At 44.3% G+C, this 105,876-nt stretch overlaps 1 protein-coding gene and 1 long non-coding RNA gene across 2 annotated transcripts; one reads left to right on the plus strand and one right to left on the minus strand.

The window, feature by feature from the left end:
- The first annotated feature begins 14,190 nt into the window (after nucleotides 1-14,190).
- Nucleotides 14,191-100,963, plus strand: LOC115561754 (TGF-beta receptor type-2-like). Its single transcript, XM_030381971.1, is given in 9 exon segments — nucleotides 14,191-14,411; nucleotides 21,037-21,193; nucleotides 26,562-26,767; nucleotides 27,201-27,634; nucleotides 27,636-27,953; nucleotides 39,794-39,931; nucleotides 53,392-53,533; nucleotides 64,297-64,424; nucleotides 100,413-100,963. Coding segments are annotated over 9 exon segments (1,833 nt in total). The 5' UTR covers nucleotides 14,191-14,371; the 3' UTR covers nucleotides 100,683-100,963.
- LOC115561755 (uncharacterized) lies at nucleotides 81,025-84,121 on the minus strand. The gene is made up of 3 exons (XR_003979964.1): nucleotides 83,800-84,121; nucleotides 83,452-83,513; nucleotides 81,025-83,338 (listed from the first exon to the last, which is right to left on the minus strand). It is a non-coding gene; the product is annotated as an uncharacterized LOC115561755 (long non-coding RNA).
- Nucleotides 100,964-105,876: the final 4,913 nt, after the last annotated feature.

Here is a 105,876-nt window from a genome sequence, read left to right on the forward strand (position 1 = left end):
CCCATAATTCGGAGCCTTGTCCTCGGAAGCTGGAGGAGGTTGGCCTGTCCAGAGCGGAGATGGCGTGAGGAGGAATGGGGGGTGATGAGTTCTTTGAGGTATAGGGGGGCAGTGCCATGGAGGCACTGGTGGGACAGAAGGGAGATCTTGAATTGGATCCTGTACTGGACAGGAAACCAGTGGAGGGATTTGAGGATGGGTGTGATGTGGTGGTACTTCCGCACCCCCATCAGGATCCTGGCAGCACAATTCTGGATGTACTGCAGACGCTGGATGTTCTTTCTGGGGATCCTGATGAAGAGTGCGTTGCAGTAGTCCAGCCTGGAGGAGACAAAGGCGTCGACAAGTTTTTCAGAATCGGGGAGAGTGAGTATGGGGCGGAGTTTTGCAATGTTCCTGATGTGGAAGTAGGAGGTTTTGCAGAGATATTCAATGTGGGCCTCAAAGGTCAGGTGAGGATCCATTTTGACACCAAGGTTAGTGACTAAGGATGAGAGGTGGATGTCATGGCCGGAGAAGGTGATGTTGGTGATACTGGATGACCGGGTCTGGTGTGGAGTGCCAACAAGAATGGCCTCCGTTTTTGAGCCATTGAGCTGCAGGAAGTTAGCCGCCATCCACACCTTTATCTCCTCCAGGCAGGTGGAACGTGTGGATAGGGCTGCAGAGGTGGTTGGGTTTGTTTTGATGTAGAGTTGGGTGTCATCAGCGTAGCAGTGGAAAGATGATCCATGCCGGCTGATGACACGACCAAGGGGGAGCATGTATAGCGTGAAGAGGGTGGGGCCAAGGACTGATCCTTGAGGGACACCACAGGTGACAGAGTGCGTGTACGATTTAGCATCACCCAGGGATACATACTCTGTTCTGTCCGTGAGATATGATGTGAACCAGGCCAGGGTAGTGTCAGAAAGTCCGATGGAGGAGTGAAGGCGGTGTAGAAGGACGTGGTGGTCCACGGTGTCAAAAGCTGCGGTGAGGTCGAGAAGGATGAGAATTGATGGAGAGCCAGCATCAGCAGACATCAGCAGGTCATTGGTGACCCTGACCAAGGCAGTTTCCGTACTGTGGCCAGAGCGGAAACCAGACTGGAACTTCTCATATAGACTGTCTGTTATGACTGGTTGTGGAGTTTGGCAGAAACTACCTTTTCTAACACCTTTGATAGGAAAGGGAGGTTGGAGATGGGGCGGTAGTTGGCAGGTGCTTCGGGGTCAAGGCCGGGCTTCTTAAGTAGTGGCTTGATGACAGCAGTTTTCAGAGACGTGTGGACATGGCCGGACCGGAGGGACTGATTGATAATTTTGGTGATCATGGGACTAATTGCAGAGGAGTGACCTTTTATCAGGGTTGAGGGAAATGGGTCCGGGTCACAGGTGGAGGGCTTCATCTTCCTTAGGATGTCTTCAATCTCATGCTGAGTGATGTCGGTGAAACAGCAGAGGAGCTGAGTAGTCCCGGACTGAGGATTGGCGGATGTGACTGGAGATGAAGGAGGGGCAGAGGGGCTGGGGAGAAGAGAGGCTGGGTGCGGGGGAGAAGAGAGAGCAGGGGGGCTGGAGAGAGGGGAGGGCGGGGAGGCAGGGGTGCTAGAGAGAGGGGAGGGTGGAGGGGCGGAGGGCAACAATTATTATTTAACAATTATTATTTATACTATTATTTAAGATTAGTTTGTCCCGTTTTAACCTATTAAAGAAAAACACCTTGTGTATAAATTTCATTTTTGTATTTTAATACAGAAATCGTAATTACCACTCGAGACTAACACGAGAAGTTAACGGAGCCGTGCACTGAGCCCTTTCAGATGCCGGGCCAAAACATTTGTTTCACTACGACTCCTTTCAGCTGCCTCTTCTTCTGCAAACAACGTCTAATAAAATACTTGAGGTAGCGTTTTGAAAAGAGAAAACTTGCATTTTATTAGTACATCGTTGTGGGGGGGGGACGTGCGACGTCTGGCCTGCAGGACGGTTGGGAGCACACCGGATCGGCTGGGGGGATTGGACCTGATTGCGAGCAGGTGCCCGCGATCAGGTCCAATCAGGGAAGGTGTATGTAACGGGTTCACCGGCAGTGGCGATTTGAGAGTCCGTGGGGGCCCTAGGCAAAAATTCCTAGGGGCCCCTCCAACCAACTTTCATCACCATTATGTTATAAATAATCTGCCTCAAACAGTGTCTCGTACAAAAACCTTTTATTTAAAATATATATAACATCTTAACCACTTAACCACTTAGTCTTCGGGCCATTGTACCCGAAATGCATACTGTAAACAAAAGGTTTACTACACATGAACCCAAACATGTCTTGGTCTCAAATGAAAGCTTACCCTCTGGGCTTTCTTTTGAACCATTTAGATTGCATACCAGGTGTTCTGATATGTAATGAGACAAGCATAATCACACAAAAATCTAATTTTTAGCTATTCCGTCTATGCAACTTTGACCAAAATAAGCTAATACAAATAGTTTTGGCAATTATTTTTACTTAAAAAGTGCAAACTGCAATGGTATAAAACACCAAAACTGAAAAGGTAAAAATACTATAAATAACTGTACAAATAAACAAAAATAAGTAAAATGACAATAACAATGTACAAATAAACAAAAATAACTATTTACATGATTCCCTCCCCCCTCCATCCCCCTCCTTTCATCTCCGGGCGTTTGGCTATCTTTCAAAATGTTCATAAAACCAAACTCAGAATACTAAATAAAAATAAAACCACACACAAGCGCGCAAATCAACCTCCTGCTCCACACTCGCACTCTGGCGACGAGCCTGGGCCCCGTTTCCCGAAAGCATCTTTAGCCTAAGTGGATCGCAGAGTGGGTCGTACGAGCATCGTACTGTTTTCACACCGTTTCCCGAAAGCATCTTTGGTAACGAACGTCTTGAAAACGCTCGTAGCTAACGAGTGCTGCAGGGTACTCGTAGGACGCTAAGAGCCTACTATAGCCTCAGTGGCGTAACCAGCGGACATTCCTAGTATTGGATGCGTTTTATTATAACACATTGGTAATGGTGTATCACGTGCGTCTGAGCCTAATGTGGGCCATTATGTTCTTAGTTTGAGAGAGACAGTCCAGGAAATGTTTGAGCAGGCAGGGCACTTAAAATGTGTGAGAGAAAGTGGGGGGGATTTGTGCAGACTGACATAGGCTACTCATAAAACGTAGCCTAAAATAATGTAAAAAAAAATAAAATAAAAAAATAATACAAATATTAATTATAATAATATTAAAAAAAATGCAAAGGAGCAGGCAAAAGGCTGGGATATGGTGGGGATTGGTCACGTTGACGGGAATGTTTAGTGACATGTGGGAGGGTGGAGGTTAAAAAAAAGTCTCATTCACTCTTCGACGTGCATGAAAACCAGCCGCGTAGTTATGAGGGAGGCCGTCCTCACACCTCACACCTACCCCAGCCTTAGCTGCAATGTTGTGCAACATAGCTGTCACACATATCACAGCGCATGACTCTACCGGCGAAAACTGGAGCCCTCCGCTGGACTTGTGAAGGCATCTAAAGCGCAACTTCCACCTCCCGATCGTGCGCTCAGGATTAGGACTGATATATATGTCGGCCTAGGCTTAATCAATTGTGTTTTAATATTTTTTAGCATTCATATTATTGCAATCTATTCTTTTCGTAGGCTACTCTGCGGTTGGCCTTGATGGGGAGATATTTTAACCCTTTTTATATGAAGGTATTATTGTAGCAAAAGTCTCAAGCATGCGTACACTAAAGTCACAAATGCGTAACTAAAGTCACAAATGCGTAACAGTAAAGTCACAAATGCGTAACTAAAGTCACAAATGCGTAACAGTAAAGTCACAAATGCGTAACTACAGTCACAAATGCGTAACTAAAGTCACAAATGTGTAACTAAAGTCACAAATGCGTAACAGTAAAGTCACAAATGCGTACCTAAAGTCACAAATGCGTAACTAAAGTCACAAATGCGTAACTAAAGTCACAAATGTGTAACAGTAAAGTTGAAGTCGTAAATATTTATTCTACTATTGTCAACACGAAATAGGGGCTACGAGTTCACAAATCCTTTGTTACGGGTGCACGTCCATCGATACGACTGCACGAATCTGCTGCTACTCTTGTGAACACGACTCTTTTTCTTGTGGGTACGACTCTCTTTTTCCTGTGAGTACTTTTGCTACACGCCTAGGTGGTATATGTGTAGCAAAAGTCATTCGTATGACGTAGAGCGTCCGTGGGCGGGACAAAATTGAATAAACCAATGAAAGTCGCCGGCAGGGGATGCACTTTTCAAACTACACTGGGACCAGTCCAAGATTCCACCTCTTCATTTCTGGAATCTTGACAAGTTCACAGAAGAGAAGACGGCATCCTACACGTCAAAGGTGGGTATCTTAAATTATGTTAAATTTCAGTTCAACTGAATTCCCCCCAAAGTAGGCTATTGCATTAACATGCCGCCAGTGTCATTCAATGTATTATAATGGTCGCCATAATATATAATAATATGTTCAGAAATGTCTCGGATCGGCCTACTGCACCGCCTTTGTGAATTTAGTTCCCCCCCCCCCCCCCCCATCTTTCGAAAAATAGTTTAAATCCCATATTCAACATTCGTTCATTCATTCATTCTACTCGTTGATGACCAACATTTAGAAAAACATCTACTTTTATTTTAGCCTTTTTAGTCTTGGGTGAACGGGGTGAAATCGAAGCGCGCATGCACTCGATGCATGCATCCCGCTTCCGGGGATACTCTTCTTATCGGGTACATTTTAACTACATGGTAATTACATTGGCACGACACCGGCTTCCATCATCTTCTTCGCCACCTTTTTTTTAATAAATCGCCGTTTCTCGTTTTACGACGGCGCAAACACGACTATCGGCTACTTAAGGCTCACGGCCCCGGGCCCCCTGGGTAGGCCCCGGTCTCGGGCCTACCCCGAACGCAAAATCGAATTCCAATCCGATTGAAACACGGTTAATGCGACATCAATTGAATAATCTAGGGGTCTTAATCCGACTATGAGAAACCCGATTCGGTCCAATTTTTGTCGGACTAAGGTGTATAGGCCTATCTTAAAAACCAAATCGGTTTACGTGGAGATATTACATGCTAAATATCTCCAGAATGGTTTGAGCACAAACGTTTAATTTGCCAGCACAAACTAGCACACACGCTTCCACCTATTTTAGGGGGTAGATGTTTTTCTAAATGTTGGTCATCAACGAGTAGAATGAATGAATGAACGAATGTTGAATATGGGATTTAAACTATTTTTCGAAAGATGGGGGGGGGGGGGGGGGGGGGGGGGAATTAAATTCACAAAGGCGGTGCAGTAGGCCGATCCGAGACATTTCTGAACATATTATTATATATTATGGCGACCATTATAATACATTGAATGACACTGGCGGCATGTTAATGCAATAGCCTACTTTGGGGGGAATTCAGTTGAACTGAAATTTAACATAATTTAAGATACCCACCTTTGACGTGTAGGATGCCGTCTTCTCTTCTGTGAACTTGTCAAGATTCCAGAAATGAAGAGGTGGAATCTTGGACTGGTCCCAGTGTAGTTTGAAAAGTGCATCCCCTGCCGGCGACTTTCATTTGGTTTATGCAATTTTGTCCCGCCCACGGACGCTCTACGTCATACGAATGACTTTTGCTACACATATACCACCTAGGCGTGTAGCAAAAGTACTCACAGGAAAAAGAGAGTCGTACCCACAAGAAAAAGAGTCGTGTTCACAAGAGTAGCAGCAGATTCGTGCAGTCGTATCGATGGACGTGCACCCGTAACAAAGGATTTGTGAACTCGTAGCCCCTATTTCGTGTTGACAATGGTAGAATAAATATTTACGACTTCAACTTTACTGTTACACATTTGTGACTTTAGTTACGCATTTGTGACTTTAGTTACGCATTTGTGACTTTAGGTACGCATTTGTGACTTTACTGTTACGCATTTGTGACTTTAGTTACACATTTGTGACTTTAGTTACGCATTTGTGACTGTAGTTACGCATTTGTGACTTTACTGTTACGCATTTGTGACTTTAGTTACGCATTTGTGACTTTACTGTTACGCATTTGTGACTTTAGTTACGCATTTGTGACTTTAGTGTACGCATGCTTGAGACTTTTGCTACAATAATACCTTCATATTTTTAACCCCATTTTCCTCCGACATTCCTGCGTCTCCCCCTGCGTCATTGCCCGTTTCAGCACCATGTCAGTGGACAGGTACAATCCTACGATCGTCGTGAGTGCAGCGAATGCGCGTTCACGTTAGGAGGAGTTTTGGGAAACGCTCCAAAGAAATTATCGATGGTTCGAAAGATCCATCGGGAGAATGATCTTACGAGCGAAGATCCATCGATATCGGGAAACGGGGCCCTGCTACTTTACGGACACCCCTGGCGCATTTGTTTTCTCACCCACACGGGAGAAGGTGTTTGACATGCTGGATATCGTCAGAAAGGTCTCTTCATTAGCTATTAGGATATCTAAGGCCCGCCCCCGACACTTGCTGTTTGCTGGTGAAGCTGTCAATCAAAGTATACATACCCCGTTTTGATAGTGATTGCCTCATTGGCTTGTAAGCAGGGCTGTAGTGGTCAAATTAGAGGTGGGTAAACTATGAATTTTTTGATCAGACCGACCTCGACACAACGCAACGCAACGCAAAGTGTTGCGACTCTGTAAGGCTAGCCTGGCTATATTCCATTATGTTATCAATTAAAGTCATATTAAATCAATCAATGACAGTCAATGAATGTGTTTGTAGTTTATTCAAGTTATTCAAATTTCAACAGTAAAGAAAAGTATGTGTAGATTAAGAACTATCTATCTATGGCATGTGTGTATGTGTGTGTATTAGTATGCATGCTTTTCACAGTAGTACCCAGAGGGTCTCCTTGTCCTCCACGTCAGGTCCTGCCTTGCAGGGGCATGTTCTGGAGTTCATGGCTCCCCTGTGCTTCACCAGCCAGGACTTCACATACGTGTTGGATTGAACTTTGTGGTGGCTGAGTGGTGTACCATTCAGTTGAATAAACATCAAGGACGACACTGTGACCAAGTGCAGACTGCATCTCAGGGGGCACACTATGATGTTCATTAAGCTGAACCCCCTCTCACACTCAGCAGTGCTAACTGGAATGAGATGGGCGATATTCAGGAGTGGTGCAAGGTTTTCTGGAATGATGCTTGAGTTATCCTTAAAATCCCTATAGCCTTCAAGAATTTTTCTGTCATCAAGTCTGAACCTTTGGGCAAGTTGTTTCTACTTGGATTCCCCATACTGCTCCTCTAGGGAACAGGCCAGTTTGCTGGGAAAATAACTTTAAAGAAAATAAATAATAAAATAAAAATATTTATAAATTATAAAATACAAATATTTATAAATATTTATATTTTTATTGGTTTAACCGCCAACCGCCCGAATTTAATTAAAATATATTTTTTTGTCATCCGCCCGATCCACGGTTCAGCCGCGGAGTCCACGGCTGCAACCGCCAACCTTGCATCTCCAAATTGAGGCTTTAACATAGCGACCAAGCTATAGCGAAGTTGATACGCCGAAACCGGAGTTTAATATGGATAGTAAAACTCTGACTGACTTTCACTCATTTTGACGTGGGCAGTAGGCTACACGGATAGCATGACTACGCATTGGCCAATCTGAATGCTCGTAGTCACTTAAAGGGACTCTCACCTTTGTTGCATTTGAGAATTACAGCACATTCAAATCATCCCACCTTCCTCCAATGCCCCACCCCCTAAGCGTTATTTTTTAGAGTACAAAACTAAGCGTTATTTTAGAGTACTGTAACGACCTCGCCGGTGACATAATGATGTCGAGTCATTAGTAGTTGAAGGTAGTTTTAATGAACCAAAACCAGGTCACTGAAACCCGTAACATTGTAACCAACGGCAGAAATCCGACACAAAACAAACCCCGGTTACCCCGGCAACCCCCAACACGGTCTCACTCGCGTGCAGGCCCCCACCCTCCTGTTCTTCCAAGGCCCTCCCCCAGCTGACCTAATGATTCGCCCCCACGCTGATTGACAAAAAGAACATTACAATACATGCACATAGAACAACTGGCATAGCCGACAACGAAATATAATGTAACACATAACACACAAACTATTTAACTGTCCCAGGGTCGCTACAGTACAAAAGTTCTAGACTCCCATGGGTTATGTTTAGACTCCCATGGGTTATGTTTAATAATAATAATAATAATAATAATAATACATTTAATCTAGACTCCCAGGGGTCATAATATCTACCAGGGGTCTAGTACACAAGAAATTTAGCAGGTGGCTCACTGTAATTTTATGGGCTTCGTGTGATACCGTTTTGAGGCCCCATGTTGAAGGACAGTGGTCCCACTGAGTATAAGAAAGGTGTATGAGCATTACAAACAGAGTAGCGGGACAACGTAGCGTCTGAGGCCGAAATGGGTCCCCTAATCGGACTGAATGGTGCGGTTGGGTGCCAACGGTCTGGAGGTCTTCCTGTAGCTCCAGAGTAGCGGGACAACGTCGCGTCTGAGTGCGAAATGGGTCCCGTAATCGGACTGAGTGGTGCGGTTGGGTGCCAACGGTCTGGAGGTCTTCCTGTAGCTCCAGAGTAGCGGGACAACGTCGCGTCTGAGTCCGAAACGGGTCCCGTAATCGGACTGAGTGGTGCGGTTGGTTGCCAACGGTCTGGAGGTCCTGAGAATCATTCAGGGGAGCGGGACCACTTGGCTTCTGAGGCCGAATCGGGTCCCCTTGTCGGACTGAATGGTGCAGTTGGTGGCCAACAGTCTGGAGGTCTTCCTGAGGCTCCAGAGGAGGGTAACTCTGTGAGTCTGAGTCCGAGATGAGTCCCCTAATCGGACTGAATGGTGCAGTTTCAGTACGCCATGGACCACTTTGGTCTGCCATCGTCAGTCGCTACGGTCGCTACTCGCTACTGTCTGCCGTGGAATCAAAACAAACCCTCTAGTTGAGGACGCGCCTTGATGACGCGGGCCGGAATGCGCCACAAGAAGCAGACGGAAAACCTTATATATCCATGCAGCAAACAGACAGGTCTGTCGGCCAATAAGGTCATTCGGTCCGAAGAATTTTATTGGTTGAAGTTTTCACTAAATATTATGAGAGTAAAATAATTGTTTGTTTTTACTCCTGGTGGGTCTGTCTTACATATTAGAGTGTTATTACCTTATTAATACCAATTTAACCTTATCCAAAAAAAGTGTAAAAATGCAACAAAGGTAAGAGTCCCTTTAATAGTTCGTCAAGTAAAATTGATTTATAAATCACAAAAACAACTCATGTGAATTGATCATCTTCAGTCTTACTTTGTACTTGAGGCCTTTTTCGGGCATCTGTTGGAGTGGGAGCACTTGAAGGTCTCTTCAAAAATCGCCTGATATCCATGGCTAATTAATGACAGGTAGGCAGGCATGATAATCCACAACGCGCAGGGCCATGTGTTTACATACTTCCTGTTTACATATTTTCCTGGATCCTGATTGGTGTCGCTGCCGCAGCCGCAAGGCACTGATTGGAGGGTCACAGACCATAATAGCATAGGCCTACAGCGCAGATGAAAATAATTCCGATTACAGCGTTTATTTGTTCAACATATGAAACCTTGTTTTAGGTGTTTTAAAATGATGCTGAATTTATTTCCGATTATTCCAACGGCAGAATACAAGGCACAGGGAACTTTGAGGTGCGTAAACGCTATTTAGAGGTGCGTAAACGCTATTTCCTAAATTCCAGAGGTGCGTAAACGGCGTTTACGTGCGTTTACCCTCCACTACAGCCCTGACTGCAATATATGCACTAACTACTTCTGCCTTGGAAAAACTATGTTACGGGTTTTTCTTTAAAAGAAAGGGTGTGGGAACTACACAACGAGTTCATGAACACATCAGAATTGGTTTGGTGTTGGTATCTATAAAAACAAGTGAGTTATTACAAAATAAGAGCCTTGAATATGAATTAGCCTAACTACACACAATGATTACGTATGCCTTTTAAAAACGATTAAAAGTTTTTTCTAGAAAATAAAGGGTTGTGGGAACTCCACAATTAGTTCATGAACACATCAGAAGTGGTTTGGTGTTGGTATCTATAAAAACAAGTGAGTTATCACAAAATAAAAACCTTAAATATGAATGCATTATACACACTGACTACTTTTGCCTTTAAAACAATTGAAAATGTATTCCTCGAAAATAAATGGTTGTGAGAAATCCACAGTGAGTTCAGAAATGCATCAGAAGTGGTTTGGTGTTGATATCTATAACGTCAAGATAGCTATTAAATAAAAGCCTTAAATATGGATGTAATATATGCCCTGACTACACATGCCTTTAAAAATGAAGAGGTTTTTCTTGAAAAATAAATGGTTGTGGGAACTCCACAGAGTTTATTTACACATCATAAGTGGTTTGGTGTTGATATCAATAAAAAAAGTGAGCTATTAAAAGAATAGCCTTAAATATGGATGCAATCTATGCACTGACTAATTTTGCCTTCAAAAAAAGAAATTGAAATGTTTTTTTTTTAAATAAATGTTTGTGGGGACTACTTTTGTCTTTTAAAAAAAATAATCTAAAGGTTTTTCTTTAACACAAAGGGTTGTGTGAACTCCACAGTGAGTTCATGAACACATCAGAGTTGGTTTGGTGTTGATATCTATAAAAACCAGTGAGTTATTTAAAAAAATAGCCATAAATATGTATGCAATAAATGCACTGACTACTTTAGCCTTTAAAAAAATAAATAAAAAATCTTTAAAAGAAAGGGTTGTGGGAACTACAAAATGAGTTCATAAACACATCAGAAGTGGTTTTGTGTTGATAGGATGCATTTCCAGTGAGTTAGTAAGAATTGAAAAAAAAAGACGTTAGACTTTTGCGACTGTCCCTAAGCACTCTGCTGCCGTATGGCACTGAAGTATATTCGGCGCGGTTTCTTTGATATTTCGCCAGACTCGCTGATTTTGGTGAGTTGATCAATGTCAGTCTTAGTTTTCTGTACAAAATAATACCATCCTGGAGGCTATTACAGATTATACAACCCCTGAATATAGACTAATGTTGAATTTAAAAAAAAAATCACCCCGCTATAATGGCCCCTTACTGACGCTTAAATAGTATGAGTAGTCTACTAGCTGCAAGCTACGTCAAAAAAGCTAGGCTAAAGACATAGGCTACAGGGTTTTTCAACCTTGGGGTCCCGACCCCATGTGGGGTCGCCTGGAATTTAAATAGGGTCGCCTGAAATGTCTAGTAATTGATTTAAAAAATAAATAAATATTGATTTAAAAAATATATATTTTTTTTCTTTTAAATAAAACACTACAAATAATCGTACATAACTGTCTCCTATACTTACATTTTCTCGAATATAAATCTAGTTCAAATAAAATGCAGCAAATATCTGAGCTGGTGCATCTTTGAGTGCCGCGATCACGTGACTGCACAGTTACTAGGGATGCACCGAATTTTCGGCCACCAAAATACTTTATCGCCGAAACAACGCGGCCGAAACAGAAATTTGTGATGACGCAAACAAAAAGCGCGGCCAGCACACGCTTGTCTGGATAAGCGCCAATATGTCTGTGGTGTGGAAGTTTTTCAATGTTTCTGAGAAAGACCCGAATATAGCGATTTGCAAAATTGCAATGCCTTGATTTTAATGAAGTTAGTACACAGTCATAGCCATAAATGCAATGGTACTAGGGTTGTATTACCGAGTATAAACAGTATAAACTTTGAAACTAGGTAAACCGCCATCTTCTCCGTCAACTCTCCTCTCACACTCGGTGACAGCGTCTGGCAGCGCGCCAATTCTCGGTTGCAGCGTCTTATAACTTTCTATATATATTAGTATAATATAATTGTATATATAATATCACGGCCCAAAACTCTGTGCGCCCCCGGATGGCCGTAGCGCGGGGAGATCTCGTAGGGATTAGGCTTTGCAGGGTTTATTACCGGCGTTGCTATGGTTACCGGTCTTGCGTGTTCCAACGCTTTATTAGGACGCCTATCTATTAGTATATAGATAGGCGGTTTGTAGGTTTGTATATATTTTTTTTTTATGAAAAAACACATCAAAAATAAAACAGTGCAAAGACAACTGCCGAACTTTTAACTTTTTTAACCTTATACCGTATACCGCGGCAACCCTAAATGGTACTAATAATTGTCCGAATAATTTCTTTCGGTGTTTCGGTTTTCGGCCTTGGTTTCCTCATTTTCGGTTTTCGGTTTCGGCCAAGAATTTTCATTTCGGTGCATCCCTAACAGTTACATTACTTGAGTTCAAGCTCAAACCTGTAAAATGTAAAAACAAACTTGCAATCAGAGTGTATAAAACAAAATGGAAAGATTTATTCGCCCGCCTGGCCCTGTCCCTCCAAAGACAGTTCCAAGAGGAACTGTGGCACAGACACCAAAGACACAGCGAACGTAAATCCATACGATTCAGTATGGATTTACAAGTGTGATGGAATGCTACGAGGAGAAGCCGAAATGTCTGCTGTGTAGTAAGGTCCTGTCTGCCGAGAGTATGAAGCCAAACAAACTCAAAAGACACTTTGAGACACCACACAAAGAGCATGTTGGCAAACCAAGAGCTTTTTTCGAAAATAAATTTGCCGACCGAACTAACAGCAAGTGTAGTATTTCAAAAAGGCTGTGACTGCTAGTGAACGGGCCCTGAAAGCATCTCTTGAGGTGAGCTATCTCATTGCTAGGAATATGAAGCCACATAGCATTGCTGAGACTTTAATATTGCCAGCTGCCATCGATATGGTGAAAACGATGTGCGGGTAGGAAGAAGCTAAAAAAATAACTAAATTGCGCCCATTGCAGACATACTGCACCAGGTCGTAACCATAGTGAATTGAATCAAGCCACATCCTCTGCGCGCACGTCTGTTTGCAACACTGTGTGCCGACAAGGGCTCTGAATATGAAAACTTACTATTTCACACAGAGGCACGGTGGTTGTCGAGAGGTTACCAGCGGAAAATGTGCCTCCTTGCATATATACCGGACATCTCTGGAAAATTGTCAATTTGGGCACTTATCCTGGCTACTCTGTATTTGTTCACAGTATAACAAAACATGTTAAAAAAACATTTCTAGATAGAAAAATGACTCTGGGGTCGCCAGAAATCTTTGATGTCAAAATGGGGTCACAGCCCAAAAATGGTTGGGAACCAGATAAATCGCGTGTGTCTATAATAGCATAAACAAAAACGTACCACTGAATTGTCCTGGTCCACTGGTCGTCATTAACTTCGTCAGCTCCATTATCGCTTTCGGGCTCCGAGAGAGAGGTAGGCCTATATGGTACGTTTGAGTATTCTCTGCGAACCGACTCGGATCTCGGATCTGATGCCAAGCCCACACTTCAAGCGTTTTATTATTTTGCTCGGTCGTTGCAGGAAAACATGGACGCCACCCGGAATGCTGTTGTCGCGGTAGCATTGGCAGAGGACCAGGCGATCCAATATAAGTAGGCTATAGGCCATAGTCAAGTCAAGTTTATTTATATAGCACATTTAAAACAACAGTAGTTGACCAAAGTGCTGTACACAAATACAATATATTTGTGTACATAGGCAGAGATACGGACGCAGTAAGGTATTGCAGTAATACGAGTGATTGAAATTACCATTTAAACCACCAAAGTGGTCCAAGCACAATGAAAACAGTTCATACTTCAAGTCACAATGGGCGCAGCCATCTTGAATTCTGTCTCGGAATTTCGCTCGGTCACCACTGAGTTCAACCGAGATGGCGAGATCGCCGTCCGAGGAAAAGGGGCGTGTTTGTGCGTGTCGCTAGGCAACGTCCTCGGACCTCCGAGACGGATGGATATTAAAACGCACCCAGCAGCACCAAGATTCTAACTGCCTCAAAATTCTCAGCAACTGGTTGATTCACTTTGGGGTTGTAATACTCATAAAAGTATGATAAAAAATGATGTGCTCGACAACCCTTTATTGTTGTAAATCAATTCTATGAGATCAAACAAATTCAATAATAAACAGTAAAAAAAATACCATAAAAGGACCTCTTTATTGCTTTTCTAAAAGAGCTCGGCTGAGCGTAACATGTAGGAGGCCTATGCCGACAGACACATCTTTGGGCGGGGCCTACAGGCACAGCTGGATGAAAAACATCTGGAGCTATTTCTCTCTCTTTCTCTTTCTCTCTCTCTCTCTCTCCGACCTAGTCTCGAGCTGACTCCTGTTGTTGGGTGTGTATCTGTATAATATCGAGCCGGTCAATCCTCCAGTGATCGTATGGATCAGATGATAAGTGAACAGTAAGATGAGAAGAGGATCCGAGCTGCGCTTTCTGCTGACGCTCAGTAAGTACAAGTTGAGTACTAGTATAATTAGTACGAGTATGTGTATAACGATTCATCCTGGCTCTGGAGTGTATTAATCGTCTCCCATTTCATGATGCATTGTTGTTGTTTCATTCCTCTCTCGTTGAAGCATCAAACAGGAGAGACTTTACGAAACCAACTCGATCTGAACGACGATCGAAAGGTTTGATGTGAAGTGAAGATACACTGATTTATGATACTGATCAGAATAACCAGACGCTGGGGTCCTATTGTCTTGCTTCAGTATACTCTGTATATGATCTGATCCTTCTTATAATAACTGTATTGTAGCCTTTACTTTACGACCTGCGATAATAATTGTGGTTGTACTTGGAAGCCACCAGTGTTCACCAGAAGAAGACCACGTTTGTACTGGGCAGCACCAAATATAACTGGTAGAACACTTTAGTTTTACTGGGCAGCTCCCCGTATAACCAGTAGAGGTCTGTTTGTAGCGCAGAGTTTCATTACAACCAGAAGATTATAGAAGAGAGGGTGGAGGGAAGCGGGTAAGAGATGGAAAGATTGTGTGTGTGTGTGTGTGTGTGTGTGTGTGTGTGTGTGTGTGTGTGTGTGTGTGTGTGTGTGTGTGTGTGTGTGTGTGTGTGTGTGTGTGTGTGTGTGTGTGTGTGCGCGCGTGTTTGTGTCTTTGAGCGAGAGAGAGAGAGAGAGTTTTTATTTAACTTTAGTGCGTTGCTACTGTAAATTTACATATTTTCATTTCAAGGCAACCCTTTGAATTTGAACTTGAATGAGAGAGAGAGGGAATGAGGTAGGGAGGATAGATGCAAACTGATAAGTTACTCAACAGGAGTACAGTCAGGACAACAACTTCATTGAGAGCAGATATAGGCAGTATAAGGCAAGGCAAGGCAAGGCAAGGCAACTTTATTTATATAGCACTTTTCATACACAAGGCAGACTCAAAGTGCCTCACATATAAACATTGTCATACAATAAAATAAAATAATAGATAAGTAAAAGAAAAACATATGCAAAGAAATGGGTAAAATAGAAAATAACACACACGCACACACGCGCGCGCGCGCGCACACACACACACACACACACACACACACACACACACACACACACACACACACACACACACACACACACACACACACACACACACACACACACACACACGACACAGTCAATCCTTTCTCAGTGCTTTGCGCCAATCTCTCTCCTCCCCATCTCTATGGCAATGGTGAGACCAGTGGGGTTTCATGCTAATGCTGTCATACCTAATAAAGGCAGCATTTGTGCATAGCAATACCATGATATTAAAATGATATTTCAGGGCTCTCAAGTCTCACGCATTCGGCGTGAGACACACGCAATTCAACCCATGCACACGCTCACACGCCACACTTCTTATTTCTCACGCATAGAAATGACCACGATAGCGCCCACCAACTTGCGCCGCTATTTAACAGTGGAACAGGTAGGAATCAAATTGGTTCCCCGTACGTAGGTTGACCAGACGTCCTCTTTTGCCCAGATATGCCCACTTTTTGAACTTCAAAACCGTCCGGGATTTTATTAAAGCCTCACACATGTTCACATTCAATTTGCGTTGCGTTCCTCTGGGTCGGTCACAAAGTAGTTAGGCTACGCCCTCCCCTACTCAATTCTGTTCGCTTTGCATTGATGGAAATGAGTAGGGGGAGTGGTTAAGTAGAGCCTTCTGATTGGACGGTTTGACTTTAGAGTTACCGTCATGTTTTGCATTTATTTTTTTACCATTATTGTTTTATGGGGACAAACATTAACACATTTCTCCTACAGGGGATTGATTAACTTCTATCTATTGAACAGAAAGAAACACTTGGTCATACTTTACACACTTTACCACAGCATTGGCCTACTGAATGCCACAGATATATTTTAAGCATTTCACTGAACGCCACATAAATATATAATTATGTTTTTGCACGTTTGCAACGTTTAAAAGTTCAGGGAAAAGTATATGCCGCTAATGTACTATCATACATTAGTCACCATGTCTGTGGACACATTTGTGTGCAGTCACATATTAATATAATAGACAAAATCTCACTCTGAACTCAGTTCAAAACTTGAGAGCCCTGGATATATTTTATGCCATGGTACTGCTATCATGCTATATAATACTAATACAATTATATTATGCTAATGCTATAATGCCATGCTAGGGCTAACATAGTACTGACCTGCTAATGCCATAATTCTAATAAAATGCTAGGGCTATCATGCTAAAGGCAAGCTATTGCTATCCTGCTAATGCTATAATGCAAATACTAGTGTGTTACGGGCCCACATCAAACGTGTGAGCAGTTAACATAATAACGAAAAATGAAACGGATTTTTGGGAAAGAATAGTGTTCTGTTTATTTCCCAAAAGAGCCAAAACTTGCTTAACAGAAAAAATGAGAGACGGTTGCCACTAAAACAGAAGAAAAAACGCAACCGCTCCTAGATCAAAGATCAACAAAGATCACAATTAATACAGACCAGTTTAACAAACGACTTCTAATTTAACCAAAACAAAAGCGTGCGACCGGCCAGCGTCTGCCATGTCGAGGCTGAGAGAGAGAGAGAGCCATCTTGAAGTAGGCAGGCTTTTATACTTGGGAGGGCCGGCCTTTCATCAATGAGTGCTTCCGAAGGTAACGCCCAGTCTCCTCCTACTATGGGACATGGAGGCAGAGCAGCACAACCAAGCATAATACACAATATTATGTTCACCCGTAACAAGTGTTATGATTTAATGCCATGTTAATGCTACTATACACTGTAAAAAATAAAAAGTTGGGCAAACTCAAAATTGCAAGGCAAATTACTGCAATCAGTTTTTGAGTTTTGAGCCCATCAAAAACGTGATTTTCTTCATTAGACAAACTTGAAAGTTAGAGTTATACCAACTAAGATTTTTATATTTTACAAACTCAAAAAAATAAGTCAGGGGTGTTAACTTAATATTTCAAATTAAGGTTAATATTATTTAAAAAAAAAAACATTTCAAAGAATGCAAAACGAGTTTTAAGTTCACTTTATTAAAATTAATAATTTGAAACTTCCATTTTACATTTCTGAATGCCAGACAGCAATAGAACAAGCAACATGTAGCTAGTTCAGCAGCAGAGAATCGCTGTCTAAATGCAGCAAACCAAAGAGCAGAACAAGTTTGACATTATGGTCAAACTTGTTCTGCACGAGACGGGAGCCCAGGTTAAACGGTGACGCAACTCTCGTGCCTCATACACCGCACGATCCCGAGCTGCCATTATTTAACACACATCTGCAACACACAGCGCACCGCACACCCAACCAACGGATATGCAAGTCTCGGTAACGGTGGCGGTGTCATGCCAAATTTGTACCGGCTGCCAAATTTGTACCGGGCGCGTCATCCATACGTAATCCATGCCTGGCAACAGATGATCGCGTCGTCCGTTGCCTGGCAACGGACGATCGCGTCGAACGACGTGAAAGGTTCACGGACATTCGCGAACCTTCTATCTAGCGATCCGTTATCTGTATTGTGCTATTTCGTCCTTGACCTGCTTTAAACACTCAGTTTACTTGCTAAATTTGATTAAACAATTAAATACAATACAAATATAAAGTAAAAACAAGTGTTATCTAGCGATCCGTTTTCTGTATTATGTTATTTCGTCTTTGGCAACATGAGCGCGAATGTTTTTTGAAACCCGCTTTAAACACTCAGTTTACTAGCTACATTTGATTAAACAATTAAATACAATACAAATACAAAGTAAAAACAAGTGTTTTTACTTTATATTTGGACGACGTGATCATCTGTTGCCAGGCAGGTTTGGAATGGATACGTATGGATGACGCGCCCGGTACAAATTTGGCAGCCGGTACAAATTTGGCATGACAGCGGCAACACTACGCACAATAAACAACACACAAACAATAAAGACCCCAAACCCGTTAACCCAACTTAACCTAACAGAAACAAATCCTGTTAAGCCCCGGCAGTATTTTGGTTTTTTTCGCCTATACACATACCCAAATGGAAAAGCTTATAACACAGTAACCCTAAGTCCTAGATGGATGTATGATACTTCATTTGAAAGCTGACAAGCTCTAGTTTCTGTAGATATGTATTTGGCATGTATCATACACACAACCTAAATGACATCAGTTCAGACATGGCTCTAAAGCAATTTTTTTTGTCTTCGAAAATAATAGGTCATAATTGAACTACAATAACTAGGATGTGCTTTATATGTAAGGCATATGGCAATATGCCAAATACCTTCTACATCATGCCAACTACACCTGGAAGAAATTTTGGAGTTCTAGGCCTAAACCTTGGGGAGTTAATGGAGTTTTTATGGTGTGTTGTCACTGGCGGCACAAACCTCTCCAAAATGTCTCCAAATGGCCAAATTGTGCCAAATGCATTTACTCTACTTCTGTGACACTGGAAACATTACTGAAGCATTTTGGTGACTATAAAACCTTTCTCCGTGATTCAAAACATAATTTTTTCACACATTCATATTGAGATATTGGCCATATCATGAAAATATGACAAGAACTAAATATGAACAATATATGCGCAAAATATGCGCAAAGTGAGTTGTCTGCCGTGTTGACGCAGCTTTATATCTCGGCTCATACGTATCACAGCTGGACACGCCTAGCAGCGTTGGAAAGGTAAACTCATTGGCTAGAAGCCCAAGTGATTGACATATCAATAGCCAATACGCTGTCCCTATACTAAAGCCGCGTAACAAAGTAAACAAAGCCCATTGGCCCTTCGAACTGGGAGCGCTCCATCTACTTCACGGGCTGTACCGGAGTGAAAACTGAACAGAAAAAGACGGGGACACTTTTATTTTGTAGCCAGCAAAGTGATGAAAACAAGCATATCCAACAACCGCATGCTGGAGCTAGAGAAAATATCGATACGGCTGCGAACGTCTGTATGTTAGTTGACGAACAAAGTTTGGAGATGGTAAACAAATGGACTTTACACGACGATATTCACAAGCTGGAATAATTTTATGAAAAACCATTTGGATGCTTTTGATCAGTGGATTCTCACGGACAATTGGAATATAAATAATTGAGGAATGGACACATATTACGGTTCTCAGATTGCTTCAAAGGTAGGGAGTCACTCTGTTTTCTGGCATTTCCGGTTTACCATGCTGGTTAATATCAATATTTATGGTTTTGTGCTCATGATTTATAAAAAAAAACAGCCGGATGAATAAATTGTGGAGATTCTACCCTTTCTAACGATGTATAGAATGTCTGTAATGATGAAAGTTGAAGCGGGTTATGTCGCTGCGTAGTGGAAACATGTCGTCAACAAACACAAATCGCCCACCGGTGGGCGACTGGGTCTTAAGAGGATAAACCCCTTTTTCCCAAACGGCATCACGAATACCCAGACTCCCCGGGGGGTAGTGTCGAAATGCGCATGCATGCGCACCGTAGTTGGCCCAGCCTCAGACAGAGTCTGACTTAAACCTGTGTGTCTTGCTAACAAAGAGACTACAGTGAGCCCAACTCTTGACCCAAAACTCAACATTGTTGGTTGGACTAAATTGCATTGCACAGTTGTACATGAATACTTGATTTTTTATATTCATTTTACTCAGAAATCATAATGAGACCAACATTTTTGAGTTTTCGTTTTTACAGTGTACTAATGCTAGTGCAACCATGCTAATACAACCTTATTTAACCTAAAGCGATGTATTGACTTTCAATGAAAAACTGACAGAATCTTCTAGATTCTATTGGCAACAAATATTCCCTCACATAAGAGCTTCGTCTGCTGACGTTTTCTTAGTTGTGTAAGGTGTCTTGTAAGGTGTCGTTGGGTTCTCAAAGAAAGTGCTATGTTAATCCAAAGCATGACTATTCCTTTTCTAATTACTATTTTACTTTATTCACAGATACATTAAATCATACAAGCGTTCTAAGGTCATTTTCTTGTTCTAAAGCTAATGAGTGCTACTCTAGCTTAGAGCTGCCATTCTATTCTATTTGACTCGCATTAACACACATCAATAGACAGACACACACACATACGCACACACAACCACACACACACACACACACACACACACACACACACACACACACACACACACACACACACACACACACACACACACATAAACACATATAAACAAATGCACACAGTTTACCACGTGTGTATGTGGTTTTGGAGGCAACTCATTAACTGTTTTCTGCTGTCACACATCTGGAAAAACTTTACTGTTTGAGCTTGTGGCTGTTTTTGCACACACACAAACACACACACACACACACACACACACACACCACACCACACCACAGACACACACACACACACACACACACACACACACACACACACACACACACACACAAATAAACACACATTCTCTCTCTCACCCACACACATACACCAAAACAAAAACAATAAATATTGTTATTGTTATGAGCAGTTTAATTATTTTTGTACCATTAACTGACATATTAGAATTGAACTGAGATACTACTGTACTACTGCTATATTTGACTGTGTACTCCAATACTACTGCTCTATACAGTAATAACACAATGCTTGTCCTCTGTATGTCAGGTGTGTGTGTTTGTGTAGGTGCGTTGAGTCACCTGAGGACCAACCTGTGTAAGTGGTGTGAGTCCTCCGTCCCGCTGTGTGAGGACAGCGTCTGCCTCTCCAACTGCAGCCTCACCTCCTTCTGCACTTCCGTACATGAGATCTGTGTTGCCATCTGGTGAGGAACCCCTATCGTACCCTAGTATAACATAGCCTAATCAATCATACCTAGTATATCATAGCCTAGCATAGTATAGTTTAACATAGCATTGTCTAGTATGCAATAAAATAGCCTTGCTGGCATAGCCTAGCCTGCACAGTGTACAATATATATATATATCGTGGCGAAAAGGTCCAAACCCCTAGGACAGTTGAACCCCCAAAATCCCTTGCGGCACAACCCGGTACCGGCGTCCACACCCGTGGTAGCTACACAGCCCCCACCTTAGGGGCCAGACGTCCTGACGAACCTCACACTCATCACACAGTCCAAAATGTTCTGGTCTGAGATACCCTCCTCTGCCGAACCCAAGAGTCGGCAGGAGCCCTCGGGATGTAGTCGGGGACCACCTCCATCAGGGCCCCCACCAGGTTCCGCCGTAGGGGGGCACTAGAGCGCTGTACGGGGACCCCATCCTCCGTCTTCCCCGTCGACTTGCCGGCAGCTGGGACAAGGATGGATTGGACGCTGCCCCGTTCACCCGCAGTCCTTGACCTGCCTCACCTGCCGACACTGCTGCAGCTGGAGGTTCGGTGGCCTGGGCTCCCGGACCCGGTCCTTGTCCTGCCCGGACTGGAATGCCACTGTCGTTGTGCCACGTGAGATGGCTGCCCGAGCCACATTCACCCGGGCAGAACAGCGAGTTTGCCAGTGGTCCTGGCAATCCTCTTCCGTGGAAGGTTGCTGGCTGGGTCGGGGGGAAAGGGCCATCTCAGCCCGTTCTGCCTTGTCCAGAGACTCAACCTCGAGGTCGACTCATGAGCTAAATTTAGAGACTCGTGACTTTACTTGGACTTGAGCACTGAATGACTCGAACTTAGACTGGGACCCATGCATTCGGACTTGCGAATTAAGACAAAGACTTTTCTTTTATATGTCATTAGGCTATAATTGTAATATGTCATTAGGCTATCATTTTGTATTTGATGTTAATATCTAGTGCAAGGGAATGTTACTGCTTCATGTCATACATCGCATGTAACGTCACGTCATGTTCACATGCAAACCAACATTAACTTTACGGCGCCAAAATGCCTGGAGACAATGCGCCGAAGATTGTCCGTTTTGCTTTTTAGGATTTCACCTGCAATGGGAAAAAATGGAAAGCAAAATGCTCCATGAGTCAAAATACAATTAAGGAGACAGCCGGGACTAACTCAAATTTCAACCTTTTTGTCAAGACTGCACCCAGAAAAGTAAGTGACATACTACGTTAACTGCTATGATGGTTGGCTAGTGCAGAGATCCCCAACCACCGCAGAGCTCAGGCGGCGGAGCTAAGATCTGAATCTTAGCCCTGGCTTGATGATTCAGATCTTAGACTATGGGAGGTGATCCGCAAAAGCCTATAGGGTCGGAACAATGGGATGTCGGAGCACAGGGTATATTTTTTAAATCTCTCAGAACGATTTGAGCTCAAACATTTTTCTTGCTAGCTTAGATGGAGCGGGGGACTTACGGCATATTTATTCAACGTTCAGAAGAGCATACAGAATACACGACTGGCTGCCGCTCAGTCATTCAACAACAACGTAGTAGCTTGACTAGTCTGGTAGAGCATAGTGACATAATCACGTTACCGTAACATGTAACACATTGTCCACAGGATAATACTGGTAGCTTACTACCACAGACTATGGAGTAAGGGCGCAATCACTACTAACGCCACCACAAATGTAGCAAAAACGATTCCACCTATTTTTCGAATAATTTGGGGGATAAGGGGGGGCCACTACTTTGCTACTTTTTCTTAACCCTTACTTTAGTGCTTCACTCTGACTCGACTTGATCAATAGGGACTCGACTCGGACTCGACGTGGATCAATAGGGTCTCGACTCGGACATGACTCGTATGAGTAGTGGACTCTACTTGGACTTGACTCTGACTTGAACACTGGAGACTCTAACCTGGACTTGGACTCGAGGCATAGTGACTTGACTACAACACTGGACTCCAGCAGCGTTGGCCTGGAAAACTTTGGCAGCTCCACATAGAACCAGCCTTGTTATAACTGGTCGGGCTTACGAGGAATTTACGTAGTTACCGCCCAGATGCGATTACCTGATACGATTTGAAAAATCTATTGCAAAGCGTTTTGTGGATTGAAATGTCAGTTAAATTTTGCAACACAGTGTGGCGAAGGGCATTGCAATCACGGGGGCGCTATAGCTTTTAAAGGCACTCAAAAAATTTTGACAAAATGTTAATTATATTTATATTGTTATAACTTTTTCAAATTTCATTGAGGATTTCATTGTCACTTTGCATATTCAAATACACTTTGAATTTTGCTAGATATATGCTTCCATAACATAACATAGTAAAGCCTTGTGTAGTATTATATTGTATAGCATAGCATAAAGCATATTAAAACATATATATAACATATACAACATATGTATAACATATATAATATATATAGTAAAACTCTCAACCAAGTATCAGAATCACTTTCATTAATTTTCCTAAACATTTATTTTTTACACTGTGTATTCTTAAAATTCAGAAATTATATCAGAAAACAAGGTTACACACAATTTCACTATTCTATACCCTGTAATTATGATCTCGGTTGTAGCTGGTAGGCCGCCGTTTAGCTTTTCTCCAGCAAGCGTCGCCAAGGTGCACCTTACTCAAATCTATAGAAGACTAAACTAGTACTCAAATAATGCAATTGGGCCATCATAACACATTTAATTATGAAGTACAGTTTATAGAATGTATAGGTTTATTTAAATGTAGGTACTTATTCCCAGTGATATGCATTCATCTCACAGACTTCCCCCAATATCCCTTTCCCGAATATAGGTCCCAATCTGGTATGCTGCATGGAAACCTGTAAACCTAAATTTGTATTACTATTTATAAATACAATAATACATTATAAATTATTAACCTGAAAACATTAACATGTGTATTAATGTCTTTAATATTAGGATATAAGACATCAGCAGAGCTGATACTGTTATTATAACTCAGCTAGAGTTATAATAACATAATTATCATCGAACTAGAGTTATAATAACATAACTATTAAAGAACTAGAGTAATAATAACATAACTATCGTTCTCGGGGCAGACTATCCCACACAATGAACAGTTCAAGTGGATTTCCAGTTGGTTACTGAGCCGCTCACACTATACTCAGAACCACTGTCTTTACGGGCCACTTGATGGACATCATAGCTGCAAGCCCATAGTTGAAAAGACCCAAAGTATGGCGACACATTAGTGCCATAAAGCACTCATGTGATAAAACATGCATTCGGGCCAGTGGCGTAACAAGGCAACGACGGGCCCGTATGCAGGATGTTCAAGGCGGGCCCCCCCCCCCCCCCCGTTACAATTGTTGACGGGGGGGGGGGGGGCCCTGATTGGCCCGGGCCCGTACGCACCCGCATACCCTGCTTACCGATAGTTACGCCACTGATTCGGGCGTATTATATTATATCACACGCGATGATATTAATTGCGAGCGCGCAAATTATCTCTGCGCGCACGCGCACACAGCGCTGCTCCCCGAGCGAGGAAAACAGCTCCTCGAGAGCATTACCTCGTTGCAAGCGAGAGCGGGAAATAACTTTGGTCGCACAAAACAGCCTCAGCCTCTCGCGAATGATTTTCTGCTCTCGCGCGCAAATTTAGTTTTGGCACTATGGGGAGGGAACCAAGGCAGGGCGGGCTTTCCTATGATTGGCCGTTTCTGAAGCACGATATTTGATTGACAGCCCTCCTCTCATTCAATTCTGAATTGTACAGTAAATGGCTGAAACGATAGTTACGTATTGTAACTCTATATTCTATGAGTATAGCCGCAGCCTTTTAAGTGTCGGCCTCATTGTCCTTTAAATAGCCGAAGAAAAGCTGTTTATTGGGAGCAGAACGTCCGCCGGCGCCCGACTATATCTGCGAAATGCGGACGTCGTTGAGGCACGCCGCACGTGAACGTAATTGAGCGCTGTTGGTGGGCGGGGATTACAAATTTTTCAGTGCTACGGCTCACGCTCACTGGATAACCCAATAGCGATAGCCTAAAAAAGGCTGCGCCTATACTCATAGAATCTACAGTTACAATACGTAACTATCGTTTCAGCCATTTACTGTACAATTCAGATTTGAATGAGAGGAGGGCTGTCAATCAAATATCGCGCTTCAGAAACGGCCAATCATAGGAAAGCCCTATTAGTTAGTAATGGGGTGTGGATAGCTGCATTCAATGAACATATCATGGTTTCTAGTCTCACTTGAAGCTAACAAAACAAACAAACAATAACAGGAATGGTAATTACAAACTAGCTTAATGAACTTCAACTAAACTACATTAGTGGTTATTGTGGTTATGGTTAACATTAGCCGATAGGAACTTCGGAGTCTCACAAAAATTAAGCAGAATCCCTGACATTCCACCAGGGGATTATACCATCCTGGCCCCCATTGTTTGCGTCTTCCGGGTGTGAGAAGGAATAAATCTGTCCAACACATTCTAGGTTTACTTTACTCCTAATCCTTTACTCCTAAACCATCCAACATCCCCGTCGATCCCCTCTCCTTTTTCTCTTCTCATGAAGCCACTGCGTGAACAGCGCACACTAGCTGAAGAACATCAGCTCAGCATGCTGATCACTAAACACATGGTGTAAACTAAGTGAAATTAAGAGTGTGTTAGTAAGTATGGGTTACTAATGGTGCGTTTTAATATCCATCCGTCTCGGAGGTCCGAGGACGTTGCCTAGCGACACGCACAAACACGCCCCTTTTCCTCGGACGGCGATCTCGCCATCTCGGTTGAACTCAGTGGTGACCGAGCGAAATTCCGAGACAGAATTCAAGATGGCTGCGCCCATTGTGACTTGAAGTATGAACTGTTTTCATTGTGCTTGGACCACTTTGGTGGTTTAAATGGTAATTTCAATCACTGGTATTACTGCAATACCTTACTGCGTCCGTATCTCTGCCTATGTACACAAATATATTGTATTTGTGTACAGCACTTTGGTCAACTACTGTTGTTTTAAATGTGCTAGATAAATAAACTTGACTTGACTTGACTATGGCCTATAGCCTACTTATATTGGATCACCTGGTCCTCTGCCAATGCTACCGCGACAACAGCTTTCCGGGTGGCGTCCATGTTTTCCTCCAACGACCGAGCGAAATAATAAAACGCTTGAAGTGTGGGCGTGGCATCAGATCCGAGATCCGAGTCGGTTCGCAGAGAATACTCGAACGCACCATAAGTGTGGGTTACTAAGTGTGGGTTAGTAAGTGTGGGTTAGTAAGTTTTATTAAGTGTGGGTTAGTCATTGATGTCATTTGTTGTTCTAGGAGGAAGAACAACGAGAGCCTCACGGTTCAAACTCTTTGTCATGACCCAGCACTTCCACTGGAGGGCGTGGCTGCCGGCCTGCGACTCAACTCCTCGTCCAGGGACTGTGTGATGAGATCATCAGGCCACGACGCCATACTCGTCTGCAGCTGCCAGGGAGAACAAGAGTGTAACGACAGACTCCTCTTCAATACAGGACCCCATGGTGAGTAGGGGGAAGGGAGAGACGGATGGATAATGGATGGACGAAGGGTTGTGGGGAGTTGGTTGGACTGGAACATGATCGGCAGATGGAAAGTGTGTCTATCCGAGGTCTATGGTGTGTTGATGGTGGTGTATCTGAGGTCTATGGTTTGTTTATGGTGTATATCTGAGGTCTGTGGTGTGTTGATGGGGTGTAACTGAGGTCTATAGTGTGTTGATGGTGTGTATCTGAGGTCTATGGTGTGTTGATGATGGTGTATCTGAGGTCTATGTGTGTTGATGGTGTTGTATCTGAGGTCTATGGTGTTGATGGTGTGTATCTGAGGTCTATGGTGTGTTGATGCTTTGTATCTGAGGTCTATGGTGTGTTGATGCTGTGTATCTGAGGTCTCTGTGTATCTGAGGTCTATGGTGTGTTTTTGGTGTCTCCCCAGGCTTCTCTAAGCTCCAGAGTAAAGATGTAATCCCTGTGGTAGCCATAAGCTTGGTTCCTCCAGTCTTTGTTGCTCTGGTCGCCACAGCAACCTTCTACCTCTACCGCATGCGCCGGCCAGGGAAACCCAGTCCACCCACGCGCCCTGACTGGCCTACCAAACACCCCCAGAGTCAGTACCAGAGTCAGTACCAGGGTCACTGCCAGGGTCAATACCAGGCGCTAGCACTCCCTACAGCCAGGCCTGAGGTGTCTCACACCAGGCTGCTCTCCCTGCCCGGGGACGTCCTCAGCAACCTGCTGGAGGGGTGGGGCCCGAGGCCACAGCAGCTGCCCATCACGCTGGAGGCCCTGGTGGGGAAGGGCCGCTTCGCCGAGCTGTGGCAGGGGAGGCTGCTGTTGCTGACTGGGGGGGGGGGGCTCGGGTGGGGCCGCAGGGGTCGGGGAGGCGGTGGCGGTGAAGGTGTTCACGGGGGAGGAGTCAGCGTCGTGGAGCAGCGAGTGCTCCATCCTCTCCGACCCCCACCTCCGACACGACAACGTGGTGCGGTTCCTGGCGGCGGAGGCACGCGTGCCCCAAGGCAACGCACGCACCCAGTATTGGCTGGTCCTGGCCTACCACCACATGGGGAACCTGCAGAACTTCCTGTCTGACAACATCTTGTCCTGGGAGGAGCTGGTTGCCATGGCAGGCAGCATTGCTAGGGGGCTTGCGCATCTCCATAGCGACACCACTCCTACCGGGGTGCCCAAGGTTAGTGTCCTATAGTATGCTCTAGTTTCCTATATATCGCCCCTAAGCCCCTTTCAGACAGAAATGAAATGGACACATAAGGTTTTCCAGTGAAAGCAGACTCTGTTGTTCCAAGAGTACCAATTGTTGCTACTTGGGCTGACGTAGCAATTGAGTTCGGACAAAATTATGACTTGAAACAATTAAAGGACAATTCTGGTATTTTGAACATTGAGCCTCCTTTCTGGTTTGTCTAGGATGAAATAGAGTGGTCAACACCGCAATTTTGAATATTGGTCCTGTCTCGAGTATTTGGCTAATTTCCAATAGTCCCTGCCTGCTTCACAAATGGCTGGCTATGGGCATTCAAAAACACCCCTAAACGTTCGTTTTCAGAAATAGGAAACTCATCGAGTGGTAAGTTGTTGTCGTTGATGTTCTAAATCAAGTATCCTTTTATTTGGCATTTTGTAAACTGCATTTTGTAAATTAAACGGAAACTCGACCGGAACTGGAAACGGGAGTGTAGGTTGGTTGTAGTCTTTTCGCTCGGTTCTCCGTATCAACAGTAGGGCTAGAACGGAGCGAAAAGACTACAAGCATTCCGTTTCTGGTTTCGGTCTGGTTTCCGTTTCATTTACAAATTGCCAAATAAAACACGACAGAAACTGTATTTCGCTACAATACTTGTTTTGGAACATCAACAAACACCATTAACCGCTCGATGCATTTCACATTTCTGAAAACGAATGTTTAGGGGGGTTTTTGAAGGCTCATAGCTAGCTATTGTGAAGCAGACAGGGGCGATTCAAAATTAGCCAAATACTCGAGACAGGACCATTAATCAAAATGTTGGTGCTAACCACTCCATTTCATCCTAGACAAACCATAAAGGGGGCTCAATGTTCAAAATAGTGGAATTGTCCTATATATTGTCCAATATATAATTAAAATGAGTCATGCAATAAATAGAAAGTTGTGTATGAGAGAGAGATGGGAAGGGGAAGAGAGTATGAGAGAGATGGTAGAGAGCTTGTATCTTTATATTGTTGAGTGTTTGTAGGTGTTGGGCTTCTCCTCCAGTCCTAACAGAACTATGGTGTCTGTAATTTGTAGGAGGGTATGATGACGATATGATATGATACGATAATACTTTATTGCCAGAGCAAGTCTGAAATTTGTCTTGCATCCCAAGCAGCTCTATTTACAAGCATCATAAAAAAGACATCAGTGGGGTATACTACGAACCTCGCTGAACATACCCAGGCTTTCTTCTGAAAGCCTGGATCGACAGAGACGCAGCTCGCGATCAGAGTTAAATGGTACTTCGACGCCCACTGAAAATTCGATTAGTCGAGCCAGGTTTTACGCTTTAGGTTCATTGCGCGTTCACGTGAAGGGGGCGTTTATCGCGTCATTTTACTCACCTTTACAAACTGGATAGATCAAGAGCAGTCTATTTCACTCAAGAGGAACAGATAGGAGTTCAAAAATCAGATAACAGCTAGGGGAAACACAGTTGCACCTAATAAGGCTATGGAGTAGGGATGGGCAAAATGATTATTTTCCGGGAACTAGTTCTTTCAATTCAGTTCACTATAACGATTCGTTCATTTGAAACGTTCGTTTTGCTTCGTTCGTTACGTCAGATTACGTAATTTTTCAGGGAATCTCACAGGTGTCTGCCCCCTCCCCGCGAGACGTCCCTGAGCATAATTTAAGCGACTTCTTGGCTCTACCCCCCGTGACAATCGACAAGATATACTACATAATACAACCAAACGTCCCACCAATATTTATACCACTTGCTTACTCTCTATATTTCATTCATGGTTTTATATTTACTTTACATTTAATTCTTCATTATTCAGGCATTACAGAACTTTCATGGTCATAAATAAAAAATACGAACTGCAGTTTAATTTCTTTGTTTGTTCTTGAATTGACGTAGAATGGAGCAAAGGCTCCTGGGATTGGGAAATGCGTTTATCCAATAAACAGATGGAGGTCAAGTCTATTTTTGGAGTATGCCCCACGTCGAATGGTTTGACCCAAGATACATCAGACAGAGAAAGCGCGCAGATTCGACGGTACCACCTTGTCATTTGTTTACCCAGGTGCCATGGCAACACCATTGCTAGCTCTCATTGCCTGAATCTTTGAGAACGTTGTAGACTCAATCGATATAAGGTCGCGGGGAGACGAAGCTCTGTTCGTTTGTATATTTTATTTACGTGACCATATTTTTGTTTTAGGTAAAAAAAAAAGAATCAAAGAACCAGTTCTTCTTGTTTTGGGGAACTAGTTCTTGTCGTTCACGTTTGGATTCGGTCGCGACCGACTCATCCCTACTAGGGGGGCGTGCTGGCAAAAAAACAGCCGATAGTGTAATTTTGTATGAGTGAAAAGATTCAGCATATTGTCTTGTCTTTTTTATTTTTTTTAAGTGCACCGCAGTCGCGCTATAGGGGGATTATTTGTTTATCAACACGGCGGATGCGCGAGCAGAATGATCGCAAAAAGAAAATTTGTTTGACCGGTTGCCATGGTTATCTCCATGGTTTCATTTGCAGTTGCGGTGTTAATTAGGATGTTGTCAGCTTACTGTTTCATTAAACTGCCTCACGCCTCCTGGACCGGGTGCTGATAGACAACACTGTCCGTCAACTCCCGGCCGACGCCCGGAGAACCCTCGCCACCAACCACTCCGACACGGTAGATGAGCTGGTCCGGCAGCTGGAAAACTGGCAGGTGGCTCAACAACCGAGTCTTAGCGTAAGGAACCCCCCGCGGACCACCGAGATCCACCGGGACCGCCGAGGACCGAACCCCGCACCCCGAACAACCCCACCGGGACCGCCGACCCTCTCCCAGGAATCCTGAGAGGACCGACGGTGTTTCAGCTTCGGGCGGACCGGACGCCTAGCCAGACAGTGTCCCGGGAGCCGGGATGTATCCATGCCGTCGGCATTTGCTGACCAGGGACGGGCAGGAGCGGGTCTCCTGACCACATGTTGGGCGCACCAGAAGCCCGGGGTCCCAACCCTCCCAGTGTGGGTGGGGAATCAGGACACACAGGCCCTCCTGGACACCGGCAGTGTCGTGACCCTCCTACGCCCGGACCTAGCTGGGGGATGGCGAGGGGAACACATAAAGGTCACCTGTGTGCACGGGGACACACGCACGTACGAAACCTGCCACGTGGTAGTGTGGACCCCCCGTGGGAAGTACACGGCACGGGCCGGGATTGTACCCAACCTCCCCGTACCCCTATTAATTGGGAGAGACTGCCCCTTATTCTCCAGACTATGGTACCCCGAACTGGGTCACCGACCACTGCGGGGCCCGCCACGACGACACAGTCGAACCAGCAGACCCGCCTATGGGGCTAGGGTGGCCCACTCAGCCCCGGCAGAATCGTCCACAGAGGACGTCGGCCCCGAGGAGGATGGCCCCACCCCTCCAGGCACCCCAGGCCACTCAAAGGGAAGAACCCCCCGAGTGGGAACCACAGAGCCCCCAACTGACACCCCACCGCCGACCAGACCGACCCACCAGGAGAGGCCGATAGCTCGCCTCTCGATGAATTTTCGGATTTTCTTCCGACGGGGGGGGAGGAACGACTCGACCCTGACAGTTTGCCAGTTCCCAGCTGCAGGATGATGCCTTGAAGCACGCCTGGAGTCACGTCCTCGCCCACGACGGTCAAGCGAGGGAATCGGTGAGTTGCCTGCCACACCCTCACTTCAGCACAAGGGGAGTTAATTATGTGCGGGCCTTACGTTAACTACGACTGCTGTATCGGGTAGGTGAGCGGGGGGGAGTGGTGGCTGAACAACTAGTGGTACCTCGACCCTATGTTAGCAAAGTGCTGTTTATGGCCCACTCCCATCTATTAGGAGCCCACATAGGCATGGACAAGACCAGAGATCGGATTTTAGACCGGTTCTATTGGCCCGGAGTGAAAAAAAGACGTATTCCAATACTGTCAGGCCTGCCCCGACTGCCAGCGTACGGCCCCGAGACCCTCGGTCCGGAACCCGTTAATCCCCATGCCTATAATCGAGGTACCATTCGACCGGTTAGCCCTAGACATTGTCGGGCCTCTCCCGAAGACCAGGCGGGGACATAGGTATATCTTAGTGCTAGTAGACAATGCTACCCGGTATCCGGAAGCCCTACCACTCCGCGCCGCCACTGCCAAGGCGGTCGCTAAGGAGCTGATGCTCCTGTTCAGTCGGGTAGGGATAACCAGGGAGGTGCTCACAGACCAGGGGACTTGCTTCATGTCACGGGTAATGAAAGAACTGCTCAGCCTCCTCCAGGTCAAACAGCTCCGGACATCGGTGTGCCACCCCCAGACTGACGGGCTTGTGGAGCGCTTTAATAAAACCCTGAAGCAGATGCTTAAGAAAGCCATGGACACCGACGGGAAAAACTGGGACCAGCTCCTGCCCCATGTCCTGTTCGCAGTTCATGAAGTGCCCCAAGCCTCCACGGGTTTCTCCCCCTTTGAGCTGTTATACGGGAGAAGACCAAGGGGACTCCTCGACCTCGCCAAGGAGGCGTGGGAGAGTCGGCCATCCCCCCATCGCACCCTGCTGGACCACGTGGAGCAGGTGAGGGACCGCATTGCGCAGGTCTGGCCCATCGTCAGGAACCATCGACGACAGGCCCAGTTATCCCAAGCCCGGGTCTACAACCCAAGACAATATGCGTCATACCGAAGGCAGAGTGCAAGTTCTTAGCCAAGTGGCAGGGGCTCTACGAGGTGGTCGACCGGGTCGGGGAGGTGAACTACAGGGTACGGCAACCCGGGAGGCGTAAACCCACCCAGCTCTACCACGTCAGAACTCCTGAAGCAGTGGCGAACAGGAGCTGAACCACCGGCACCGCTGCCCCTGGTCCTGGCCGCCCAACGCGACACAGTAGTGCGTTGCGTCCCCTTGGTCCTGCAACACCAGGACGTCTTCTCAGAGATTCCATGGAGGACCACGGTGGCCCAGCATGACATAAAGACGGCGCCAGGCGTCACGGTGCGCGTACCGTAGGAAAGCGATCCGGGAGGAAGTCGCCAGGATGCTCCAGCTCCGGGTCATCGAGGAGTCAAGCAGCGCCTGGTCCAGCCCCATCGTCCTAGTCCCCAAACCCGACGGAACGTTTAGATTCTGTAATGATTTCCGGAGACTCAATGAGGTCTCGGACTTTGACGCATATCCCATGGCCAGGGTTGACGACCTGATAGAGCGACTCGGTCCCGCCCGTTACCTCAACACCCTCGACCTCACCAAGGGGTACTGGCAGGTGCCGCTCAACCGAACCGCTCGGGAGAAAACGGCGTTTGCCACCCCGGGGTGATAATACCAATACACGGTCCTCCCGTTTGGTGTCCACGACGCGCCCGCCACATTCCAGAGGATGATGGACCAGCTCCTTCGGCCGCAGCAGGCGTACGCAGCAGCCTACATCGATGACATATTTCATCCACAGCGCCAGCTGGGATGTCCACCTCCGACAATTGCGGGCGGTCCTTGGAGAGCTGAGGAGGGCCGCCAACCCCGCCAAGTGCCGCCTGGGACTGGAGGAGACATCATACCTGGGGTACCAAGTCGGATGGGGGAACGTCCGACCCCAAGAGAGCAAGGTCTCCGCCATCAGTGACTGGCCCCGCCCCACCTCGAAAAAACAGGTGAAGTCGTTTCTTGGTCGGCCGGGAGAGTCTTCGGTGACCTCAGACGAGCCCTCTGCTCGGAGCCAGTCCTAATAACCCCTGACTTCCCTCTGCCCCTGTTAGTCCACACCGACGCATCGGGAGTGGGGTTGGGAGCGGTACTCTCCCAGGTCCAGGGGAGAGAAGAACACCCAGTGATGTACGTCAGCAGAAAGCTCCTCCCCAACGAGAAGAACTACTCGACTGCGGAGAAAGAGGCCCTGGCCATCAAGTGGGCACTGGACAAGCTGAGGTACCATCTTCTGGGCCCGGAGTTAACGCTCGTCACCGACCATGCGCCACTCAAATGGATGGCCAGCACGAAGGACTCCAACGCACGGGTAACGAGGTGGTTCCTGGCCCTCCAGGACTTCAGATTCCAGGTGGACCACAGACCGGGCAGAGATCACGCCAAGTGCTTGGCAAGTGTGGCAACCCGGCCCAAAACCCTGAGGCCAATCGGCCTGAGGGAGAGGTGGTGGAGGGCGTATACCGCCGATATCGAACAGCCGGAGCCAAAGAGCATCCATTGCGTAACTCCAATCAGCGAAATGGAGTACACCTGCGACGGAGGGTGAGGTACCCTTTAAAAGGCTGTTTGTTTTCCCAGAGAGGGGAACCAGGAGACCGAGCGGAGGAGAGTAACTCCAGGACCCGATACGGCCAAGCAGACTCCTGGATATAACAGACTTCCCCAGCGGCCACGAGAGGACCCGCACGCCAGGACGACGTGCGCCGACAACCAAAATCACATTCATGTTGACTTTATCATGGCCCGCTCCAGAGTGTCACCGACGAGACAGTTGTCAATGCCCCGACTCGAATTGAGTGCTGCCTTATTAAGGGCGCAGTTAGCCACCACCTTGAGGTCTGAACTTACCTTCATTGGCCCGAACTATCCTTTGGAGTGACTCCACAACAGTGTTGACCTGGTTGTGACTTCCATGGGGCAGGGGAGTCCACAACAGATCTAAGCACTGGAATACTGCAGGGCAGATTCCCCGGGGGAGTGGCCATACTTTGGCATAAGAAATACGACCCACTGATCAGTGTGATTAGGCTTGAGGTTGACTTTGGTATTGCCATCAAAGTTGTACATAATGGCAACGCTTTTGTTATTTTAAATGTTTATACTCCATATGAATGTTATTAAGGAAAATGCATATACATTTATATTTATTGTAGGCGACATGAATGCTGATATCTCCGACAAGAAATCCCTGTTTGGCCAACACTTTTGTGTTCAGTTTTGTGAAGACAGCAAGCTGGTTCTCTCCAGCACTTAGTAAAAAAAAGGCAAAAAAGTACTTTTGCCTGTAGATAGCTACACATATATAAGTGAACCATGCCATACAACAGGGATGGGCAACTGGCGGCCCGCGGTCCGCATATGGCCCGCATCCTCACTCACTCAGGCCCGCACATAATTAAAAAAAAAAATAATAATAATAATAATAATTGATCGAGTTACAGAAAACTCAGTCAAGAAAGATGAGAAGAATTCATAGAATTCAAAGGCAAACCCATGCATTTAGTTTGCTTAGAAACAATATCAGTCATTAAAGATATCCACTTAAGTCGCCACTACAACTACTACAACTGCAATGAATATCATCCTTGTTGGGTTTGAGTTCATTGAGTTGTTGCACTTAATGTTTGGCCACAGTTTTTCAGTTTTGTGACATCATTGAATGATGATGTATGTGAGCCCTTTGCACTGATAAAAATACTGACCATTCATGTGGCTGTTTGAGCATGGAAAACATGAAATTAATGTATGTTGGTCCAATTAACATACCGTACACAGGTCATGATTCTGGAAGATTTTTTAGGTAGTGGCCATCCCCAAAATGCACCAGAATACAGGAAATCATATCTACCAAATTCAAAATTGTGTAGCTTCTCTCAGCTCACGTTTAGTTGAAGTGTGCAGTCATGTGGCCCTCTGATGGTTATGATGAAAAATGTGGCCCTCTTTATCATGAAAGTTACCCATCCCTGGTCTATATGGATAATCTTTCTAAGAAGCTTAAAGAGTGTAAGACTGGATGTATGGTGGAGAGTCTTATCAACCACCTCATATACGCTGTTGATTTGGTCATCAGGTCCCCATATAGTGCTCTTTGTGTGTGACTAGTAATGTCCCCACCTTTCATGCTGTGTTGAGGAACTTTATGTACAAATGTATGTGTCGACTTCTGGAGTCAAAAAGCAAACTAATAATTGCACTCACTGACACTAAACAGAGTGATACAAGGTACTCCTCTGGGTTGTGGAAACATTGGATCGATGCTTGTATGTATTTTAATCTGTGTTGACCTTGTATTAGTATTGTCATGTATTTGTACTGTCTTTTAAATGGAACTTTGAGTCCGGAATAAAGTACTCATAGATGTTATGTTAGGTTAGATGTTATAAATGTTATGTTAGGTTAGATGTTATTTATGTGATGTTAGGTTAGGTGTCATGTTTGGTTAGGTGTGAGGTGTTATATATGTTACAGTGAGGTTAGGTGTGATGTGTTATAGATGTTAGGTTAGGTATTATATATGTAATGTTAGGTTAGGTGTTATATATGTTATCTTAGGTGTTATATATGTGATGTTAGGTTAGGTGCTCTAAAGAATAGAGCATGTCACATGTTTAGAAGCGTTATTGTAATGCATTTTCCTATATGGACCAACGTAGTAATACTACATTCTGGTGTGAGACTGGGTTTAATGGACGTGGTTAGTTTCAGTTTTTAAGTGGGTCTGATGCAAAAATCAGATAAATCGGATTGTTGTTTTGACAAATTAATAACTAGAGTGTGCAATGCGCAGCCCGCCCCCTCTTCTGATGTGAAAAAAATCTCCAGATTGAAATGCATTGGTTTAATATTGAAATAATAAAAAAGATATTGTATATACATAAATCTAAAATTATTTAGTTAGAATAATATTATGAGTAAACCAATATAGTAAATTACCGTTATAACAAGCTCTGTATCTGACCATTGAAAATCCACCTCCACCTATGTGGAAGTGTGGTTCAGGTATAACCAGACAATATAAAAATATTTAGAACATAAAAACAGGCTAAACATACAGCATATCACACATTTGACATGTATATAGAGTAAGACTAGATGCATGTATAATGTTATAGGCCGAATTCGTTGAAAATTCAGCCTCTGCTGGCCCACAACTAGATTGTTGAGTTATCTCGTTACACCCTTTATAAGTTTATTCTATTTAAATTATTAGAACCATGGAGCCTTTATTTTCTTGGCGTTATCATTACATCCTTTCTCGTTAGATCGGTATCAATTCTCGAAACACAGTGGAAAGGAGAGAGAGAGAGCCCTGGAGAGAGACACGATGCACTGCGGAGCTAAGTATCTGATGGGCTTAAGAGGGACTCTCCATATATAATAAATATATATATATATACAATTAATATACTTGTGTATATTCTGAGAAACACTCCCATCCAAAATGCAAATGGTTTACATTTCGTTCTGTGCAGTACGAATAAAGTCGGACCATCTTGCTATGGGACACGATTCAATAGATACATTTTTGTTAGCATGATCATGATACATAATGGAGGATGCATCTGCTGCAAAAATTAATTATCCATAATACAAAGCATTGACCCTTTGTTGCAATTGTGTTTTTGACATATACATAACTATAGGGTGCACTGTACTATTTGCACACCCCTTCTGAAGCTCTCTCTCTCTTTCTCTCTCTCTCTGTCTCTCTCACTCTCTCTTTTCTCGTTTCATTCTGTGGAGCAAGAAAAATTCTTACAAGCTCTCTGATTCAAGATGCATGGGTTTATTATATATTTTGTTCTGTGGAGCACGAAAGATGTTTCAGTTTTTGAGGAAATATTGACAGATATATAACTAGAGGGTGCACTGTACTGTCTGAACACACCCCTTCTAAAGCCTTTCTTTCTCTCTCTTCCTCCTTCTCTCTCTTTATCTCTCTCGTTTCATTCTGTGTTATAATAATAATATATTTTTAAATATTTATTGGTATATTTACTGGTAACTATGGAATGCATCAATTAAATTCAGTCTAGAAGTGAGGAAATTATTCCAGTCACTAATGGTAGTTAGTTATTTGGAAAGAAACATGGGGATTCCAGGAGCATCTCAAAATAAAGTAGCCTAGTCCTTCTGGCAAGAGAATAACCAGTTTAAAACGATAACCAGACTGTTAACCACCTCAAGTGAATTAAACTATCTTATCCCCAGTCAGTCCCCTTGGGGATAGGGTGATAAGCTCAGCCATCCGTGAGGAACTCGGATTAGAGCCGCTGCTCCTTTACTTAGAAAGGAGTCAGCTGAGGTGGTTCGGGCATCTGGTAAGGATGCCCACTGGGCGCCTTCCTTGGGAGGTGTTTCAGGCACGTCCAGTGGGGAGGAGACCTCGGGGAAGACCCAGGACTAGGTGGGGAGATTATGGCCCAATCCCGTTTCTTTGCTCACTGTCTCAACCCTACATCTCAACCCTAACCCTAACCCTTACCCTCATAGCTCATGCTCATTGCTACCCCTAACCGATCCCCTACCAAATGGGACAACCCTACCCTGTGACGTCATCATGGCCTCCCCGTGCCCCCTAGCAAATAACCAGACCCCTGGTAATGTTACAAGAGACAGACTGGCTGCCATTGTCTCGGGCAACGAGCAAGACCCTTTGTAAAGATGTTTAACCTGAAATGGTATTTATATTTTGTAATTGGCATGTTTAAATAAAGTATTAAAAAAATAATAATAATGATAATACTATTTGTCCCTCGTAATATACCTTTATTTTGAATGTCACTTAGCTACATGTTAAAGGTGGTATTAGGGTGCACTCACACTAGGCCATCTGGCCGTGGGCCGTTGGCCGTTTTCACACCTAACCGTGCTCAAATGGCCCCATTGTTCTCTGGCCTGCACTCACACTAGGCCATCTGGCCGTAGTGAGGCACCCCCCATGCCGTCGGCAGAAGACGCCGAAGGGTACCTTTCCCGTCACCGACCGACGGCAAAGGATACCTTTCCCGTCAGTCACCGACGCTAAAGTGCCTTTGCCAACAGTCGGTATTTGACGTTCTCGGAGTGAGACTGTGTTGCCTACAACGCTGATTCTGACCACCCATTCCAAGTACATGGACACGCAATCATGCACGAGGGCGAACACAGATGCGCGAGAGCGAGCCAGGCTAACTAGGTTGGAGTTTAGGGTTGTATTCTAGTGCTAGTCCAAATGTGGATTAGCTAGTTAGCTAGCTCCAGTAGCTACCGCAGGATAACAACAAACAGATGCTTGCTCTGGGTCACGAGCTTTGAGTACGTGCACGAAGGGGTCACGCGCGGGGGGAGGGGGAGGGCAGTACGACCGTTTGATTGACGTACTTACTGTCCAATGCCACCCGGTGGTTCTGGAAATCATTGGTTGGAGTTTTTCGAGCCTTGCCCGTTCCACAGATGATTGACTTGTTTAATTTCCATGTCAGTACTTCTAACTCAGTGGCTCTAAGTGGGTTATGATAAGGATTTCAAGTAATTTTGCAAAATTGCCAAAAAGGAGAATTTAATACCCAACCTTTAAAAGTGTGTGTGTGTTTGTGTGTCACTCTGTTCGAGCCTGCGTCTTTCTGACCAATCGCAGATCAAGGCCCACCTGGGCTGTATCATTTTGGGAGGGGCCGCTCAGTTACTCCCCTCTAGACAAAATCGTGTGTGTAGGCGTTATTGGATGCCTGGTAATGTGTATAGGCCTACGCACGCTAGGAATACTCAAACTGGTTTAAATAATAAATGTTGTAGTATTTCCCATCTTTGTTGAGCAAGAGTTTTGTTCGAAAGTTCAAGGGATAATTAGAATAGAAAAAAATGTGCGATTAATCGCGAGTTAAATATGACATTAAATATTTGAATCGCTTGACAGCACTAAAAAATATAAATATTATGATTATTATTTTGGGCCAAAGGGCCACATGCGGGCCGTGGGTGGCCGACCCCGGGGTTAGGTGAACATGTATGTTCAATGTTAGGTTAGGTTAGGTGAACATTATTTGTTCTACGTCATGTTAGGTGATGTTCAGGTGGGGTGAACATGTACGTTCTATGTTCAGGTGAGGTGAACATCCTATGTTCTCTGTTCAGGTTCCTGTGGCCCACCGTGACCTGAAGAGCAGTAACATCGTGCTGAAGAGCCGGGAGGAGTGTGTGATCTGTGACTTTGGTCTGGCCCTGAGACTAGACCTGTCTCGCACCGCAGATGACTTTGCATACAGTGGACAGGTAAGCACTGCTAGGATATTTTTAATTACATTTTTAAATTCTCAAACATTTTTAAATTCTCGAATTTGGACCCCACCTCCACCGACCTTTAAGGGAATTTAAAGGAGACATATTATACCACCAGGTGTGAGTTTGATTAGCCTTACAAGCCGTTTCGAAAATCTGCTCCATATGACATCAATAGTGGGCGTGTCCACCTAGATCTGTGCTGGATAGATCAGTCTACCAGCCTACCCAGTGGACTGAAGTAAACGTTGCTCATCTATCCAGCACAGATCTAGGTGGACACGTCCACTAGTTATGTCATATGGGGCAGATTTTCGAAATGATTTCTCCTTTAAAATACATGTGCATGTTCAATTATTCACTTTTGGATCATTTGGGCTTCCCATTCCTGTTTCTCGTTGACTCATGTCGTTGTGTGTCCGACTCGTCGTGCTTTAGAATATTTCTTTACAACACCCGCCCAACTCTACCTCTGCCAATCGTTATAATTAATGTGATTGTCTGCGATTGAACCAAGGAAAAACAGTAAAGAGAGAGATCTAGATGGTCTAATGAAAAAAACTGTTTCAATTATAGTAACACGCCACATTTTTTGGAAATAAAAGTAACAGTCTTATAATGATGGGAAGGGTAATCAATTAGATTACTCGTTACTACTTTTGACGACATCCAATTGCCTCCTGAGCTCAATTCCAGACCTAAATTCACACTTGCTCATCATGGGAGGAGATCTTAACCTGTGTTTGAACCCTATGTTGGATTGGTCATTGGCAAGCCTGGGTAACGTTGTGTCCAAATCAGCTTCTTACATACAATAATTTATCTCGGAATTTGGCATTTCTGATATATGCCGTTTCTTACATCCAAATAGCAGGGTATATTCATTCACACTTAAAGCAGAATTTTTTACTGACAATAAATTGACTCCCTACATTCAATCATGTGAATATCAAACTATAGTTATATCTGACCACGCCCCACAAAACTGCAAGTTTGTCAGAGCAAATCCCCTTGTTCCTGGAGATGAATAGGACCACTGATTTTTCTCTTTCACATGTTTGGGAGATACTTAAGGCATATTTAAGAGGTCAATATCCTATTCAGCTAAAAATAAAAATAACTCAGAAGCAAAGCAATTTAAACTAAGTAAACAAATAGCTGAACTAGATAAGAACTATGCACAATATCCTTCTCCTGACTTATATAAGAAGCCACTGAGAATTAAAGCAGACTATGATCTTGTTGCCTCATATTACATAGAAAACGTACTGATAAGAAACAGAAGTTATTGTTATGAACATGAAACATTTTGGCCAGTCAACCTAAAGGCGCTAGAGCTAGACAAACATTATTGGCAAAGAAGAATAAAGATTCAACCGTTGGTCCTACCAGCCAATCTCTTTGATGATAATAAAATATTAACCAAAATATTCATTTTTTAGCATCGGTCGGTTGTTAAAGGTCCCACAGCATGAAAATGTCACTTCATGAGGTTTTCCGACAACAATATGAGTACCCCTAGCCTGCCTATGGTCCCCCATTGGCTAGAAATCGCGTAAGGTGTAAAACGAGCACTAGGTATCCTGCTCTGCCTTTTAAAAAAACAAAGCTCAGACGGGCTGATTTGGAATTTGGCCTCATATGTCGTCATAAGGGTCCAGACTGCCTCCCCTTTCTCTGCTTTGTCCGCCCAGAGAATTTGGCCCGCCAATGAGAAAATGAGCTACGACCGTGCGAGCGACACATTTGTGTGTGTGTGAAAACACACACTCTGTAACGCAAGTGTTGTACACTTCTTTGATATTTGGATAACCGTTTTGCTGTTGGTGTTATGGTGCAAAACACGCAACACAATAACGCAAGCTTATGTAAAGCTCCCATTTGGTGAAAAGAGTAGACTGCGTTGGGTTCTCTGACGTCTCTTTGTAGCCTACTTCCACAACGAGACTCGTAGTGGGGGTTATCTCAGCAATGGTTGAGAAGGAATTGGGGGAGAGGAACTTTGGCTTTGACTCCCTGATTGAAGTCCAGATTGAACTGCGACATGGAGGAGAAAGGGATTGTTGCCCGGGATTGTTGCCCGGGATTGTCTCCCTGCTGCCGGGCACCACCGCCGTGGGGCACCAGCGACGCTGGGCACCACCACCGCTGGGCACCACCGCCGCGGGGGCACCACCGCTGGGCACCACCGCCGCGGGGGCACCACCGCCGCGGGGGCACCACCGCCGCGGGGGCACCACCGCTGACGAGGAGTCAAGGAGGAGCCAATCCCAGCCAACAATCCCTTTCTCTTCCATGTCGCAGTTCAATCTGGACTTCAGGGAGTGAAAGCCAAAATTCCTTTCCCCCAATTCCGGCTCAACCATGGCCGAGATAACCCGCACAACAAGTCTTGTTATGGAAGCACCAGGAGAATCCCTTTCTCCTCGCTGTCACGGTTCAGTCTGTACTTGAGATTGATGTGTAAGTGGAAGAACCAGAGACGTTTGAGAGCCCTACGCAGTCGTTTGAGATTCATAATATCATCCAGAGGCACACACAGCTTTTGGCCGTGATAATATATGTTATATCATATAGATATCTATATATAATATATTATTTAGATATAGAGCTCCAGGACTGTTCTAGTATATGTACAGAACACGGCCAAAAGCTGTGTGCGCCTCCAGATGATATTATGAATCCCAGCCATTGCGATACATCCACTGTAAAAACAAGTGCATGGTACCGTGGCCACACCCCCACCCTCCACCTTGACCCACCTCTAAAAAAATGGCACGTTTGTGCAAAGCTCATTAGGGACTGGCTCTTAATGGCTGCAATCTCTCCATGGATGCAGAGAAGGCATTCGTTAGAGTTGAATGGGGCTGCCTATTTGAGACCTTATGAAGATTTGGATCTGGGGAAACGTTCATATCATAAATAAAACTATTATATTCCAGTCCCTCAAATATGGTCCTGACTAACAACCGGTACTCCAAAACTTTTGATTTGCACCTTGGAACTTGCCAGGGATGTCCCCTGAGTCCTCTTATTTTTGTTTTGGCCATTGAGCCCTTGGCCTTAATCATACGATCGAATAATTCCATGCCAAGTATAGTAAGGGGGAACATAGAACACAGGTTATCTCTCTTTGCCGATGACAACCTCCTCCCATGCTGAGACTGCGATTCCTGCAATCCTTAAAATGTAGGATTCCTGCAATCCTTAAACAGTGGGGGTATCTCAGCCTATAAATCAAAAATCAAAAATCTGCAAAAAAGTTAATTAATTCCATTAAATCTGGACACCAGACATCAGGACCACAAGGATCCCCTATTACATTTTCTATGGACAGCTTTACTTATCTCGCAATAACTGTAACAAAGAAATTCTCAGATCTCTTTAAACAAAACTACGGGAAGCTGATGACACAAACCAAACAAGATTTGTCAAACTGGTCTCGAAACGTACTGTATTACTGCCTGATGAACGTTACTGTGAACTCCTTCATTCTGGTGTACGTCAATGGCATGCTCACTAACTCGGTTTAACTTCGTTCAATAGGGGGAATGTTTGTTTATCAACAGGGCGGATGTTCACACAGAATGAGAACATTTGTTTGACCAGTTGCCATGGTTATCTCTGTGTGGTTAATTTGCAGTTTCGGTTTGTCAGCTTACTGTTACATTAAACTGTAATCAGAAAATGCGGTTATATGTTATAGACCCTATAGTATCTGTGGTATAAAGGCTTGGACGAATTTCAAATTATAAACATGTACACTTTATGTTGAAAGTATAGATCGTCCCGATACCCATTGAAACGAATGGCGCGTGATTATTCTTCAAAACGAGAGATGTTAAATTGTGAAAAAATAATTAAACTGTAATCAGACGATTATATGCAATAGACCCTAGGGCCTAGAGTATCTGTGGTATAAAGGCTGAGACGAATTTCGAATTATAAATATGTACAATCCACAACGTTAGTTCTCTGGCTCATAGCTCAGTGGACTAGAATACCTCCTAGAATCATTGCTTGTTGGTCGGAAACGGAAAGGGGGGCTGTTTACGTTTGGTTGTAGTCTTTTCGCTCGGTTCTCCGAATCAACAGTAGGGCTAGAACCGAACGAAACGCCTACAACCAAATGTGAACACCCCCTGTGTTGTCTCTCCTGGCACTCATTTAATATTCTTACATTGATTTCTTAAATATGTATATGTAAAAACGGATGTGAATAATTACTTTACAGTTAAAATAAGCCAATGTATAAATTCATATTATTTTGCCGTTTTAGGTTTGCGATTATGTCACTTCCGGTTTAGTCACGTCCTTTCCTGTTAAAAATCTTACCTCTGTAGAAGGAATGGCAGACATGTGCATCTTCTGATAGTAATCCGCTAGCATCCACATGAAAGCATCTAAGAGGCAATGCCGTAAATTTGTTTAATCAATGCAAGACATGTTTAAGATAATATATTAGAGTGGATTTAGTTAAAAATAATGTTTGATGTGTTGTTAAAAACGTTTTGGTTAGCAATTGTGTACAAACTAAAATCAATGCAATTGGCATCAGAATGTCTTCATACAGTGTTAGACAGTTTATATTATTATTTACAACTATGTACAACATGCTGTTTAGTCAAATGTACATTCAGTATTTTTGTATTCTTTTATTTGCAGTTTTCACCTTCTGTTAATGAGGAATTGTGACAGTAAATGGTCAACCTTACTACGACTCTGTCTTCATTGGCTACGGTTTAACTCGGTGTTAAGTCAGAGTTACAACACACTGCACGAGAACACTACAGTGAAAAGGCAGCATTGGATGTTTTGAAGTGGTCGCCATGGCAAGCAACAGACCGTCTGTCGGCAGTGCTAAGAGCATCAAAACATCAGCATCATCAGTAAGCGCAGCCCGCGCCCGGGCTGAAGCAGAAGCTGCAAAGGTGAGAGCTTCATATGCTAGCCAGGAGGCTAAGCTAAAAATGGAAAAAGCTGCTAGAGAGGCAGAAAGGGCAACTAGAGATGCTCAAAATAAAATGGAAGCTACAAGAATAGACAGAGTATAAATTGGAAACTACAAGAATAGACACAGAGTTGGAAGTGTTAACCCTTCATAGAGAAGCTGACGCAGCCATGGTGACAGCTCAAGTGTTGGAAGACGCAGAGGCGATGCAGTCTGTTGTCGAAGACGGGAAATCTGAATCTGAAAAGATGAAAATTAAACGCACCAGTGAATACGTTCAATCCCAGATCGACCTTAAGAACCGTTCTCCTTCCTTACCATTACCCGTTGCTCCCTCAATTAAGGCAAAGTCACATGACACTTTCATGACATGGCATCCAGCGGAGGAAGACGACTATCAACCACAACCTGTCAGCAAGGAAAATGCTGACAGTAAACAACCATCGCCACCACATTTACATGACCCAACTAAAGCTGAGACAAAGGCTAAGGTTAGTAGAGCTAACCCCACCATGCACGCTCATGCTCCGTCGTATACTCATACATTCCCCTCAAACTGGCACACCCATGTCCCCTTTAGGGGAGCCTTTGGCACAGTATTTGGCACGACGAGACCTTGTGACTTCAGGGCTGTACCAGTTCGATGACAAGCCAGAGAATTATCGGGCATGGTACTCCTCTTTCTCCAGTGCAGCCAGTGAAGTTAACCTCACAGCAACCCAAGAGTTGGACCTCATGACCAAATGGCTGGGAAAATAATCTAGCGAACAGGTTAAACGCATACGATCGGTGCATGTCAACAACCCCAATCTGGCTCTAGACAAAGCATGGGAACGGTTGCGTGAATCCTATGCCGCCCCCGAAGTCATTGAAAGGTCAATGTTTCAGCGCTTAGACAACTTTCCGAAGATTTCAGCCAAGGATCATTTTAAGTTACGTGAACTTGGAGATCTACTTACGGAGATCCAAGGTGCTAAAGAAGATGGATATCTGGCCGGCTTGTCCTACCTGGACACCTCACGCGGCATTGGACCAATCGTAGACAAACTTCCTTACGGGCTTCAGGAGAAGTGGGTGTCTGCAGGGTCACGGTACAAAGAAGGAAACAACCGTCGCTTCCCTCCCTTCGAGTACTTTTGCAACTTTATTAGCTATGAGGCCAAAAAGCGCAACGACCCTAGCTTTAATTATCAAGGCAGCACAACAACACCCACCAAACCTGACAAACCATTTTCACGGAACTTGAACACCAACGAACCAATCTCAGTTCACACAACGGATATTTCAACAATCAACAACGAACCCATCTCGGTTCACACAACGGATATTTCCACTACCAACAACGACCCTAACAATAACTGCCCATTACATAACAAACCCCATCCCCTTAAAAGGTGTAGAACATTCAGGAACAAACTCCTCGATGATAGAAAGGCCTTCCTCAAAATGAAAGGAATATGTTTCAAGTGCTGTGCCTCCAGCTCCCACCTTGCCAAAGACTGCAGGTCCCCTGTGATGTGCTTTGAATGCAACAGCACCGGTCATGATACAGCCATGCACCCTGGCCCACCTCCTCAAACTGTCAAGGCTCCTCCCCTGTCACAAGAGTACGGCGGGGAGGGAGATCATCCCGACATGGCTGTCGTTGGAGCAACATGCACAGAAGTTTGCGGTCCAGGCCAGTGGAGCCGTTCATGCTCAAAAATCTGTCTCGCAAAGCTTTACCCCAAGGGTTCAAAGGACATGGCCATCAAAGCCTATGTAATCCTGGATGACCAGAGCAATCGCTCATTAGCAAGACCAGAGTTCTTTGAGCGGTTCAGTGTGAAGAGCGAACCATTCCTGTACCATCTCAGAACTTGCTCTGGCATCATAGAAACATCCGGCAGAAGGATTCGAAATCGAGTCACTGGACGGCACAGTTCTCATTTCTCTCCCACCACTCATTGAGTGTCATGAGATCCCGAATAATCGGTCTGAGATTCCAACACCAAACGCTGTTTTTCATCAGCCTCATCTCCATCACATTGCAGAGCACATCCCTGAACTGGACCCAGAGGCAGAAATACTACTGCTGCTAGGAAGAGATGTTCTCAGGGCACACAAGGTAAGGCAGCAGGTCAACGGACCACATAACGCCCCCTTTGCCCAACGTCTGGACTTGGGTTGGGTAGTGATAGGGGAAGTGTGCTTGGGTAATTTACATAAACCAACAGTCAACACGTTCAAGACGAATGTGCTGGACAGCGGTCGCCACTCAATCTTTCAACCCTGTACAAGCTTCATGCACGTCAAGGAGACACATCAAAGCTCTGGAACAGCCCCCGAGAGAATGCTGGGACAGACAGTGTTCAACCGTACTGAGAACGACAACAAACCTGCTCCATCAGTGGAAGACACCATCTTCATGAAGATAATGGACACAAACGTCTACAGAGACGACGCTAACAGTTGGGTCGCCCCATTGCCCTTCAGAGAAGTACGACGGCCTTTACCAAATAACAAAGAGCAGGCACTCAATCGGTTTGCATCCCTGCAACGAACCTTGAAAAGAAAACCGGAGATGCAAGAACAGTACGTGACATTCATGAAGAAGGTCTTTGCCAATGGACATGCCGAGGAAGCACCACCGCTGAGAGAAGAGGAGGAGTGCTGGTATCTCCCAACGTTTGGAGTTTATCACCCTCAGAAACCCAATCAGATCAGAGTTGTCTTTGACTCCAGTGCCCAGTACTCCGGTGTCTCCCTCAACGACGTGCTCCTCACTGGACCCGATCTCAACAACTCCCTCATTGGGGTTCTTTTACGTTTCCGGAAAGAGAGAATTGCAATCCTCGCAGACATCCAACAGATGTTTCATTGTTTCTTAGTGCACGAAGACCATCGCAACTTCCTCCGGTTTTTGTGGTATAAAGACAGTGACGTGAACAAGGAAGTTGTTGAGTACCGGATGAACGTCCACGTCTTTGGCAACTCACCGTCTCCTGCTGTTGCCACTTATGGGCTGCGAAGAGCCATAAGAGAGGGTGCACGAGAGCATGGAGCTGATACTGTCGAGTTTGTGGAAAGACATTTCTATGTGGATGATGGCCTAATATCACTACCGTCTGAAACCGAGGCCATCGATCTTCTTCAACGAACACAGGCCTCTCTCGCCGAATCAAACCTACGCTTACATAAGTTCGTATCAAACAGCCCAGTAGTCACAGAGGCTTTTCCGCCCGAAGATTGCGCTCCAGTCGTCAAAGACCTAGATTTGAGTGGAGAAACTGAACCCACACAACGGAGCTTAGGTCTGCTCTGGGAGATCACGTCCGACACGTTCACTTACTCAGCATCAAACGTGGATAAACCATTCACTCGACTTGGAGTCCTCTCCACAGTCAACAGCATTTTTGATCCCCTGGGTCTACTGGCACCCGTCACTATCCAGGGAAGAGCCCTCCTTAGGGAGCTTACATCCGAACTGTCTGACTGGGATACACCCCTCCCAGAAGACAAATCAAGCAGATGGGCAGGTTGGAAAGATTCCCTCCAAGACCTGAAACAGCTTCATGTTCAGCGCACATACACGACAACCTCCCTCACGAAAGCTGTCCACAGGGAATTGTGTGTGTTCTCGGACGCGTCAATCAAAGCCATCGGTGCTGTGGCCTACTTGAAGATGGTGCAGGAAGATGGGAAGACCGAAGTAGGTTTCGTTATGGGTAAGGCCAAGCTGGCACCCCTGTCAGAACCGACAATACCAAGGCTTGAGCTGTGTGGTGCCGTCTTGGCAGCAGAGATGGCAGATCTTATCAAAGATGAGCTGGACCTGAAGTTAGATGCCATTACGTTTTACACGGACAGCAGAGTAGTGCTTTGCTATATTTGCAACGATACAAAGCGATTCTACACATATGTCCACAACAGAGTCCAACGAATCCGGCAGTCCTCAAAGCCCGAGCAATGGCACTACGTATGTACAGAAGAGAACCCTGCCGACTACGCATCAAGGTCTTTACCCGCATCCCGCCTGGCACAGACCTCTTGGTTCACTGGACCTTCTTTCCAGCGTCAGCCACCAGCGGAGAAAACGCAGACAGCTGAGAGATTCAGGTTAATCGACCCTGAAAAAGACTCCGAAATCCGACCACAGGTACAAACTTCAGCTACTTACCTGGAGGAATCAATACTCACCTCTGGTCGTTTCGAGCGCTTCTCCACCTTTACTTCACTGGTAAGAGGAATTGCTTTCCTCGTGCACATGGCAAGATCCTGCAAACATTCAAACCAAGACAGCAGGTGCAAAGGCTGGCATAAATGTAACTTACCTCGGACTCTAGACGAAATGGCACAAGCAAGGAAAGTTATCTTTAAAGCAGCTCAGAAAACAGTCCTGGCAAAAGAACTGGCAGTTCTCCATGCCAACAAAACCATACCAAAGAACAGTCCTCTGAGGACACTCAACCCAATCTTGGAGGATGACCTCATCTGCGTTGGAGGGCGACTAAAGCACTCTCATCTTGCTACCGCAGAGAAGAACCCAATAGTTCTGCCCAAAGGAAGCCACATTTCCCTACTGCTCACACGGCATCACCATGAGCAGGTGAGACACCAAGGCCGTCACCTGACGGAAGGAGCGATTAGGGCAGCAGGACTGTGGCTCTTGGGAGGCAAGAAGCTCATTAACTCAGTAATCCACAAATGCGTAACCTGTCGCAAGCTACGCGGGAAGCTGGAGGAACAAAAGATGGCAGACCTGCCTTCAGAACGTCTTGAAATCTGCCCTCCTTTTACATATGTGGGCCTCGATGTATTTGGGCCCTGGTCTGTTACAATCAGACGCACCAGAGGAGGACAGGCAGAGAGCAAGCGTTGGGCCATCATGTTCAGTTGTATGAGTTCCAGAGCTGTTCACATCGAAGTAATCGAATCTATGGACACATCCAGTTGCATAAATGCCCTCAGACGTTTCTTCGCACTCAGAGGCCCAGCTAAACAGCTAAGATCTGATTGCGGCACCAATTTCGTTGGAGCAAGCAAGGAGCTTGGGATGGACAAATCAGTACAAAGGTACCTCAGCGAACAAGGATGTAGCTGGGAATTCAACCCCCCGCACGCCTCTCATATGGGAGGTTCCTGGGAGCGTATGATTGGCTTTGCCAGAAGAATCCTCGACTCAATGCTCCAACAGCAAAACACTCGCTTGACCCATGAAGTGCTTTGCACACTAATGGCGGAAGTCACAGCGATTATGAATGCACGCCCACTCTTACCTGTGTCTACAGATCCCGAGAAACCTTTCATACTTTCTCCGTCCATTATCCTCACACAGAAGTCGGGAGTTACACCTCCTCCTGGAGACTTTTCCGACAAGGATCTGTACACAAAGCAATGGAGACAAGTCCAGGCCCTCGCAAACCATTTCTGGACCCGCTGGAGCCGAGAATACTTACCTTCCTTGCAGCACAGACAGAAGTGGACAGTGCCCCGAAGAAACCTTCAGGTTGGAGATCTGGTTCTGCTCAGGGACAAGCAGGCCGCTCGCAACAACTGGCCTATGGCCAGAGTCAATGCCACATTCCCTGGGAAAGATGGGCATGTAAGGAAGGTCGAAGTGAAAACAACTGACCAAGGCAATGTTAAAACCTTTCTCCGGCCGACTGCAGAGATTGTTCTGCTCCTTCCTGAAGACTGATCTAAAGACAATGTTCAAGACCGGTACAAGTTCTAAGTGACCTCACATAGGTCAGACGGGGAGTGTGTTGTCTCTCCTGGCACTCATTTAATATTCTTACATTGATTTCTTAAATATGTATATGTAAAAACGGATGTGAATAATTACTTTACAGTTAAAATAAGCCAATGTATAAATTCATATTATTTTGCCGTTTTAGGTTTGCGATTATGTCACTTCCGGTTTAGTCACTTCCTGTGACGTCATTTCCTGTTAAAAATCTTACCTCTGTACAAGGAATGGCAGACATGTGCATCTTCTGATTGTAATCCGCTAGCATCCACATGAAAGCATCTAAGAGGCAATGCCGTAAGTTTGTTTAATCAATGCAAGACATGTTTAAGATAATATATTAGAGTGGATTTAGTTAAAAATAATGTTTGATGTGTTGTTAAAAACGTTTTGGTTAGCAATTGTGTACAAACTAAAATCAATGCAATTGGCATCAGAATGTCTTCATACAGTGTTAGACAGTTTATATTATTATTTACAACTATGTACAACATGCTGTTTAGTCAAATGTACATTCAGTATTTTTGTATTCTCTTATTTGCAGTTTTCACCGTTTGTTAATGAGGAATTGTGACAGTAAATGGTCAACCTTACTACGACTCTGTCTTCATTGGCTACGGTTTAACTCAGTGTTAAGTCAGAGTTACAACACACTGCACGAGAACACTACACCCCCCCTTTCCGTTTCCGGCCAACGAGCAATGAGTCTTCCAACAGAAATCAATGGGATTTACAAAATGCTCTAAATGTGCAATAAAACACAATATAAACTGTATTTCGATTACGATGCTTGATTCAACCACTCTATTTATCCTAGACAAACCACAAAGTGGGCTCAATCTTCAAAATACTGGAAAAAAATAATAGCTCACAGCAACATATTGAATAAAATCCCCCTCAAGTCCATCCGTAAGCTTCAACTGGTCCAGAACTCTGCCGCTCGCATCATCACCAGAACCCCCTCCATTAATCACATCACTCCTGTCCTTCAGCAGCTTCAATGGCTCCCGGTCAAAACCCGCATCCATTTCAAGATTCTGCTCCTCACCTTCAAGGCCCTCCACATCCTTGCCCCTCCATACATTTGTGAACTCCTGCACACCAACACACCAGAGATGGAAATTAACTTTTTTGCCCAAAAGCCACTGTGGCAGGTAGATTTAATAATCTACCAGCCACTCATCTTTTTTACCAGCCACTTTTTATACGCTATATATCTTTTTTAATATACGCGTACATTTTATACAATATAATAGTAACAATAGATAAGAAGAGTGTTTTTCATACACATCAGTTGGTGTTACGATGACAAGTTTGGGGATAATTCATCTATACAAAGTATTTTCATTAAAAAACTAATTGACATATTCATAATAAAACAACATGCATGGCTACACCATCATAAGTCAATCGGAACATTTGTTTTTTTATATTTACATGTGACTGGATACAAATGTGTCCACACAGACATGGTAACTAACGTATGATAGTAAGCATTATATGCCCTTAACACTAATATTCTGAAAAAAACACTGCCTCAAAAGGCTATTGGCTTAAGCAATACAAGTAGAGGCATATACTTGAACTTTATACTCTGAACTTTTAAACGTTGCAAACGTGCAAAAACATAATTATATATTTATGTGGCATTCAGTCCAATGCTGAAAATATATCTGTGGCATTCAGTAGGCCAATGCTGTGGTAAAGTGTGTAAAGTATGACCAAGTGTTTCTTTCTGTTCAATAGATAGAACTTTATCAATCCCCTGTAGGACAAATTTGTTAATGTTTGTCCCTATAAAACAATAATGGTAAAATAATAAATACAAAACACGACGGTAACTGAGTAAGTCAAACCGTCCAATCTGAAGGCTCTACTTAACCACTCCCCCTACTCACTTCCACCAATGCAAAGCGAACAGAACTGAGTAGGGGAGAGCCTAGCCTAACTAGTTTGTGAACGACCAAGAGAAATGCAACGCAAATTGAATGTGAACATGTGTGAGGCTTTAATAAAATCTCGGACGATTTTGAAATTCCGCTACACATTTTTTAAAAGTGTGTCAAAAAGAGGGCATGTCCGGGCAAAAGAGGACGGCTGGTTACCCTACGTACGGGAAACCCATTTGATTGTTTTTTATGATTGTTGACTTTATTTTATTTTTTTAAACACTGCCCTTTAAGGTGACCTTGAGTGCTATCAAAGGCGCCCTCAAATAAAATGTATTATTATTATTAAAAAAACTATGACCTAGTTCATTTTTTGGAACTGTGAACCTAGTTCAAAATTTTGAATTATGAACGTTTAACTGAACTAGTTCATTTAAAAATTTTGTGAACTAAACTTTGAACTAGTTCACGTAGAAAGTGAATTTTCCCAAGACTGCGAATTACTAACCATTGAATGATAGCAAGGGGGAAGGGATTAATTCTGTAGGGTGGGAATTATGTTTGGTTTGTTTAAATATTTGTAAAAGTCATTGATGTAACTTTGAAAGAAAGATAATCAACTTTATTGAGATGTAATAGTTCAGCAATCACACTGGATAATACAGAAAGTATTACCACAAGAACTATGAATAAACTTGCATGACCACTAATACTACTGCTACTATGATTGCTTCTACTCGCACGCTGTAGTGAAACTTTAACTCACATGGAACTCGTTTTACATTGATCGAATCCAGATCCTTCTTTGAAAGCCCTATTTTGTCTTGCTAGTTGTGTTAATGATGTTGTGTGTAATCTGATGTGTGACCTTCTTGGGCTTTAGGTGGGGACGGCCCGCTACATGGCCCCAGAGGTGCTGGAGTCCAGGGTCAATCTGGAGGACCTGGAGGCCTTCAAGCAGATGGATGTGTACTCTATGGCCCTGGTGCTATGGGAGATGATCTCCCGCTGCTCCGCCGTCGGAGGTAAAACTATGGGATAAGAATACTGTCATAATTCAAACCATCCTTTATTTTTTTCGAACGCCTGTAAATCTGCGTATGAAAACTTGACGCCTTGTAAAAAAGGTTTTGCAACATTGAAAAAAGAGGGTTAGGGTTAGTGATAGGGTTAGTTAGGGTAAGATTATAGCCTGAAAAATATATCAATATATATCTGCAAACATGATTTTGTGTTCTTATTTTCCTTCTCCATAACTTTCACCAACCGATTCTGTCGTGGCAATTTCCTTTAACAGATATTGCGTCTAGGAAAGATGAGATTTCTAAATGCAAAAAGCACACAACAAATATAACCTAGGTTTAATGCATGAATACATTAGACTCCTCTCTAGCAGAGTGAGTCCAGAATACAGGTTGACAGGCCTTTTTTGGAGTTTCAGATCCTCCCCACTTTGCAATCAAATCAGGTAATGTTTACCCAAGACGCAGAGTTGCCTGTGTTCTCAACAAGCAGAAGAGTGCACAAGAGGATGTCCTATCACTTGTGACCGTTTTACTCAAGTACGAAGGTTAATATCACGATTGATTCTGAGGAAGGCAACCCGCTTTCCAATAGAAAAGGGTTTACATTTAGATGCCACTGAGGAAGGTGGGCCAGCTGACCAGAGCACAAAGGTTAACATTTTGATTGATTCTGGGGAAGGTAGGACAGATGACCAGAGCACAGGGGTTAACATTTTGACGAAATCGCACACTCCAACGGTGAGGTGGCTGACCCAAGCACAAAGGTCAATACGTAGATGGCACTGAGGAAAAGCAGGGTGACAAGACAATACACGGAATGGAAAACAAATCCTATATGACTGAAAGGCAGCAACATATACATTTCTCCATCACAATTTTCAAGTTAAAAAATGTTCACCAGCACATTTGCAGAGTTTCAAATCTGACACTGTTCTTCAAGTGTATTATTTTTGTTACCCGGTTTTGAAACCTTGTAAATAGGGCTCTGCAAACAGATGTTCATGCATTGATAAAAAATTATCGAAAGTGTGAATATTTATTTTGAAAAATGTGTAATGTGTAAATTTACACGATTATATTTTATTCAGAACTGAGTTTTCAGCACTGACTTTTAAGAGATTTGGCCACACAGGGGCAAGTTTACGAGTCATGTGATTATTGACAGTGTTCTGGTGCAGGGCCCCCTTTCCCGAAAGCATCCAGCCTAAGTGGTTCGTGAAGTGCGTCATACAAGCATCGTACAGTTTTCCAACCGTTTCCCGCAAGCATCATTGGTAGCGAACGTCGTGAAAACACTCATAGCTAATGAGGACTCCAGGGCCCCGTTTCCCAAAAGCATCATTAGCCTTAATGGATTGGGAAGTGCGTCGTACAAGCATCATGCAGTTTTCATACCGTTTCCCGAAAGAATCGTTGGTAACGAACGTCGTGAAAATGCTTGTAGCTAACGAGGACTCCAGGGGTACTCGTAGGATGCTAAGAGCATCGTTAGCCTACTATAGCCTCAGTGGCGTCACCAGCGGACATTCCGTGTATTGGATGCATTTTATTAAAACACATCCAATACCACGGAATGTCCAGCTGGCGCAATTTCGCAATACCCCCAAAACAGTGGTTACCGATGATATATTACTCATAGAATACTGTTAGATTTAAACAGCAAAGACGGAGACATGTTAGAAGTCAACAACAACATAATTTTTTGCAGCAAAACCAAAAATACATGCGCAGCCGAAATGTACGATCAAACGCGACGTCACATGGCAACCCTCTCACATATAATAAAAATAAACAAATGATTCCATTGCTCTTGTGTCGGAGGTCGCTTTCGAGCTGCACTTGCTGTCTCCCCTCTGATTTTAATTCACCCATCGTGGTTAAAATGTCCTCACATTGATCAATGACAGAAGACATACTGTACACGAATCATGCTGAGACCAGTGGGTGTCGCAGAATTTCTGCAGGCGTTTTTTGTTGCGATTGTTTGCCATAAAGCACTGTAGGCGCTTCGGTGAGGCTGTGATGAAGTTCATTATTTATTGGACCGTGTCTAGACAGTTACAATCATCCCTGACAGTGCACAATCGCCAAGTTGAGAGCGTGGTTTCTGCAGTGAACGTAGACTGCTGCGGGAAAATGTGCTGCGATGCGTGCCTGAACGCTGTGCGCTTTCCCGCTTACATTGCAAGCACTATCATTAGGCGTTTTTGCACTGCCAATTATGCTGTCGTATGCACACCTTTTTTGCGGCACGGTTCGCGTGTTTACACTGCTCGAGGTATATTGCCTGCTTTAGCTAGCACTCCGATTTACCATCCCGGACCCTAAACACCCTAAACACAAAAGTGACGGCTCCGGGGGGGGGGGGGGGGGGCTCTGTGCTTTCTCTTCCGAGACAACGCAGTGATATGATCATGAGCAGTTCTAACTGGAGAGAAAGTGAAATCCGCGAGCTACTGATCATTTGAGAGGTGAAAGGTTATGCAGTCGCATTAAACAAAGACCTTGAAAGGTGGTGCGATCTACGAGAGAGACGCAGAGGAATTTACCTCATGAGGCTTTTGTCAGGATAAAAAACAAGTGGTCAGCAAAATAAAGAATATGTTGCAGTTTTTGCACTTGTAACTTAATCCCATTTGTAGCCTACACTCAGCAGTGAACTAATTGCATGCGGGTGTCGTCATTCATGAAAAATAAAAACATTTGGGATTATGTAAATTATTCTAAAAAGGTCTAGACTCCGTGCGCAGACCCGCCTTCTCCAGTGAACCAAGAAAGCCTGCGCCGTGACGAACGGGGATTTGACCCTCGGTTTTACCCAGGAAACTTGAGATAAGACACTGAAATCGTCGGGCGTTGAGCATTGCAACGCTTTTATGATCGCAACGCTTTCTAGTCAGCCAGCCAGCCAGAGCCAGTAGCCAGCCGTAGCTAATAGCCAGCAGCCAGCCAGCCGACACCTGCCGGGCGTTGCACCCTTTTATAGAGTGGCAAAGTCACGCCCCTTCCGGTAGAGCCCATGGGACATATGAGATCGAAAAATATGAATGGGTTTCAATGGAGAGAAAGTAATTATTTTCTGGTCCCAGTCTTTATATGCCCTGGATTACACATATGTTGTTTGTGGATTTAAATGACAATTTTTCATGCAAAGAAAACGGAGAGAAGAGAAGTTTGAAAATGTTAGATTTTGTGTGAGGCCGCTTTGTGAACTACAGCTCATCGCTGCTTTCGACGCGAATGATATACGTCACCACCCGCACTTGGAAATCATGTCAATATCTCTGCTCCACTTCACGGCTTTTTTCCAAGGGGAGTGTAAAAGCATCGAAAGAGGTGAAAAATATTATAAGTCTGGCATGTGGAGAGTTTCTGTTATGCCGTTGGGGAGAATGGCCCATTCCCAAAGTAAGCCCTGAGGACTAAGGATTAAGGAAACACAGACTTAATTGATCTCAGGTGCTAAATGAGTGAGTGTGTGAGGCCACATGGGCTCAGATAGGTATATACAGTATGAGATTTGGACAGCACTTCACGAGAGCACATGTTACCGTGGCAACGTTTCATGAACAAAGATACTGCTGACACTTGCCGGTTTAGGTTTTTTTAGTTTTTTTTGTAAATGCAATGAAAACAATCGGCTACAGCAATTTATTGATATTAGAAAATATATTTTTTACTTTTGAATACTTCAGTATAAAGGATGTATTGAATTAGGTGATTATTGGCCTACATATACTAATCATAAGTCAGAACAAGCTACATTTGGCTGAATTCTAAAAGGTATAATTAGTAACATGAAGAGCTCTTTGGGAGCCTCTTGTTGGTGAGATTCTCTAGTGTCTATAGCAGTGGTTTTCAAACTGTGAGGCGCGCCTCCTCTGGGGGGTGCCAGAGTTCTTCAGGGGGGGCGCATCGTGAGAAAAAAATAAACCAGAAAAAGTAACGTAAAAAAAGTAAAAACACAAGACAAAGACGCGCTGTGTTCAAAATCGTTCCCTATTCACTCACTCACTATTCCCTATAAAGTGTTTAGGATATAGTGCACTATATAGGGAACGAACAAACGAGAATTCGGACACTACGCTGAACATTTCAAAACGTAATTTGCGTCAGTAATGCGCCGGGTATTTGTGTGACGCAGACAGATGCGCTCAGCCGCCCACATCATGTAAACAAACCGGGCACCAATGAGGAAAGCTGGAGGTTGTATTGATGTTGAATTGACGTTGATCAAGGTTTTTTTTATTAATTTTGAATGTTACATTTACATGTTAAATCCCAAATAAATTGTTGACATCTCCAAACGAAAGCTGGAGACTCCATCATTAAATTCGTTTAATGATTCGTTTTCATTATTATTCAGCTTCTTCTCCTCCGGAAAAACACGACCACATTGCATTGCGGTATACGGGAGTAACATGTAGGGAACATCGTAAATTCACTCAAATTTTAGGTATTTTAATTCCACTTTATAGTGCGCAAAATTTACCACTGAGAATTCGAACACTACTACAAAATGGCGAGCCCCCATATATAGTGCACTATATCCGTGATAGGGAACGATTTCGAACACAGCTACGCAAACTCATTGCTCCCACTAAAGTTGAGGTGAGCTAAAAAGGAGGCAGATCGACCACAGATTAAGATGTTGAAATGTATTTCAAAAACGTTAAAGATCCCATGCCATGCTATTTATGGATGCTTTAATATAGGTATTAGTGGGCTACAAACACAGTATTCAAAGACGTCCCCGAAATTCAGCCGTGGTGCAGAGTTACAGCCACTCCAAACCAGTCGCACATTGAGCTTCCCCCAAACGCGCTGTTTCGGTGGGCGTGTCAAGGCAGGTCAAGGAGGGGGGTGGGGGTGTGGCCCTGAGCAGCTTGTAGCCACAGTACAATGCGCTCTGGTTACGGTGGGCGTGTCAAGGCAGGTCAAGGAGGGGGGTGGGGGTGTGGCCCTGAGCAGCTTGTAGCCACAGTACCATGCGCTCGCCGCTCTGTTGACGGTGGATGTATCGCAATGGCTCGTAGAAACCCATATTATACATAGATGTCTATATAATATAATATAATATAATGTATGATGTATATTATCACCTGGCCCTGCATGCGCTCTGTTTACGGTGGATGTATCGCAATGGCTCTTATAAACCCATATTATACATAGATATCTATATCATATAATCTATAATATATATTATCACCTGGCCCTGAGCAACTTGTAGCCACGGTACCATGCGCTCTGTTTACGGTGGATGTATCGCAATGGCTCTTAGAAACCCATTTTATACATCTATATCATAATATATATTATCACGGCCAAAAGCTGTGTGAGCCTCCAGACGATCAAACGACCGCGTCTTCTTCAGATTGATGTGGAAGTGGAAGAACCAGAGACGTCGGAGAACCCGACGAAGTCCTTTGCGATTCATTATATCGTCTGCACACAGGTTTTGGCCGTGATAATATGTATTATTTGATATAGTTATCTATGTATTATGATATTATTTAGATGTAGAGCCCCAGGACTGTAACGCTGCTGGAGTTGTTATTAGGATCTAAACATCACGTCGGACTCTCGTCTCTGGTATTTCTACAACGAGACTCGTAGTGGGGGTTATCTCAGCCATGGTTGAGAATGAATTGGGGGAAAGGAACTTTGGCTTTGACTCCCTGAAGTACATGAACCACGACATGGAGGAGAAGGGGATTGTTGGCCGCGAATGTATCCCGCTTGAGCCCTGCTTCCCGCCGCCTCGGCAGCGGTCAGCGCTAATCCCCGCCTCCTGAAGCGGTGGTCCATCGGCAGCGAGGCTCCGGCGGGAGACGACCGCGGTCAACAATCCCTTTCTCCTCCATGTTGTGGTTCATGCCTACTTCAGGGAGTCAAAGCCAATGTTCCTTTCCCCCAATTCATTCTCAACCATGGCTGAGATAACCCCCACTACGAGTCACGTTGTAGAAATACCAGAGACGAGAGTCCGACGTGTTATGCGCCATCACACCAACAGCAGAACGGTTATCCAAATAACAAGGAAGTGTACAACACTTGCGTTACAGTCCTAGAGCTCTATATCTAAATAATATCATATAATACATAGATATCTATATCAAATAATACATATTATCACGGCCAAAAGCTGTGTGCACGTCCAGACGATATAATGAATCACAAAGGACTTCGTCGGGTTCTCCGACGTCTCTGGTTCTTCCACTTCCACATCAATCTGTAGTAGACAGAACCGCGCGCTGCCTGCTGCCTGCTGCCGGCGCAAGGCACCACCGCCCGGCTGCCCGCTGCCGGGCGGTGGTGCTTCGCGGCGGTGGTGCCTCGCGCCGCGGCAACCGGCGGCAGGCAGCATGTCGCAGTTCATGTACTTCGATGTCGTTCTGCCATTGCATTCAAAATTCTGTAACTAGCCTGTTACTACGAACTAAGCAACTACCATACACGTATTAGCATTTAGCACTAGCTCAATCACGACTCCTTCAGAATTCTTGTGGGTGGTTACGAACCAACCAAGTGGGCAGGGCCATGAATAATAGTTTGACAACGCTACGTCACAGTGTCACCTTATCCAGATTGGCTCATTTCTTCTGCCTTTTTCCTTTCATTGCCTATTGCATTCAGCAGACACACTGCATAGATTTCAAACTTACCACAGCTCACAAACTTATTCAGACCTATGTTATTTAACAAACAACAGGAAAAATGTGATTTTAATGGCATGGGCTCTTTAAGCAAAGATAAAGATAAAGATGTTTAAATGTGTTAAGAAATGTGGTTAAAAACGCACAAAGATGTTTAAAATGTTTAAAGAATGTTTCAAATGTTTCAGAAAAATATGATCTGAGATGTTTAAAATATGTGTAAAATAATTAAAAGATCTTTCAAAACACAGGGATTTAGAAAAAAGAATTTGGGGGGGGCTCAGCTGAAATTTGTGCTCTGAGGGGGGGCTCACTCTCTCATACTTTGAAATCCCCTGGTCTATAGCATATAACCTGATTACAGTTGAATTCATTTTTCACAACCTATCAGCTGTTGTTGTGAAGACTAGTCACCGCGCCATTCGTTTCAATGGAAATCGCAACGGCCTATACTTTCAACATAAAGTGTACACATTTGTAATTTGAAATTCGTACCAGCCTTTATACCAGAGATACTATAGGGTCTAGAGCATATAACCGCATTTTCTGATTACAGTTTAATGCATTTTTCACAATTTACCAGAACTCGTTTTGAAGGCAGTGTTAATTTTGGCAGCTATTTTAGATTTAGTCCTGGGCTGCACAGGGTTCTGTTTATGAGAGCCTAAAACACCCATGACCCCCACCATCATTGCTAAATCAAGCCTATTATCTTGCTGATAGTTTAAACATCCAATAATCGCCTACACTCCCCATCCCGCTGCGTTTGGTTAAAGTTGTAATGTTGACGTTTGAGAACGAGAACGAGAGCGGAGCTGAGTCTGAGAACTGTGCATTCCATGATTCGATTCATCGCTACCAGAAACCAGACTGAACGAACGAACGAGGAGTTGAGTCTGACTGACTCAGCTGAGAACCTTGCATTCCATGATTCGATTCACCACTACCGGAAACTCGACTGAACGAACAAACGATTCGCAAACGAGTGATCTTGGCGAACTGACCGACACGAACTGAATCATGGAAACTAAACAATATATCCACCACTAGTCGCGACGCACGTTATTGGTCACTCACGGAGCTTGGCCTTCCTCGCCGCTTGTTATTTTTGTCATTGGCCGATAGGGGTGGGTATTGCCAAAGAAGTCACGATTCGATTCGTATCACGATTCACATGCCACGATGCGATTCTATCACGATGCATCGCGATACTTGAATTATTGCGATGCATTGCGAATTTTCACTGAACACTGTTAAAAAAAAATTAAGCCATTACCAGTGGCTGACTGGCTGTGTATGATCTGGATAGTGTGTTCAATTGATAACTCAAAGCAACTCAATTCATACATAGCTGTATTTATTGAAACGACTATTACTGGATACACTGACAAGAAGTGCTAAGGATCTATAAAACTTAAAATAACAAAATAAGGATAATCAGTGCCGTTTACATGGCCTCAGTGGTCATTTAAACCAATGAAATGAATACATTCAAACATTTCCCCTTTTGGAAGTAGCTGCCATTATAACAACAACATAATTTCATAAACATAAGAGGACAAACTGATGCCACAAAAAGTGAATAGGCTTTATAAAACTATATTAAAAAAAAAATAATAATAATTATTCATTTTTTTAAATTAATAATCGATTCTTGGCGTCAACAATCGATGCAGTAGATCGTGAAAATTAGAATCGCGATGCATCGTCATGACGATTATTTGGCACACCCCTATTGGCCGAGCACTGTCAATCCCGTGTAGCCCGGTCAACGGCACATGTGATTGGACTGTACGTCAGAGAGAAACCAATAGGTTTAGAGAAAAAATTCAGAGTTTCAGAGTGTCAAGAGTTTCAGAATGAATCAGCGACAGAACACTGGCATTAATCACGTGACTCGTAAACTTGCCCCTGAGTGGCCAAATCTCTGAAAAGTCAGTGCTGAAAAGTCAGTTCTGAATAAATACAATTTAATGCTGTAAATTTACACCTTACACGTTTTTCAAAATAAATATTCACCCGTTCAAAAAAAAATTTAGATTTTTTTTTAAACACCTTTTTAAGGAACCCTATTTACAAGGTTTCAGTACGGGAAACAAAATAGTTTGCTGAGAGAACATGGTAAGATTTGAAACTGCAAATGTGCTGGTGAACATTTTGAACTTAGAAAATCTGTTTTTGAAAATTATGAAGAAGGAAAAACAGAACACAAAATAATGTTTGCAGAAACATCTGCATCAGGCTATGGTCTCTTTGATCTCTTTTTTCAATGTTGAAAAAACTTTTTCACAAGGTGTCAAGTTTTCAAACACAGATTTCTAGGCCTTTGAAAAAAAAAAAACTTTTCTTTCTGAACTATCAGTAGAATGTACCTCCAACATGTAAACTACCTCTACAGAGTGCTGTATGATATAACCTATTTACATATTATAACCTGAGGGACTGTCTGGACTGGGGCTGTATGAGGTCTGTCCAGACCTCCTTATAACCTGAGGGTCTGAGTGAGGGGACCTGTACTGTCCAGACGTCCTTATAACCTGAGGGTCTGAGTGAGTGGACCTATACTGTCCAGACGTCCTTATAACCTGTGGGTCTGTCTGTGTGGACCGGGGGTGTATGAGGTTTGTCCAGACCTCATTACACTGGAAAAAGTCTTTCATTGAACCAATTAAAAAAATGTAGGGTAGTGTTTCACATCTATATTACATAACTTGAGCCAATGACAAATATATAGCTTGCCTCAAACAATATTTCCTATGTTCATAAGAACAAAATAATACAACTTGGCACCAAGTATAATTCTATTATTTGAATGAAGTTAACACATTTAAATCGTATAATAATAATAATAATAATAATAATAATAATACATTTAATTTAGAGGCGCCTTTCAAGACACCCAAGGTCACCTATGATATAGGTATGTTAAATCCTAAACAAAAAAATATTGATTCACTCCAACAATTGTTTCTCATTTAAGAAATATCTATCAGAAATAATTTGTTTTATCAAATCAAAAAGATTAAAATGTAATCAAACAATTGTTTCTCATTTAAACATGAACATTTTTAAACATAACATATTTTTGTATACAATATATATTAACAATCTAAATGGCAGAGTTAGGCCTACTCCAGACCTCCCTCCAGACACAGACAGGCTGTCCTAGCTCACAGAACCAGTGAGTCATCGTCACTCTGGTCAAGGCTCTCTACTGCAGGTTCAGCTGTAGGTGCTACCTTGAATGAATAAGCAGCTGATGTTCCAAAAAGCTTCAAAACATGATCAGGCAGCTGGTGCTCAAAGCAAGCATCACCTGACAGCTTTAAACCATATCGGATGTATAGGATGGAGTTTAAGGTCTGCAAGGACATCCGGTTCCTGAGTTTGCTTTTTACCACGAGGACTGAGCTGCCTGTAAGTGCGTTGAGACGGGGGAGGGGCCGCGCAGGCACCCGGTGCTCGTTGTGAAGAGGTAATAGCGATAGTGCTTTCACTTCAAAAAGTCGCCAAAAGTCACCAATAGCAGCTGAAAAAGAAGCTAGATCTGTCGCTTGTCACTGTTTTGAAAAAAGGTCGCCAAAGGGGTCTGAAAAGTAGCTAAATATAGCGACAAAATCGCTAAGTTGGCAACACTGCGGTTTGGTCCAGTAGTCGTAAGCGTCTTTGTATTTAATGCGCATGCGCAGGCTTGTACGTAACCTTGAAATTGTACATTTGTCTAAACAAATATTTCTAAATTGAGCTCCTAATCAAATATAACAGTGTTTTAGGAAGAAAACAAAAAATGTTTATTTGGATTGAATGACAAAATTATTAATCAGTTGAATACACAACCTTAAAATTTTACATTTGTCAAAATGGATATTTCTTAATTGAGCTCCTAATTAAAAATATCTATATTTCACAGTATTTTGAAATAAAAAAAAGTTATTTTAAAAATAAAACAAAAAAAGTGAATTGAATTGAATTACAAAATAATAATCAGATGAAGTACGGCTTAAAAACCTTTTTCCAGTGTATAACCTGAGGGTCTGACTGTGTGGACCTGTGAGGTCCATCCAGACCTCCTTAAAACCTGAGGTTCTGACTGTTTTGACTCTCCAGAGGTGGGGGTCTACCAGCCAGCGTTCGGCTCTAGGGTGTGTGAGCAGCCCTGCATCGACAGCATGAGAGACCTAGTGCTGCGGGACCGAGGACGGCCGGATATTCCCCCAGCATGGACACAACACCAGGTGCTGTCCATCTCTATGAGCGTCTTCTGTACTCAATGGTCTGGGCTGTGTGGCCACAAATGTAAAACCTACTGCTAGAAGCTTCAGCGGCAGTCCGGCGGCTCAGCTCCGGGAGTACAATCCCTTTCTCCTCCATGTCTCATCCTCCGGACTGCCGCCGAAGCTTGGGCGGCAGTCCGGCAGCTCCGGCGGGGGGAGCTCGGGAGCAGTCCGGCAGAGAAAGGGATTGTACTCCCGGGGCTGAGCTGTCGCGCTGCCACCGAGGTCCCGCCGGAGCTGCTCGTCCGCTGGTACACAAAATCTATGCTCTGATTGGAGGGGAGTGAGGAAGTGGGAGGCAATATTCAAGTGTGCCCCCTTCCTACGTAGGAGGGGGCGCCCAAACTGACTCGGTCGTTTGGTAACTGTAGGCGGGGTACTTTCAGAAATGCATATCTCACTCAAATGATGTAGACTTTTTTCAAAGTTTGTATGCGTGTGGGAGCACCAGAGACCCAAAACAACACCCCAAATCCCAGGAAAAGTTTTATACAAGTGTTAAAATATGTCCCCTTTAAGATTTGCTGGTGCTATGGCGAGGTCCGTTTTTTGCACTCAAGTGGTCTGCTGTTTTAATAATAATAATAATAAATAAAATGTATACAGCACTTAATATGGTACTCTAAGACGCTTTACATATTGCCCTATCTAAACTATGTAACAGACTATGTAACAAACAGATATATTAAGACAGACTACGATTAAAAGAAAAACAGAGGTTAAACATTAAGAATAAGTTGGGAGTTAGGTGGTGAAGGCCAGTGTAAAAAGGTATGTTTTGAGTGCAGATTTGAAAGAAGAGAGGGTTGGAGAGACTGATGTGGGAGGGGAGTGAATTCCAAAGAGTGGGGGCGGCAACTGAGAAGGCCCGATCAGCCCAAGTCAGGCGCTTAGTCCGGGGGACTTGTAGCAGGTTGGCAGAGATGGACCTGAGGAATCGGGAGGGGGCGTGGTTATGGAAGAGGTCGGCAAGGTAGGGGGGGGCTAGGCTGTTGAGGGCCTTGTAGGTGATGAGTACGATTTTGAAGTTGATTCAGTGTTTAATTGGAAGCCAATGGAGTTCACGGAGGACAGGTGTGATGTGTTCTCTGGAGCGGGTACCAGTGAGGAGGCGTGCAGCTGAGTTCTGGACACGTTGAAGTTTATTGAGGACTATGGTGGTGGTGCCGTAGAGAAGACCATTGCAGTAGTCAAGCCTGGATGAAATTAAAGCATGGAGGAGTTTCTCAGCAGCGGTAGTTGACAGGTTGGGGCGGAGGCGGGCGATGTTTCGGGGGTGGAAAAAGGCAGTTTTGGTAATATGGTTAACATGGGGGAGGAAGGAGAGAGTGGGGTCCAGGATAACTCCAAGGTCACGGATTTTGGTGGAAGGGTCAATGTTAAGGGTGAAGTTCTGAGTGGAGTGAGTGAGGGTGTCAGGACCAATGATGAGGATTTCGGATTTGTTGGAGTTGAGTTTGAGAAAGCTGTTTTGCATCCAGGTCTTGATGTCAGTCAAACAGTTGTAGAGGGTTGACAGGATGGAAGGACTGATGGTTTTGGAGGGGAGGTAAAGCTGTGTGTCTTCGGCGTAACAGTGGAACCGGAGTCCATGGTGACGAAGGATCTGACCAAGTTGAAGCATGTACAGAATGAAGAGGAGTGGACCAAGCACAGAACCCTGGGGAACAGCGTGGATGAGAGGATTAGTGGCTGATTGACAGTTGTTGATTGCGATGAATTGATGTCTGTCGGAGAAATAGGATCCGAGCCAGGAGAGGGCGGTGCCAGTGATGCAAAGGCGGGAGGTGAGAATGGAGTGATTGATCGTGTCAAAGGCAGCACTGAGGTCAAGGAGGATGAGGATATTGAGGGAGCCAGCGTCAGAGTATTGCAGAAGGTCATTGGCCACTTTGAGGAGTTGAAAGAGTGATGAGTTGTTTGGCCACAACACGTTCCAGGATTTTAGACAGAAAAGGTAGATTGGAGATGGGGCGGTAGTTGTTAGGGGAATCGGGATCCAGGCCAGGTTTCATTAGTACAGGGGTGACTGATGCAAGCTTTAGGGAGGAGGGGACATGGCCGGAGGATATAGAGGAGTTTACAGCGTAGTGATGAGGGTGGAGAGAATGGGGAGACAGGCCTTTAGAAGTGTGGTGGGGAGCGGGTCCAGGTTGCAGGTTGTTGATTTCATGGTTGAGACTATTGAGGAAAGATCAGAGGAGATGATGGTAGCAAATGTGGAGAAGGATTGACCGGTCGTTAGGGGGGGATCCGGTTTGGGAGGTGGGGCGGGGTCGGCGAGGTCAACTGGCTGTAGATTGTGCTGATTTTATCATTGAAGAAGGATAGGAAGTTATTGCATTTTTCAACTGAGAAGGAGTGTGAGATGGTGTCCATTGGCTTGAGGGGTGTGTTAATGGTGTTGAAGAGGGTCCTTGGATTGCTGCTGCCAGACTGGATGATTCCTGAGTAGTAGGAGGAGCGGGCTGAGTTCAGGGAGTCGTTGTATAGCTGGAGGTGTTGTTTGTAAATTTCCTGGTGGACGGTAAGACCTGTTTTGTGGGCAAGCCGTTCCAGTTGGCGTCGTTTGGATTTGAGATGGCGGAGTTCGTCAGTGTACCATGGGGCAGAGTGGGTGAATTGAGGTTGCGGAAAGTGATGGTGCGTTTTTGCTTCTCGTGGGGGGAGGGAGTGCAAGTTTGAAAAGTAATGGCCAGATGGTCGGAGATTTGGAGGTTGTTACTGGCCAGGTGACTGATTGTGATGCCAGTGGAACAGACCAGATCCAGGGTATGGCCTTTGTTATGAGTTGGAAAATCGATGTGTTGGGTGATGTTGAAGAATGAGAGGATTTCCAGAAGTTCGGTTGCGGGTTTGCAGACAGAAGAGTCCACATGAATGCAGGGCTCTCAAGTCTAACACATTCGGCGTGAGACACACGCAATTCAACCCATGCACACACTCACACGCCATACTTCGTATTTCTCACACATAGAAATTACCAGGATAGCGCCCACCAACTTGCGCCGCTATTTAACAGTGGAACAGGTAGAAATCAAATTGGTTCCCCGTACGTAGGGTGACCAGACGTCCTCTTTTGCCCAGATATGCCCTCTTTTTGAATTTCAAAACCGTCCGGGATTTTATTAAAGCCTCACACATGTTCACATTCAATTTGCGTTGCATTCCTCTGGGTCGGTCACACACTAGTTAGGCTACTCCCTCCCCTACTGAATACTGTTCGCTTTGCATTGGTGGAAATGAGTAGGGGGAGTGGTTAAGTAGAGACTTTAGAGTTACCGTCATGTTTTGCATTTATTTTTTTACCATTATTGTTTTATAGGGACAAACATTAACACATTTCTCCTACAGGGGATTGATAAACTTCTATCTATTGAACAGAAAGAAACACTTGGTCATACCTTACACACTTTGCCACAGCATTGGCCTACTGAATGCCACAGATATATTTTAAGCATTTGACTGAATGCCACATAAATATATAATTATGTTTTTGCACGTTTGCAACGTTTAAAAGTTCAGGGAAAAGTATATGCCTCTACTGGTGTTGCTTAAGCCAATAGGCTTTTGAGGCAGTGTTTTTTCTGAATATTAGTGTTAAGGGCCAATAATGCTTACTATCATACATTAGTCACCATGTCTGTGGACACATTTGTGTGCAGTCACATATTAATATCTAATAGACAAAATCTCACTCTGAACTCAGTTCAGAACTTGAGAGGCCTCTGAATGTTGAAATCGCCCAGGAGGAGAACGGATGGAGATATAGCACAGAGCTGGGTAAGGAATGCAGATAGATCAGAGGGAAAGGCAGGGTTGGTCTTAGGGGGATGGTAAATGACTGCAATGACCAGGGGCTTGGGACCAGATAGTTTAAAAGAAAGGGATTTGAATGATGAAGGGGTTGGGATGGATGTTGCACTGGTTTTGATGTCATGGCGATGGGTGATGGCAATTCCATCGCCAGTACGACCATCCAGACGAGGTTTGTCAATGCAAGAGTATCCAGGGGGCGTGGCTTGATTGAGTGAAAAATAGTCCATGGGTTTTTGCCAGGTTTCAGTGAGACAGAGAAAATCTAGTGCTGAATCAGAAATAAATTCACTGAGGAGAAGTCCTTTTTTATTAAGTGAACGGTTGTTGAGAAGTGCACATTTCAGATGAGATGAGTTTTTGTTGGCGACGGGTTGAGGAGCTCTGGGTAGCGGAGCGAGATAAACAGTGCGCACATTGTGGTTGTAATGTTGATGACGTCGCGTCTTTGGTGGGTGCCGATTGGCCCACAGTGAGGAAATGGAATTTCCTGAGCCGGAGTAAACAAATGTCCTCCGACTGCCTCTGTGGACATATCGTGGCCGACGTAAGAGTCAGAGTTCTTTGATGGTGTTGGATATAATGTGTCGGGAAGGAGTGCTTGGTGAAGAGCGTAGTTGGAGGAGTTCAGAGATGGAATACAAGTGTTTAAGCAGGGGACGTTGACGGAGTGCCGGGTTGTTGCAGCCAGCTAGCCGTCGACCCGCTAGCATGCAGTCCACCTGCAATGGCTCACCCGGCAGCCAGCTAATCAATGGCCCAGCGCTGCAGGCAGGTCCAGGACAGCTGACAGCAGTGGCACGGACAGGTAGCATCCAGCTAGTCACCAGCTGGCTAGCTAGCGACCAGTTTCCAGCTAGCCCACTTTCCCATGGGCCAGAGCCGCCAGCAAGTCGCGGGCACAGATGGAGAACGGAGAGGCAAGCGAGGACAGTCCAATCCAAAACCGGACAACAGAAACAGATGTGACTGGAGTGACGGAGGTAGTTAGGTCCGCAGAGTTATTAATTCCCGGGGTGCGATGTTGACAGCTGGAGATCCACGCAGGTAGGTGCCTACTCACTGGTAGAAGGGGAGTATTGTAGTCTGATCCAAGGTCCAGAATGGTTTCAGACAGAAGGTGTTGAATGTATGCAAAATAAAACTAATAAAAGTTAAAAGACTAGTAAGATAAAGAAAATCGCCAAAAAAATAATGTTCAGAATGATGTTCAGAGCGAGAAGCGGCAGCCGGTGAGCAGCGGCGGCCAAAAGGCATCAGCGTCCACCAACTGTCAAGCAACTGTACGACTCCACGCAAAAAACACGTACAAATAAAGAAAACTGGCGCACTTACAATAGCGAAAAGTGACTAGATAAATCTAGTAAACTTAGCTAAACTACTATAGACAAAAAAAAAAAGGAAGTTCAATGCTTTCGTGAAAAATCTTAAAAATACTCAATAAAAACAAGCCAGACAGAGCGGCGTTCGACTCACCAGCGTCCCTGTTACTAGGCAACCTAGTACACTACTAGTACTAGTTTTAACTCTTGTAATTTATGTTAGCCATAGCCACCAAGTAGCCTAACTTATCCACGGTATCTGGAATAATTATGGTGGGGAGTGCATATGTTTTGGTCAGAATGCCTGATGTAGATTGGATGGAATGCGTGTTGAGAACAGCCAGCTCATGATGTGCTACAGCGTTCAGCTGTGCAACAAATATTTTATGCTTTTTCAATCTTGGCGACTTTTGTAGTGCTGTGTGTAGCCACACATTTGCCCCTTCTGAACTTAAACACATAGTTAATTTCCTTTCCTAGCTCCTCGTTGTTTATGTTCGTAGCTCACGTTTTCAACATTAGGTGCATGGAGCAGAACATAGTGGGTCATATGTCCAGTGCTTTTTGAAAACGCTTTCTTCATTTTATTCATTAGTAATTAGCTACAAGGGTATGCCGTCTCCCAGAACCTTTCATTACCTGCACTAAAGAGAAAAAAAGAGTGCATCCTCATTGTACCCAGCACTTCTGAAAATGCACTTCCGACTGCGTCTCTGTCCCCAGCACATTTCTAACCAAACTGACGCCGACCTTATCCACAGTCAGATCCATCTATACATATATATATATATATATATATATATATATATGTGTGTAAGGTTTGTCTCACATATATTAATTTTTACTAAGAAATCACTTAAATTGAATTGTATATGTTTGGGGATAAGCAGCGCAGCAGTCAGGTAGCTATTTAAAGCTAAAATAAACTTGGCATTTTGTTTATTTAGGTAAGGCATTTTATTTTTATAAAGCGTTATAAAAATGTGAATGCACAATAAAGCATTAAAAAAAATTGACGCGGGCATTTTCTATTCCCTCTGGGCCACTAGCGGCGCCATAATTTTGATTCTGGGTGGGCCTCCAGAAAACTGGATGGGCCAGTTAAAATAAGCCAAAGAAAAAAACGGGTTTCCCTTCATTTCCGTTTCAGCGCTTCTCTGCGGCACTGAGGCAGGCCCCCAGGATAGGCGCATACTTCCGCAATCCACCAGTGCTCAGAGGCCAAACCTGGTATTGCAGCTGTTTAAGCTGGCTGTGGACGGGGGTCCGTCATTTCATGTGGCCCAGAAGTAGATATCGCCGTCCACTCCAATACAAGTGGAGAACAGGATTGTGTCTCCGCAAAAAATGTCTGGATATCAATCAAAGGCTCATAATTATATTTCTACCCTGTTCTAAAAAAATGTAAGTTTTTTCTTTTCAAAACGCCTCCTCAAGCGTTTTATTAGCAGTTTATGTTGGGTGGGCAGCTGAAAGGAGTCGTACTGAAACAAACGGCTCCTTGCTATGGACCTATTTTGAAGTGCACGGCTCCATTAACTTCCGAATTAAATTAAATTCCGAATTAACTTCCATTAACTCCATTAACTTCAAAAGTCTGAGATTTGTCCTTTTACTTAACATGAATGGCGTTGAACACGGATATATAACACACATATCATTGAAATAGCTGTAACAGGCACGGACGTATTGATTACCTGAATGATTATGGGAGACCTACGTAATTTTCATAATAGGCCTATCGTTAATTGTCTAATATTAACATTTCAGTTGCGTTGGTAGGTATTTCATTTTCATTTGCTTGTTTAGCTATGTATGACAGGGTTATGGTTAGCTATGTATGACAGTTGACAATGTTGGCGTATTACAATTCATTATTTGGGTAGGCTACTCCAACTTCGTTGCTGGTCGATATGTAAACATTTACTTTTATATAAATTATTGATTGCATTTTTCGCAAATAGTTAGTTGGAAGGAATCTGTTTCTTAAGCAATAACATTGAACTGAATTTTTTTAGGCCTACATACGTTTACTATGTTACTATGGTTTTATATGGAGCAATCTTACATATTTATGAAGTTTCCAGATCAATAAAGTTCTATCTCTTTTTATTTGAACTGCCTGTATGTCCTCTTGATTATAGTATTACAGTGTGTACCTTGGTTATCAGCTATCATAGAATGGTGTCAATGTGGTATTGGCATATATATTCCAGAATTTGAAAAAGGATATGGATATAGAGTGGGTGACTTTATCAGTGTACTCAATCGAGATGGCCACAATAATAACCACTCTCAGATGGGTAGTAGGTACTAAGTTTTATAACAGATAATTCAATACGTGAAGATTTGGTGATAGAGGTAAAGCATCTTCTTTTAAATATTATAAGCCTTGGTTTAGTTATTCAGTTCTGTTGGATTCCAGCCCACCATGGAATATATGGCAATGAAATTGCTGATAAATTAGCTAAAAGATACTAACCTAATTAGAAGAATGTAACCTTATTTATGTATATATTTTTTTTTTATTTATTCATTTCTTTTGTTTGTTTTATTTTGTTTATTTTGTTTCGTTAGTTTGGTTTTTTCTTTGAATTTATTTTTCTGATTTAAAGTATCATTTGCCAACCTCCTTGTCACAAACTCCTGTGTAGTAGTCCAGTAGGTGACGGTATATGGGGAAAAACTATGATCCTCCACTAAACTAGAAGAAGAAGAAGATCTCTGCATCCGGTACGTCACGGACTAGGTCACGTGTCTTGGCCCCATAACGCGGAAGCAAATCGCTCCTGTATGTTACCCTGCGCCACTGAGCAGTTTGTATAGGAATGAATGGGCGGCCATTTTCCAGTCTGTGGTCCATCCTTTATTATGTCCATGCACTGAGGAAAGCGAATCAGTAGCTTACCTGTGTGGCTCTTGTGTCGCTGTCCTAAGCTCAGTGCTGAAGCAGACAAAGACATACACCTTGGCAGTAAGCCTAACTTCATTTAACTCTTTTGAACGTTCAATACACAAAAAGCCTGAAACAGAATTATATCTTTGGAGGGTCTGTTTCTCTCTCGATTTATTTACCCAGCACGGCGGGCAGGGAACTGTCCAAAATTATTTAACAGTTTCATATTAATTCAGAATGACAGAAGAACTGTATGGACATGAAATAACAGCAGCATTGAATGACACAGCTGCTAAACACAAACAGCAGGAAAAAGATCCAAAATTATTTCTCCCGTAGCTTATTTCTTAAGAATGTCGTGTTCCTTAGAAAAGGTACTCGAATCTGGCTCGCTTATGACTCACTTTATTTGTTCAAGTTTTGGTAGGGTAACTATGAAGCAATAGGAGGGGAATTGTATATTCACGCGCGGAGATCCAACCGGCCGACCAATACAGGGTGTGTTCTCTTTCAAGCAATCGTGAGGTATCTCACATATGGGTACGCCTCCCCGCGTATCCCTCAGAAGCACTTTATCACTACGCCAGCCGTGATTGGCTGGCCACGTCTGACGCACCCCGGGTCAGCCCCCTATATAAGTATCTGACCGTGCGTACAGCGTCATGCAATTACCTCTTCTCGCTCAGAAGTAATTGTTGACGATACTGCTAAGTGTCGAGGTTCTATGCTACTGTCCACAGAGTGAGCTTACCACTCGCTCGCCGGGCGCTAGTGCCTACTAAGCGGTTGTCGACGGATAGGCTTGTCACCAAACATCTATCTTTAACCAGCCTGTCTCCAAACAGTGGTTACTCGCTTCTACAGTGACTAGCTTGTATCCAAACATTAGTCACCGAGAACGTTTAGCTGCAAAGCTAACTCCGTCTAGCTGGAAAGCTAAACCGAATCAGCTGCAAAGCTGCAATAATAAATACAACTGGCCAGTCTCCAAACTGCAGTTAAGCCATGGCTTCTCCCCCTCCTGACACGGTGGATGGGAAGCCTGGACGGGTGTGCGTTTGTGGGAACCATATCTCGGAGAGAGATACACACCTCACCTGCAATGAGTGCCTCGGGCTGAGACATGCCCGAGAAGCACTGGCTCCCATGGGTACCTGCGACCACTGCGCACGGCTCCCTATGAAGAGTCTCCGACGTCGGCTAGCTTGCCATGTTAGCCTGACAGACGATGACCCGTTGCTGTCGGGGGCCCCCCTTCCTAGCGACCATATCCAAGTAGCCACAACAGGCGCGAGCACCGACTGGGGTGAAAGGATGGAGCAAGAAGACCTAAGGGTGATGACCGAGTCCGAATGCCTGGGGGGCTGCGAGGCCCACGATGAACTGGACTCGGTCGATGGCTCGGACGAAGCGATCCTATTTGAAGAGGACGGCGCCGACCCGTTCCAACCGGTCGAAGAGGCTGGATTGCGAGGAACCCTGCTTGACCTGCACCCAGAGGGTGCGAGAGGCGATGACAGCGGTTCCCCGACTATCGGCACGAGCCTACATGATGTGTGCAGGCGCGCTGCCGCCAAGCTGGAAATTCCATGGCCCAACGCTCCGCCCGAAAAGACCGGTTCCCGGTACGAAGGCAAGCGTTTACCTCGGGTGAAAAGCGCGGAGAGGCAACTTCTCCCCTTGTTCCCCGAGTGTGTGGAAGAGGCTACCCGCACCTGGTCGCAGCCTTTCTCATCGAAGAGCCCGATCCAGGGGGGAGCCGCGCTGGAATGCGTGGACATGGAGGAAAGAGGTCTGTTCAAGTTACCACTTGTGGAACCGCTGGTCGCTCAACATCTCCACCCGGGTCAGAAGGCCCTGTCCACATCGTCCGCACCGAGCTTCCCGTCGAAGACGGACGGTTTCCAGTCTTCTATGACCGACAAGGCATACAAGTCTGTTGCTCTTGGTGTGCGGGCCCTCAATGCGTCGTCCATGCTGATGGCGTATCAGGCGGAGCTACAAGACGAGATGTCAGGATCGGGTGTCATGGACCGCAAACTCTGGGACGAGATGTGCGTCGTGACCGACCTATGCCTCCGTCTTCACCGGTGCACCGTGCAGGCTTCTGGAAGGGCTATGGGCACCATGGTGGCGCAGGAGAGAGCACGCTGGCTCAATTTATCCAGCCTCTCTCACCGCGAGAAAGTACAGCTCCTCGACGTTGCGGTGGATCCAAAGGGCTTGTTCGGCCCCGCTATGACCACCATGCAACGCCGCTGTGAGGAAAAGAACTGGGAGGGGGAGGCTCTGCAGACCTGCATGCCCAGGAAGACGCAGCCTCCTCCCGCTCCGACTTCTCGGCCATCCTTTGCACAGGATTGCGAGACGCCCTGGTTCGCACCCCAGACCTCCACCTCAACCCAAGACTGAGGCTGGGGCTGCGTGGGCCAACAAACCAGCTGCACCAGTGGATCAGCGTGGAGGCCAGCCAGCGCCACTTCGCCCACGCCCGGGCAAGAGGCCTAAGCAGTCCGCCTAGCTCGCTGCCGGGAGAGGGAAAACGTGTCTGCCAGACGCACGCTCCTCTCCCACAGCAAAGGGGTATGTCCGAAGGGTCTGCCGTTGCGACTCAGGACAGTTTACAGTTCCAGAACCCCTCCACTGTCGAAAACACACACATGTTTTCAGCAATAAAATTGTACCCCCTAGTGCATTCAGGCCGAGGGCCGAGGGCACTGCTTTTGAAAAAAAGACAAAAAATAAGCCATATGAGCTCTTTGTCGGAGCAGGCTATAAACAGGGGGACGCAACGCTCCCTGCCACAAGCGGGCGGCGTTGCTCCACCTGTGGCGCCGGCGCCGGCAGTGGGCTCACTCGCACAGCGAATGCAGCACTGGCGGCCAATTGTGAAATCAGAATGGATTCTGAAAACCATAGAAAAAGGGTACAGAATCCAGTTTATGCATTCCCCTCCGAGTTTCTCGAGAATAATACACGCGCAGGCAGTGGGGGAAGCGGCTCACTTTCTTGCAGCAGAGATAAAGTCTCTACTGGAGAAACGCGCCATTCAAGTGGTTCCACCAGCTCAAGCAATGAGTGGGTTCTACTCAAGATATTTCATAATAAAGAAAAAGGGAGGGGGCATGAGACCTATATTGGATCTGAGGACGTTGAATACGCATCTCAGACGATACAGATTTCGGATGTTGACACATTCAGCACTGCTGAGGTTCGTACGTCCAGGCGATTGGTTCACCACCCTGGACCTGGCCGACGCATATTACCATATCCGAATCTACCCCCCGCACAGAAAGTTTCTCAGATTTGCCTTTCAAGGGGTGATTTACGAGTTTTCGGTTCTTCCTTTCGGACTGTCACTAAGCCCGCGAGTCTTTGTGAAATGCACAGAGGCCGCGTTAGGTCCACTCAGTACGAAAGGGATTCGTCTGGCAACCTTTATAGACGACTTCCTCCTGGCTGCGAGTTCAGCACAGGAGGCAATTGCTCATACGGAACACACGATGGCACACTTGTCATCGCTGGGGTTCAGGTTCAACTTGAAGAAAAGTGTACTGACCCCTTCCCAGTCAATAACTTTCATCGGGCTGTCTCTGGACTCAGTCACAATGAGTGCTCAACTAACTCCGGACAGAGTGAAGGCGATACATGCATGTCTCGCTTTGTTTCGCAGGGGAAATTATGTCACACTGAGGGATTGCCACAGATTATTGGGTCTGATGGCGTCAGCTCTAATGGCGGTTCCCCTTGGCAGGCTGTATATGAGGGGTTTTCAACGCTGGGTGTCGAGTCTCGGTCTGGACCCACGAGTTCATGCACACCGACGCATATGTGTTCCAGTAGACTGCACGCTGGCACTTCGTCAGTGGAAACATCAGTTTTTCCTTACACAAGGCGTGCAACTTGGCACGATATGTGCGAGGAAGGTGGTTACCACCGACGCGTCTCTATGGGGGTGGGGTGCCACCCACGAAGGGCGATCGGTGAACGGCCGATGGAGATCGGAACTGCGCTCTGTTCACATCAATGTTCTCGAACTTATGGCAGTGTTCCTGGCGCTGAGACATTTTCTGCCGTATGTAACAGGCGCTCATGTTCTGGTAAGGACAGACAATACGACGGTAGTGGCCTACATCAACAAGCAGGGAGGCTTGCGCTCCCCTCAACTACACAGACTGGCACACAAACTGATCCTCTGGAGCAGCGCCAATCTACTCTCACTCAGGGCAACGCATGTGCCTGGAGTGATGAACCACGGCGCGGATTTACTCTCACGAGGGCACCCTCGTTATGGAGAGTGGAGACTTCACCGGGAGGTGATGGAACTGATTCGGAACCGCTACGGGTGCCCGTCAGTAGACCTGTTTGCCTCCAGGGAGAACACACAATGTCCCCTGTTCTTCTCTCTGAACGATCCAGAGGCTCCGCTCGGGGTGGACGCATTGGCGCATGCGTGGCCGCGCACACTCCTTTACGCATTTCCCCCGTTGGCTCTGATAACCCCGACATTAGACAGAGTAAGGACCGAGGGTCTAATTGCTATTCTGGTAGCGCCGAAGTGGCCTCAGAAACAGTGGTTGGCGGAGATAACGCAAATGCTTTATTCACAACCGCTGCAACTCCCGCTGCGCAGGGATCTGTTGTCCCAGGCTCGGGGGGACATTTTTCATCCCCACCCAGAACGTCTGGCTCTCTGGGCTTGGCCCGTGAAAGGATGAATCTTACATCATGTGGCCTGCCACAGAATGTTATAATGACCATCCAAAGCGCGAGGGCGCCTTCGACGCGTACTGTGTATGAGGCTAAATGGCGTGTCTTTGAGGATTGGTGTACTTCTACTGATGAAGTCCCCTTCCAGTGTTCTGTTGATACTGTGTTGATATTTCTACAGTCTCTCTTTGACAAGGGGAGGGCGTTTTCTACGCTGAAGGTGTATCTCGCTGCCATATCAGCATGTCACGTGGGTATTAACGGCAAGACGGTGGGACAGCATCCCTTGGTCTGTCGTTTCCTACGGGGAGCACGTCGTTTGCGCCCTGTGTCAAAGCCTCTATCACCTGGGTGGGATTTACCACTGGTGTTGGGGGCTTTATCGGGGCCTCCTTTTGAACCATTGTCGGAAGTGGACGCGAAAACGCTTTCCCTTAAGACGGCGTTGCTCATGGCGTTAGTTTCAGCAAACCGAGTTGGTGATCTACACGCATTATCGGTGCATTCGTCGTGTATGCAGTTTGGCTCTGGGGACTCTAAGGTGTCGCTGCGGCCGAATCCGGCGTATGTTCCTAAAGTCATGGACACGTCCTACTCGTGCCTTTCCATGGAGTTTAGTGCTTTCTACCCTCCACAGTTCACCTCTGAGGAGCAACGGCGGATGCACACGTTGTGTCCTGTGCACGCTCTGAGAGCTTATGTGTCAAGGACTCTATCGTTTAGGAAGGCGGATCAATTGTTCGTCTCATGGTCTGGCCCTCACAAGGTTAAGCCTATCACGAAGCAGCGTTTATCACGCTGGGTTGTTGAGGCTATAGCTTTGGCTTATTCAGCTAAAGGGCTGGAGGCGCCTGTTGGTTTGCATGCGCATTCAACAAGGGGTGTTGCCACGTCGTGGGCGTTGTTTAAATGGGTTTCGTTGCAGGAGGTGTGCAAATACGCTTCTTGGGCTTCACCCACTACGTTCATGAGGTTTTACCGACTTGACGTTACTGCGCCTCGCTTGGCTCACGCTGTTTTGAGTGTGACCTCAGGGGGAGCGCAGGACGCTCTGTCATGATTGGAATGGTCACGTATCGTTGAGGTTGGCTTGTCCGGCAATACGGGAGTAAACATATCCCATATGTGAGATACCTCACTATTGCTTGAAAGAGAACTTAAGGTTACGACCGTAACCCCGGTTCTCTGATAGCATGAGTGAGGTATCTCACCGGATTGCCCTTCTTGCGGTGAGCGAGAAGAGGTTGCTGCCTTGAATGACGCTGTACGCACGGTCAGATACTTATATAGGGGGCTGACCCGGGGTGCGTCAGACGTGGCCAGCCAATCACGGCTGGCGTAGTGATAAAGTGCTTCTGAGGGATACGCGGGGAGGCGTACCCATATGTGAGATACCTCACTCATGCTATCAGAGAACCTGGGTTACGGTCGTAACCTTAAGTTTCTGATCTCTCTGGAGCGCGCGCCGGCTCCTATGCCGAGTAGGCGTGGCCTATATGAGCTGTTTTCCCGGAGTAAAATTTCCTCAATCCAGAGGTAATATTTGACTCTTTGTGGTGGTAATTGACTCTTTTCAGTGGGTTTGAAATACTCCGACACTATTCTACTCAGTTCAGAGTTTCATCAACTCTATCTATAGAAACTCTAAAATGCCCCATTTTCCTCAGCTTTCAGAGTTGTTTATCCTCGTATAAGAGTAATTTATCAACTCTTTTCAGAGTTTTTTTTTATAATTATGCATTTCTTCTGTTTTACGACTAACAATTAACTGAAATAATTTACAAAACAAGATGTATAGCCATGTCGCACTTTATTTCTCAGGCACTCCTGAGAAATAAAGTGAATAAAAATACAATAGAAATAATACAAAAAAAAAAGAAAAAAAGAAGATGAAGACAGAGATGAGAAGATGAAGACTGAGAGAAGAGATGAATACACCTCTGAAGAATAAGTCCCGCCTCCGAGGCTCCCCGTTCCCTCGGTCAAATGTCCATGGGAAATAACATGGTGAATAATCGTGCATAACAAACTCTGTAGGTGGCGAAGAAGTAAACGCTGAAGAAGGAACTAGATGAAAAAAGTGTGCACTTCAAAACGTGAGCAGCTTTTACTTCTTCGCCACCTTCAGAGTAGACGTAGGCATTTGACCGAGGGAACCGGGAGCCTCGGAGGCGGGACTTATTCCTCAGAGGTCTGTTATGCCGCTTTTCCACCGCACATGTAGCTCGACTCGACTCGACTCGACACGACTCGACACGACTCGACACGGTAGCAGCACGGGTCGTTTTCCACCGCAAATAGTACCTCCTGGACGTGGGCGGGGTCGGCTGCGCGAAAGGGCCGTGACGTATTTTTGTACGCGACGCAAACAACACGTACGCAACCCACACATGGACAGAACCCACATAACAACAATGAAGGACATCGATAACATTACTATTATTAGCTGGCATGTTGAAGAAGTTGAAGAAGTGGAATATGTTGGCTGCGGCGCTGCTATGGCTGTTACCAGCATGGTTGCCATGTCGCTCTCGTGACTTCGACACACTCTCTGGCCAATCAGTGGCCGGCCGTCTGCCGACGTCACCTTTTAGCATCGGCTCAGCTCGCTTGGAACCTAGAGCGAGGCGGTACTAAAAAAAGCAGCCACTTCAGGTACCAGATACCATGTTTTCGCGGTGGAAACACCAAAAATGCGAGCTGAGTCGAGTCGAGCTGGTACCATGCAGTGGAAAAGCGGCATTAGAGTAGTGAAGAGAAGAAATATAAGAAGAGGGAGAAATTACATGAAACGGTAAGGCACAATAAACAAATTTGTATCACCGCCATAAGACATCAGTATATAAAATATTCTGTGGTAAAAAAATACCTTTTATGTCCAAGACAAAGGGTGCCTCTGATGTACGCAATACCTTGTACGCATGGACATGTTCATTTAAGCATATGGATTCTAAAGCAGTTGTAATAAAAATAACCTGCTCATCTTTGATTACAATTTTCTGGATTACAGCGAAAACTGGTAACTCATTTTCGACTTTCAAACATATGGCCAAACCAGGCCGAAATACATTTCCATTGCATTTCACCCATTTAACATCAAGAACCTTAGTCCAAACAGGCATTTTAAGGTTTTCTGGAACTTTAGTCCCAACTTCCATCTCATTCAAGGGTTTCATTTTGCCTGGACCCATTTTCATGTCATTTGGATCAAATGTTTGCCAAGTAAGCCATGTAACACTGGTGTTTTTTTGCTAATGTATTTTTAATGTTCTTGAAGCTTTTTAGCTGCCTTTTAAAGATGTTGTGTTTTGCCTCTTATCTCATACACCAACTATGAATCAGTGGTCCAATTTTCCACATACATCGTGGATAATGCACCATATGGTGATGCTTTGGCAGTAATCTATTGCTTGGATACAAATGCTTGAATAAGCTATGGTGCTCAGAAATTAGATGTTTCAGGTATATGGTGATACCTGAGGAGACAACTGAAGAAAACACTATGCTGACAATCTGCAGCAAAAAAATGAACAAATACCAGTGCTGATCATTAGGATGCACAAGATCTCCAAACATAATGGGTAGATGACGTAGTAAACACCAGCTCTGCATGGCATTTAAGCCAAAGTCATTCGAACCCTCCACTAATTTTACACCAGGTGGTTTGTTGTTTTGTTTCATGAAGCCATAGTTGAAACTCTGAATTCTCCTTTGCACTTCTGCTGATGTAGTGTCATTTCTAATCAGGTGCTGAATGAGTAATTTCATTTCGTACTGTGCAACACCCTCCAAAATATCGTGCATTATATCAACTGAGAAGTTTGCTGTTGTGTGAAAATATTGCAATGAATTCAAAGGTCAATATTTTTTTACTCCCATCACATAAGGTAAAGTGGGATTGCTCTGCATTGTCTGGCAGTATTCAACATGAAGCTCTTTACTTCGAAATGACATCTTTGAACTATCTTCAGTGAATTCAGTCTGATAGTCCTACTTCTCTAATAGGCAAAAGCGGCAACAGTATCTAGCACTAAAGGATCCCACAAAACCAAATAAAGAATGAATACCAAGGTTGTCTCCAGTAACTTGTATTATTGTTCCATAAACGGTATGATCAAATAGAGGAATCTGAATTCCATTTGTTTCAAGAGCTGAGACATCTTGGACAAGTGGCGCTAGTATTTTCTCAAACCCATATGTTTTAATATCTTATGCATGAAACAAAGCAGCCAAATGGATATCTAGCAAACTTGAATTGTATTTAGGTGAAACATTTCTGAAGGTAAAATTGAAGGCTCATGAATTATGGATTCCTCTTTTCGATCCAAGGGGGTTACAACACTCAAATTCGTCAAAAACAAGGTGGATCTGTATAGCATGCTCTTGTTTTGAGAAGAGCGGATGATCCTTAAAGAATTCTCCATCCTGTATGTCATATAGTAAATGATGACTTTGTTTAGGATCTCTAATCAACATATCTTGATATTTGGGTGATTGTAAATGGACTTCAGCGTTTCAAGAATTGGTATGTATATACATTTATCTTTGACAGTGGTTTGTAGAAAAGTTCTAGTTGTTCTGTTAAGTCGTGTAGCAAATCTTGTTCCAAGAACAAGTTCAACTGGATCTATCTTCCTCCATTTCTCAGAAAAATAGACCATTCTCTTGCTCTCATTGTTTAATGTAACAAAAGGATTAATCACCTTCTCAACACACTCATATTTTTTAGAGCTTCTTGAGTGTGACTATGTATGTCTCTGAGCACTTCTTGTACGGCGCTTACAACATAGTTAATAGTTGCCTCTGCAACCCCAGCAACTTTAAGTTTTGCGAGCATTGTTGCACAACTGAACAGTACAGTGTCACATGGCAAACTCTGAGTGGGCAAAACATCTGTATCCCCTAATGAAATGGAATTGTTGGTTGTGGAACATTCACCATCATCAAAACATAAATTGTCATTTGCACAACACTTGATTAGATGCTTTCGTAATCCAGAAAAACTTTGATAAACGTGAGAACAACCTCTATGAGCACATTTTAACTTGAGACCCTTTCCTAATTTAAAGTGTCTAATATGTGCATTGGCATGCCACCTTTTACACATAAAGCATATAATCTTGCTCACTGTAGCATTTTGGCCCTCAGCTCAGACACTCTTGGATTTACTTCTGTGGTTACAGCATCTATGTCAAACACAGTTGTTTGCAGGAAAGTGTACAGGTTTGTCAACTCCTAACAGTATGTAGTGCCAAAAACGTAGTGAGCGTTAAAAGCTCATCAACAGCAGCCAGCGAATTTGAGGCTTTACAGGGCAAAGCGTGTTGGTCAATGACTATGAAGTAAGACTGGATCCTACTTTTCTTTGGCCCAACTGCTAGCAGATATGGTTCGAGACTTCGTACAATGAAATCCAGGTGTCCCTGAATGCTGGTACCAGTCTGAGAGAGACAAAGAGAAACGTAAATCGTCTAACAGCAACGTAACCTAACGTAGTTAGCAGCCTGGATATGGACAGGTTTATCACATTACAACCTTGATTCAAATACATATGGGACTCAGGCATGATGAGAACAACAAACACAAGTATCTTTACTTCTAAGGACGTGTTTAATCTGCTTTAATGGTTCCCCTTGATGAATTTCACAAGACAGTCACATGCTTGTCTGGCTGAAATCTTTCCCGGTCGCTTGCGGCCTTGACTGGAGGGCGGCAAAACCAGCATCAGTGAACCAGCAGGAGAAGGGAAGACATGTCACTGTCCCAACCTGGCGACACAGACAACAAAATAAAATAGGCATTTTTAGGTTTCAGTTTGATAAGTTTGAAGACCTCCTCCTATTTACTTTAACCTACCAATTACGGATGAATAACCAGTATAATGCATTAAACATCTGCAGTACCCTTAATTTCTCAGTAATTAATCAATTCCATTGAAATAACTATGGGCCAATATAGTTACCTCCTTCAACTTCAGTGGCAACGGCATTCTGGGTGAGATATTTTACCTCCTCAGTCTGTGTGAGGTCACGGCTCTGTGCGATGACCTTTGGTTTTATGTTGGTAGACCACTTCTCCAATAGCTTTGCAGAGGTTGAATCTCCAAAAAGAAGTCTAAAATCTTGATCGATCTACACAAAATCACAAAGTATAGAGGATGTATTTTACCCAAAACATATTAACCTCAACACAAAATCACCTTCAGATTTCACATTATTATGTAAAAAAAATAAGGTTTACATACCAGGCCTGGTATGTCCATGAACCGTGGGATAATGGCTAGCATATCATCATATCTTGGTCCACCTAGAATGATTGCAGATAATATGAGTGTTACATGGTAAGGCTTTTCTTTCTGAAGCACAGAGTATTCACAAAACTACAGGCCAGGATGACCATACACGATCGTAAGTATGTACAGAGTGATAAACATTTAAGGATATTACAACAATTTGCATTTTGGAAAAATTTAACAGGAAAACAGGTCAAATTCTAATAAATAAAACACAACACCATACTGTGTGTTCATTTGAGCCCAAAATTATACAGGGGTCAAGCTAATACAAGCAGTGACCAACATCAAAAACTGCACCTGTTTGTGATTGCCTTGAGCGCTTAGGTCGTCCCTCCGATGCTTCCTTCTGAAGTGTTTTTATTCTCCAGGCCAGGTATCCACTTCCATCTTCTGCATTGTAATAATGCTCCTATGGACATATCACAGACACAGATAAGTTATATATTGCTGGACTAATGTTATGCATCCAACACTCATGGAACATGCAACACTCGTCTGAATCAAGACACTTGAGATAACGGCCACATACATAACCCAGTTTGCTCATGGGATCTGCCAGGTATGGGAAAAGGGAGATGATCCCTTCGGCATAGTCTTATTTTATCCGTCGAGGAGGGCTTGTTCCACACACACACACGCACACACACACACACACACACACACACACACACACACACACACACGCATCACTTCTTTTAGGGCTTCGGCCTCCTAATTGATCATTGTAGTATAATTGAATGCCCTCTTTCATATATATGATACCTCCACCACTGGGACGTGGCAACAATTCTCCAAATCCATATGGGGAGGGGCGGGGGGTTGCTTGTGGACAGTAGGGGTGTACACTAGACATAATAGGAAGCAAACTCAGAAGGAGGACTGACCTCTCACACATATTTAATTAATTGTTTCAAATAACCCTGCCTCGTTAAATCAATGAGCTTGGTGTTTTGCTTTCAAAAATAGGTGATAGGCGAAGTCTAAACTGCCTTTTAAGGATACTTTGGAATATCCGTCTATCTTTTAACCATCAGACCCTAGTGTACGACAAAAACAACACAATTGACGGCAGCTCCTTTGCCGCGTGGTTTTTAGAGCCATGTAAGGCTTAGAGGGGGCGGTCGATAGCAACCACCATAGCAACCATGACAGTCAAGTGACATGAACGCAGCCCCATTGGAAAAAATAGAATACATACCCTACACACTCAGGAGATTAATTATATTTAAATTATTATGGCCATGAAGCTTTTATTTGTATGGGTTTACATTTCATTCTGTGTAGCATTGATATATCGGAGAAACACTCCCATTCAGAATGCATTGGTTTACATTTCGATATTTGGAGCAGCGTTATTTTTATTCATTTATTTTAGTTCATTTATTATTATTTTATTTTATTTATTATATTATTCAGTTTTTGAGGAGGTGCTTCAAAAATGCAAAATTGTCTGCAATCATCCAAAATTCAATGGAAAAACACGTTGGTTTGTTGTTAAGGGAACCCAGGGCGACACTCACTTCTGGGTTGGCCAACATACGTCATCCCTCCGCCACTCTGTACTGTAAAAAAACATGTTCAAGTTGAATGATAATGCATGATTTATTCTTTATTCTTCCATAGTAACACGGTAAATAAATGGCAAAAAATAGGCTGAGAACGAATTCGTATTTGCGATATGTTCAATAAAACGTAATCACGGACAAAATACGTTTTTCAGACTATCGTAATTGAGAATGCCGAATAGTTCTCTGAGAACATAATTTTAATGAGATAGGGTTGCTCTGTCAGTTGTCAAAAAAGAGGACGGACGTGGTCTCTATAGCAACGACCTCAGCTACCCAACACTGATCAAAAAAATGATTGTTTCTTGTGATGTCCATAGCCTTAACCCATACATGTTGTGTAATTAACAAGGACACGTTGGTTTAGTTGTGTTGAGTAATGTCACAGATTTCACTGTAAAATCGCCGTTAATGTGCAGCCATCGGGTCTTCCGTTAGCCAATGGGATGAATGCTCATAGCTTCATATATTGCAGTGGAGGGATTACATTGAAATGAGTGGAAAACCCCCTGCGTCGAAAAAAGATGTACAAGGTCCTCCATTAGCAAATGAGATGAATGCTCATAGCGTCTCTATGTGCAGCCATCTGGTCCCCCATTAGCCAATGGGATGAATGCTCATAGCTTCATATATTGCCGTGGAGGGAGGCCTACATTGTAACGAGTTGAAAACCCCATGCGTCGAAAAAAGTAGCACAAGGGTACCCTTTTGCGTCAGAAGCTGAAGCCGAAGTCACTGACCGTTCGTCAAAGATCTACGCGCTCGAAATGAGAATGTGTTGGTGTTGGTGTGCAGGAGTTCACAGATGTATGGAGGGGCGAGGTTTTGGAGGGCCTTGAAGGTGAGGAGCAGAATCTTGAAATGGATGCAGGTTTTGACCGGGAGCCAGTGAAGCTGCTGAAGGACAAGAGTGATGTGATTAATGGAGGGGGTTCTGGTGATGATGCGAGCGGCCGAGTTCTGGACCAGTTGAAGCTTACGGATGGACTTGTGGGGATACCAAAGAGGAGGGAGTTACAGTAATCGATGCGGGAAGTGACCAGGCTGTGAACAAGGATGGCTGTGCTATGGGGTGTGAGGGATGGGCAGAGGCGGTTGATGTTGCGTAGATGGTAATAGGCAGACCTGGTGATGTTATTGATGTGTGCTTGGAATGATAATGTGCTGTCGAGGATGACACCCAGACTCTTAACCTGAGGGGAGGGGGAAACTGAGGTGTTATTGATAGTGATGGAAAAGCTGTCAGGTTTTGTCTGGGTTGATTTGGTGCCAATGAGGAGGACTTCAGTTTTATTGCTGTTGAGTTTGAGAAAGTTGCAGGTGAACCAGTTTTTTAGTTCATAGATGCAATCAGTAAGGGAAGTGGGCGCGGGAGTGGACGAGGGCTTGGTAGAGAGGTAGAGCTGGGTGTCATCAGCATAACAGTGGAAATTAATGTCAAATTTGCGGAAGATATTGCAGAGGTAAATGATGAAGAGTAGGGGCCCCAGGACAGAACCCTGGGGAACGCCTGAGGTGACGGGGGAGGGGAAGGATTTAAAAGACTTTAGTTGGACAAATTGAGCACGGCCAGAAAGATAAGATGTGAACCAGTCGAGTGTCTGTGATGCCAATGGAGGATAGTCTGTTGAGGAGCGTGGTGTGACAGATGGTATCAAAGGCTCCACTCAGGTAGGATGAGGATGGTGAGCAGTCCAGAATCAGCTGCCATAAGGAGGTCGTTGGTGATTTTGATGAGTGCTGTTTCAGTGCTATGGAGTGGGCGGAATCCGGACTGGAACTGTTCATAAAGGTAATTGTCAGATAGGTGAAAATGGAGTTGGGAGGCAACTGTCTTTTCCAGGATTTTGGAGATGAAGGGCAGATAGGATGGAATTTGTTGAAGTTGGAGGTTTTAATGGTATCTCATCACTTGTAACTGCGTTACTTGATTCCATATATATATTCCATGAATATATTCATATTCCATTCCATGTAGAGGATGCCATCCTCTACATGCTACACCGAGTCCGCTCCCATCTGGATAAGGGAAGCGGCACAGTGAGGATTCTCTTCTTGGACTTCTCCAGTGCCTTTAACACCATCCAGCCCCCTATGCTTCACGACAAACTGAACAGGATGGGACTGGAACCCTATTTGGTGGACTGGATTGATGATTACCTCACTGACAGGCCACAGTACGTCAGGCTGAAGGGCATCACGCCTGACACTGTGGTCAGCAGTACTGGAGCCCCCCAGGGTACAGTGCTGGCCCCTGTTCTCTTCACCCTGTACACCTCAGACTTTTGCTACAACTCTGAGCTATGTCATCTACAGAAGTACGCTGATGACACAGCCATCGTTGGGTGTATTAGGGGTGACAGAGAGGAGGAGTATCGGAGTCTGGTGGGGGACTTTGCTCTCTGGTGCCACACTAACCGGCTACAGCTCAACACCTCTAAGACAAAGGAGCTGGTCATTGACTTTGGAAGATCCAGACCAAGTCCGAGACCAGTCCTGCTAGACGGAGCTGAGGTGGAGGCTGTGAATTTCTACAAATACCTCGGGGTCTGGCTGGATAATAAACTGGACTGGAAAACACACACCAGCTACCTGTATCGGAAGACACAAAGCAGGTTGTACTTCCTGAGGAGATTGCGGTCATTCAACATCTGCAGCAAATTGCTGTGGATGTTTTACCAGTCCGTGGTTGCCAGCGTCCTCTTCTACACTGTGGTGTGCTGGGGAGGCAGCATAAACAAGAGGGACACCTGCAGACTGGATAAACTGATCAGGCGGGCTGGCTCTGTGGTCGGAATGAAGCTGGACCCACTGGTGACGGTGGCAGAGAGGAGGACACTGGACGAACTGCTGGACATTATTGACAATGCCAGCCACCCCTTGCACACCGTCATCAGCAACCAGAGAAGCCTGTTCAGTGGAAGGCTGCTCCTTCCCAAAGTTAGGACCAACAGACTAAAGAACTCCTTTGTCCCTCACGCCATCACACTATACAACTCCTCACTCGGAGGGAAGTAGGAGGAAATAGAATAGAATAGAATAGAAGTAATAGAGTAAAGAGGACAGATATAACCTATTCCACTGCTTAATTTGAACTGCTAATTTATTTAATTTAACTGTCAGCCACCCCTTGCTCACCGTCATTTCATTTTATTTATCCACTATATTATATGATATTTATCCACAATGCCGTATGTGTATGTGTGTATGTATGTGTATGTATGTATATATATGTGTATGTATATGTATATATGTATATATATATATATGTATGTGTGTTTATGTATATGTGTGTGCATGTGTATATGTATATATTTATTTATGTTTACATTTATTTATTTATTTATATTTATTTATATTAATCCTCTATACAGTTCTCTACATTTATCTTATTTTACTTTACTTGAATCCTGTTTTACTTCTATTATTATCTCTACTTTCTATATTAGCTAAGAGTTTATTGTTTACTGTTTACTGTTTTTGTTTACTTTTTATAGTTAGTTAGTTAGTTAAGAGTTTATTGTTTATCTTATATTATTATTATTATTATTATTATTATTATAATTATTGTTTACTGTTTACTTTTTGTTTTACTTTTTATAGTTATCTAAGAGTTCATTGTTTATCTTATATTGTATATAATTTAATATTGTGTTGTGTTTCTTCTGTAAGCTACTGGACAATCAATTTCCTTGAGGGAGTCATCCCAAAAGGATCAATAAAGCCTAACCGAATCTAATCTAATCTAATCTACTTAAAATGGCAGGAGTGTCCTCCTCCTGCTCCTCGCAGCGTTTTTTGCTGAATTTAAATGAAAACAAGCTGCTTTGTTTTGCGTTTCACATTAACTAATAGCTAGCTACTAGAGATGCGCGGTTGGCGGTTGCAACCGCGGACTCCGCGGTTAAACCGCGGATCGGGCGGGTGACGTGACAAAAAATAATATTTTAATTAAATTCGGGCGGTTGGCGGTTTAACCAACGAAATTCAAAAATATATACACATTGTTAAATGTCGTTACCTACTTCCAAGCACATTTTGAAATAATCCAATTCTCATCAGGCAGTAAATTGGCCTCTCTGTCTCTATCACACACACACACACACACACACACACACTAACGGAAGCAAAAAAATTTAAATTAAGTGACGATCCGTCCCATGTCGAGTCTCCACAAACCTGCAAGTTATGAGGCAGCTGTCAGTATTGGAAGAAGCTTTAACGTCTCGTAGATGAAACTGCCTGGGTTATTTTGTTTCGTATAAGTTATATTTTAAAACAGCCAGTCATTGTAGCCTACCACTCGTGGAATATGGAATTTCAAAGAGATGATGGAGTGATTTGACTCAGAAGTGACATCAGGCATTGGCAGCGCGAGATGTGCAGAACAAGTTAAACTTCTAGCTCAGTAACATCAACGCCTAAGAAAGAAGGTAAGAAAAATAGTCTGAAAACTTTGATTTGCAAGGCAAGCAGGCAAGTGTTGGGCTTGTTGCAGTTACCTATATAGCCTTCAATGAGGTGAAATTTCGGAATTAATAGGCTCGAGTCGGCGTTACCTTAAAAGGCTATCTTTCATTTTGCAAAAAAAACAACACAGTAGGCTATATTACCATATTAAAATGGTGTACCAAATTGCGTTTTATTACAATGATAAAAAAGTGTAGGCCTACTAGCCTATGGTAAGGTCAGGTTTGCCGATGTGCTTGGCTATTTTAAAGTTTCTCCCTGTGCATCGATCGGAGACAGACGTCACTTCACTGATAATATTCTGGGGATAGGCTACAACATAGCCAATAGGCTTTCATACTAGGGACTTTATCCTTTAAATATCTTTGCGGCATTGGATCAGTCTCCTTTCAAGAACAGGCAAGAACTTTCTAGCCTCGCGTCAGCAGCGCATATACCTAAAAACAACAGGCGGATGGCGGGCGGGTGCGGTTTTGAAAATTGGTCAAAAAAATTGTTTTGCGGATGGATGGCGGGCGGATCAAGCGTTTTGTGATGCGGTTGCGGATGAAATAATAGCCCATCCGCGCATCTCTACTAGCTACCATCTGCGTCTGTCTCATTAAGCTTGCTTGAAAAGCTTGCGCGCCAATGTCATTCATTTCATTGGATCACTTGCAGCCTGTGGGCGGGCAGTCCACACGTGGGGTAGAAGCTCCTGATTGGCTGAGAAGCTTTTACTCAAAGCTTTCCTCAGGCTTCTTATTGGATGAACAGCTAGAATGAAAATCACTCACTACTCACTATAGGCCTGGGTCAAAATGGGCGGGCCCGGACCTAAAATGGCTGGGCCCAATAGTATTGCCTTAGGAGCTCTGGGCTAAGCCCCTGATGTTTCAGAAACCTAGAAACGCCCCTGCCCTAGCCAATAATATGGAAGCCATTTGGGCTGTTAGGGTTGCTCCGGGCAAGCGCTATACTCGATGGTCAATGAAAAAAAGTTTCTGGAGGGCTTATTTTATGGGTTTTCATGCCGAAAAAGACCATGGGTTAAATTTTTGCCGGAAGTACACTTTAGGTTGTTTGGCTCAATGTCTGCCTCAACTCCACAAGGATAGAAACAGAGGAAATTGAACAACCCCTTTTGAAACTTATGCCGCTTTTCCACTGCATGGTACCAGCTCGACTCGACTCGACTCGACTCAGCTCGCATTTTTTGCGTTTCCACCGCGAAAACATGGTATCTGGTACCTGAAGTGGCTGCTTTTTCTAGTACCGCCTCGCTCTAGGTTCCAAGCGGCTGAGCCGATGCTAAAAGGTGACGTCGGCAGACGGCCGGCCACTGATTGGCCAGAGAGTGTGACGAAGTCACGAGAGCGACATGGCAACCATGCTGGTAACAGCCATAGCAGCGCCGCAGCCAACATATTCCACTTCTTCAACATGCCAGCTAATAATAGTAATGTTATCGATGTCCTTCATTGTTGTTATGTGGGTTCTGTCCATGTGTGGGTTGCGTACGTGTTGTTTGCGTCGCGTACAAAAATACGTCACGGCCCTTTCGCGCAGCCGACCCCGCCCACGTCCAGGAGGTACTATTTGCGGTGGAAAACGACCCGTGCTGCTACCGTGTCGAGTCGAGTCGAGCTACATGTGCGGTGGAAAAGCGGCATAAATGTGTTCCCATTTAGTAAAGCTTTGTTTTGGCCATGTCAGTATCCACACGTTACACATTTTTTATTTTGACAGCATGAATAGTATGGGATCCGGAAGGGGTGGAAACATGACAATAGAAGGCAATTTTACACTGCCAAGCCGATACGGTCCCGGTTTTGCACACCCTGCAATTTCATGCCTTTGAAAACCGAGGGGTAAAATCCCGTCGTCACAGAGCTGGCTTTCTTGGTTCACTGGAGAAGGCGAGGCTGTGCACGGAGAGTAGACCTCTATAGAATAATTTGCACAATACAAATGTTTTTCTTTTTTTTTATGATTCAAGACACTCGCATGCAAGAATGAGTGTACAGAGTTCAGGCTACAAATGAGATTAACTATTTATAAGGGCAAAAACACAAAAATATTATTTATTTTGCTGACCACTTGTTTTTATATCCAGACAAAAGCATTGTAAGGAAAGTTCCTCTGCGTCTTTCTCGTAGATCGCATCATCTTTCTCTTTGTTAAATGTGACTGCATCACCTTCTCTCAAATGATCAGCAGCTCGCGGATTTCACCGTCTCTCCTGTTAGAACAACTCATGTTGATATTGCTGCTTTGCCTCTGTTGTAGAGACAACGCAGCAACACCTACCCAACTCCCGCCCCTGGAACCGCAGAGACGTCTAATCACAAGGGTCTGAGAGGGTAAATTGGGGTGCAAACTCAGGCCGGTATATTACCTCGGTCAATGTAAACGTGTGGACCATGCCGGGAAAAAAAAGGCGTGCATCAGACTGGCATATTTGGCAGTGTGAAAACTTTTAAAGACAAAAGATACCGTAGAAACGAGGAAACCATAGCAAGCAGGTCTCCCAATAAATCACTTTTCCAGTCAGTTAATTTCATTCCTATCCATATATATATTTATACACATCAGTCGGCTAGTATTCCATTGAAATAAATCATAAATGAACAGTACATTAAATAAATAATATACTTAAACAATTAGAAGCATACATTTAGGCTAGGTTTAACATCAATGCTTTCTGAAAACAATTTCCAAACATGTAAACTATAAAAACACCTTTCCCAAAACCTGCCATTATGATGTTAATTAAAAACGGTACAGCATAATGATTTCAATAATGGCTCTTACACTTTCTCAACAAACGATAAAGGAACACTGACCATACTTAGCTCACAGAATTTAGTCAAGCTATCAAGTGTCTGTGAATTGCACAAAACTATAATCCTAAACATTCCATTGTTGATTTTGATGAGATTCAATCAAGACAAAACTCTGAAAATGTTTAAAGTAGATTAAAGGTTATTTTGACAGGTCAATCTTGATGCGTGTGGCGTTGAAGCACGAGTTAATGCCCTTATTAAATTCAACTGTGCTTTCACCTCACTTGTGTGAGTTGTCCTAATTGCGCCATTATTAGGCAAAATAATGAAATAGATATTGTAAAGGAAACTTTGTTTTGAAACTAAAATAATTATCTCTTCCGTCAATTCAAAGGATAGGATTAGACACATTTAAATTCACTTTAAGAACCCTTTTGCTAACCCTTCAAGGAACGTGATGGCCCTCAAGACATCAGATCTCCTCATTATTGTGGTAGCATGTAACATTTTAACTAGTTTGTAGCTTCAAATGATCTGGAAATATTGTCGCCGTAAAGCCTTATGGGTTGCAAAAATCTCCTTTCCTTTCGTAAAGGTTGCTCAGGAGTAAGCTATGCTTAAGATCGGTTAACGGTTGCATCGTGGCACATTTCCTAAGCATTTTTATAATTTGAACAACCTTTCCTCCAAGTATTTTTCATTTCGTTAAGGAAAGGAAATTTCTGAAGAAAAAAACAGAACCGTAGAGGCCCTGGGTGTCGGGTGTTCAATACAATATGGATGTGAAAGGGTTTTTTCACAGAGATCGCGGGTGGAGCCCTGTGTTCAGTTTGTAATGAATGTATCGCTGTATGTAAGGTTTTAAACTTCATTCGTCACTTTCAGACTTAACGGGGGAAAATAAAAAACCCTATCGGAAGAGGAAAAGGTGGGCACTTCAAGACCGCAAGACATCTAACCAATCAGGCAGCATGGCCCTCTTGCTCCTTAAACCCATCAGCCATTTCAGAGACATGGTCCTTACCGAACTGTTGGGATGGGAATTGATAAGAATTTCACGATTCCGATTCTGCTTATCGATCCGATTAAAAAATAAGTACAAATGTGTTTGTTTGTATTAAATCTCTTTAATATCTGATCAGAAGTGCGTCTAGTATTAGGAAATTGTACATTTTCAAATCAATTGGTCTAGACAAAACAAAATATGTTTGGCTTTTCAAGCCCAAATGCCATCATTATGTGCCATAAAACTAAAAACACAGACTGAAACTGTCAAGTAAGAGCTTTTGGAATGCTAACAGTGCTCATTTGCATTCAACTTTTAACAAAATTCAACTGACATAAAAAAAATGAAGGATTGATTAGACAGAGATTTATTAGATGGGCCTACCTAATAAACCGTTGGAACACACAAGACCGGAAACCATAGCAACGCCGGTAAACAAACCCCGAGAAGCCCAATCCCTTGAGAGCTCCCCACGCTATGGCCATCCGGAGGCGCACAGAGCTGTTGGCCTTGATATTATATATACAATTATATTATATTATATACTATTATATATAGAGCTCCGGGAGTCGCAAACTACGACTCCATGCTGCAGTTCACCCCGGACTGCACTGCACTGAGTTTGATGGTTGAACGCTGATTGGCTGTTACATTACACATGTCACTCAGTTGTCACGCTGTTGAACGCTGATTGGCTGTCATCACGCGAAATTCGCGTCAAAATCCACGTGAACGCGCTCGCCTGTGCATGGCGAAAGTGTGGCGCGCCGTCGCGTTTGGTGTGAACGCACAATGCGCTTCTTCCTCGGCGGCGCCATGTTTGCTGCGTTCTGAACCAAAACAAAGCAGCGTGTGTGTGACGTCATGACGCATTTGCCGCGACCGGCAGGCTTGCTAATGATTCCAAGAAATCGGTTGACTGGGCACCGGTTCTGAACAAGAACCAGTTCTCGATTCCCATCCCTACCGAACTGTAAACGTTGTTTGGTCAGGGACAGCCTTAAGTGGTAGATGGCACAATAGCCAATAGCAACCGCCAAGAGCTTTCACCCAGTTTCAAAGTAGTCTGCTGCGCTTTGTTCAGAGCTGTTGAGTGACACGCCCCCCGCTGAGCACGGCGCCTTCCCCAGCTTTACCTAAATCTGTCTCTCAGACCACTTCCTGACGTGGGAGCGGAGGCTGAGATCTGGGACTTCAACCGGAGGTGACTACTGTTAACAGCCTCTCCATTGGTGGTCAAACGGCCTCCTGCAGTCACATAGTGTACTCTACTCTAAAGCTAATACATATAAGTAGGGATGTCCGATATTGGCTTTTTTGCCGATATCCGATATGCGATATTGTCCAACTCTAAATTTCCGATTCCGATATCAGCCGATACCGATGTCGATATTTGGGTTATTTATTTTTCCTCAAACCTAATTTAGGTAACATTACATATCTCCTGTTGTGGAATTAACACAACATGCTTAATGTTATTGTGATGCCCCACTGGATGCATTCTTGAATGTAACAAGGCTTTCCAAATGTTAACATTGTCTGTGCAAAATAAGAAAAATACTTCAACTTAATTTAAGGGAAAAGTGCCATGTTTATTTTTATTTTTTTAATGGTCTCAGACAACAGTTTGGATTACACTCTCCCTGAGATAATCTTGACAATGCCCACAACAAATAGGGCAAACTTGACTTCACAAATGATAAAACATTGTACCTGAACAACTATGTGCAACATAGCAGTATGTTTCTTTAACTAAAACTCAATAACCTTAATTGAATAAATGCACAAATATGAGTCAATTACAATGTGCACTGTACTGCACAATTTTGAAAACATTTATTTGAGCTATAAATAAAAAAAAAAAAAAGAAATCGGTTTTAAGGCAAAAAAAATCCGATACCGATATTGACCGATATTACATTTTTATGCTAATATCGGGCCGATAATATCGGTGGGCCGATAATATCGGACATCTCTACATATAAGTCTTCTATAGTCTACTGTACTCTAGTCTCATGAGTCAGAGATGTATGATGACAGACAAGCCTCAATGCAGGCCAACAGTGTTGACAAGCCCCCTCCCCCAGCTAACACCACAGCAACTACGAAGTGTGATCACCCTCTGGAAAACAGCCTGCATTGTTCCCAAAAAGAACCTGCCCAGTGAGCTGAACGACATCCAACCGGTGGCGCTAACGTCACAACTGATGAAGACATGGTAGCGGCTCTCCCTCAACCTGCTCAGGTCTCAGGGGCAACATGCCCAGGACTCCTTATAGTTTTCCTACTTAAAAAAGGTTAGTGTGGAGGATGCTGTCCTTCACCTCAAACACCAGGCCCACTCACATCTGGATAAGGGGAGTGGCACGGTATCTTTCTGGACTTTTCATGTGCCTTCAATACCATGCAAACCCTTCTGCTTCAGGACAAACTGGCCAAAATGCGAGTGGACCCCTGCCTGGTGCCTTGGATTTCCAGCTAGCTCATTGACAGACCACAGTAGTTCAGGCTGAAGGACATTATGTCTGACACTCTGGTCAGTAGCACAGGAGCACCACAAGGGACTATTCTGGCCCCTCTATTCTTCACCCTTTACACCACCTTCTGTTACAACTCTGAGCTGTGTCACATTCAGAAGTCTTCTGATGACAGGGCCATTTCGGGATGTATAAGGGGTGATAGTGAGGAGGAGTACAGGAGTCTTGTGAGGGACTTTTCCATCGGTTGCCACACAAACCACCTGCAGCTCAACACGTCGAAAACCAAAGAGCTGGTCATAGACTATGGGAAGCCCAGACCATGTCCTGGACCAGTTCAGATCAAGGGGGCAATAGTTGAGAACGTTGTATCCTATAAGTACCTCGGGTGTGGCTGGACAACAAGCTTAATTGGGCACGCAACACAGATTATCTGTACCGGAAAGCCCAAAGCAGACTTTACTTTTCTGCGGAGACCGCAATCATTCAACATCTACTGGAAACTCCTGTGGTTGTTCCTCCAGTCTGTGGTCGCAAGCGTTCTATTCTACGCTGTGGTTTGCTGGGGGGCAGCATATCTAAAAAGGACTCATTGAGGCTGGACAAGCTGATCAGGCTGGCCGGCACCGTGGTTGGTATGAAGCTTGACTCTCTGGTGACACTGGCAGAGGAGAACATCCAACAAACTGCTGGCTATTCTGGACATTGTCAGCCATCCTCTGAACACTGTCATCAGCAGAAGCGGTTTTGGGCACGGGCGAAGCGGGCAGTCGCCCGGGGCAGCATTTTTTCATGACACATTGGGGGCGGCATGGCTCACGAGCACTGAAAAAAAAGAAAAACATCTGCGCCGCAAAGCGTTTTTCTATTGGCGAATTGGCAAATTGGCAGAGGTGGGGGTAAGTCACTCATGTGCAAGTCACAAGCAAGTCTCAAGTTATAACCTTCAAGTCTCAAGCAAGTCCCAAGTCACTGTGGTGAGAATCAAGCAAGTCACAAGTCAAGTCATTGCTCAGGTCAAGCAAGTCACAAGTCAAGTCATACAAAAATCTGATCATCTAACCCAGTTTCCACATTTAAAAATCGGTAGAGTGAGTGGTTTATAAGTTGAGTTTTATTTCAACATTAACAATAAAAATGTCTTAACATTAACAATAACTCAAACTATTCAAAACATTCCAAAACCATTATGTGAATAGGCCCAAAACTGAAGGCAGCTCTGTCCATCACAAATGTCCAGGTAGTGGTTCAACTGAATTTGGGGACTGGAACTTGAACCCTCTTAATTTTTTTGCGGTATGCTGAGAACAGCCCAGTCTGACGCTCTGGCTCTGACGGTGTAATTTTACTTGAAAATTACTTGAAATCATTATTATAACACACTTACAGCCACTGAGTTAGAAGTAGCCTACTGACATGAAAATCGTACTGCACTCCCCCTCCCCCGCTCCCCGCGAGTGACCACTTCGTGCACGTGCACGTACTCAAAGCTTGTGACCCAGAGCAAGCTTCTGTTTGTTGTTATCCTGCGGTAGCTACTGGAGCTAGCTAACTAGCTAATCAACATTTGGACCTAGCACTAGAAGACAACCCTAAACTCCAACCTAGCTAGCCTGGCTCACTCTCGCGCATCTGTGTTCGCGCTCTTGCGTGATTGCGCGTCCATGTTCTTGGAATGGGTGGAGTCAGAGTCAGCGTTGAACGAGAGGGGGTAGGACCATTTGAGTTGTGTATTTTTAAAATCGGCTGGCGTATCGCAAATCCCATATCCAACATTTAATCTAACTTTAAAAAAGTCATTTCGAGTCATCTGTCTCAAGTCTAAGTCAAGTCTCAAGTCATGAAGACCAAGTCAAAGTCAAGTCGAGTCTTTTATCAGTGTTAGTCAAGCAAGTCTCAAGTCCTCAAATTTGCGACTCGAGTCTGACTCGAGTCAAGTCATGTGACTCGAGTCCCCCATGTCTGCAAATTGGCGCCCCCTGCAGCTGCTAGTGCCCCTGCTTGCTGAGAAGGTGCCGCGCACAGAAGCTGTGCGAGAAGGGAAAAGGGGAGGCGGGGGCGGGGGACAGTTAATCTCTGGGTCTCCCATATGGAACGGCGGGGAACGGGGGATCCACTGTATAGAGAAATACTCTAATGGAATTAGTGGGCTAAAGTCAGTCACACCTTCGACTCATTTTTCGTTCATATTATAAATACAGGTTTAATACAGGAACAGGTACTGTTTAGTGCAGAATTGTGTTCATTGATTCGCTTAAGTGTGTTATTCAAATGTACTATTTAAGGATTTGTACAATTGAGAAATATAATTTTGGAGAGGGTCCGAGAGGGTCCGAGAGGGTCTGAGAGGGGCGCTCGGAGGGGGTCTCGCCTGGGGTGTATTCATTGTAGAACCGCCACTGGTCAACAGCAACCGGGGGAGCTCGTTCAGTGATCCTTCTCCCCAATTGCAACACCAACAGACTGAAAAACTCCTCTGTCCCCCGAGTCATTAAACTGTACAACACCTCACTGGGAGGTAGGCGGCCGCAAAGGGGACAGAGGACGGGGAGGAGCACCAGGCCTGACCCACCACCCACTACATAAAATAACATTACATATCAACAGGGCTCTACAGTGCGCCCATTTCACTCACATTTGTGAGTGAATATTTTGGCGTGCGAACGAGAAAAACAAAACAGGAGCACGCGTGCGAGTGACTTCTCCTTAACACTAACGCTTTAATACATTAACCTAACTACTTTTTCATGTAAAATGTAAAGTTACGCGCAACTACTGAAAATATGGTAACGAAACATAGTTCCTTGTTCAATTCGGCACTTCAGGCAGTGTGCTATTGCACGCTGGCACACAGCACGCGCGCCTGCGTGCTGGCCTCGCGCCTGCGTGCTTACAGTCCCTTCACGAGCTCTCATTCCACACCGTACGAGACAGATGCTGGTAGCGTGAAGCTGTCTCCGCATATCAGACATTGCTTCCGCAGGCATTTTCCAAAGCCAGTCCTTATGAGAAAATACCAGCAGTGGAATGAGATAACAAACGGCGTCACTGTTTACCTGTGTAAGGACATGGTTCCCTTTCAAAATGTCGATAGAAAGGGCTTTAAAGAGATGGTCAAAACACTCGATCCCAGGAACACGTTACCTGCCTGCACACATTTCAGCCAAATTGAGATGCCAAAACTATACGGCAAGGTCCTCAAGCAAGTGGAGAAACAAATCCATACTATTAAACATTAGTGTGTTTCAGAGATGGAAGTAACTTGAATTAAAAAAATATATATATATGCAATTTTGCTGCCTTACCAATATTTTACCCCTTCAGAAGCATTTATATCGAAATTAGAAGATAAAATTAACATAGGTACCGTCATATAATACCGTTACTGTCTATGCCTCAAATCATAGGGGTATACATTTTAGTCCATACCGTACAGCCCTAATTTGAAGGAACTATCAATATCAATCTTTTTGGAGCAAAAACAACAGCTATTTGTTTGCTTGATTCAACTAACGTTAGCTACCACTTTTTTGATGTGATAAAATTTACAATAACATTGTATTTTTAGGACCGAGTCAACGCCGAGTAGGCCTACTGCACGAACGTAGACCTTGCATAAAGTCAGTAATTTCTAATAAAATAGAGCTATTTAGATAAATAATCTGGCATGGGTGCTGTCCTAGGCTAATACACCATCATCAAATTTATGCATAATAAAGGGCTACATTTTCCAAGTCTGTCATTTGAAAACTATCCCTTTTGTTGTGTGCTACAACCGCTGTATTTTATATTCACGCTAAATCCTATCCAGGGTAGCTTAGAATTCGAGTAGCCGTGTATCCAATCAGTCCTTGGACCGATGATTCCCCCCCCATTGCAATTTCTGCAAGCTAATAAATGTTCTGAACACAAAGCTATTGTGCCCCCATTTTTATTTCTGTTCTCCTACATTTTTTAACTAAGGGGCACGAGTGCTCCTGAAAAAAAAGGTTAGCGTAGAGCCCTGCATATCAAACACAACTTGGTTTGTTACACTGTTTTTTGCACTGTTGTTATGTACTGTTGAGGACTCCCCGGCTTGTGAACAATTCTTCTGTACTATTTCACTTGTATATTTTTGCCCTGCATATATATTTTTTATATGTTTAGCATTTAGTATTTAGCATTTAGTACTTTTGCACAGTATTTACTATTATTATATTTGTTAAATGGTGTTTGCTGCTGGTGGAAATGCATTTCCTGAGTGATTAATAAAGTTCCTATCTGTATATCTACCTTCAGGGATCTGTAAGTGCGTATTTGGCACACGCAACTCGGCTGGCACTAGTGAACTGTAAAGAAGTGTGTGGAAGGGCTTAAATCAACACAATGTAAAAACACTGCTTAAATCCCCTACTGAAAGCTTCATCGACTCCTATAAATTAGTTTCTGCTCCGTAGAAATCTCCATATAGGAACAGGAAACAGGACGTAACCCTTTCGGCTTCTGCTTTCCAGCCTGAGCTCTGTGTCGTCTCTCTCCCCAAAAGATCTGCCATTAAATTGTTGAATCTCCTCTTCTCTAAAACCAGTCTGCTCCTCTTACTCTCTTCTCTGCTCCTCTAACTCTTGTGTCCTGCGGTCCGCAGGGTATGGGGGTCCTGTGCTCCACTATCATCGAGTGTTGGGACCACGACCCAGAGGCCCGGCTCACAGCCCACTGTGTGGTGGAGCGCTTCAAATTCCTGGATGAGGAGGGGAGAGGAGGAGAGGAGGAGCAGACACCAGAGGAGAGGAGAGAGGAGAGGAGACCGACTCTGCTCTCTGCTCCTCTCCGTCTATTCCCAAAGGAGCCTGCACGGTTCCTCTTTCCGCACCCTGAACCTGTGCCCTGTACCTCGACCCGAGACCCTCCCTGACCCCATCCCCAACTAATGGGACCACAGATGCCATGAGCCTCTGGGGGAACAAGACAGACATCCTGTCAACTAGGTCATTAGTCTGACGAAAGAGCAAAAGGCAAAAAAACTATAAATACTTGTACAACAATCTTCCCTATAAACATAGTTTATATACTTGTCCAACAGTAGAACATGACTGAGATGTAAGGAGTACATGACTGAGTTTTTCCTGTTTATGAATCCATGAATCAATGTAAATGTTTATGCGTCCATCATTTACCTAAATGTTTCTGAATCCATCCAACTAGTCCAAATGTTTGTCAATGATATCCAGCCGTGCTGGACTGTCCACACACTTGAATGGATCATCGGGGTGACCATAAGTCCTATTTTAGTAAGTGGAAGGAGCTGGTCTCCGCCACGAAGCCATCGCCTGTGTGTACTGCTTTTTTTTGTCCTTTAACACAAACGATACAACCCGGTATCACGCGATCGCGTGCTCATGCGCACAAACGTTAATCTATTGAAGCGTGTTCCAGAGTACGATAGTCCGACTTTTTGCGTGCTACACAGAACGAAATGTAAACCAATGCTTTCTGAATGGGAGTGTTGTCAGACAATGAACGTGCTCCACAAAACGGTACGAGAGAGAGAGAAAGAGAGAGAGGGAGGGACAGAGAGAGAGAGAGAGCGAGAGAGAGGCTTCAGAAAGGGTGTGCGCAGATAGTACAGTGCACCCTAGTTATGTTTATGCCAAAACCACAAATGCTATATGTATATATATATTGCCTATATATATGTATAGGCTATATATATAATTAGGCTATAATTATATTATTTAGCGTGTAATGAGACAATCTATAGCCAAATTGTCGAAGATGCCCGGGAATCTCTGGGGATATCAGCATGGGAAATCGGCGAATCAGACCCATGAACCTATAAAGAAAGACGTCATCTCAAGCGGGAGAGAACGTTTGCGGTGCTGGTTTGTGTCACGTAAGTACAGTGGCGTGTTCCAATACCCGTATTGTCCGTACTTACTAGCCAAAATTTGAGTACGCAGTACGTTCCAATTCAGATCCGGCGAAAAGAAGTATACTTCAAGGACCCGGATGCCGTACTCAAAACGGGCTTATCGTGAAGTGTGGATCGAAGGACACTCCCCGTACCAGAGCCCGTCTACGAAGAGCCTGGGCACTCCCTATACGCCCCATTGTACCGATCTTGGTTGTAGTTCCATCAGACATCCACTGGGTGTGATCGCGGGCGAGTCCAGAATGAATGGGAGTCTATGGGGCTAGACGGCTAAATATGTCTCTTTCACCTGCTTTTCGTTGAAATATCGCGAATATATTGTAGATTCCGCAAGTTCAATATAGATTATAGGTCAAAAGTCGTATGAATGAGTACTTATGTCCTTTCGATTTCTTACAGTTTGGGCCGTTGTTGGCTGTAAACGCTAGCATTCTGCTAATGAATGCTGATTGGTCAGGGACGGACTTGCGACTGATTACGACCAGAGACTCCTCTTGACGGCATCTGAAGCTGAAGCACGATCAGAAACATTCTGTCGAAGTTAATTTTTTGTGTACTGTATTTATATTTTCCTGCAGGCCCTTTTATTTTTTATATAGCCTAGATATGTATGGCCAAAGTCATCATCATCTCATTTTCGTCCGCTTATCCGGGGTCGGGTCGCGGGGGGAGCAGCTCAAGCAGGGGGCCCCAGACTTCCCTTTCCCGGGCCACATTGACCAGCTCTGACGGGGGGATCCCGAGGCGTTCCCAGGCCAGTGTTGAGATATAATCTCTCCACCTAGTCCTGGGTCTTCCCCGAGGTCTCCTCCTCACTGGACGTGCCTGAAACACCTCCCAAGGAAGGCGCCCAGTGGGCATCCTTGCCAGATGCCCGAACCACCTCAGCTGACTCCTTTCTAAGTAAAGGAGCAGCGGCTCTAATCCGAGTTCCTCACGGATGGCTGAGCTTCTCACCCTATCCCTAAGGGAGACGCCAGCCACCCTTCTGAGAAAACTCATCTCGGCCGCTTGTACCCGCGATCTCGTCCTTTCGGGCATCACCCAGCCCTCATGACCATTGGTGAGGATAGGAACGAAGATCGACCGGTAGATCGAGAGCTTTGCCTTGCGGCTCAGCTCTCTTTTCGTTACAACGGTGCGGTAAAGCGAACGCAATACCGCCCCCGCTGCTCCGATTCTCCGGCCAATCTCACGCTCCATAGTACCCTCACTCGCGAACAAGACCCCGAGGTACTTGAACTCCTTCACTTGGGCTAAGGACTCATTTCCTACCCGGAGTAAGCAATCCACCGGTTTCCTGCTAAGAGTCATGGCCTCAGATTTAGCGGTGCTGATCCTCATCCCAGCTGCTTCACACTCGGCCGCCAGCCGATCCAGTGATGTATGGCCAAAGTACATGGGCATAATGGAATTTCTTCCATTTCTTGTGTTCAATGTTCAATGTGTTATATACATGGTACGGTATGACCACCTTAAATAATAAGTGTGTGTGTGTGTGTGTGTTTATATGCGTATATATGTGTATGTATATGTATATGTGTATATATATGTAGTGTGCTGTCTATGTGGACCTTCCTGTGTCTTGAATAAAGTTATAATAATAATAATAATAATACAGTCAATGTCCCGCTCAATATAATTTCATCTGTCATTGTCTATTTTTCGAAAATAAAGGTAGTTTAAAAAAGAAATGCCTCGTAAATGTGCAATGATAAACTGCTCTAACAGTGGAAACGGATTGTCCGTCTTTTCGTTTCCCAAGGACAGAAAAGGGTAACGTTCTTGCTTGCTCCTGTATGAATGGTCCTAGGCTACCTGAGGCTGCACCTGGTAGGGAAAGTTGCGCTGGAGCCCGGGTAAAATCGAGGTTCGAGACTCAAGCACTTAACTTACCTTAACCGATTGTTCCATACAAATTGTTTGTTAACGATTTAACAACTTCAACATCTGCTATTACTCCAGTTCTTTTTTTGTAGGACTTACTTGGGCTAATGACCTTGCACAGAGCGAAAACCATCTACACCACTGGTCATTGATTGCTATGCATTCACTGATCTTTACAGATGGGTTTGTTTTAAGCCATTGGATATAATTGCTCTGCCCAGCAACACATTATAAGCTATGCATGTTTGTTAAATGAGAAATATGGTCTGGGTCACATTGAAACAGTAACAGTTGTATAACAGTAATTATCCAAACATTATACCAACATTGCAACAGGCAAGTTTATTCAAACATCACAATAACAAGAACACAATAAGAACAGTAACTAATAGTAAATAAAACTAGAACTGCAAGCAGTTATGCAGGGGTCCAAGAAGTGTGCATTTCGCCGGCACAACGCGACAAGAAATGTGCGTTTCACCGGCAGAACGCGAAGCAAGTATTCAAAACGCTACCGTGAACAACATGTGGATATAAAGGTTTTGACTGTGGGAGGTTCGGTGTGGGAGTTATAGCCCAAAACGCGTTTTCAGAACATTCCATTGGCGATTAGGAGATGTATTATTTCGTCGTTTTTTTGCGCCCTCTTGTGGCGAAATTTTGCAAAGACAATTTTCCTTTTCCAAATAACTCCCGCCCACATTAATAATTCTTGACCATAATTTTTATATAGACTCGGGTTTGCCCCTTGATGGTTCCCTCATAGTTTGAAGAACATTCCTTTGGCCAATTAGAAGATATACAATTTCAACGTTTATGGCGCCCCCTAATGGCGACATTTTCCGAAATTTTTATCGTACGACATTAAGGTTAGCACCAACATGTGTGTAAAATTTGGACTCGTTCCGATGTCTAATTTTGGATTTCTTTGGATTTTTGATTTTCCACGTCTAATTTAGCTCATAAACCAATATTCAAAACGCTACCGTTTCGTCGTCGAAGGTTGGATCAAAAAAGTGTTCCAGCGTTCTTTGCGTGTGCGTCTGAGGATGCCGTGTGCAAAGTTTGGTGTCGATTGGTCAAGAAATGTGGGAGGAGTAGGGAAAAAACTGTTTTGCGGTTTTCACGATTTTGCGAAAAAAAATTCTAGACGCAAATGGGCGTGGCCTATGCCAAAAGATGCATCAGACTCCAGTGAATATGTGCGTACAAGTTTTTGACTGTGGGAGGTTCGGTGTGGGAGTTATAGCCCCAAACGCGTATTCCTTGGTATAGCGCCACCTAGTGGCCGGCATGTCTGGATTTTGTCGTCTGCGTAGTCCGAAGAGATCTGGATCTAGTCATGCAATTCGCGCGTCGGCACCATTTACGGTTTGGGGTGTGGGCATAGTTTCAGGGGGGTAAGTATAATAACTAGAACTGCAAGCAGTTATGCAGGGGTCCAAGAAGTGTGCATTTCGCCGGCACAACGCGACAAGAAATGTGCGTTTCGCCGGCAGAACGCGAAGCAAGTATTCAAAACGCTACCCTGAACCTGTGGATATAAAGGTTTTGACTGTGGGAGCTTCGGTGTGGGAGTTATAGCCTAAAACTCGTTTTCAGAACATTCCATTGGCCAAATAGGAGATAGACAATGTCGTCGTTTTTTGGCGCCGCCCTGTGGCGACATTTTCCAAAGACAATTTTCCTTTGCCAAATAACTCCCGCCCACATTAATAATTCTTGGCCATATTTGCTATATAGACTCGGGTTTGCCCCTTGATGGTTCCCTTATAGTTTGAAGAACATTCCTCTGGCCAATTAGAAGATATACAATTTCCTCGTTTATTGCGCCCCCTAATGGCGAAAAATTCCGAATTTTTATCGAACGACGTTAAGGTTAACACCAACATGTGTGTAAAATTTGGACTCGATCCGATGTCTAATTTTGGATTTCTTTGGATTTTTGATATTCCACGTCTAATTTAGCTAATAAACCAATATTCAAAACGCTACCGTTTCGTCGTCAAAGGTCGCATCAAAAAAGTGTTTCGTGCATTCTTTGCGTGTGCGTCTGAAGATGTCGTTTGCAAAGTTTGGTGTTGATTGGTCGAGAAATGTGGGAGGAGTAGCGAAAAAACAGTTTTGCGGTTTTTGCGATTTAGCGAAAAATATTCCTAGACGCAAATGGGCGTGGCCTAGGCCAAAAGATGCAGCAGACTCCAGTGCATCTGTGTGTACAAGTTTTTGGACTCTGGGAGGTTCGGTGTGGGAGCTACAGCCCCAAACGTGTTTCTCCTTGGTATAGCGC

The sequence above is a fragment of the Gadus morhua genome, chromosome 16 (genome assembly GCF_902167405.1).
Source record: "Gadus morhua chromosome 16, gadMor3.0, whole genome shotgun sequence".
Classification (NCBI taxonomy): domain Eukaryota; kingdom Metazoa; phylum Chordata; class Actinopteri; order Gadiformes; family Gadidae; genus Gadus; species Gadus morhua.